At 44.0% G+C, this 144179-nt stretch overlaps 1 protein-coding gene and 1 pseudogene across 3 annotated transcripts; one reads left to right on the top strand and one right to left on the bottom strand.

Moving 5' to 3' along the window:
• Positions 1–56751: 56751 nt before the first annotated feature.
• TUSC3 (tumor suppressor candidate 3) lies at positions 56752–125787 on the top strand. 3 transcript variants are annotated; one of them, XM_072625688.1, is made up of 11 exons: positions 57479–57754; positions 73308–73477; positions 76487–76604; positions 77625–77765; positions 77885–78025; positions 99045–99134; positions 109984–110047; positions 114343–114417; positions 115227–115317; positions 119913–119938; positions 125348–125787. In XM_072625688.1, exons 1-10 carry the CDS (start codon positions 57542–57544, stop codon positions 119917–119919), a joined length of 1110 nt encoding a protein of 369 aa, XP_072481789.1. In that variant the 5' UTR covers positions 57479–57541; the 3' UTR covers positions 119920–119938; positions 125348–125787. The 3 variants fall into 3 exon arrangements, with proteins under 3 accessions (XP_072481790.1, XP_072481789.1, XP_072481788.1); XM_072625689.1 differs by lacking the exons at positions 57479–57754; positions 119913–119938 and adding an exon at positions 56752–57041; XM_072625687.1 differs by lacking the exon at positions 119913–119938.
• Positions 69933–70031, bottom strand: LOC140515081 (U6 spliceosomal RNA; annotated as a pseudogene).
• Positions 125788–144179: the final 18392 nt, after the last annotated feature.

Below are 144179 nucleotides of genomic sequence, written 5' to 3'. Positions count from 1 at the left end.
AGGATTAAAACCAAGAATCACCTACCCAGTCAAACTGAATATAATACTTCAGGAGAAAAAATGGTCATTCAATGAAATAGAGGACTTTCAAACATTCTTTATGGAAAGATCAGAGCTGAATAGAAAATCGAGACTTTGAAACACAAGAATCAAGAGAAGCTTGAAAAGGTAATCAGGAAAGAGAAATCATAAGGGACTTACATTCCTACAGATAATATTTGTAACTCTTGAAACTCTTTTCAGTATTTGGGTAGTTGGAGGGATTACACACACATGCACACACACACACACACACACACATACACACACACATAGACAGAGAGCACAAGGTGAGTTGAATAGGAAGGGACGATATCTAAAAATAATAAAATCAAGGGGTGAGATAGGAATATATTAGGAGGAGAAAGGGAGAAATGGAATGGAGCAGGTTATCTCTCATGGAAGAGCCAAGAAAAAGATTTTTCAATGGACAGAAAAGGGGGAAGTTGAGAGGGGAAAAAGTGAAGCTTACTCTTATCACATTAGGCTTATGGAGGGAATAACACACACTCAATTTAGTATGAAAATCTATCTTACACATCAGGAAAGTAAGGGACAAGGGGATAAGTGGAGTAGGGTGGATGATAGAAGGGAGGACAAATGGGAGGAGGGAGTAATTAAAAGTAAATATGTTTGGGGAGGGACAAGGTCAAAAGAGAGAATAGAATAAATGGGGGGGCATAATGAGATGGAGAGAAATATAATTAGTCTTACACAACATGATTATGGAAGTCTTTTACAAAATCACACATATATAGCCTACATTGAATTGCTTGCCTTCTCAGTGGGGATGGGTGGGGAGGGAGGAAGGGAAAGAAGTTGGAACTCAAAGTTTTAGGAATGAAAGTTGAGAATTGTTTTTGCATGCAACCTGGAAATAAGAAATACAGGCAACGGGGTATAGAAATCTATCTTGTCCCACAAGAAAAGAGAGAATAAGGGATAAGGGAAGGGAGGGGTGTGAGAGAAGGGAGGGCAGATAGGGGAAAGGGATAATCAGAATGCATGGCTTTTTAGGGGAGGGGGAGAGGAGAGATGGGGAGAAAATTTGGAACTCATAATTTTGTGGAAATGAATGTTGAAAACTAAAAATAAATAAATATAAAAAAGTTTATTTTTAGTTGCTTGTAGTATTTTCTCGTTGACCTGGAAGCTTCAAAACTTAGCTATAATTTTCCTGTGAGTTTTCATCTTGGGATCTCTTTCAGATGGTGATCTGTGGACTTTTTCAATTACTACTTTACCCTCTAGTTCTAAAATTTCAGGGCAATTTTTCTTAATAATTTTTTGAAGTATAATGTCTAGACTTTTTTTAATCATTACTTTTAGGTAATGCAACAATTTTTATATTATCTCTTCTCAATCTGTTTTCCACATCTGCTGTTTTTCGAGAAATTTATTTCACATTCCTTTCTATGTTTTTTACCTATTATTTTGATTTTGTTCTATTATTGCTTGATGTTATATGAAGTCATTAGCTTCCTCTTGCCCAGTTCTAATTTTTTTAAAAGCTATATTTTTCTGTAAGTTTTTGGATCACTTTTTCTAGTTAGTTGACTTTCTTTTCATAATTTTCTTGCATTACTGTTATTTTTTTCTTATTTTTCCTCAACCTCTCTAATTTGATTTTTAACGTCCCTTTTAGACTTTCCAAGAACTCTTTTTGGACTTGTGACCATTTCACATTTTTCTTTAAAGTACAGGTAACTGTTTTGACTTCGTTGTCTTCCTCTGAGTTTGAACACTGATCTATCTTCTCTAGCCCCCATAGCTATTTATGGTCAGGTTCCTTCTCTTTTACTTACTGTCCCCTTTTTTTAAGCCACCCATTTCTTGGCTGTTAACTTCCATTAGGGGTGGGTTCTGCTCCCAGGTGAGGGGGATAATGTCTCAGCCTTCAGGTTTTTTGTACAGTTGTTTTCTGAGCTCTACTTAGGGAGCCTTACTTCCAGCACTCCTCTGCCCTGAAGCACAACTAGAGCCCCCAGCAACTTTGTCCCGGCCAAAATTCTTGCTCCTCAAAGTCCCTCCCATGGCTACAAGCTCCTGCTCACCCCTCTGTCCCAGAACTGAAAGCAGTGACTGCAAGAGTGCTGGAAGCCAGTCAGGACCCACCCCCTGAGACTGCTCATCTGAGCATGCTCTATCCTCCTGCCTGGGGTCACATCTGGTCACCACAACTGGGCCAGTTATCCACCACCAGCAGAGGGCTCCCCTTCCCCCATCTTCCCTAGAACAGCTGTCCAGCCCTCACACAGTCCACCCCAAGGTTCTGGAAACTGAGGCCACTCAGCTGTGCCCAGGGCCTGTGTTCTCTGACTCAGTGTGCATTTCAGTCAGGCCCAGCCACTCTAGATGTCTTAGACTGGACATCTGTTTTACCCTGACTGCTGCTCTAGAGTTCACTTTGGGGCCTTATTTTAAATGATTGGGAGGAGCCAGGTGATAGCCTGCCTTATGGCACCATCTTCTTCCCGTCATTCCCCAGGCTCTGACATTTTAGAACAAGTTGTTTATTTCTCTGACACGTTCTCTTTGGTCTGGATTCTTAGGCTATTATAAGCCTGGATGTGGGACAATAATAGAATACAATGCTAGAAACATAGAGGTAAGGGAAGGCATCTGGGAGCTGATGGAGTCACAGACAATGAAGCTTTAATATGGTCACAAAAAGGGAAACCAACTAGAATTATGGCTAGGTCCCTTTCTACAGTCCCTTCGGCCCATCAAAATGGGCAAAAGATAGGCCACACCCTTGAGGGCCATTCGAATTTGGATTGACTAATTTGGTAGGGAGCCAACAATGGAGAGAGTAGGGAATTGGGGGTGGGGGCACATTTCTTTCTCCCAGTCTCTCTCCCAATGGCAACTTTTAAGAATCTTTTAAAAGTTAAACCTCTGTGAAAAATAATTGCTAAGCTTGGTGCAAAGAAAGAGACAGGTCAGCACTCCTCATGCTTCCTCCCAGAAGTGAGGGCTGTGGTGTGTGTTATATATATATACACATATATACATAAATACACATATATACACACATGTACACACACATATATACACATGTATGTATCTATGTATACATACACATGTACATATATATACACATATCATATTAGGCTCTTTTCCACATGTTAGCTGGTTTCCCCCCTTGCTTTTCTTCTTTATTATAAGGGATGTCTCTTTGGAAACAGGAAAATGGAGAGACACATTGGAAAATGTAGCTGATATTAAATAAAAGATATCAACCCAAATTATTTTTTTAAGAAGGGTCTATCCAGAAATGACTATGATGCAAGAAATAGAAAACCTCAACAAATCATTTTTTCAGACTTTGGTTTCCCCTGCCAGCCCTTGTAGTTTTGTGGTCATGATCCCATTTGGAGCCCAAATTCTTAGAGCGGACTTTGGCCACACAGTGTAATTCTGCTCCTCCCTTCACCTTAGTGAACTGAGCAGCTCCTCAGGACAGAGCGGGATTGCTAGCTACAATTCACAGGAACTCTGTAGAAAGGTAGGATGGCGCCACCAGGGGGGGTGGGAAAGAGATGAGCTGGACAGCTGAAGGAAATGAAGGGGATAAGAGACAGCCCAGATGGGAAGCTGGAGGGCCAAGCAATTAGCAATGGATGAAACAAAAAACAAGTAAGGACTTTCTGAATGAGCTGCTCCTAAGCGCATCTGTATTATCATCCCAGTGCCATGAGGCTTTCTATGCCAACAGCCTTCTAATTTAGTGTTCTCATGCCCCCAAATACCAATACCTGCATTTTTATAACACTTTAAGGTTGGCAAAATGCTTTAAAATTATTTTCTAACGTATTCCTTACAACAACCCAGACAGGAAAGTAATATTATTATTTCCTCTGTTTTTGCAGATGAGAAAACTGAGGAAATCTCTGAGAAAGAGGTTAATTGACTTTCCCATGGTCACACAGCTAAGGTTTGGTCTCTAGTCTTCCTGAGTCTAGATCTAGCAGGCTATCTACTATGCCACCTGACTACTCCAAGAAAAGAAGGATGCCTTCTATGCACAAGTATTCCTCTGGATTTGGGACTCACTTACCTTGATAGAGGGCGTTGGTCCATTCTCCAATGTGTGGATATGCCTTTGAGTGTCTAGAATATAGTAGGTACTTAATATCCATACAGTAGGTACCAGTTGATAGAGAAGCATGGCCCAGGAAAAGCAAGGAGTCATGAGTAATTCAGCAGAAAAGGAGAAATAAGAAGGTTAATTAGAGTTAATTACCCTTGTAATTGTATATCTACTTGACCCTCCTGCATGCTTGAAAGAAAGGCTTCTTGTTTTAGGGACTGGAAAGAATGTCCTTATTGCCAAATAAAGCAGCTAAGCACATACCATTGCCCGCTATAAATCCTAGATCATGGAACTGGAAATTACACTAAAAATGACCTAATTCAACCCCCAACCTCAGATCCCTCCCAACAATTTCCCCAGTCTTTGATGGAAGATTCCTAGGAAGAGAAGCTCGCCACTTCCTGAGTCAGTCCATTTTTTTTTTGTATTGCTCTAATTGTTGGAAAGTGTTTCCTTATATGGAGCATTAAACCTATTTCTTTGCATCTTATATCAATCATTCATTGTCCAGCCTGCAGAAAAAGGTGATTCCCCCTCTCCAATTTTGCCAAATATGAAGTACTCCATATTTCCTTGGAAGACAAGACTCCTGGAACATTTAGGGCCTCATCGTAGCATGTTGGCATAGATCAGAGTTGAAATGGACCTTGAAAGCCTTTGGGAAATGGAGATAACATAAAAACCAAAGGGATGCAGAAAAATATAATTTTAAAATATATCAAGGAATTAGTCATTCTTCCCATCCCAAGCCCAGCCCATGAGCAAACGGCTTTCATCATCCCAGTGACATTTTACTCATTCCATCTGATTCTAATGACTGGCAGACTTCTGCTGGCTTTCAATTCAATAAACATTTATTAAGTATTTACTATCTACCAGGCACTCTGCTAAGGGCTAGGGATACAAAAAGAGGCAAAAGACAGCCCTGGCTCCAAGGAACTCCCGCTCTAATGGGAGAACCAACATTTAGGGTTGCTATAGATTAGGAAGTAATTAAAAGGGAAAAGGCTTTGGAACAAAGAGGAGTTGGGGAAGGCTTCCAGCAGAGAGTGGGACTTTAGTTGGGACTTAAAGGAAGCCAGGAGATCAGTAACCAGAGCAAAGGAGAGACAGCATTCTGGGAGGGGAGGATGGCCAGAGAAGATGCCTGAATCAGAGAGATAGAGGGTCTTGTTGGTGGAACAGTCAGGAGGCCTATGTCGCTGAATCAAGTCATACATATTGGGGACCAAAGTGTAAGAAGATTGGAAGATTAGAGGCACATGGTCATGAAGGGCTCTGAATACCAAACACAGCATCTTGTCTGTGATATTGGATGTGGTAGGGAGCCACTGGAGTTTACTGAGTGGTTGGGGTAGGGGCAGAGGCGGGAATAGGAGTGTAACATGATCAAATCTGGTCTTTAGTGACTGAATGGAGGATAGTTTGAAGTGGGGGAAGAGACTTGAGGTACAAAGCTCCTCCCCCTGCAGCAGGCTACTGCAATAGTCCAGGCCAGAGGAGATGAGGGCCTATACCAGGGGGAAATGTCAGAAGAAAGGAGACATATTTAAGACATGCTGCAAAGATGGAATTGACAGCCCTTGGCACCATATCGCATGTGAGAGTGAGGGAGAGTGAGGAGTCCAAGGTGACTCCTAAATTGCCATCCTAAGGAATCAGGAGGATGGTGTTGCCCCCAACACTAATAGAGAAATTGGGGAGGGTAGAGTCTGGAGGAAGATAATAGGTTCTATCTTGGAAAAAATTGAGTTTAAGATGTGTACTGGATATCCAATTTGAATTCTGTGATGAAGGGTAGGATGCCTCCCATATACAAAGCCCTAGTTTGGGGATACAGAGCAAACCTTCCCAGCGTTCACTGTGACACACTGAGAGTGATTCCCATTTCTTTGGTGCTTTAAGTTTCAATGAGGAAAGTGGAGGTATTTTCTTGTCTATCTGTGGGCTCAGGTGTGAATTCTTTCTATCTCGGTGGTGTACAATGACACTTTTTAATGTTTAATAGATTATTAGCTTGAGTGCTTGCAGGGGAAATTGGGCCCCATTTAGAAGCAAAATTAGCCATTCCTTGAAATTCTCAGTGTTTCCTTTGTGGAAGAGTAAGTAAAAGTATTTTATGAGCATCACCCCCAGAATCATACCTGGGAATTCATGTCAAGAGGAATGCTTCAGCAGCAGGATATTAAACTCATTAAAATTTTTCAAGTCAATTCACCAAACATTTATTAAACCAATTTCTGTGCAGAGCCCAGTGATGGCTACAAGAGAATATGCCAAGTTTCAATAAAAATCTTGTGAGCAGCTTGGCTCTACAGGTTGGGCAGGAATTCAGTGGGCAACTGGAGAGGGGACTGTGGGGATTTCAGACATGGGGTGCATTTTAAGAAAGGACACAGAGAAAGGCAAGATGTGGGAATATGTAAGGAATCCCATGCGGACAAGAGCATAGAGCAGGCCTGCACAACCTATGGACACAGGCTACTTGAGGCACCAAAGGATTTCCTCTATATGCAAAGAATGCTTTCTTCTACATTTTCTGAAGGCCATTGGAAATCTTTTGGTGCTGCAAGTGGCCCTGGGGCCATAAGTGGCCCATAGGTAGCAGATTGTGCAGGCCTGGCATAGAGTACAAGAAAGGTGCATGAGGAGGGGGCCAGAGAGAAAACAGGAGTGGTAAGAATAGGCCGTGCTAGATTGTGAGATGGCGTCATGAAAAACAGACAGATGGGTTTCAACTTCACTAGGCCATAGGGCTGCTGGCTAGGTGGTTCAGTGGATAGAGTGCCAGGCCTGAAGTTGGGATGACATCTTCCTGCATTCAAATCTGGCCTCAGATGCTTCCTCTCTGTGTGACCCTGAGCAAGTAACTTAACCCCATTTGCCTCAGTCTCCTTGTCTGTAAAATGAGCTGGAGAAGGAAACAGCAAAACATTCTAGTTTCTTTGCCAAGAAAATCCCAAACAGGGTCACAAAAAATCAGACACAACTGAAAAAATGACTGAACTGAAAGTAATCGGGAGGTCTTGAAGAACTGTGGGTAGCTGTTCCATAAGCAAATTTACATGCACAGAAGGCAAGTGTCAGCCTCCAAAGGAAGGCCTGGTTAGGGAGAGTGAAGGAAATATCCCTGCTGATATATGTTGGTTGGTTGCTTATAATAATCATTAGAAGAAATGTGAGTGTCCTAACCATCCTTCCCTCCCCCCAAAAAATACCCCTTGCCACCTTGTGTGGCCTTGTAGAGTGCTGTCAGTGGGGTGACTGACCCCACCACTCTCTAGGAGGAGCGGGGCAAGCCTGCTTCCATTTCTTTGCCATCCTTCTCTAAGGGGTAAGAGTTTTGAGAACAGATAGTACCCTCGGAAACTCTCCACCAATTCCTGAGCAGAGTCCTGAGGGAGCAGGGCTCATCCACAGCCCCCAGGGAAGTGTTCACACAGGGCTCATGGACTTTCAGAGAGCAGGGCCATGGCTCTGTTTGTTTGTTTTTCGTTTCTCTGGGAAGTCACCAAATACAAGAGAAATCCCCAGATTCTGTCTCCGAAGGTTCATGTGCTCCTTTCACATGAGACTGTCTCCAAGTGCAGGTTCCCCGCAGGCCTTTCCACTGGAATTCACCATTCAGATCACCTTGGCCTGCTCTCCTCCTCATCATGGAGGTGAAAAAGCAGGGTGATATGGACAGGGAATTTCCCAAAGGTACCAGGAGCACGCCAGGAAAGCTGCAAGATACCTTCTCGTGGTTGGGGGGTGGAGAAAAAATGAAGCTGCCCCTGCTGCCTGAGGGCTGGGTGGAGAATAACCATTTATATAACAGCTACCATGTGCCTGGCACTGTGCTGAGCACTTTACAATTATGATCTCACTGGGTCTTCACCACAACCCTGGGAGGTAGGGGCTTTGATTATCCCCATTTTATAGATGAGAAAACTGAAGTAAACAGGGGTTAAGTAACTTGTCTAGGGTCACATAAGTAGGAAGTATCTGAAGCTGCATCTTCCTGACTACAGGAACAGTGCTTTATCCACTGTGCTACTAACTGAGGAAAACTCAGGAAAGCTTTGGAAGGTGGCACATAGGCTGAGCTTGGAAGGGAACCAGAGGCTCAGAGACATGGAGATGAGGAAGGAAGTCGTCCCTAGCATGAGGACAGACTGTTCAAAGGCATGGAGATGAGAGATGAGAGTCAGGTGAGAAGAACAGAGAGGGCAATTTACCTGAGACATACAGCAAGTCAAGGGAAGGGTCATCTATCAGCTTGGAAGGGTAGGTTGGAGTGAGATGATGACAGGTTCTGAAGGCCCCCAGATAAGAGTCTGTATCTCATCCCAGAAGGACTAGGCAGCCCCTGGAGGTCATTGAGCATACAGGGAGTGTGATTTCTGCCTTGGGTAAATGACTGGCAGCTGTATGGAGGGGAGAGGGGAGAGAATAGAGGAAGATCAATGAGGCCTGCCCCATCCAAGTGAGAGGTGATGAGGGCCTGAGGGCAGACCAATGATGCTGGAGACCTGACAAGACCTCTAACCCCTTGAGTTCACAAAGGCTGGAAACATCCATCATTCAGAACTTCTGGTCACTGGTGAACCAGAGACTCAAGGTCAACTAGGCAAACCCATTCTCACTGCCTCCACTTCAGAGGGACCTTACAGCCGATGAATTCAACCCCCATACTTTACAGATAAAGAAACTGAGGCTTTGCCCAAGGTCAAAGAGCTGGGAAGTAGCAGAGATAATATTTGAACCCAGACTCTCTGACTGTCACTTATGCCACGCTGCTCCAAAAACAACCAATTAAAAGCATGTGGTAAGCACCTACTATGTGCTGCTACCCACTATGCTGGCCTAGGGAAAATGCAATTAGAGAGCAGGAGTTCAGGAAAGCATCTGTGTCTCCCCAGAGACAGGATTTAGGAGGGAAGTCAGTCACCTAGATTCCATGTGTGGGTATTCTAACTCTGCCAAAAGCAGCTCATCTCATAAATTCTTGGGTGGCCTTAACTAGGCCTTCATCCTTCAAAAGGCTGAGCTGTCCAAGGGGAACCGCCTTTAAGAGTCAGAAGCTAATTCCTGCTAATGAAGGGTTGCTGAAGTAGAAATGCCGGCAACCCTGGGGGGCAAGTGCCCAGTAAATCTCAAAACTGGTGATGGAGAAAGCACTGAAATTCTGGCACAGTGTGCTGAGCACTTGGGAGCTTGGGAGGGAGGGTTTGCAATGGTTCAGAGAAGGAAGAGGGGGCTGTCAGGCCAAGAAGGAGGACAAGTTGTGAAAAATGAAATTCTGAAGAAACCAAATAAGTCTTGGAGCTGGCTGTGACCTTGAAGGTCTTCCAGTTTCTAGGGGAGAAGGAAGCAGCTGGTTTCTGGGTCTGGGGGTGAGGGGCAGACTGTGCAGTCCTTAGGAGTCAGCAGTGGAATTTGGAAGCCCCAGAGTCCTTGGGCTCTAGGAGGAGGAGGAGGAGGAGGAGGAGGAGGAGGAGGAGGAGGAGGAGGAGGAGGAGGAGGAGGAGGAGGAGGAGGAGGAAGAAGAAGCAAAAGTCTGTCTGAGTCCACCGACATCTGGGGGACTGCTTCTGACCCGGGAAGCGCAGTTGGGGGAGTCAGTGACAGGCTGGCAGGGGTCCAGAAGAGGACCACCATCAGGGGAAGGGGCATCATGTGAGGAGCCTGAGAAGAAAAAGGCCAGGGCTGTCTCTAAAGGACTTTCCTAGGAAAGACAGAGAATGTGAAGTTCCAAAAGGAGGGATTTCAAAGAACCAGCTTGCGCTGGAGCTCAGGAAAACCTCTACCCAACAAATTTCTTGGTGATTCAAGCTGGCCAGAAAAAACCTGGGCAACTTTGGGAAGCTAGAGGGCAGAGGCTGGGTGAGGGCTTCCTGAGCACAGGCTGGACCAGGACCTCAGAGGCTGCTGTCAGCTAGCAAATGCACTCATTCTGTGATCCTGGGAAGCCTGCCTCAGATTTGGGTCCAGTGCCTGGACGCTTAACAGCCTTAGGACCCTGGATAACTCTTTGGGCCTGTTTCCTCTGCTAGCTGAGAGAGACTTGTTGGCAATAAACCAGGACTACTTTGACACCCTTTGTAAAGTAGCCATGGCTGCTCTGAAAACATGAGAACCTAAGGGGTATCTGGGGCTGTTGTTGGTCTTGTGGCTAACAGCACCCCTTGCCAATCTCTCAGGGCACTACATAGGTCTCCCTTTCTACCTAATAGGCAGGTGGAATGTGGGCAGGCAGTGGAGAGACAGGGAGAGGGGGTAGAGACTAGACAAATCTGACCAAATGATCTGCTTCTCTATATCTGGCTTCCATAGAATGCAACATTCCCTTTCATCCAACTCTAGATAATATCTTTTCTGTGACATAACTAGAGGGATTTTTTAAAGTCTCAAATAAATAGAACTGAAAATAGAGCATTTTAAGAGAACTACATTCCATCTTTTAAAGGGAAAAAGTTATAGATAAGTGATTTTTTTAAAGCACAATATGTGTTGCAAATACCTTCAGGGCATTACATTTAATCCAGTGAAAAGTAGGTCAGCCCTTCCAAGATCAATTCCTAATCAAACGCCTGCTCTGTCCTCTGGTAATATTTATTTCTGGCTCTTTCGTTAAGCCTGTCCTGTGTTTCTTAAACAAACAGAGCTGAGTTCCCCCAGTGTTCAGCCCTGTAGCAAACTGCCTTTCTCTTCCACATGGGAGAGGTTAGAGGGACTATGGAGATATCGAGCCTTCCATGTCAGTGGGGGCCTGGTGACCTGGAGCCCTGATGTGCAGATATTCAATTTTACTAACTGCATCTGGAAAAGTTTGGTAACATAGTCTGTATGATTACAAGGAGAAATGCATTTCTTTGATCAGTTCCCTCTTGGGGGGGGGGGGGGCTCTCAGAAGACTCTTCTAAAAGTTGAATCCAGGGATGAGAACAAAGCTGCAGGAAGTTTGTCATGATGAGGTTGGTCCCATTTAAGTGTCTTGTCAGGACTAGGGACTCTCACAGCTTACTTGTTAGATGTAAACTGGAATAGGTCTATTATCCCCATCTTACAAATGAGAAAACAAAGGCCGATATAGGTTAATTGGTATGAATTATACTGCACAGAATGGATCCTGCTACCTTCAGGCTGGGCATGCATGAAACAGAGCCACAGAGCAGCACATGGATTCACCTGGGCAGCCTCAATGACCAACACTACTGGGTGTGGTTCTGCACCCATAGGCAACAAGACTAGAAGGAATGGATCAACCATGGGCTGCTCCGAATGGCAGGATCTCAGAGCTGAAAGGGACTTATGACTACCTAGATGGAGCTCCATCTGAACGGGAATCCCATGGCAACAAGCAAGTCCTCTACCTTCCGCCAGAAGGTTCCCAGGCATGGGGAATCCCAACCCCTGAGGCAGTCTGGCTCACTTTTGGCCGACTGTAGTGGTTTGGAAGTTCCCCCACCCCCATACATCGAGCCTAAGTCTTTCTATCTGTGACTTCTCACAGCCATTCTATTCCTTCCATCTCTATGCATCAAGCCTGCCCTAGACTGAGAAAAATCACCACAGATCATCAATCAGCCAGTCAGGTGGGACTTAGGGTTTCTTTGGGGTCTTTTACTCTTTACAGGACAGTGCACTCAGTGGGAGCAGGGGCAGCAAGCAGGAAGGGAGATCATGATCATAAAACTGAAAAGACAAATATGGAATCCCTGATACTCCAGGTAAACAGGCCAAATGGTCACATCTGCAAGACCTGGAGGAGGTTTTTTAACTTTTATTTTATTAATCTCTTTGCATATAATTCACATTCACATACTGTTATGTAGTTTATAAAATGTATTTCTCACCACAGCTTTGGGAGGTGGTATTATTATACCTGTCTGACAGATGAGAAAACAGACTCAGAAAGGTGGAGTAACTTACCTAACTTTATCTACAGCAGATGAGAGGCAGAGCTTGGACAAGCACTTAAGTCCCTTGACTCCAACTCTAGTATTTTATCCACTAGGCTAATGGTCCTCAAATGTTTTGGTCTTAAGACCCCTTTATATTCTTAAAATTATGGAGGATACCACTCCCCCCAAAGAACATTTGTCTATATGGTTATATCTTTCAATGTTTATCATATTAGAAAAAAAAAAATCTCAGTATTACTTTGAAAAGAATTTGGACCTCACAGACCTCCCCCAAAGAGTTTGCCCTCCCAAGGCATCCCTGGCCCACATTTTCAGATCCCTGACACTAGGCCATTGATCACAATCACCCTAATCCTAACCTAGACACAAAGTCTTCTTTGGACACATTTCTTGCACTTTTCCTTCCACGTAAAGACTTGGTTGCAGGGAGGAAGAACAATTCATTGTGCCTTTTTTTAAAAGTGAGGCTGATGCACTGGAAAAATCCTACCATTAACAAACTTCCCACTTTGGCAATATTATATTCAAATTTACAACTGTGCTTCTTCCCTCAAAGTTCTGGAGCCAAAAAGGAACAATATGAAAAATGAATTTTTGCAATTACAAGGAAAGAATTCTAAGCATAGCAATGAATTAATGAGGAGGACTATTTGTTTTCTCTTAGGGTAGATTTACCCTACTAGTCTTTGCAGAATGTTTAGCAGGGTTCTATTATTATAAACAACAATCTGCCTTAAGACGACTTTAAGAAATGCACCTAAATTATGTGAACATGCTCTTAATTAATGGCACTTGATATAGAACCATTAGCTAATGTTGATAGGATATTATAATTTATGAAAATAGCACCAATCCAAAGAATTAGTTAGCTTCGTATTGGTGCTATTAATATGTATAAGGGAAATGTTTACAAATATTGCCACATTATCAGCATCTGCTGATCTATTAAGGAACACCATTGCATTTGGAGACATGTTTTCGCCTCTCCGTACATAAATATTTCCTCTCTGCCTAATCATGGCATTGATTCATAAATACTTTAAAATTAGATGTTACACATAAAATTTCAACTGATACTGTAACAATCTTAATTTAGCTTTTGTGGGACAATTACAGGAACCAAAATGATGTATCTCTGATATAAAAGAATTGATCCTTGTAAATTATCCCAAATCAACTTATCCATAACACATAAAAAAAAAAGAGATTATAGGGAGAAAACTCTATTCATAAACAACTTGGAATTTTCTTTAATTTTGCTATCTGAATATGTGTACCTCACTAGAGGAAGCAAATCTGTTCCCAAAGAGGTACCTGGGAGCTGAAGTCATATTCGCAGGGGAAACAACAGCATATCCCAGAATCTCAGATCTGGAATCCACTTAAAAGGCTATCAAGGCTGACCCAGACTCAACCAAGAATCCCCCAGACAACATCCCTGGGGAGCACTCAGTCAACCTGCAGTGGAGTTTTGGAAAGCCAAGAGAATGTTTTCAGGGGTACCACACATTCACCATTTTGTGTTCAGAGGTTGATTTTTTGAACCCAAGAAGAACATTTTGGAATCATCTCTTATTAAATTAAATTTGATTAGATTTGACCCAAAGAGTCCATTGAGTCAGTCATTCTACAATTTTAGAGGTCATCTATTCCAAACTGCTCCTGAACAGGGGTCATGGTGACAAGACCCCTAATCAGTGTTCATCTGCTCAGGTGGCCTCTCACAACAGGGAAGCCACACACACACACACACACACACACACACACACACACACACACACACATGGACTACATTTCACCTTGGGAAAGAAATGATTGATTGCCCAGACATTTTTCCTTCCATAGAAGCAAAGTCTGCCTGTCTACCTCTTCCACCCTCTTCCTGATTCTTCTCCCTGAGAGGTCAAGAATATTAAACCTAACTCTGCTTTCTGGTGATATTTCTTTGAGATGGTCAGAAATGGCTGGTGTGCACATCTCAAAGTGCCTCTTGTCCAGGCTAAACACACACAATCCCTTCCTGAGAGCCTCACATGCCAGGGATATCTTCAAGTTCTTTCAAACTCTGGATCATCCTTGTCTAGACATATTTGCTTTTATCTGACTTCTCCTTGACATGTGGCACCCAAAGAATCAGACACCCTGAGGGAAGGAGCCTTGAGAGGCCCATTGAGCAGACTTGTCCTTCTGAGAATATCATTCACCCCATGCTTGAGAAATAGTAACCCAAGCTCCTACTGAAGATGTGGAGGTGATCTGCTGAAGAAGGAGAGGATTGTAGAGAGCTAGGCCTGGATGAGGAGGCAGCCAGGTAGCTCAATGGATAGAGCTCTGAGCCTGGAGTCAGGAAGACCTGAGTGCAAATCCAACTTCAGATACTAGCCATGTGACCCTGGGCAAGTCACTTAACCTCTGCTTGCCTTAATCCACTGGATAAGGAAATGACAAAAGACTCCAGTTATCTTTGCCAAGAAAACCTATGAGGTCACAGAACGAGTTGGACAGGATTGAATGACTGAAGAGATAGGCTTCTTCTTCATTAGAGACTAGAGGGAAGGAGAGAATGGAGGATGGTGTCAAGGAGTTTGGGGAGGGAGATAAAGAGAGAAGAGTGAGCTTTCTAGAAGAAGAGTCTCTCTTGTCTCAGTAAAGATGAGGCCTTGTCCTCAGCTGAGGGGACATATGGGAAGCTTAAGGAGGCAAGAAGGCCCAGAAGATCCTACTGTACCTTCCTTTAGGGAAAGTTCCAAGTCCAGAGTAAGACAACATAAAGCTGAGGGGGAGAGCTAACACACTGGGTGTCAGGATCAGCCAACCAACAAGCATTCATGAAGCATTTGTGTGCTGGGCAAGCTTCACAAAGACTATGACAGGCTAGAGAAGGGTGGAGAACCTTTGGCCTGGAGGCTACATGTAGCTTCTAGGTCTTCGGGTGCAGCCTTTTGACTGAGTCCAAGTTTTGCAGAGCAAATCCTTTTATGAAGGGGATTTGTTTTGTGAAGTTCTGAGTATCTCAACGGTTATTTCATGTAAGGCAACTAGATGGTGCAGTGGATAGACTGCTGGGAATGGAGTAAGGAAAAGCTGAGTTCAAATCCTGTCAGATATTTACTAGCTGTGTGACCTTGGGCATGTTATGTAACATCATTTGCCCCAGGGATAATAATAATACCTACCTTGCCAAGTTGTTGTGAGTCTCAAATGAGATAGTTTTGTAGAGCTTAACACAGTGCCCAGCATACCATAGCCATTTAATATTTTAAATACTATTAACATTTAATATGAATAATTCTTGCTTCCTTCCTGCTTCCTTTGTTTCAGCCACTCCATGATATCTACTTCAGGTGATATACACAGCAATTTTCTTCCACCCTGTCCCTTTAAGTTTGAAGGACCATTGGGCTGGATTTGTAAGACACACAATCACTACATTCTTAGCAAGCTTTATTATATGTTCTCCATCTTTGGCTAGGCACCTGGCAATCCTGAATTTTAAGCTATGGTGCAGAAGCCTAAATCTCATCCTCAAGTTCTACTTTCTTTGTCAATTATTTACTTCCCACTCTAGTTTTTCCTCTTCAGCATCCCTTGCTTTCAATGAATAACCATGAGGAAAACACACCTGTGCCTCTTTTTCTTCAGTATTCTGCCCAAAATTTTTACATGTTGATAATTCTTGTTAGGGGCCCTCGGCAGAATCATTTGTGACTACATGAATCACCAAAAGGGACTAATATTTATCCATTTCGACAAGCCCATACAAGTTCTCTGTCACACCCTGGATAAATGTGCAAGGAAGAAATCATACTTCCCCATTGTTTGTTTGTTTTTCAGGTTAAGAAATAGCTTCCTGAACAGAGAATCATAAATCATCAAACCTTTTTTAAAAATCAATTTTATTTTGTTCAATAAGCAAAAAATATTCCTCCTCCAGACTTCAGAAAAACCTGGAAAGACTTACATGAACTGATGCTGAGTGAAGTGAGCAAAACCAGGAGAACATGGTACACAGCAACAGTCACAGTGTGTGAGGACCACCTTTGAGAGACTTAGCTCTTCTCAGCAATGCAAGGATCTAAGACAACTCCAAAAGACTCTTGATAGATAACGTCATCCACATCTAGAGAAAGAACCATGGAATCTGAATGCAGATCGAAGCAGACTATTTTCTCTTTCTTTTCCTGTTTTTTGTTTTTTCTTCCTCATGATTTTTCCCTTTCCTTTGGATTCTTCTTTCACTAATGTGAATGTATGTCTAATATGATCATACATGTTTAGCCTACAAATAAAAATTTTTAAATGCCTTCTCTCTTCTCCTCCTCTCCCCAAGAAACAAAATCACTTGTTAGAATTATGTGTAATCAACTAAAATAATTTCTCTCATGATCATCTCTAAAAAAATTGTCTCAATCTACCCTCTGAGTTCTTTACCTTACCATCATGAGGTGGGTAGTATGTTTTGTTAGGAGTTCTTGTAATGGGAGTTAAAAATCTTCCCTGTCCATTGATAGACCTCAGGTGGGGCTATTAAGGGAGGCTTGATTGGGGGAGGCTTGGTTTGTATGGGGGCCCACACCTTTTGCTGATTACTAGTGAGGCACTGGGTCATGAGGGGTCATGCCCTCCAGCTCCGAAAAGAGTATGTATACTCTGAGGTGTGGTTTTGCTTCGGGGCTAAGTTTTTGGAATAAGGTTCTTGTGACAGATGAGACTCTGAGCAGCCATTTTAAGAAGCCCCTGGCTTTGAAAACCCAGATGCTGGTACTTCTCTCTCTGGTAATGTTGTGTATACTGCCTGTGGTCAGACATTACCTGTTGGTCCTGCTTGCATTTTCTCTGCTGGTATATGTGTTTGATTAAAGTGATTGTTTGCCCCTCAAAAGTTGCCTTCCTTTTAGAAAAGCCAATCTAAGAACCTATGCAGCAGGCCCTCCTGTGTATGCTTACTGCTACAGTCCTCTGGAATCATGGTTGGTCATTGCATGGATCAGAGTAGCTAAGTCTTTCACAGTTGATCATCCTTCCAGTATTGCTGTTCCTATGTAATATTCTCCTGGTTCTGCTTACTTCACTCTGCATCAGTTCATACAAGTCTTCCCAGGTCTTTCTGACACAATCCCCTTCATCATTTCTTACAACACAATAACATTATGTCCAATGTACATGCCATAAGCGTGGAAAGGTGCCAACCCTAACCTTAAGTCTCTTCTTTTTTATATCAATGGAATATACAAAGCAGTGATTTAGTTTGGCAAAAATTTTAAAAACCATTGCACAGCCAAGGCAAAGCAACACAAATCCTCACTGAACTTTACACTTAGTGGGATTTTTAACCTTTCTTTTTTCTAAACTACTTGTGGGTATTTACACTTCACCTCCCTGTACCTCATTAAGACCTTTGGAGTCTATAATTCTCTTACTTACATGACTGTTCCAACCAACTTTCTTTCCTTAGTCCCAGTAACTCTGTTACTGTAACCACCTCCCAAGAATGTCTGAGCAGTTCACCAGTGTAAGCCACCCACCAATCCATTTTACCACTTAGCTTTCCCATTCTACTTGTCTTTTATTACCAGTCTTTCCTTACCAACTACCTTTTCCTTTCTCCTGTCCTTAAGTCTGCACTGCCCTTGGAACTTCTTCATTTAGATTCTTGCTTCTAATCCTCCCTAACTCTGTTCCTCCATGTTCAACCTGCTCTCAATAAAGAATCCAAGAGAGTAGGAACTGGTGGGTAAAATCTGCCAAAATATGCTATTGGTTAAAAAAGTATGTGTCCAACAGTAGAGTATTTATAAGAGGTAGAAAATGCTGCTATCCACTGTAATAAGAAATAATTTAGTAATTCATCAGTTTGAGCATTTGGCAGATTAATATAAATACTGCATGTATTTGGAAAATATTGTAATAACTTCCTTATTTTAAATAGGTCTAGTTAATGTCAAGCGTCATAACAAGTACCAATAGTCTTCTGCTACCCTACATCCTCAGACCCTATTCCAATATGCTCTCTGTTGCCCTGGGCTGATTTCTTAGCTAAAGAACCTGGCTTTTTATTTTTCCTTTCAGATTTCCTTCATCTTTACAGAAGGCTTTCTTCTACTGAGAGTCATCCCTAAAACTACTTCTTTCTTACAGAAAAGGGATTATGTCTCACATTCCCTACATGAATGCATGAAAGTTTAAAAGTTTGACATCAGGAATGTATTCATCCTGAAGACTGGACTCCTTTCTCATTGCAACTTGTGTTTGGACCGACCTTTTTGCATGTATGTATATATGCATGTGTATTTTTATGTGTACATGTATGTGTATGCAGAACAAGACAATAATTGGACTGCAGAGAAGTATATTGTTTTTATGCAGCCTAAGGTTTTCTTTATAGTTGTTTTCTTCTTAAAGCCTGGGTGACATTTTTAGGTGACTCTCTCCTAATGCTAGGCAGTAAGAAGGAACAGTCCCACCCTTACCCCTGTGGCTATATCCTTGTTTCACCAAGTTAGAGGCAGGAAAATGTCAATCTCTTTATAATTCTCAGAGAGTGCGAGACCATCTATTACCAAGTGTTGTCTCTCTGGGTGTATAATCTCAGGCCTAAGGGATGTGGTCAGTGTAGATTTCACAAAGAAGAGTTAGTTCATGAGTCCCCAGCATTTGTGGATGCCATCTCCTTCCTGAATATGTCATGTTTCATGAACCCTAATCATGGGACCTGGACTTAATGGAGTCAGCCCTAGACACAAGCCAGGCAACATGTTTCAGCTCCACATACGAGGGTTTGCTCATTTTGGATCGAATGAGTAAGCCTTGTAATAGAACACCTCCCTTGTGTCTTCAGCTTCTCCTGGGTTCACACCATGCCCAAGTAGTCTACAGTTATGGCTCAAATGCAGAAACTGTAGGAATAACAGCTCAGCTGTTTGAACTTCTGCACAGCCACCTCTTCTGGGAGTGGAGAACGTAGTACACACAACTCAGAGGAGGTGGATCCTGCCTCCACTAGCAGAGATCTAAAGGCCTTAGTAACTAATGGAATTATTATTAATAATAATTATAAAAATAGCTAATATTTTTATCATATTTTAAGTGTTGCAAGGTATCTTTGCATATGTTATCCATTTGAGACACAATAATCTGGGAAGACAGGTGTTATGGCTGTCTTCCATTTACGTGTAAGGAAAGTGAGGCACAGAGAAGTTAAATGATTTGCCCAAAGTCACAAAAGTAGTGAGTGTCTAAAGCAGGGTTCAAACTCAGGTCTTCTGAGTTTGAACCAGCTTCTAACCATGCCCCACCTAGCAACTCCTACATGGTTATGAGTTGGATTGGCTACAAAGTAAATAAATGGCATCCACCTCAGTGATGAGCCCCTCCATATCTATCTAGCAAGGCAGATCACACATTATAATCTTCTATCCTTGGACCCCAACTCTTTCCAATTTGGGGGAGAGACAGAGACAGAGAAAGATACACAGAGACAGAAACAGAGAGAGAGAGAGACAGACAGACAGACAGACAGACAGACAGAGACAGAGACAGAGACAGAGAGAGCCAGCACTGGCTCACACTCCATGGACAGTGTTTAAGATCATCTCAGGTTCACCTCCATACCACAACCATTGATCAGAAAAAAAACCAAGGGAATATACTATCCAATCTTTTCTAAAACGTTTCACAATCACTTGATTATTTGTCCCTTTATAGTGGGAAGCTCCTTGGAGGAGTGTTAGGGGCCAATCTTAAATTAATTAAGTTAAGATTTTCCTTGTCTTTCAGTGAGGCATTCAAACAAAAGCACAGCACTATTGGCCTACTATGAGCAATCCTTGAGAAGGTTTGTAGGCAGTGACTAGGCAACAGAAAATCAATCATATGGAATGATTGGATTTTCACCTGATTATAGGGATGTGAAGGTGTTATGTCTGCCTCTAGGGTACCAATCACAGATCTAATGTCATGCTAAGCAGATCAAAGAGATCTGATCCCACACTAAAATCTCATTAGGACCAAGGCTTTAGACTCCTATGACCTGGGCCACAGGAGACCACTTCTGTGTGGTCTCAGCAGAAAAGGAGTCAGGAGCTGCTGTGCAGTGCTAAAGACAATCCCTCTGCAGGGATGGTGAGAATTTATTCTTCACTTTCAGTGCTTCAGAAAAATACTGTCATAAGAAAAGCAATGTTACTGCTTTACTTATTTTAAATTTATATGTTGTTATTTAAAAAAAGTTTCATTTGCCTAACATCCTTTAATGATTCCAACTCAGAACACATTCTTTATCTGTTGTTTCTTTAAGCATTTAATTATGTTGCATCCTTACTAGAAGCTGTCTCCAATTGATATGAATTATAACTTAGTAACATTTAAAGTTAAAATGTGTTTATATTAAAAACCCAAACAGCCCATATACAGGATGGGCAAGATGTGTCTAGTTGGGAGAAGATGATATTTTTAAAAATCAGAACTGTGGTTTTTAGTGATTGGCAGCTCAAAATGTGTCTTGAGTGTGAAAGAGGAGCCCAGGAAGCAAATGTGACCCCAGATTTCATTAGGCAAGGGTCCTGGTCTCTGGAGATCATTATAATCCCTCCATATGCAGTCTAGTCAGACCACAAGGAGAGGTATGTGCTCAGTTCCAGGCACCACATTTTAGAATGGACTGAGGTATTCGAACGTAATGAGAGGAACATCCAGGATGGTCAAGGGATTGGGGGACATGCCCTATGGGTCAAGCTTGAATGAAATGGGGCTGCTTAGCTAAGAGAAAGGCAGACTCAGATGGTCATGTTGAGACCACTAGGTGGCACAGTGGGTAGAGTAGTAAGCCTGGAGACAGGAACACTTGAGTTTAAATTATGCCTCAGACACTTAGAGCTGTGTGACCCTGAACAAATCCCTTAACCTCTGTCTGCCTCAATTTTTTCAACTTATTATAAAATGGGTCAAATAAGATAATATCTGTAAAGTGTTTAGTACATAGTAGGTGCTAAATAAATAAATGGATGAATTAATATATAAAGAGATGGATGAATGCGTATATAATAAATGAATAAATTTTTTGACATTTAGGTTAGATAGTCACTGAGAAGCCTTCTAATTCTATGACTCTGAGCTACCATTAGATTGTCTAGATCAGGAGAGGTGCCAAGGGACAGAAGAAAGCCAAGCATTGTCCTCATTTTCAAACAGGAAATAGAAGAGAATCTACAACCATCTATAAGGGAGCCTTCACAGGCATGCCTAGCAAGATTTTAAGCTGTCTGAACTGAGAGGTGGTTTGGGGACTGTATAAGGGAAGAGCTGGTATGATCACCTTTTTTTCTACCAGCTGATTCTTGGGTGTCTCAGGAGAGCTCCCCAAACATAACATTCCCTACTCTATCCATGGAAAATATGGAAAGATATTGATGAGATGATCACTTTAGAACTGTGTGAATTGTCAGATCAAAAGAGCAGTCCTTATTGGTTTGATGTCAACTTGGGAGCAGAACTCTAGAGATGGATCCCAGAACTATTTTTCATTTCATTAATAACTTGTATAAAGACATAGGTGACACACTTATCAATGTGTAGATGACACAAAGATGGAAGAGAGAGAGCCAAAAGAAAAACACTGGATGAGAGTCAGGATCCTAAGTGCTCTGAGTAGCTAGAGTGGTAGATCGTAGCTGTCCACCTACAGAGAGAACAGACAGAGTCTGAATGCACACTGAAGCAGACTATCTTCACTTTCTCTCTGTGTGTGGATTTATTTTCCTTTTGGTCTGTTTCTTCTTTCATAACATGACAAATATGGAAATATGTTTGACATGATTGCACATATATAACCCATATCAAATTAATTATGATTTTAGGGAGGGCAGGGGGAGGGAGAAAAATTTGGAACTCAAAAAATTTTTTAAATGGATGTTAAATATTGTCTTTACATGTAACTGGAAAAAATAAAATACTATTTTTGAAAAAGAATGGTGGATTGTAGATTTTGGGATGAAATGAAAATGAATCTAGGTTAGAAAGTGAGCATCACAAGGACATGTTTGTGAAGGTGTGGCTAGATAGTTCATCTAAATAAAAAATTTTGAAAAAGATCTGTGTATCTGAGTGGACTACAAACTATTTTCAATCTGTCTGCTAGTCCATTCTTGGTAAGATCATTAATTATGTGTTGCTATTCCCTTTCTAGGTGTTTGGAATGATGAGATACATTATTTTCCTACCCCAGTTAGCTTCACTTTAGCTTCCTAATCTTAGGAAAGTGGTACCAAGAATCACAGAAAAAGGACTGAAGAGGAGGATTTCTGTTATGAACTAGTCAGTCTCTAGGGAGAGTGGGTTCAAACTTAGCTCATTACCTCTATAGCAATGGGCTCACCAAGTTTATGTCCACATGTGGCTCACTGACTTAAGTCTTTATCTCAGCTACTGCTCAGCTGGGCTCTGAAGTTCAGTTCTTTGTCCTCTGGGCACCAAGGCTAAAGGGACTGCAACAGCCAGATGCTGGGAAGCCAGAATGCTCACTCTCTTGACTTTCCAAAACTCACAAGATCAGAGGCTCCAACCTTCACCCAGAGACCAGAGACAGAAGCCAGATGTCTCAGAGGGGATTAGATCCCAAAGCCTGTCCTCTTAGAAAATTGTCTCTCTTCTTTTCAAGGTCTTAAATCCCAGAGATGATTTCAATCAGGTCTAACTAAACCAGCCTCCTTTAAAGGAGGGAGGGAACAAGCATTAATTAAACTATTATGCGCCAAGCACTGTGCTGAGCACTTCACATATTATTTTATTTGATCCTCACAATAACCCTGTGAGCTAGTTGATAGTATGATTCTCATTTTGTAATTGAGAAAACTGAGGCAAACATAAGTAAAGTGACTTTCCTGGAGGTCACAGCTAGTAAATATCAGAGGTTGGATTTGAACTCAAGTCTTCCTGACTCCAGGCCCAGCACTCTCTTTGCTACAGCTCAGCTTATCTCCTTCAGAGTGCTTTATCAGGGTACTGAATTCTCTGTTTTGAGGTGGGGCTAGGGAATGTTTTTACAGCAGACCATTTGTCTGAGTTTAGTTAGAAGACTGTTCTGCAACACAGCTGACTCTTGGTTAAAATGGTCTAAAAATGCATACTCTCCTTGGTGGTGGCAGCAACTTGACTTTGTTCTTCTATCTTTTTCAAAGGAGTTCAAATTCAAGCCAAGACAATTCATCATATTGCTAACATTCTCTTGTACACAATGTTCTGCAAATACTGTAGAGGTTGAGAAGAAAAGAGCCCATACAAGTGAATAAACGTATAAAGGTGTCAGGAACCAGCACATCCTCTCCAGAGGATGTCCCAACAGTTCAACTCAATGACCAGCCAGGAGCACATGGATGCTGGACAACTGGAGATGATGAGTACTCAGGATGGTGATTACTGGGGAAAGCAATCGCTGGTGTCTTCATATCAAGGTGGCAACACTCAGCCTATGATCACCAACCCACTCCATAACAATGTATCTGTTGAGCTTCCTAAGAGACTTTGAATTCTGTGTCTTTAGTTTGGTATTCCTCTTCTGTAGGTTCATGAAAAATAGAGGGCTTCTGGTACAAAATTCCAGTCACCAGATCCTGCTTGTGAGACATTTTTCTTGTTGTCTGGTTATTTTCAGTTATGTCTGACTCTTCCTGACCCCATTTGGAATTTTCTTGGTAGAGACACTGGAGTATTTGGCCATTTCCTTCTAAACATCTCATTTTGTAGATGAGGAAATGGAGACAGAGTGAAGTGACTTGCCCAGGTTTTTACACAACTAGTAAGGGTCTGAGGCCAGCTCTGAACTCATGCCCAGCTCTTCTACTACCACCACTGTGAGACATTTAGTGGACATTAAATGTTTACAGCCTACAGTGATATGTTGGAGAAGGGAGGGCAGGGCAGAAGAAGGAACTAAGCATTGACATAGCTATGTGAGGCACTGTGCTAAGCACATCACAAAGATAATCTCATTTGATCTTCCCAACAACATTGAGAGTGTTATTGCTATCCCAATTATACAGATGAGGAAATGGAAGCAATCAGAGATTAAGCAACCTGCCCAGGGTCCCACAGCTAGTAAGTGTTTGAGGTCATGTTTGAACTCAGGTCTTCATGATTCCAGGACCAGTGCTCTCTCCACATTTACTTGCAAAGTTTCCATTCATCATTAAGTCTGGACTCCACATGGCTCATCCTTCTGTAATTTCTTTTGACAATGAACTGAATTGACACTGTTATTATCTTTATTATTGTACTGGGAAGTAGAAAAGAGATGAAATGATTGCTTGAGAATCCTTCTGTTTGGATCCTTCTAGCCTCGAAGCTCCCTGAAAGCAGAGACAAGGTCTTTTTTTCTGGAATCCTCTATAACGTTCCTTAGCACACAGCAGAGACCCAATGGTGAATGAATCCCATAATCAAACTCTTCTGTGGCAGGTTACTTGGGACAGAGAGGCATAGCATGTCAGTTATATGCTAGGTCCTTTTCAGCCATCTTTAAGAACTCGCATCTTGAATACAAAAGAGGGATGCATTACTGAACTGCTAATGGAAGAAAAAAGCTAGCAGGAATTCTGAGCATTCACAGGTGAAAATGCTCAGTGGGTCTTCCTCTGGGGGATACTTTCCAAGTTTCCAAGAATTTGCTGTGCCTAGCTGGCAAAATGTTCCTTGGGGTGGCCAACTGCACTATTTTTATAATTATTGTTCTTGATTAATGGTGGCTTATTGCTAAGTTGTCATGTCATTAAATAAGGTCATGGCCTTTCCCTTGCAGTCACAGTATGGTGCTATTTAATTATGTCTAGGGAAAGAAGGAATGTGTAGGGACCTGATGACAAGCTGTGTTAATGTTCTAAATGACCATTACAAAAACAATTATTAAAATAATGCCAGCTGGGAAAATGATATTTTAAAACTCTTGAAAATAAAATATTTCAAAAATATTTCTATAGGTAGGCAGTCACAAGAATTTCATGTTTAATAAGCCAGGATGCGAGCCACAGAAAGCTCCCCTGTTAGGTAGAGTCAGCATTACACAAGCCCAGCAAATCAGTTGTCAGACGTCATTAAATGGCCACCATGAAAATCTTCATTAAATGTTCTTGGCTTCTCCATTTCTGCACCTCTGATATCTGAAAGCTGAGCCATGTGTCAAAATATGCCTTTGTTCATATCACTCCATCAATCCTTTCTTTAGCCTGCATTCATTAAGCACTTTCTGAGCACCAGGTGCTGCGCCCAGTTCTGAAGAGAGAAAGAAAAAGCCCAAGCAGTTCCCATATGAGCAGTCTTGCTCATATGGCCACACGCGGGCAGGCTACAATGGTGAACACCAACCACATCACACTCGGGACTCACATCTTCATTTTCCCTCCCAGGCTGGGTCAGAGAGTCCTACCAAATGCTACATATTAATTTTTGAGAAGAAAGACTTGGAATTTGTCATCCTTTCAGTTAGTTTCCCATTGGTGTCTTCAAAGAAGGAAGGGTCCTCCTTCTGGTAGCAGATATGTAACCTCTGGTAGTTAAAGCCATAATTGTGATATACTCTATGGTCAGGAGCCACCAGGTGGGAAAAGAAACCTTCTAGGAGTCAGAAGATGTAAGTGAGGAAAAGAAAACAATACAAAACTTAAGACAATGAAACTGAGGACAGGAGTCTAGAATGGAGGGAAGGGAAATAAATGAGATATGTATAATTATATAAATAAATTACATAAATATTTCAAGGTGTTGATGCAAATAGATTTATCTCTATTTGTATCAACACTTGGAAAGATCCATTCATTTATTCAGTCCATTCATTAAACGATCATTTAAGTACATCCCATTTGTCAGACACTAGACTAGGGACTGAGCATACAAAGGGTGGAACAACAACTTACATTCTGTAGGAAGAAACCACATGAAAACAAAGAAGTAAATTCAAACTCAAAACAAAATAATTTTCTGAGGGGAGACAGGGTTAGGGCACCAGCAACTGGGGGAAGAAGGTAGAGTCTCTTGGAGGATGAAGAGGGAGGAGGGCGAGCACTCCAAGGTGAAGGCACAGAATACACAAAAACGTGGAGAAGGAAGATGGAATGCCATTGATGAAGATTATAAGCTGTTTAGTCTTCTGAAAGAGTGCTTGAAGAGGAATATTCAATAACCCTGGAAATGAAGGGTACTGCCTCTATCATTGTAGAGGGCATCAAATGCCCCCAATTGGAGTTTGAGAGCCACTCTCATCTTGAGGTGGTGTGTGGGGGTAATGTGATCAAACCTATGCTTTAGGAATATCCATTTGGCAGCTTAGTGGAAGGTAGATTGTAGAGGAAAGAGATTTGAGGTAGAAAGCACACTTAGGAAGTTACTGAAATAAGAAGTGATAGTGGCCTGTGCTAAGGGGTGTGGTGTGAGTAAAGAGAAGAGCAACGATACAAAAGACATTGCTAACGAAGTCTCAGCATGACTAGCCAACTGACTGTGAATGGAAAGTGAAGGAGAGAGAAGATTCTGAAGGATTCTGAACTTGTGAACCCCAGGGACTGGAAGGCTGATGACTTCCTAAATAGAAAGAAGAGGGGAAAGTTGGAGAGAGAAGACTGCATTTTGTTTTGGACACATTGTGCTTTAGTCAGCAAACACCTAACTTCCTCGCCAAATGGAGAGAGAAGGCTGCCAAAAGAAACAGTGGGTTAGAAGAGAAACAACTTTGCAAACTCTTCTGAAGAAAGATGGTGGGTGATTATGAATAATAACATTTCATAAAACAGAGAGAAGCAGTAGAGGGCAAAAGCAGGCCAAGGAGAGCTTGGTCAGACATCCAAAAAAGCAGAGTCACCCTAAGGATGTTGGGAGGACAATGAGCGGACGACAAATGAAAGACTTAGAAAAGTGTTCAAATAGATTATTCTGTTTTCTCCATCAAGGGCAGCGGAACCTTTGCTTGGACCCTTTTATCACAGTCCTCAATGTATTTGTAGGAGAGATGGAAATGATGCTAGACGAGATTGAAGATGGGAAAAGTGGTTGCATTGGGTTAACTCTGTATTGAGGATACCCTGGCTGGAGATGCCACTCCACTGGGAGATATGGTAGCTTCTTGAGCAGAGGAGGAATATGTTCAGCCCTATGCTTTGGAAATAAAACTTGGCAACTTTGTGGAAGGATATATAATCTCACTTGATCCTCATGATACCCCAGCAAGGGAGGTGCTATTGTGATCCCCCCAGTTTACTTATAAGGAAACTGAGTCAAACAGAGGTCAAGGGACTTGCCCAGGGTCACACAGCTAGTAAATGGGTTTGAACTCAGGTCTTCCTGCTCTAGACTCAGAACTCTTTTCACTGCATTACCTAGATGCCCCAGTGAAAGAGTAACAAATGTTAATTCCTTCACATGGTATATGATTAAGGAAATTTATGGTTCGAATTTGCACCTGCAATAAGATATACTTGAGAAAAGAAGCTGAATATTTTATTGATTTACAGAAAAGTCAAATGCACAGACAGCTTAGAGCAATAGCAGCAATAATTAATCTATCCTAATACTAATATAATTATAGCAATACTAATAGAGATACAAGAGGAAACAGAAAAACATCACCTACCTAGGGGGGGACCAACTCCTGAAGTTTCTCAGCTGGGGAATCCCAGGATACAGCTTTCAGGGTCTGGATTGGGAACAAGGGGTCCCAGGCAGAGCAACCTCTCCATGGGTGAGATTCCAAAGTTCTCCTCAGAACAGAGACCTAATAAACCCTTTCAAACAAAGAAGGCTGACTGCCAACAAAGAGGCTAATTGCCAACCATCCCGTACCTTGTCCATTGAGAGGGTAGCCAAACCTCGCGATGGAGTACATACATGATGTTTGTCCTTGGAGAACTGGCTAGGTTCTCAAGGCAGCAGATGTTCCATGTTTGTGTGGATTTATCATGTCTTCAAGATCCGAGTTTACTTAGGGGACATAAAGCCTACATGCAAGGCCTGCACTGAAATATGGAAGAACTTCTAAGTCCATTTACCATTCACATGGGCTCAAACAGTCAACTGCACAAGTGCATGATGGGAAGAAAGAGAAGGAGAGATAGCAACTCAGGTGAAAAAGACTTGAATCTCAAGCTCAATACACTCCCAGAATGTGGCATGGCAGTAAAAAGCAAACACAAGATGACATGTCGTGTTAGGTGGCATAAAATAAAGCATGATGCCCAACAAGATTCAAGGTCTACTGTCTGTCCCCTAATTGGTTCACTCTCCATCTGAAGCACTGAGGTTTCTTCTGGGGCCTTTTTAAGAAAAGGTATTTCAAAATACATTGACATGCTGGAGCATGTCCAAAGAAGGCTGAATAGGATGGTGAGGGAACTGAAAATCAATCCATAGAAGAATGATTTTGAAGGAAATAGGAAGGACCAGCCTCGAGAAGAGGCCACAAGAAGGCATGGTGACTGTCCTCAAACATCTGAAGAATTGTCATGTGGATGAGAAATTGTACAACTGGGAGTGGCATATGGATGTCACATAGAGAACATGCTGGCATAATAAGGCCTAGGAAGCTTCTACATATTCCTTCCTTAACTTAATGCCAAGTACTGGACAGCAAATTCAATTGGCCCTGTTGGACTATTATGGGCAGTTATATAATTCAGACATAATGAGGACTGCTTCTGAGACAGACAGCAAGCTGATGGATGGTCGGAGGAAAGGAAGTATGCCAGCCAAGAAGGAGTTCTGCTCTGGAGGAGGGACACTGATAGAGCACATTTATAGCCATTGGAAGGAGGAATGATGTCTGACAGGCAGCCTAGTAAAAACAACTAAATTAAACCCCTCACCTTCTCATCATGAGCAGTGATGCATACATTCCTATTTATGCAACCCCAATGAAATGGGATGAAGTTGGAGAGCAGCCAAGTTGGTGGAGTGGGAGAAAGTGGTACCGCCCTGCTCTACTCCCACAGCCCACATCACACAACTGCTCCACAAAGACCCATAGAAGACCCCTCCCACTGGCCTGGAGAGGGCTACTTCTTTCCAGCTTGGGAAGAGATGAAGCTAACACAAGACAAAGACTAGAGGACAGGGTTTCTCCTAGTACTGGGGGACTTTTGAGGATCTCTCATGGAAAGGAGAAGAGGAGAGGGAGGTGGTGGGACTCATACATGCATGCTCATACATATGCATGTGTGCGTGCACTCACACAGACACACACACACACAGACACACACACACACAGACACACACACACACACACCAGAGCACAAGACTATGGTGGCAGAGATATCTGTTTAAAACTCAAGCCTCTACAGGAACCCCTGTGAGGTGAACACTTTCTTTTTATCATAAGTATTTGTCTAGTAGCTGGAGCACTAAAAGAAAAAAAAAAAACAGATCACTGCCTTACTTCATCTGGGTGCAATTGATGAATGTTCCTAACTGTGTATTTTTAAAAATTCTGGTGAAGACTACATTAGATACATAAAATCTTATTGCTTAGAAACATCTGTGGTTGGCCCTGTCCTTACGTTTCATGCTGTGCCTTTGTTCATGGAATGAGGGTGTGGGCCAACTCCAGGAGTCACCCAAGAGAGAGTAACCTTTCTTGGCACAGGGTTGGGATCTCAGCCCTCTAGCCCATTGTTTGAAATTTTGTTCTTCATCTGGAGGAATCATCATCAGCCACTTCATAACTATGCCCAAGGGCAGAATTACAAGGAACTTGAAATACATACATGCATACACCCACATATATGTCTAATAGTCATTATTAAGCTTGGAGGGTACACCTAGAAAGTAGCCCAGACTGAATCCTAGCCATAAAATCCAAAATAAAAATCACACTCAATCATTTTTCCCAAACCAGATCCACATAGAGAGACAGAGGTCTTTAGACATCAGTGAGAAGGTCTGTCCAGGAGAATATCACATGGAACTTTACAGTGTGGGGCTGGAACTGGGGCTTACAGCTATGCATTAGTGCAAGAAGAGGCACCACGTCCATCATGGAAAGGCTTGATGCTATGTGGAGTACTGGGGCAGATTCCACCCTCAGTTCTGTCTCTCATACAGAGCTGGGGCATCAGATACTTCAGGGCAAATCAACATATGGTGAAGTTTCCACACAGACATACAAGATTTATGTAGAGAGGAAGCGTGGGATGCATTGGAAAAACAAGTCAAGAGAATGACTTGAGGGAAGATAGATTATAGCCATCAGGATACAGACAAAAGGACCCATTAAATAGAATCAACCTAAAAGGAGGAGAGTTTGCTGAGCAATGGTGGCCACAGAGTCTATAGAGGAAGACAGCTAAATAGATAACAAATAGATGGATTGATGAAAGATGGAGACATAGATGGATAGAGAGGTGATACATAGACAGACAGACAGATGATAGATAGATAGATAGATAGATAGATAGATAGATAGATAGATGATAGATAGATAGATAGATAGATAGATAGATAGATAGATAGATAGATAGATAGATAGACGATAGATAGAAAGATAGAAAGGCAACAGACAAATCAATAATTTAGCTGTTTACTATGTGCCAGGCACTATGTGAAGATGCAAATGCAAGCAAAAAAGACAGTCCATACCTTTAAGGAGATTTTATTTTATTGAGGGAAAATACCACATTAAAGGGAGTTGGAAAGCAGGGGAGAAAGGGGTGTTGAGGCTACTGGCAAGTAGGCAAAAAAGCAGGGGAGTGAGGAGTGAAGCTAAGAACTGGAGCATGGCCAGGATGCCTCAGGAAATGATTGTCTGGGGCAAACACTCACCAGTCAGAAGAGTAGACCATAGGGTGAAGGCATCTCCTGGGTGAGAAAGCCGATGAGGAGCAAGTAACATGCCAATTCTTCTAGCTGGCTCTGTGTGCTGACGGTCATGAAAACAGGCACACCCTATCCTAATCACTGTCTACGGAGGGGAGGTGGGATTCTGTTATTGCAGAAGATGGAAGGAACATCTGAGGAAGAGGTTCAGTACCGAGGACAGCTCATTAACAACTGAGAGAGGGGTTCCAGAGGGAACAATGGAACTAGAGGAATTTTAGGACATGCTCCTAACCATCTGCCTCCATTTGGTAAGACTTTTCTTTTATATCTTTGTTAGATGATGGGAGGAAATTCCTCAAAGCTCTCATTCCCACAGCTCAAGGAAAGGAAGGGGGGAGAGAGAGACAGAGAGAGACAGAGGGAGACACTCAGAAAGAGACAGTGACACAGAGAGAGAAGAGACAGAGAGACAGAGAGAGACAGAGAGAGGGAAAGAGACAGATACAAAGAGAGACAGACACAGAGTGTATGTAAGACCCCTCTCTATGAGTTACTTATTATAGCAAAAGACAGTAGAGGTAAATAACACCCCAAATCAGTCTCCCCTCTTCTCAGCTCATTTAGCCCAGGTGGATTTATAACAGCTGGCATTCTGAGTCACAGGTCAGTGAAGGAAAACAGCTGGAGCTGCAAATTTGCTGCCCATTGCTTATCTAGTCACTGTTTAAAGACCTTCCACAGGGGGGAATCCCCTCCCACCCTCCAGAGGCAATCCAGCGTACTTTGGCTCTCACAGTCAGTAAGTATTGAAAGCAGAATTTAAGCCTAAGTAATGCCAACTCCAAATTCCACTCTCTCTTCCCTGTGCTTTATATCACTAAAAAGCTTATAGCTGGGACCAAGCTGTTCAAGCCCTATGTTGTATATCTGCATGTTGGGTGGGGGAATGGAGAGGCCATGAAACCCAAACAGCTTCTCAGAGATCATCTCTGGAAAGCTATAAGGCAGCATGGAAAACCTGGGGGAGGGGTGGGGCTTCCATTAGAATGGAAGAAGATGAAAACAGAAGTGTGGGTACCAAAGATCAAGGTCATCTCCACAATTTGGCCATAAGACCAGGGAGATGCTTTTGCTTGCTAAAGCTAAGGGAAAAATGGGGATCTCACTCACTGAAGGAAAGGCAACAGGGACCTGGGATATCAGGATGAAATCTCACACTGTCCTATTTAAGATTTTCCTGGTTACTTGTTTAATACCTAGAGCCAGCCTCTGATTCTTCAAATTGGGTGATTTTCCTAATTCCATCAGGGCTGCACTTTCTTAGTGCCTTGGGAATTCTAAATGGTGCCAATGAGGGAAGCAAACCATTTTCATCACAACAGCCCTCAGAGTAAAGTTCAGCAGTATTGCTCTAATGATTTCTGATGGCCCTCGGAAGGAACACTTGAATCTCTTCTGTTTGCAATTGCTTTCTACGTAGCCATAGTCTGGAACGACCCTAGTTGTAAAGAATGAAGAATCACAGGAGAGGCATGGCACAAAGGAACAGTTCAAACTTGTAGCAAGCAATTTACATGTTCTAGCAGAGGACCTTCATTGTCTCCTGATTTCAGTATCTCGCAAAGTCTTTCCCCAACATCAGCAGCGTGAAATGTTTTGCTTTGGCAGCGAGGTTGCTCAGAGCATAGAGTACTAGGTCTAGAGTTAAGAAGCCCTGCGTTCAAATCCAGCTCAGATGACCTGTATAACCCTGGGCAAGTCACTTAACCACAACTTGCCTCAGTTTCCTCATTTTCAAAATGAGGAAAACCACAGGGTTGTTTAGAGGATAAAATATTTATAAGATTCTGCTAAACTTTCAAGTGCTACATAAATGCTAATTATTATTCTTATCCTTTAAGTTTTTGTAAAGGAGTTTTTCCCCAGTAGATAAGCAGTCAAAGGATATGACTTTCAGAAATGCGCGTTATTAACCAGCACACAAAAATGTTCCAAATCACTAATTTCTAGAGACTAGAAAATTCAATCAACTCCAAGGCTGTACCTCATCCCAGTTATTAGACCTGCAAAGAGGATAGTTGTTACGGGGCCGCCAATTAGTCCAATCATTCCTGAAAGCAATTAGGAACTAGACAAGGGGTAGGGAATCTGCAGCCTTAATCTTTTCTCTAAAATCTAGGTTCAGCCGAACTTAAGGACCTAGAAGGTCACACGTGTGACCTTAAGGCCACGGATTCCTCACCCCTGAACTAGATTCTAAAAAGTCACTCAAGTCACATACCCAGTGCATATGTGTGTGTATACCTGTACTCATACATATACATAAACATAACTCGATGTAGCTTTATATAGTCAACCTATATGTAAAACATAAGTATATATGTATATCTACATATAGGAAAGACTCCATAGAAAGCTTATGTGAATGTTTTCACATATAATTGAAAAAGTTATTTGACATGATTTTATGGGACAATTTTATATATTTGATGTTTTATATATTTGAGGGTTCTTTCTCTGTTCTGGGATGTGGAGGTTTATTAATATTTTAAAGATAGTTATGAATCCTTCTGAATGCTCTGCTTGTATTATGTGAGCATTCTATTCAGAAATTACTACTGAGCCCTTATGGCCTTCCAACTAAGGAATAAGCTATTAATCCTGGCATTCAAGGCCCACTCCAGTCTAACTTCAACCTCCTTTTATGAACAGATCACATATTCCTCTCTTTCACATAATCTATTTTCCAGTCAAACTAGATAATGTTTCTACCCCCGTCCTCATAAGCAGGATAAACAGCACTGTCAGTCTCTCCCAAATACTGCTTAGAAAGAACAGATTCTATTTTCTAAAAATTGGCTCTCCAAGCAAAAATTATGCTTTTAAAAAGTAAGATACCCATATTCTTTACATAGAGATCCCCCTCCTCATCTTATTCCAAATAGACTGAAGAAAGAAATGTCTTAAAAATATTCACACTAACCCTTTTGGTGGCAACAAAGAAACGGAAGTCTAGATGATGATGGTGATGACGGTAGCAGCTAACACTGACATAATGCCTACTATGTGGCAAGCACCATGTTAAGTACTTATGGTAATTATCTCTTTGATCTTCAAAATAACCCTGCAAGGTAGGTGCTATCATGACCCCAAATTTACAGCTAAGGAAACTGAGTTTAGGTAATGGTTTGGAGACTTGTCAAGGGTCACAGAACTAGTAAGTTTCTGAAGCAGAATTTGAACTCAGGTCTTTCTGACTCCAAGCCCCATTTTCTGTCCACTGCACTACCTAGTGGCAGGTAAGAGATATCAAAGGTGGATACACGAATGTAATAGAATGTTATTCCACCCTAAGATCAATCAATTCATATTTATAAAGCATTTCCTGTGTGCCAGGTCCTGCACTAAGCACTGGAGAGATTTAAAAAAAGGCAAGATAGTCACAGTCACAAAAAAAAAAACAGATAATGAGCAAATATATACAAACAAGCCACATATAGGATAATGGGGGGAAATGGCAGACTAAAGGTTAGAATGAAGAGGGGTTGGGGAAGGTTTCTGGTAGAATAAGGCCAGGAGGTAAGTCACCAAGAGAAGCATGGCTGAGGCTGGCCTGAAATGGCTACCCCCCACTCCCACCCCCGTGAGCTGGTGAGGACAGCAGTACCTCAGGAGAAAGGCTGCACACATGAAATAGTTAAAACCTGTACGCCCTGGTGCACGATGGCTAGTTAGGTTGTCATAAAGGTGACTGAAGAACAGGGAGTGAAGAATTTACATGGCTTTGCCTCTTTTAGGAGGTGGAAGAGCCACATGCAGGAAGAGTTTTCAGCCCTGCCTTCAGGGAGTATGGTGTTCTCCTTTAATTGATGGGAAAATGGCATTTCACTTAGAGTACAAAGTAAAAGAATCATTTGCATTTTCATTCCTGGAATTTATTTGTGTAACATCTGTTCCTAAAGCCTTTCCTGCTGAGTTCATAGTTACTATTTACTGTAGCTTTAAGAGCCAAATGGGATTTTGTGGAAATAGCCACTTTAACTTGTCAGCTTGAAGATTCTGTCTTCCTGTGATGGATGAAGAGAGGTTGCCAAAAGAGAGAAAGAGAATGGAAACACTGGTTTTTGTTTCATTTTGTTTTCTGGCACTGTTTTACACTTTAGCTTATGAAGAGGATAAAGATTGTTTTAATAAGTTGATTTTTATTGATATCTTTTGTTTTTAAATCACCTACATTTTATACTCTCTCATTTTCCATTCTCTTACAACAATTATTTTTTTAAAAGAAGAGAAAATATCAGTAAAACAAATTAATATATCCCTCCTAAATCTTACATTGCATTAACATTTCACAGCCATGTACTCATGGGAATGTATCTTTTTATATCCCTTCCTTGGGACCAAGCTTGATTTGTATAATTTTGTAACATTGAGTTGCACTGTTTTGCGGTTGTTATTCTTGCCATCTGCCTTGTTGTATCTTTGTCTATTGTTTTCCTTGCTCTGCTTACGTCACTTAGCATCCGTTCATCTAAGTCTTCCTGAGATTCTCTGCATTCATCAGGTTTACCATTTCTTATATAGCACACTAACATTCTTTTGCATTTCTGCACCACGATTTATTTATCCATTCCCCAACTGATGAGAGCCTCCTTTGTTTGCAGTTCTTCATTACCACACAAAATGCCACCATCAATATTTTATTGTATATGAAGTCTCTCTTTTTGTCAGTGATATCCTTTCCATCTTCATGACTAAATGTTTAGAATGACTGTTTACTTGCGTCTCCTGCCAAAGTTTTTATGCTGTTTTAGTTGTTGTTGCTGCTGCTACTGTTGTTTTTAATGCTCCATTATTTCTACGTGCTTTATGAGACAATACTAAGAGTGGTCACCTTTGACCTTGGTTTTAAACATTTTTAAAATGAGTATTTCTCTGCCTGGCAAATGAATCAAGTGCTTAAGAGGATAAAGCAATTTCTGGTCGCTTTTGTCTTCTTATTGCAGAAATTGATTTACTTTGATTAAGCTTCTGTAGAAAATTAACGTATTCATTACAAATGTCATTTTTGTTGTCCAGGTTCCATTTTCCTTAATTGCTTATTTAAATAGCTAAGGATCTGATTATTTGTCTGCCATACCTTTCTATTATTATTATTATTTCTTCTAGCTTTTTATCAATTTTCATCTTTTATCTGACAGGGTGGGGGTATGATTATAGAGAGTCAACTGATTCAGGAATAAATCCTGTACATATCAGTGATGAGTCTTTTATCTATTCCTCAAGAGATTGTATCCCATTTGTTTCTTTTTGGGAGGGAGTGGGAGAAGCAATCAGGGTTAAGTGACTTGCCCCATTCATTTCTCAATATATCCCAACCTCCCTGAATACACTGTACTTTCTTCAATACTACTTGATGAAGAAAAAATCAGTAAAGACAACTAAGATGAGGACCCTGTTTGGCAGCAAATATAATACCATCTAGTTCCCAGAGTCCTCATTCTCTACAATGAAAGGCAAGTCAGATCTTGTCTCATCTATTCTAGGAGCCAACCTTGGTAATGAATGCAAAGTGTTTGGCTTCATTGTATTTTTCTTCCTTTTTACATTGTTTCAGTCACTGTATGTGTGGTCTTCCTGGTTTGCTTTATTTCCTTCTTCATGCTTTCATATGTCTTCCCATGTTTCTCTTAGTTGTCATTTTATCAGGTGTAGGAATATTCTAATACATAGCTGCACCATAATTTGTTTAGATATTCCCCAATAGAAATTCCCCCTTTATAGAACAGATTTTCAGTTAGTTTAACAGAAATAAGATTAATCCTTTAATCTGCCATCTGTTTCCAATTTCACTTCAATATAACAAAAGCAAGCAAAACTTGCATAAGATTCTGGTCTGGGCACTAGGGACAAAAAGATGAAAAATACCACAATCCTAGCCCTCAGGGAGCTTATAGGCTAATGGGCATACAGACAACATGTACAGAAATGAATACAGTTTAGGGCAGCATGTAAGAGGCTAAAAGAAAGAACCCAAGAAAATATGAGGTTGGGAGAGAACACCTTTGGAATACTTGACGTACAAGTTTGCCTGGGTAGGCACATGAGAGGTGAAATTCAACCAAGGCATGGGGCAGGTGGAGGTAGTCAGTGCATCTATCAATAAGCATTTATAAAGCCTTTATATGTCCCAGACACTGTGCTGTGATGGGGAAACTGATAAAAAAAAGACAATCCCTGCCTCCAAGGAGCTTACCATGTAAAAGGAGAAGAGAACACACAAAAAGAAGTTGAGAGTGCAAAAGATAGTGGAGGATGATGGAAGGGAAGGTGCCTGTCATAGGAGAATGGTAGAGTTCCAGAGCTGTCCCAAAGCAGTGTGGCTGGTGGGAATTGGGGAGAAGATTGTGCTGAGTCCCCTCTTTATGCACGCAGATATAGATGATACTGCAGAAAATTACTGTAAAAAGGCACCAGTCCAGCTTTGGGTGAGGATTCTCTGATTAAATATTTTTCCTCTTTGTGGCCATTAGCAGAAATATAAGAGTATAGGAGAGTTATTTATTTGCACCTTATCAAGATGATTAGCTTTAATGGGATGGCTGTTCTTAAAGGCTTGGAGGATCCAGCTGGACTCTTTCCCTTGCCCTATCTATTAGATTACACCTGATTCAAGACTGTTTCCAAGGGAATTGTTCAAACAATAGCTCTTCATGATAAGCATTTAGATAGCAGTAGACTAGGATTTCTGAAGCTTGGAAATATAAAAGGATTTGTCTTCCTCTCTGTATGTTAAGCTTTCAAAGATATCTCTAAAAGAATCTTAGGTACTTTTTCCCCTCATCTTCTCAAATTTTCAACCTGTTAAATATGATTTATTTTTTGAGTACCTAAGTGCAATCTGTATGTGCCCAGGAAAAAAGACCATGTAATAGAGTGCTTTTATGCTTTTAATGGAGAAAAGAATCCATTTTAACAGGGGAAAAAATTGAACTGTAATACTGTTTACTTCCCTGTGAGCCTTCTCTGAGTTTCAGTTATTAAGAAATACATCTCATCCTAACAAATGCTTCTTCTTTTATACCCTTTATTCTTCCATACTCTGTTCTATCTAATTTAGATAGCACAGCAGATGCTTCCAGAGGATATGCTGCACCTTCCAATGCTGTGATTCTCATTAACTATTAGTGCAATTAAATTTGTACATATAATTCCCAACTCTTCCTCTGGAATTCTCCTCTAGTGCTGCCCTCTAGAGTTCAGGTGACCTTGGACTGAGATGCTGAGCCAGTAAAGCCCATAATCTTTCAGTTTCTACCAAACCAGAAGGCTTTTCCAGACTGCAGTCCTTGTCCAAGGACCAACCTACGCAAGTCTTGGCTAGGAAGGAAGGAATATTTTGGCCATAGTGAGTCATGAATAGGACCTACTAAGATATTAAGCACTATAGGCATCCAAAGAAGAAGAATTGACCTTGGAAGAATGGAGGATACCTCTGCTTAATTCTAGAAATAAATTCTCAGACCTCAAAATGTTGAGTCTGACTTTATGATTTAATACTCTCTCTTTAATTGTAATTTTTATTTCATTAAATATTTCCCAATTCCACAATAAAAAGAATTTAACAATCATCTTCTAAAATTTTGAGTTCCAAATTCTCTCACTCCTTCCCCCACCACCTTGAGAAGGTAAGCAATTTGATGTCAATTATGAATGTGAAGTCATGCAAAACATGTTTCCATATTAGTCATGTTGGCAAAGAAAACACAAGCAAAAGAAAACAATAAAATTAAAGTTTAAAAATATGCTTCAGTCTGCATTCAAATTTCATTAGTTCTTTCTCTGGAGCTGGATAGCATTTTTCATTATGAATCCTTTGGAATAGCTTGGATCATTGTCCTTACCAGATTAGTTATCTTTCACAACAGATTATTCTTATGCTATTGTGTATTACTGTGTATAGCATTCACTGGGTTCTGCTCACTTCATTTTGTATGAGTTCATTTATGTTTCCCCAAGTGTTTCTGAAGCAATCATACTCTTTCTTATAACCCCATGGTATTCCATCATTATCATATACCACATATTGTTCAACCATTCCCCTATCAATGGGCATCTCTTCAATTTCCAATTCCTTGCTGCCATAAAAAGAGCTGCTATAAATATATTTCTTACAAATATCTTTTTTCCAGGGTGGAGCCAAGATGGCAGAGTAGAAAGAAGCACATGCTCTAGCTCTTCTCCTACAGCCCATAAAATACCTGTGAAGAAAGACTCTTAATGGACCCTGAGCAGCAGAGGCCGCAGAGCTTCAGAGTGAAGGAGATTTCCAGGCTAGGGTGAACTGGAGGGGAGGCGGGAGGGATCTGTCACACTGGATGTGTAGCAGAGCACAGAGAAGTTGGAACTCAAAGTTTTAGGAACAAATGTTGAGAATTGTTTTTACACACAACTGAGAAATAAGAAATTCAGGTAAATGGGGTATTTGTCTTGCCCTATAGAACAAGAGAGAAGATGGGGATAAGGGAAGGGAGGGCTGTTAATAGGGAGGGCACAATGGTGGAAGGGGCAATCAGAATGAAAGGCATTTGGGCTGGGGGGAGGGGAGAGATGGGGAGAAAATTTGGAACTCAAAATTTTGTGGAAATGAATGTTGAAAACAAAATAAATGAATAAATTTAAATTTAAATTTAAAAAAATATATATATCTTTTTCCCCTTTTCTTTGATCTCCTTGGGATAAGGATTCAGTAATGGTGTTGTTGGGTCAAAGGATATGTCCAGTTTGATTGCCCTTTGCACATAGTTCCAAATTGTTTTCCAGAATGGTTTCTTTCGATAGTTCCATCAACAAAGTACCAATAATCTTCTAACTACTAAATTTAACGTTCTTGACCTGTCTGTAGCTTTTGACCATTCTCTCCTCTTGGACATTCTCTTCTCTGGATTCCATCACACTGCTCATTCTTGGTTCTTCTCTTTTTGCTTTTAGTGCTCCTTCTCAGTGTCCTTTGCTGGTTTGCTGGTTCATCAGTCATTTCCCAACTTCTGCTTCCTTCCAGACTCCATCACAGACTCTCCTGTTCAGATCCAATGTTCTCTTCCTTGGTGATTGCATTAGCTCCTTTGGGTTCATTTACCAAGTCTGTGCAGATGTTTTCCAAATCTATATCTAACATCTCTCCTGAACTCTGATCCTGGATTGCCAATTTCCTCATTCACCACTCCACCTGGTCATCTCATCATCAGAATGGCAAAGTAAGTTCATCTGAAGTGCTATAACCATTATGGTCTCTCCCTCACAATCCTTTTATTTATTTATTTTTGTGCATATTGTAATCACCTCCCCCTGTGCTCCTTGAAGGTAGGCATTGTTTTATTTTTCTATGTTTATTTATTTATTTTTAGTTTTCAACATTCATTTCCACAAAATTTTGAGTTCCAAATGTGCTTCCCATCTCTCCCCTCCCCACCCCAAAACACTATGCACTTTGATTGCCCCTTCCCTCAGTCTGCTCTCCCTTCTATCATACCCTTCTCTTTTCCCCATCTTCTCTCTTTTCTTGTAGGGGGAGATAGATTTCTATACCCCATTGCCTGTATTTCTTATTTCCAGATTGCATGCAAAAGCAATTCTCAATCTTTGTTCTTAAAACTTTGAGTTCCAACTTCTCTCCCTTCCTTCCTCCCCACCCATTCCCCACTGAGAAGACAAGCGCATCAATATAGGCTATATATGTGTAGTTTTTCAAAAGACTTCCATAATAATCATGTTGTGTAAGACTAACTATATATCCCTCCATCCTATCCTGCCCCCCATTTATTCTATTCTCACCTTTGACATTGTCCCTCCCCAAAAGTGTTTACTTCTAATTACTCCCTCCTTCCATTTGCCCTCCCTTCTATCATCCCCCCACCCCACTTATCCCCTTCTCCCCTACTTTCCTGTAGTGTAAGATAGATTTTCATATCAGATTGAGTATGCATGTTATTCCCTCCTTAAGCCAAATGTGATGAGAGTAAGCTTCACTATTTCCCTCTCACTTCAACCCCTTTCCCCTCCATTGAAAAAACTTTTTCTTGCCTCTTTCATGAGAGATACCTTGCCCCATTCCATTTCTCCTTTTTTCTTTCCAATATATTCCTCTCACTCCTTGTTTTGATTTTTTTAGATATCATCCCTTCCTATTCAACTCACCCTGTGCTCTGCATGTGTGTGAGTGTGTGTGTGTGAGTGTGTGTGTGAGTGTGTGTGTGAGTGTGTGTGTGTGTGTGTGTGTGTGTGTGTGTGTGTGTGTGTGTAATGCTTCCAACTACCCAAATACTGAGAAAAGTTTCAAGAGTTATAAATATTATCTTTCCATGTAGGAACGTAAACAGTTCAGCTAGAGTAAGTCCCTTATGATTTCTCTTTCCTCTTTACCTTTCCATGCTTCTCTTGATTCTTGTGTTTGAAAGTCAAATTTTCTATTCAGCTCTGGTCTTTTCATCAAGAATGCTTGCAAGTCCTCTATTTCATTGAATGACCATTTTTTCCCCTGAAGCATTATACTCATTTTTGCTTGGTAGGTGATTCTTGGTTTTAATTCTAGTTCGTTTGTCTTCTGGAATATCTTATTCCAAGCCCTTCAATCTCTTAATGTAGAAGCTGCTAGATTTTATGTTATCCTGATTGTATTTCCACAACACTCAAATTGTTTCTTTCTAGCTGTTTGCAATATTTTCTCCTTGACCTTGGAACTCTGAAATTTGGCTACAATATTCCTAGGAGTTTCTCTTTTTGGATCTCTTTCAAGAGGTGATCACTGGATTCTTTCAATATTTATTTTACCCTTTGATTCTAGAATATCAGGGCAGTTTTCCTTGACAATTTCATGAAATATGATGTCTAGGCTCTTTTTTTTTATCATGGCTTTCAGGTGGTCCCATAATTTTTAAAATGTCTCTCCTGAATCTATTTTCAATGTCAGTTTTTTTCCATTGAGATATTTCACATTATCTTCTATTTTTTCATTCTTTTGGTATTGTTTTGTAATTTCTTGGTTTCTTGGTTTCTCACAAACCTCATCAGTTTCCATCTGCTCCATTATAATTTTTAAAGAATCATTTTCTTCAATGAGCATTTGAATGTCCTTTTCCATTTGGCTAATTCTGCTTTTTAAAGCATTCTTCTCCTCATTGGTTTTTGGGACTTCTTTTGCCAATTGACTTAGCCTATTTTTAAAGCATTTCAGCATTTTTATTATTTCAGCATGTTTTGGGTCTCCTTTAGCAAGCTATTGACTTGCTTTCCATAATTGTCTTGCATCACTCTCATTTCTCTTCCCAATTTTTCCTTCACCTCTCTTACTTGATTTTCAAAATCCTCTTTGAGCTCCTCCATGGCCTGAGACGGTTGCATATTTATTTTGGATATTTTGCATGCAGAAACCTTGACTTGTAGGCATGCATTGTTCTTCCTCATCTGAAAGGATGGAAGAAAATAAGTGTTTACCAAGAAAAAGTAGCCTTCTATTGTCTTATTTTTCCATTTTTTGGGCATTTTCCCAGACAATTACTTGACTTTTGAGGCCTTTGTCAAGAGGAGGGTATACTCTGGGGACCTGTAAGTTCTCAGTTCCTCTAAGGTAGCACAAACTTTTTTTTTTACTTTTCCATTTTATTTATTTATTTTTTTATTTAACTTTTAACATTTATTTTCACAAAACTTTGGGTTCCAAATTTTCTCCCCTTTCGTCCCCTCCCCCCACCCCAAAACACCAAGCATTTTAATTGCCCCATCACCAATCTGCCCTCTCTTCTATCTTCCCTCTCTGCCCTTGTCTCCATCTTCTCTTTTGTCCTGTAGGGCCAAATAACTTTCTATACCCCTTTACCTGTATTTCTTATTTCCTAGTAGCAAGAACAGTACTCGACAGTTGTTCCTAAAACTTTGAGTTCCAACTCCTCTTCCTTCCTCCCTCCCCACCCCGTCCCTTTGGAAGGCAAGCAATTCAATATAGGCCATATCTGCGTAGTTTTGCAAATGACTTCCATAATAGTCGTGTTGTATAAGACTAACTATATTTCCCTCCATCCTATCCTGTCCCCCATTACTTCTAATCTCTCTTTTGATCCTGTCCCTCCCCATGAGTGGTGACCTCAAATTGCTCCCTCCTCCCCATGCCCTCCCTTCCATCATCCCCCCTACCCTGCTTATCCCCTTATCCCCCACTTTCCTGTATTTTAAGATAGGTTTTCACACCAAAATGAGTGTGCATTTTATTCCATCCTTTAGTGGAATGTGATGAGAGTAAACTTCATGTTTTTTCTCTCACCTCCCCTCTTTTTCCCTCCACTAATGAGTCTTTTGCTTGCCTCTTTTATGAGAGATAATTTGCCCCATTCCATTTCTCCCTTTCTCCTCCCAATATATTTCTCTCTCACTGCTTGATTTCATTTTTTTAAGATATGATCCCATCCTCTTCAATTCACTCTGTGCACTCTGTCTCTGTGTGTGTGTGTGTGTGTGTGTGTGTGTGTGTGTGTGTGTAATCCCAGCCACTACCCAGATACTGAAAAGTTTCAAGAGTTGCAAATATTGTCTTTCCATGTAGGAATATAAACAGTTCAACTTTAGTAAGTCCCTTATGACTTCTCTTTGCTGTTAACCTTTTCATGCTTCTCTTCATTCTTGTGCTTGAAAGTCAAATTTTCTTTTCAGCACTGGTCTTTTCATCAAGAATGCTTGAAAGTCCTCTATTTCATTGAAAGACCAATTTTTCCCCTGAAGTATTATACTCAGTTTTGCTGGGTAGGTGATTCTTGGTTTTAGTCCTAGTTCCTTTGACTTCTGGAATATCCTGTTCCATGCCCTTCAATACCTTAATGTAGAAGCTGCTAGATCTTGTGTTATCCTGATTGTATTTCCACAAGACTCCAATTGTTTCTTTCTAGCTGTTTGCAATATTTTCTCCTTGACCTGGGAACTCTGGAATTTGGCCACAATGTTCCTAGGAGTTTCTCTTTTTGGATCTCTTTCAGGCAGTAATCTGTGGATTCCTTGAATACTTATTTTGCCCTCTGGTTCTAAAATCTCAGGGCAGTTTTCCTTGATAATTTCATGAAAGATGATGTCTAGGCTCTTTTTTTTATCATGGCTTTCAGGTAGGCCCATAAGTTTTAAATTGTCTCTCCTGGATCTATTTTCCAGGTCAGTTGTTTTTCCAATGAGATATTTCACATTATCTTCCATTTTTTCATTCTTTTGGTTTTGTTTTGTGATTTCTTGGTTTCTCATAAAGTCATTGGCCTCCATCTGTTCCATTCTAATTTTGAAAGAAGTATTTTCTTCAGTGAGCTTTTGAACCTCCTTTTCCATTTGGCTAATTCTGCTTTTTAAAGCATTCTTCTCCTCATTGGCTTTTTGAACCTCTTTTGCCAGTTGAGTTACCCTGTTTTTCAAGGTGTTATTTTCTTCAGCATTTTTTTGGGTCTCCTTTAGCAGGGTGTGGACCTGCTTTTCATTCTTTTCCTTTCATCTCTCTCATTTCTCTTCCCAGTTTTTCCTCCATCTTTCTAACTTGATTTTCAAAATCCTTTTTGAGCTCTTCCATGGCCTGAGCCCATTGCGTGGGCTGGGATACAGAAGCCTTGAATGCTGTGTCTTTCCCTGATGGTAAGCATGGTTCTTCCTCATCAGAAAGGAAGGGAGGAAATACCTGTTCACCAAGAAAGTAACCTTCTATAGTCTTATCTTTTTTCCCTTTTCTGGGCATTTTCCCAGCCAGTGACTTGACTTCTGAGTATTCTCTTCACACCCACCTTGCCTCCAGATCCACCCAGGCAGCACTTGGGGTCTGAGATTCAAATGCTGCTTCCCAGCCTCACGGCTTTTGGCGTGGGTAGGGCTGCTATTCAGTGTGAGATTAAGTTCAGGTGCTCAGGTCAGGGCAGGGTGGCCTCACGGGCTCAGTTCCCTCAGAGGGTTTATGTGGAGACTTTCAACAATGGATCCGAGCTCCTGCCTGCTTGGGGAGCCCAGGTCTGCTGCCGCCTCTGCTGCTGCCTCTCAAGGGGGCCTGAGTTATGGGGGGACCCCACTCCCCTCTCAGCAAGCTGAGAAGACCCTCTCACCAACCTTTGGGGCCCGTGGGTGGAGGGACCTGCATGGCCCGCTGGAGATTCTGTCCCTGAAGCCTGCTCGGATCCTCTCCTCTTGGTGTGGCGTGGCCAAGACAGGGCTGGGCTTGGCTCCGAGTCCAGGGCATGATGGACCTTTTGTGAGAGGTTTTCAGGGCTCTCTGGAACAAAAATATCGTCTGTTCCATTGTTCTGTGGCTTCTGCTGCTCTAGAATTTGTTGGGAGTTTTTCTTTACAGATACTTTATGGGCTGTGTGTTCAGAGCTAGCTTATGTGTGTCTTTCTACTCCACCATCTTGGCTCGGCCCCCCTAAGGTAGCACAATCAAGGAAGAGGATTTTACTCCTCTCCTGGTCTGTGCTCTTGTCTGTGAGCAACCACAAGAACTCTGTTCTACCCAGGATCTGCAAGTACAATTCCCTCTCCACAACCTCCTCCAGCTCCACCACACCAGCATTCTTCCTCAACCCAAGAGAGCCACTCATGTCTGAGATTCAGATCAGCAGCTCAATTCCCCCAGGATCTTTAGGTGGTAGGCTCCAAAAATGGACACTGCTCTGGCAGTTGCTACTGCTGGCAGTTACTACTGTTCCCTTCTCACCCAGGTATAAGAGCTTTCTCATGGACCTTTTAAGCTGTCTTTGACATTTATTGATTGAGCAATCTGGGAACTGCAGCTGCTGCCAGGGATTCAACACCCTAAAGTCTATTTCAGTCCTATCAAGGTTGGGTTGTGCTCTGCTCTGGGCCCTGTGCAATAGACCTTTCCTGTCAGCCTTCCAGGCTTTCTTTGGCTGGAAATCTCTTTCACTCTGTTGTTTTGTGACTTTTGCTACTGTAGAATTTTTTTAGAGTCATGTTTTACAGATATTTTATGGGCTATGGAGGGGAGCTTCTACAGGTCCCTCCTTCTACTCCACCATCTTGGTTCCGCCTCCAGGTATTGTTTTTCCTTTGGATATTTTTATCTCCATGTTTAACAAGGTGTCCAGCTCATATGAAGTGCTTTATAAATACTTGCCAATTGATTGATTGGAATCATATTATAACAGGCACTTAACATTATGCTGAGGAGTTGGCACTTGATCCTTAAGGCAAAAGAGAATCAATGAAGATTTTTGAAAAGGTAATGATATAGTCAGACCTGAACCTGATGCCCCAGACAAGCAAATGTGTGCTTATGAAGAAACAAGAAACATCAAGCAGTTCACTAGTTTAGTACATTCTTTTTCCTCCATCTAAAAGGTAAAGACCTTATTTAGAAGAGTTGAATAGACATGTTGTGTTCACCTGGGCCTTGCACAATCCAACCAAATCACAGAAAAGATTTTGTTTGATCTTCCATTTCAAGAGTGGTTCTGTTTGACCATCCTCTACCCTGAGAAACATGCTATTAAGGAATTTTCTCCTTTCTGATGCCCAAATGTCAATGTCAATGTCAAATGTTACCTCTTGACCCATCTGCTCAGTGCCACAGCTGGAAATGTCAGATTTGCTTTTCATTGTTATATTCAGAATAGGAGCAGGAGAATGCAGCTAATGTAGTCAGGAAACTTGAGGGTAAGACTTTCCTTGGCAAGGACATGTTGCCAGAGTACAGGCTTTGACCACTGGATATGGGTATGGTGGAGGGTAAGAAATCCTCCTCCCTTGCTGGAAATCAAAGCATATGAAAAGGGAGAAGGGTTCCCACCTCCCCTCAAAAAAACAGGGAGCTATTTTTATAATCTACTGTTCCAGATCATGGAGGTAAGTTGGTGTTGGCTAGGTCTTTGACTCCCAGTCATCAGTTATCTTTGATGGAGGTGCAATTAGGAGAGTTAACTTCATCCTTTAGCTATGGCACATTTCCATCTTCATGAGGGAGGCACCCTTATGACAAAGGTTCAAAGTATGTAATTTCATCAAATGGATTGGGGAACCTAGATTGAATTGAGATTCATCTAGTCAGTTCTTTCTTACACATTTTTAAGCAGTTAAGAGGACAGAAATTGTGATTCATCCCTGACATTCTCTGGAACTCAGTTTTCTTTATTCCTTCCTCGGTAGAAGTTATAAATCTTTGGGAAATAGGATCATAGAGCTGAAAGGGATCTTGGGAATCATTGAGTCCATCCCTTCATTTTATACATCACATAACTGAGGCCCATAAAGCCTAAGTCACAATCACATAGGTAGTAAATGTCAGAGGTCAGTTTTGTCTTCAGATCCTCTGATCCTAAACCCAATATTTCTGCTATGTCACTTGATCATACTTCTAAGATTCCTTTCTTCTGTGTCGTAGCCATCCCTTTACTAGACCAATCTACCCAAGTCCAAGGGAGCCAGGAATCAGTCTCTGGAGTGTTACCACATTGCCTATTAAGCAAGGCTTGAGAGGAGATTGGGACAATAGTCCTCATAGCTTCCCATAAGCCCCCAGGTATCATCAGACTTTACATCCTTGGTCCTAAGTCAGCTCTTATTCTCTGTCTCCTCAGTCTTACCCTTTTTCTATCATAGAAGCTACCCAATACTCCCAGTCTAACCCTTGACCATTATAACAGAGGCAACACCCCACATGCTAGCAGAGTGGAATGAAGTTGGTAATAATGCTAATTGACTTCTTAGGAAGACAATATTTACTGATTTGAGCACCACCATGGAATTTTCGCAAAGACTTCCAATGCAGAAAGTTCTTCCAAACCCAATCCTTCCTATATTCCCATAGTAGAAAATTCCAGCATAGAAAGGAAAGTGTCCATTAGAATAGCCCTGCCCCACCTCACTTCATCAACATAACCATAGATCATGCCACTGCTCACCACCACCATGACCATTCTTTATGTTACAATAGGGGATTCCAGGAGGAAGACTGAATCAGAATTTAGCATTTGACCTAGGTTGGGAGAAATGTTTTAGCAGGATGGTTTTGCATTTGCTTGAATTTTAAGAAAATGTTTAAAGAATATTTTATTTAAAACTTTTACATCATGGTCATTTATGGATATAAAGGGCTGCATTTTAAAAACTCAAGTTACAAACTGTTTTCAGTTTTGTTTTTGGTTTCACAAAGAAAAAGTTCAGATGAACAGAGGTGGTAGGCAAAGGAAATCAGAAGTGTTCATTTTCTTCCATTTGGTCAGTGGCAAATGGTTTGTTTTGAAAGAACAGGGATCAAAATATAACCCCGGGTATCCATGCACAATTAGAGGGTAGTTCATGTGATGCTCATAAGGAATGATTGTTGAGCAAGGGATTAAAGAGCTGTGAACATTTCACAAGGGAGAATGGCTAAGGAAGACAGAAAACAGCTGAAGACCCCACCACCAATTGGCCTCTGAAATTTATTTCTCCACATGTTGGTCAGTGGATCACTTCACATTGACTACATTTTGTCAAGATTGCTAAAAAGTCTTTTAGGTGCCATCATCCCTCCTTCTCTTTTTTTCCTGACTTCAGTTTCTCTAACTATAGCATGAAGTACAAGGTCTATGTTAACTTGATTTGGAAGGTTCTGTCAAGGGATTCCCAGAATTTCTTCGCTTCTTCATTCATCACAGCCCTTGGGAACATGGCAAGTTGGGAAGATCCACCTTCATGAGAAATGACATGGGCTGGGTTTTATTGTCACCCTTGGGACCATGAAGAAGCCAACTCCTTGCATCATCTCCCAGAGGAGAAGTTTGCCTTCATATTCTCAGTGTTTACAGGTACCTTGCCTGGTTCATCAATCCTTTAGGAATGAATAAACAAACTTGAAATTCTTTCTTCTGTTATGCTGCAGTTTCTTTATGTCTTCTAGTTTCACGTATCATAGGAATACTCACATGGTTATGGTTCTGCTTCTCCAAGAATGTCTCATCTGATCAGTCACTAGACAATATTCTCTCTAACAACTTAACAAAGTAATGTTATTGTATAAAATCTGCCATTCTTAGCACCCCTTCCAGCTTTTCTGTTATCTCACCACCAGTGCCAGGGAAGTAAAAAGAAACTTCACAGGACAGAAGACCATTTTGGATTTGTATCTTTTCAATGGATCACTGTGGCCTAAAAAAGCCATCATCAGTTAGTGGCCAACTGGCTGATGATGAGTCCCTATTTCTCATTAAGCTATATACATTGACTAATGTAGAAATATATTTTGCATGACCTCATGTGTATAATGAGTATTGTATTTCTTTCCTTCTCAGTAGATGGAGGAGTGGCTGCAAGGAGGAATGGAATTCATAATTGAAGATAATTTTAATGAAAAAATAATGCTGCATGTATAAGGTAGGTCAGTCCCTAGACAACAGACATAGTCTTTGCCAAAATTCTGCCTGAAAGTCTTCCCCCCTTGATAGAATCTGACAGAATTTGTATTCCCTTGGCCTTACCATGGAGAGCTTATGATTACTTCCATATCATGACAAGGTCATTTATAGAAGATGGATAAATGATGTTCTGCCCCAGTGGAGGCAGTCTCCACGTTAACAATACCATGGGTCTATTGAAATATCAAAGAATTGCTGAATGGCTTGAAGACCACTGAAGATGGGAGACGTTACAAAGCCATCAGAGATCTCCTCAATTATCCTGTCCAACTAGTACGTGGCCATGAGACCTTTTGGCACCATCCTGAACATCCCAAATACCTCTCAGTCTGTGCCTGTGTGACTTTAGGCAGGTCCCTTCAATCTCTTAGGCCTCGGTTTCCTCATCTGTAAAATAAGGGAGTTGAACTAGATGACCTGCAAAGTCTCTTCCAACTTGGGATCTCTGAGCCCAAAGTCCTATGGTGTAACTATAGAAATTGGGATTGATGACTATGGAACATACCAATGTAAGTCATATATAAATGATAGCTTTGGGCATGCTAGGAGAGGAGTCTAAGGTATGAGAGGAAGGGGAGCTTAGAGAAATTTTAGAGCAAAATGAAAACTAAAAATTGCTGCACAAAGTACATATGCATGTTTGATATACATATGATTCTCCATGTAATATTTTATTTAATTTTTGAAGGCAAATAAACTTAAGTGACTTGCCCAGGATCACACAGCTAGTAAGTGTCTGAGGCTGAATTTGAACTCAGACTCCAAGGTCAGTGCACCACCTAGCTGCCTTCCCCACCTCCATGCAATATTTTAGAAGGAAAAATGTGACAAGCATGCAAATTCTTCTAAAATCTCTATTCACACATCACATAGAACTCAGGCACTAGAGAGATGAGTTGGGGAAACAGTATTCCAGGTAAATAAATGTAACAAGAGTTTCCCTTTAGCATATTCCTTAGGAGCTTTTTCAATAAGTAGCAGAGTATATGCATCAGCAACTTGACATTGCTATGTTAAGTCAACAAATTAAAAAATGAACATACATTTATTAAGTGTACACTACATGCCTAGCACTGTGCTAAGGTTGGGGATGCAAAGAAAGACAATAAACAGGAGCTCATCATCCAATAAGTGACTATAATACTTAGCAACCACATCTCTGAAAAAAATATTGAAGCCCTACTCACTTTTAGGTTTAGTCTACATTATAAATTCCTCTTTCCTAAGTTTATATAATCTCATCCCTCAACTGATAAATAATCAGAGGATATGCACAGACAGTTTTCAGTAGAAGAAATCAAAGCTATCTATAGTCATATAAAAATACTCTACATCACTTTTGATTGGAGAAATGCAAATTAAGACAACTCTGATGTACTATTTCACAACAACTGGGGAGGGCAGGGGAGGGAAGAAGAAGGGAGGGAAGGGGAAGGAGAGGGCAATGAAGGGGAGAGGAAAGAGAGGGGAAAGGAGAGGAGAATAGGGGAAAGAAAGGGAAAAATATTTATAGCAGCTCTTTTTGTGGTGACAAAGAATTGGAAATTGAGGGGATGCCTAGAAGTTGGGGAATGGCTGAACATGTTGTGGTATATGATTGTGATGGAATACTATTGTGCTATAAGAAATGATGAGCTTTCAGAAAAGCCTAAGAAGACTTACGTGAATTGATGCAGAGTAAAGTGAGAAGAATCAGGAGAACATTGTACACAGTAACAACAGCATTGTAGGATGATGATTTCACAATGACAGCCATTCTCAGGAATGCAATGATTTCAGACAATTCCAAAGGACTCATCTAGAGAATGAACTAATGGAGTCTGATTGCAGATTGGAGCATATTCTTTTTTAAGTTTTATTTTTCTTGAGGTCTTTTTTTTTTGGTCTGTGTTTTCTTTCATAACATGACTAATATGGAAATGCTTTGCATAACTGTATGTGGAGAGAAGGAGGCAGATACAAGGGATGTTGTAGAGCACAAATGACAAAACTTGGCAGCTGATTGGAGAGGGAGGGTAAAGGAGAGTGAAGATTAGAAAATGGCTGCTAACTTATAAATCTAAGTGACCAGAAAGATGGTGGTATCCTCAAGATGGTTGTATCCCCCTCAAATGGGGACTTTGGAAGAGAGTGGGTTGGGAGAGGAAATGAGTTATTTTGAATGTATTGAGTTTAAGAAGCCTGTGGGACAGCTGGTTTGAAATGTCCAAGATAATGCACATAAAACACTTTGCTGATGATGTAAAACATCCTCACCCTTAAAGCTGATGACTCGAGACTGGAGTTCAGGAGAGAGACTAGAGCTAGGCAGGTCTGGGCCAGGTGTGTGGCAAAGCTACTCCTCCTAAGCACATGATGGGAAGACTGGAGTGGATGTGAGAACAAACATCAGAACTGTCCTTCTGAGACAGTGTAGGTATTTTTACATATAACACATCCTGACTTTGCTTCCGATATTCTTCTCCATTATTCACATGGAAGCTATTATTTTTATGATTAAACAATTAACAATGTAGAATTGGGATCCCCCTCCTTGGAGGCAGGGAGTGGCCTGATGTCGTCCTTTCAGGAAAGCTATAGTGGGTATGTCCACTTGGTTCCTGTAGGTTCCCTTGACTGGGGATGTTGTGTTGAAGGCTTATGGTCTGTGAGAGTAGAGTCTTGTGATGAGCCTTCAATCAGAGCTGTGGAAATGACCCTGACCGCTCTTTTGAGTGATTCACTTAAAAGAATCCTTGCCAGTACCTTCCCTCTTTCTTTCTCTCTCATTCAGAAAGGGGGAAGAGGGGATTTCTTGTCCTCTCCACCATATAGTGGCAATAGTGGCTATAGCACACAGTAGCAAAAACAGCCTGAGTTGTTTTCTGCCTTTGTGTTTCCTTTCCTAAGCATGGGGTTATCAACCAGAGATCCAGGGAAATGGATGTTTCTTGCTTAGATGGTAATATTGTGCCAGGATCGAGAGATCCCAAGTCAGCTGCTCACTGCTCAGGAAGAGGTCATTTCCATAACAACAGGGTCCTCCATGGAGATGACCACCACTGAGAGAATTCTATGGCTGAAGGATGAAAACCAAACACTGGCTGGCCAGGAGTCTTGTAGTATGGACAGCTCCGGTTGCACGTCTTCCAAATCTGCCTTTGCACTCCAGGAGGAGCATGGTGAGCATAATGGACCCTTGGAGATGTACATGTGTTGTACTTGTTAATGTGTGTGTAGGAGTGCTTTAGACTTTATACAGTTTCTACAGCAGAGGAAAGAAACCTGTACCTGGTACTCACATTGTATACTGAATACTGTATACTGAATACTCTTATTAGAAGGGATATCATTAATCATGCTTTGGGGAGACCCAGGGAAGAGCCACATCTAAGAGATTTCTGGATTAGAATGGATTCTAATGAATGGATTAGAAAGAGAGAAATCCTGACCCTCTTTTTCTAAGCACCCTCAGATCAGGCACGTTTAAAATTAAACCCAGCCCAGAATTGAATGGAACCCCTTGTGAGAGCCCAGGGTCACGGGTCACATCTGCAAATTCACAGTATATGCAAAGTAAGTTCAGGTCTGGGAAAGGCAGCATTATGAATGAGGGGGGTTAGGGCAGGCCTCATATAGGAGGTGGCATTGGAGATGAGTCTTAAAGTCACCTAAATGTTCTGAAAAGAGATAGGTAGAAGTGACTTGCATGCCTGACACAGGAATGACTTGTGCAAAAATTTACCTAAACAGGATGTGGAGTGGAATGCATGGGAAACAGCCAGCAGCCAATTTGGCTAAAGGTAGAGTGTGTGAACCAGAATAAGATACAGCAAGCCTGGAACCAAATCATCAAGGCCTATAAATACTGAACAATTTATATTTTATCCTCCAGGCAAGAGGGAGCCACTGGAACTTCTTGAGCAGGGGAGTGGCAGGGTGAAAACTGTATCAGATATTCATGAGGTATGGGAAGATGGATTGGAGACAGAGAGACCAGTTAGGAGGGAATTACAATGGCCCAGGCCTGAACTGATAGAGGGACTGTGGGGATGAGAAGGGGCTGATGCACAGGAGAGATGCTGAACAAGGTGAATCAGTAATACTTGGCAACTGATTGCAGAGTGGAGATATGAGAGAGTGAAATCAGGGATGAAGTAACGTTGTGAACCTGGGAACCTGATACTGTGATGTCCTTACCCAGCCTGAAAGAGGGCAGCTGAGAAGGACATAGGTCCTAGAAGTAAGTGGTGAGTCTGAGATGCCTACTGCCTGACAAGCAGTTAGAAATGTCCGACAGTTAAGTGATCTGTGCTCATTATCCGGGAGCATATAAACCCAACAGAGCTGTCTGCAAAGAGTACTTATACCTAGCTTTCTTAGATAAAAGCAACTCGGTGGTGCAGTGGATAGAGTGTGGCCTGGAAGCAGAAAGACCTGAGTCCCAATGAAGCCTCAGATGCTTCCTAATTATCTGACTCTCAATGAATCATTCAACCTCTGTCTGTTTTGGTTTCCTCATCTGTAAAATGAGGATAGTAATAGTACGTACCTCTCAGGGTTGTTGTGAGGATTAAATGAGATCATGTTTGTCAAGTGACTTGCAAATCTGAGATAGTTCTATGAATGGTGGGCATCACCATCATCACGGTCAGCACTGACGTTGTCATCATCAAGCACCTTTGGTAAAGTTATTTACTATCTCTAGGCTACGTCCAACTGAAGAGTGATCCCTAGTACTTACACTAATGCATTTGTGGACGAAGGTACTTGGGGAAGGTGCTTTGCAAACATTGAAGAATGATTTTAGGGCAAGTTGCTCCTCATTTTTTAGATTTAATTTTTTTAAAAATTTTTTCCCAATTATGTGTAAGGAAAAAATTTTAACCTTTTTTTTTTTAATTTTGAGTTCCAAATTCTCTTCCTTCTTCTTTCCCCTCCCCCTTCACTTGGAAGGCAAGCAATTTGACACAGACTACACATGTGCAATTATGAAAAACATATTTCCATATCAGTCATGTTGTAAAGAACAAACAAAAAATGCAGGCCAAAGAACCTCCCCAAAACAAGAATAATAAAGTAAAAAAAAAAAAAGCATGTCCTGATCTTTATGTGGACACCATCAATTCTTTCTCTGGGGAGGGATAGCATTTTTCATCCAAAATCTTTCAGAATTGTCTTGGATCGTTCTATTTCTGAGAATAGCTAGGTCACTTACATTAACGTCTTTGGGATACAGCCCTAGTGGTGGTATTGCTGGATCAAAGGGTACGCACAGTTTGATAGCCCTTTGGCCATCATTCCAAATTGTTCTCCAGAACAGTTGGATCGGTTCGCCGCTGCACCCACAGAGCACAATTGTCCCAGTTTTGCCACATCCCCTCTACCATCTGCCATTTCCCTTTTCTATCATTGTAGCCAATCTGGCGTTACCTCAGAAGAGTTTCAGTTTGTACTTCTCTAATTTACAGCGATTTAGTGTATTTTTATATGCCTGGATAGTTTTGATGTCTGCATCTGAAGACTGCCTATTTTTATCCTTTGACACTTACCAATGGGGGAATGACGTGTACTCTTATAAAGTTGACTAGTTTTCTGTACATTTGAGAAATGAGGCCTTTATGAGAGACTGTCCTGCCTTTCTTTGAGTATTGGCTGCATTCGTTTTGTTTGTGCAGACCTCTAACTCTGATGCAACCACAACGATCCCTGTGACACTTTGTAGCGCTCTCTCCCGCTTACTTGGCCACACATTCTTCGCTCATCCGTAAATCTGACAGGTGAACTATGTCATGCTCCCCTGAGTGGAATGGAGTGTGTGTGTGTGCGTGTGAGTGCGTGTGAGCGTGTGAGTGCGTGTGTGCGTGTGAGTGCGTGTGTGTGCGTGTGAGTGTATGTGTGTGCGTGTGTGTGCGTGTGAGTGCGTGTGTGTGCGTGTGAGTGTGAGTGCATGTGAGTGTGCATGTGAGTGCATGTGTGTGCGCGTGTGTGTGCATGTGAGTGCATGTGCGTGTGAGTGCGTGTGAGTGCGTGTGTGTGTGTGTGCGTGTGTGTGCGTGTGTGTGTGCGAGTGCATGTGTGTGCGCGTGTGTGTGCGTGTGTGTGCGTGTGCGTGTGAGTGCATGTGAGTGTGCATGTGAGTGCATGTGTGTGCGCGTGTGTGTGCGTGTGAGTGCATGTGCGTGTGAGTGCGTGTGAGTGCGTGTGTGTGCGTGTGTGTGTGTGTGCGTGTGTGTGCGTGTGTGTGTGCGAGTGCGTGTGTGTGCATGTGAGTGCGTGTGCGTGTGTGTGTGCGTGTGTGTGTGCGAGTGCATGTGTGTGCACGTGTGTGTGCATGTGAGTGCGTGTGCGTGTGTGTGTGTGCGTGTGTGTGTGCGTGTGATGACCGCCCTGAGCTCCAGGAAGGTCACTTTGGAGGAAGGGCCAAAGCTGCTGAGAGAGGAGGAGCGGGGACGAGGGCACGCGTGTGTGAGGCTGTCAGCAGCTCTCTCAGAACTTCCACAGTCTCTCCTGAAGCCAGCTCAGCATGAGGGCTCGGACCTTGGCTGTGTGCTTGCACCTCCAGCGCTCACCACGCGCACAGTAGGAGCCGCACCGTAGGGGGCCGCACAGGAGGGTCCGCACAGTAGGGGGCTGCACAGGATGGGCCACTCAGGAGGAGCCGCACAGGAGGAGCCGCACAGTAGGACCCGCACAGTAGGAGCCGCACAGTAGGGGGCCGCACAGGAGGAGCTGCACAGTAGGGGGCCGCACATGATGGGCCACTCAGGAGGAGCCGCACAGGAGGAGCCGCACAGTAGGACCCGCACAGTAGGGGGCCGCACATGATGGGCCACTCAGGAGGAGCCGCACAGGAGGAGCCGCACAGGAGGGGCTTGGCTGCTGTTGCGGTCAGTCGTCTGTTCTGGAAGACCACAGCATCAAGAAGGTGATTTCATGACTGGCCAGTGAATGGGTTTAAGTAAGGGGGGGCTGTGTGAGGGGAAGGGGGAGGGGAGGGGAGAGAATGGGGGAGGGGAGGGGCAGGGAGGGAAGTGCAAGTGGCCCCTGGTCCCCGGTAGGTAGCTGTCCGCCTTTCTCCTAGAGGACCATGACGTCAGGGAGGTGACGTCATGGCCTGTAAATGACGAGGCTTTCAGGGAGGCAGGTGTGGGAGGGGCCCGGCCTGCCTTTCTCCCCCAGAGTCAGCCGGCCCACGGATCCGCTGGAGATGACCTCCAGGGGAGGGGAGGACTCACCCAGAGACACATCCAGGCCCCGTGGTCTTTTTCTACAAGATGGGGGAGGAGCTACGTCTAAGTTGGGGGGGGTTCACACAAAGAGGGGTGGAGTCAGAATTGGAGCGACAGAGGAGAGCTGGGGGCAGGGCCGTAGAGGAGGAGACGGAGAGGAAGGGGGCGGAGTCAGAGGCAGCCCCGCCTCAGGAGGCGGGGCGGCAAAGAGACGCACGTCAGGGGGCGGGGCGGGAGAGGAGCGAGGGCGGGGGCGGGGCCTGGGTCGGACTGCGCAGGCGCAGTTCCTCTCCCTCGGCGCGGCGTGGGGCGGGGCGGCGGTCGTCCGTGCCGGCTGTTGGTGGCGCGGTCAGCTCGGGGCAGCGGCGGCGGCGGAGGCAGCGGAGCTCGGGCCATGGCGGCGCCTAGGTCACAGACGGCGGCGGCGGCGGCGGGACCGGCCCCGCGAGGCGGCGGCGTGGCCAGGCTCTTCCGGCGCCGGTGGCGGTGGGGCCTGGCGGGCGCGAGCTGCGCGCTCCTGCTGCCGCTGCTGCTGTTGCTGCTGTGCGCGCCCCCGAGCGTGGCCCAGAAGAAGAAAGAGGTACGGGAGCGCGCGGGGGGGTGGGTCGGGCGGAGGGGCGCGAGGTGCGCGTGCGCGGGGAGGGCGCGGGGGAGCGGCAGGTGCAGGCGCGGTGGGGGGTGGGGTGGTCGCGCCCGGGGCCGCGTTGCCGGGCAACGCCGCGTCTGCGTCCGCGCCTCCTCCCGTTCCCATGGCAACGGCTGCGGACCCCCCCCCCTCCCCGCCCCCACGCGCGCCCACGCACCTTTCCGTCCAACCCGCCCCGGGGCGGGGCTTGCCTTTGCCCTGAGGGGAATTGAGGGAGGGGCTGGAGAAAGTGGGTTGGGGTCGCGGCGTCCTAAGGCCCAGGAATGCTAACTGTGCACCGGCTGTGCTTGCCCTGCCCTCGTGGGGCAAGAGCGTGGAGGCCGGAACCGCTTCCGACATCGACCTCGGACCCGGACCTAGGAGGCGTTTGCCTGGGTCCGGGATCGCACCCCCGGGGAGGTGGGGGGACAGGGGGCCTGCTGGCCGTCTCCCCCATGCCCTCGCCCCCTTCAGGTGCCCAGTGCCCCTTCCAGCCGGCCCAAGGTCACCGCCTGCGCACGTTGGGCCCGAAGGGCTTGGTGGACTGGTTGCTTTCCCTGCACTGGCACCCTAAGCCAAGATGCCAGTTAAGCACCTACTACGCACCCGGCGCTAGGCCAGCAGGGGTGGGCCTGGGGGGCTGCCCTGCCCCCGAGGGGATCGTCCAGGTGGACACCAGGGCTTCCTGGGACCCGAAGCCTTGGGGCTGGAATGGGGAAAGACCAGGCGTGAGAGGACTTTGAGGAGGGAAGGGCTCCGAGGGCCAAGCAGCATTTCTCTTTTGGTCCCGAAGGTGGTGGGGAGTCACTGGCCTTGTTGAGGGGTCAGACTGCTCTATTTAATCCGGGTGATGTCTTGGAGAGGCGGGAGCATTGGCTCAGGCCAGGTGGCAGGGAATGAGGGTGTGCCCCAGAGTGGGGCCAGTAGGGGAGGGTAGAAGGGCCTTGTTATTCAGGAGATGTCACAGGCATAAGAATGACCAGCCTTCCTTGGTGACAGCTTGAGTGTGGGGGGTGAGAGACACGGAGGATCTGGGGTGACCCCTAGGTTAGGAGCTTGCCAGAGTGAGAAGGCCATAGTGCCCTTGACAATAATACAAAAGGTAGGAGCAGGGGAGGGTTTAGGGGGAAAGAGAAGGGGGCAGCTGGGTGGGGCACTGGCCCTGGAGTCAGGAGAACATGAGTTCAGACCCTGAGTAAGTCATTTAATCTCAGTTGCTTCCCCTCAAAAATATTTTTTAAAAGATAAGTTTTGTTCTGGATATATTAAGTTTAAGATGTCTTCTGGACATCCAGTTCAGGATGTCTGAAAAGTAGTGGAGATGGGGATTGGGGGTCAAAGAGATTGCAGCTGGAGAGGTAGATATGAGAATCTTTGGATGGTAGGTAAACCTACAGGACTGATAGCTGATGAAATCACCCCTGGAAGCCATATGGAAAATACTGCCCAGAACAGGCCCCAGGGCCACCTGGAGGTAGGGGGTATGACCTGGAAGAGAAGTCAGAGAGGGAGGAAGAGAACTGGGAGAGAAGGAATGTTCTAAAGACCTCGAAAGAAGAGGACATCAGGGAGGGGGCTCACCCCTGGTCTGTGGATCCATCCATGGCTCCATATAGCCTTTGATTACTTAGTGTTGAGGCACAGCACCATCCTTCTATCTTGTTGGGCCTAAAAAAAAGAAAACCTAAAGAAGTTTAACAGATAATGGGCAGCAGCAACTTGATGGTGATACAAGGGTCCTGGGAAACCTTTGTCAGGTTGCCTAGAGCCTGGGCACATTTGCTGGCAGATACAGAGGACCCAGGGGTGAGGTGGTACTGCAGATGGATGGAAAAGGAGAGAGGCTAGCTATGGGCAGAGGCCACACTGTGGGCCTGGCTTGACTTGGCAGGGAGGCTGAAACCCAGGCTGTTCTGTGGGCCTGTCCAGGCCGAGAAGGGAATAAACCAGGAGAAGAATGGGGTGGGCGGGAGAGGGTGAATGATGCAGAGAAAGGAATGTATTTTATATGATCTCAGTCTTGTCAGTGAAATGCAGACTCCTGGATGTGCTGGGAGCAGATCCTACCCATGGTTGGGTTTAGGTTTTTGTGTGTCGTCTACTGTAATTCCCCTTCAGCATTTAGTGCTTGTGATTCAGCTATAATGTCGTTGAAAATGTGTGTATGTTTTGCCTGTGTGTGTGTGTGGGACAGAGAGAGAGAGAGAAAGAGAGAGAGAGAGAGAGAGAATATAGGTGTTCATGTATTCTGAATGCTACAGGCAGGCCTAGAAAGCCTGACGCTAAAGAGAAGGTGTCCAGGCTGCCCCTCTACGAAGCGTCTGTATCCCTAGTGGATGGTCTCTCCTTTGCAGAGAAGACTCTTATTGTTTACAGGTCACCATCCTTCCAGGCAATTTATTTCTCTAGGACAAAATGGAGTCTTATAATTAGAAGCCTATGATGTCTTCCAAAATGCCTTTCTAGGCCTTAGGAAGAGGCCTTTGCTTATTTAAGATAAGGCTTAATTCTTCTCAACTCCCTTTCTAGGGCTTTTAATCTGAATCTGGGTAACTTGTTGTGTATTAGCCATGCAGGGCAGCCCACCCAACCTGTGGCCTCAGGGAAGGAGTGGGCCTCAGAGCCTGTCACCAAGGAGAGATTTAGCTGTCAGTGTCCTGGAGATGGAGCCATTGGAGATGGCCAAGTTGAAGGTGTGGCAGCTCCTTTGGGAGCTTCAGTAGATACAGGATAGCTAGAAACCTTGAGAGCCAGCGAGCTTGGTGCATTGGGAAACTGGGTTGCAAAAGCAGAGAAAGGTGTGAATGGTGAAGCCCCTGAGGATGAAGGCACAGATTGTGTCTGCCACAGCCTCACCCCATGAGGAACACAAGGAAATCCTGGAAAGCCTGAAGTGGGCCAGGGCCCCTGCTTACCCAGCAGTTTGCCATCTGGTTTTTTGTGGTCCATTTTATTTTGATGCAACAAACTCTTCCGGGCCACCCCTCAAACTAGTCTCTTACAAAGTGGGGGCCTCTTAGAGCCATTGAGGTTGCTAGGGTGGCCCTTCCCCCGTTGAAGTTTACCAGTGTTAAGAGATAGAAGACCTTAGGGGTTCCCTCCTTGGTAGCATGACCCCAACACTGGGCCATGATGTTAGTCTTGGCTTCTGTTGTCTCTTTGGGTCATTCAGTGAATTCTTTTGGCCCTGCTTTCTTCTCTTAGCAGCTCTTAGAATTTTTTCATTTTATCTGAATTCTCCATATTCCTTGTTCCCTCTAGAGTCCTAATACCCCATTAATTAATGTCACTCAGTTTGTTCAGACCTTCCTCAATTGTGGTGCACAAGTGGCTGTTGCTGTACACATGGGCGTGTTCTTGGCATTCTCTAGACTTTTGGTATCTTACTCTCCCCTGATACATAGTTAGCACTTTAAAAATGTTGACTAATTGGATATTATGGTCTCCAGATCAAAGGGTGGGAATACGGATCTTTTCTTGCAGAATTTCACATTGTTTTCAACAACCCATGCCTGGATTGTTGAGTTCATTGTGCAGCAGGGTTAGGGGAGGGTGCTTACCAAACTAAGGAAGAAGGGTGACTGCTTTGGGGCTCCAGGCACTTTTGACTGGGGTGTGCATGGTTGTCTGGTCATACTTCTCAATGACCATCATTTCTCTAAAAGAGAACTGAAGTACATTGATCTCAGTGACTTTGTTCTTGTCACAGTCATTTATAAGGGTATGGGAGACACTTTTCCCCAACAGATTGAATCCTCCCTTGTAACAGAAAAAGCCAGTGAAGCAAACACCATCTCACAGTGATTCCATAGGAGAATGTATGCCATATTTTGCCTCAGTAACTCCCCACTCCATCTCTGATGGAGGGCACAGTGTGTTCCATTCTGTCTTCTAGGACCATCACTTGTGTATTCTGATTCTGTTTTTTTATTCTGAATACAAAGTTATACAACTTTTAGGCAGACTGAATAGTGCGGTGGATAGAGCCCTGGTATCCCACAGGATCCTTACTCTCACATTGCTAAGTCAGACACCCCCCCCTTTCCTTTGTCCTTTTGTCTCCCAGTTTGGACCTTCTGAGGTTGGGCTGTTCCATGAGGGGAATGAGCCCTCTAACCAGGTGGCAGCAGTGGAAGCCTGGTGGCCCTTGATTTTAGGTTGAAATATGGATTCTGCAGACCCTGTGTGACAGCAAGCATCACATCTCTGGCTATATGATTCTTCTTTATTTTGAGAATGAATGGGCTCTGAGTGGGTTCGTTCAGTCCACATCTTCTGGGTTCTCTCTCCCAGTTCAGCTCTTTGTGAGAACAAAGATGTGACTCCCCTATTGTCTTTGGTTCACTCCCAGAAACAAAGGATGACCACCAAAGAGTGCTGATAACTATTGAAAAGTAAAGGAATTTCACTGCCTCAGTTTCTGAGACTGGGAGCTCCTGAGGTTGTCTTTTGCCAGTGTTTTCATCTGCATTGCATAGCACTGGGCCTTGCTAGGGCTAGACCTGGTTCTACACAACAATCATTAAGTGCTGCTTGACTGATTAAAAGTCTAGTTTCAGGGTTTGCTTTCTAATCTTGACCATCCAGTATTTTTATTTGGAATATAGGACTTTACAGGGATAACTGTCATTCACTTAAAAATGTATTAGCTTTCTGCTGTGCTAGGCATTGAGGAATGCAGAGACAAAAAGGACACCATTTAGGAGCTTCACACCAGCCTGGAAGCACTGAAAACTTGCAGAGCTCCAGAACTAGCTCTGAAAACAGGAGCTCCCCCTACCAAAAGAAAAACCTGAAGTGTTTCCTCACCCTCAGCTGAGCAGAGCCCGATTTTAACATAGAATTCAAAGTCAATGAAGAGGCTGGAAAAGTGAACAAACAACAAAGACCATAAGGGAAGACAAGATACAAATTCAGAAGATAATAATGTGAAAACAGCTACAAGTAAAACCTTGAAGAAAAATGCTGATTGGAGCCACATCCCACAAGGATTCCTGAAAACATTAAAGCGATGAGTCATAGAGGAAATATTAGGAAAAGAAATTAAAGTGCTACAGAGAGAGAGAGAGAGAGAGAGAGAGAGAGAATGAGAGAGAGAGAGAATGAGAGAGAGAATCAATAGCTTGTTAAAAGAAGCACCAAAAAAAAAAAAGCATACTGAAAAAAATAACATCTTCAAAAAACAGAATTGGCCTGCTGGTAAAGAAGCACAAAAGAACCCCGAAACCAATGAAGAAAAGAACTCCTTAAAAAGCAGCCTTTGCCAGATGGAAAAGGACAGACAAAAGCTCACGAAAGAAAATAATTCCTTAAAAATTAGAATTGACCGAATGGAAACTAATGACTCCTTGAGACACAAAGACACAGTAAAACAAAGTTAAAAGAATGAAGAAAAAGTATTGAAATATCTTGTTGGAAAAACATCTGAGATCATTTAAAAATTATTGGACTACCTGAAAGCCATGATCAGAGAAAGAACCTAGACATCGTATTTTGATAAATTATCTAGGACAACTTCCCCAAAACATAAAGTAGAAATAAAATCCACTGACCACCTCCTAAAAGAGATCCCAACATGGAAACTTCCAGTAATATTGTAGCCAAATTCCAGAGCCCACAGGTCAAGGAGAAAATATTACGGGCAGCCAGAAAGAAACTCTTCAAATATTGTGGAGCCTAGATCATGCAAGATTTAGTGGCTTTCACATTGAAGGAATATGTTAATCCAGAAAGCAAAGGAGCTAGGATTGCAACCAAGAATCATCTACCCAAAAAAAGTTATAACCTTTCAGGGGGAAAAATGAATATTTAATGAAATAGAGGATTTCCAACCCCCTTGCTGAAACAGAGTTGGACAGAAAATTTGATCTCCAAGCACAAGACTCATGAGAAGCATAAAAAAGTAAACATGAAAGAGTAACCATAACAGATTCAATAAAATGAAATTGTTTACATTTCTATATAGGAAGTTGACATATGTAACTCCTAAGAACTTTTATCATTATGAAGGGAGTTAGAAGGTGTCTGCATACTACTAGTGTGAGTTGATTATGATGGGATGATTTTTAAAAAATAAAAGGTAAGAGAGGAATGTACTGGGAGAAGGGGGAAGGGAGAAGTAGAATGGGAGAAATTCCCACTATAAAAGACGTGGGGGTGGCAGTCTATGCTTGAGCTTTACTCCCTTTGGAATTGGTTAAAAGAGGGAAGACTTATCTATGCACACTTATTTGGATGTAGGAATCTAGCTTATGCCTAAGGCTACTTCCTTGCCATGTTTGACACATTGGAATAGGACTTTGTAGCAGATGAATGTACTGTATAACATTGTTATTTGTCTTTTGTGAAAATCTTGAGTTTCCTGTCACAGCTAGATTGTAAGTTCCTAAAGGTGCAGGGATCTTTCTGTATCCCCCAGTGTTGTATACATAGTGGGCATTTGATAAAATTTTATTGATTAAAAATTATTATTGCCTTTGTATTATAAATAAAAGTCTCTACTTGTAGCTAAAAAGAAAAAAAGAAAGCTATCTTACCCAGTAGTACGGTGGAAAGGGGAAGGCATAATAGATATGGGTGAGGCAATGATAAAAGGGAGGGCTGATGAAGGGAGACAGCAGTCAGAGGTAGAACAGACTTTTGGGGTCAGATAGGATAAAAGGAGACAGATAAACACAGTGATCCTAACTGTGAATGTGAATGGGATGAACTCATCCCTAAAATGGCAGGAGAGAGCAGAATGGATGAGAAAACGGAAGCCCAAAGTATATTGTTTACAAGAGACACACTTGAAACAGAATGAAAATAAGGGACTGCAGCAGAATCTGCCATGCGCTTCACAATTGATCATCATGATGGCATTGCTGTCATGAGCACAGTGATCCCCTGGTTCTTCTCATTTTGCTCTGTATCAGTTTAGATATTTTTGGCCATGTTTCTTTTTCTGAAACCAAGTAAAAAGGCAGGAATAGCACTCATGATTTCAGACATAGTAAAAACAAAAATAGATCTAATTAAAAGAAATAATCAGGGAAGCTACATTTGCTAAAGGGTACCATAGACAATGAAATACATCAAAAAATTTTACAGCACATTTCTCTGATAAAGGCCCCGTTTCTCAACTATATAGGGAATGGAGTCAAATTTATAAAAAGATTCATTCCCCAATTGATACATGGTCAAAAGATATGAACAGACAGTTTTCAGAAAAAGACGTCAGAGCTATCTATAGTCATGAAAAAAATCCCCTATCTCATGTTGATTAGAGAAATGCAAATTAAAAGAGCTATGATGTGCCACCTCACACCTATCAGAAATGACAAATGCTGGAAGGGATGAGAGAAAATAGGTATATTAATGAGCTAGTGGAATGATCCAACCTTTCTGGAGAGCAATTTGAAACTATTCCCAAAGGACCATAAAACTGCGCACATCCTTTGACCCAGAAATATCACTGCTAGTTTTATACACCAAAGGGATCAAAGTAAAAAAAAGAACCTATACGTACAAAAATATTTATGGCAACTCTTTTTTTTTTTGTAGATATGTTTATTACATGCTATTGTCCATTAACAAAAGCAAATTTATTCAATTAAGATTTTTCTTTTGTTGATATTTCTGTACTTAGAGTAGTAATTTATTTTCTTAATTATCCTCATTAGTTACTGTTAACCCATTAGAAGTAAGTTAGAAAAGAATCAGTTAATCTTGGGGAAACTGTAAAAACTGAGGGCCAGTAGCAAAAGAATCTATTTTGCATTCTCAGCTTTGATGCCAACTTGCTGGATGACAGTAAGATTACTTCACATCTTCGTGCCTAGTTCCTCATCTGTGCTATAGGAACAGTGATATCCACTCATGCTTCTCTTGATTCTTGTGTTTGAAAGTCAGATTTTCTATTCAGCTCTGGTCTTTTCATCAAGAATGCTTGAAAGTCCTCTATGATGACCATTTTTTCCCCTGAAGTATTATACTCAGTTTTGCTGTGTAGGTGATTCTTGGTTTAATCTCAGTTCCTTTGACTTCTAGAATCTCATATTCCAAGCCCTTCTATCCCTTAATGTAGAAGCTGCTAGATCTTGTGCTCTCCTGATTGTATTTCCATAATACTTAAATTGTTTCTTTCTGGCTGCTTGCAATATTTTCTCCTTGACCTGGGAACTATGCAATTTAACTACAATATTCCTAGGACTTTCTCTTTTTGGATCTCTTTCAGAGGGTGATCGGTGGATTCTCAATATTTATATTGCCTTCTGGTTCTAGAATATCAGGGCAATTTTCCTTGATAATTTCATGAAAGATGATGTCTAGGCTCTTTTTTTGATCATGGCTTTCAGGTAGTCCCATAATATTTAAAGTGTCTCTCCTGGATCCATTTTCCAGGTAAGTTCTTTTTATAGTGAGATATTTCACATTGTCTTCTATTTTTTCATTGTTTTGGTTTTGTTTTGTGATTTCTTGGTTTCTCATAAAGTCATTAGCTTCCACCTGCTCCATTGTCATTTTTAAAAAACTATTTTCTTCAGTGAGCTTTTGAGTCTCCTTTTCCTTTTGGCTAATTTTGCTTTTTAAAGCATTCTTCTCCTCATTGGCTTTTTGAACCTCTTTTGCCATTTGAGTTAGCCTATTTTTAAACGTATTATTTTCTTCAGCATTTTTTTGGGTCTCCTTTAGCAAGCTGTTGACTCACTTTTCATGTTTTTCTTGCATCGCTCTCATTTCTCTTCCCAATTTTTCGTCCACCTCTTTTACTTGCTTTTCAAAATCCCTTTTGAGCTCTTCCATGGCCTGAGACCATTGCATATTTATTTTGGAGGCCTCTGATAGTATGCATTGTTCTTCCTCATCCAAAAAGGTATAAGAAACTACCTGTTCACCAAGAAAGTAGACTTCTATAATCTTATTTTTTTTTCCCTTTTTGGGGCATTTTCCCAGCCGGTTACTTGATTTTTGAGTCCTTTGTTAAAAGGAGGATATACTCTGGGGACCTGTAAGTTCTCAGTTCCTCCAAGGTGGCACAATCAAAGGAGAAGAGTTTACTCCTCTCCTGGCCTGCGTTCTGCTCTGGGAGTTACCAAAACTTTTCTGCCCAGAATCTGCAAGTAGAATTCCCTTTCCAGAGCCTCCACCAACTCCACCATGCCAGCTTGAACTCTTCCTCACCCCTGAGCCACCACTCAGGGCTGAGACTCAGATCAGCAGCTCAGTTCCCCCAGGCGCTTTAGGCCAGGGAATGCTGCTGCTCCTGTCACTGCCACCTGGGGCCGTGGCTTGGGGAGGCCCCTGCTCCTCTCTCACCAAGGTGAAAAAGCTTTATCATTGACCTTTGAAGCTGTCTTTGGCATTTGTGGGTTGAGGGAATCTGAGAATCACCACTGTGGCTACTAGGGATTCTGCCCCCAGGGCCTTTCCGGCCAGTGCCACAGCCAAGACTGGGCTGGGCTCCATGGGCTATGCGATGGACCTTTCCTATCAACCTTCCAGGCTACCTTGGACTGGAAATCTCTTTCACTCTGTCGTCTTGTGGCTTCTGGTGCTCTAGAGTTTGTTTAGAATCATTTTTTACAGGTATTTTATGGGCTGTGGGGGAAGAGCTAGAGTACGTGCATCTTTCTACTCTGCCATCTTGGCTCTGCCCCAACTCTTTTTGTAAATGGCAAAGAATTAGGAGGATTTAGTTGATGCTCATCAATTGGGGAATGGCTGAACAAGTTGTGGTATATGATTAGGATGGAGTATGATTGTACCATAAGAAATGACAAGGGAGTGGTTTCAGAAAAAAAAAAAACAGCAAAGCCTATATGAACTGATGCAGAGTGAAGTGAGAACGGGGAAATCTTTGTGCACAGTAACAGCAATCTTGTTACGATGATCAGCTGTGGAAGACTTGGCTCCTCAGTACAGTGATCCGAGACAATTCCAGAGGACTCATGATTAAAAAAAAAAATGCTACTATCCATTTCGGGAGAGAGAACTGATAAATCTTTGAGTGCAAATCGAAGTATACTTTTTCACTTTTTTTTTGTGGTACGGCAAATATAGAAATATGTTTTGCATTGTTCCATGTATATAATTAGTATAATTTTGTTGCCTTCTCGGGAGTTAATTTTGAACTCAACTTTTAAATATTTACTAAAAACGAATACTACAACAAAAAGCTACTACACATTACAACATTTTTTTGCCTAGATAGATTCAGTTAAGGAAGAGTCAAGTAGAAACCCAGCTGTACCCTTGGAATGAAGTTGTTTAACCTTTTTCTGTTTGGCAGCTGCAATAACAAAGGACAGATTAGCAGCTTAATTATCTTCCCCACTCTTCTTTGACAGTTCTTTTCTCACATTTCTCTGGTGGCCTCTAATCTGTTCTCTGTCCCTCCACCAGAATAGAATTGCTCCTCCGATTAGTCATTTCACATCTGTGTGGCTCTGTGTTACCCACTGAATCCAGCTGAGAGTCTCTGGCCTCTCCCAAGCCTCTCTAGTCTCTGCTACCTTGTCTTGAGGTTCTCCTCACTCACTGGAGCCAGATGAGCCTTGTGCTGCCTCTGCCTCTTTGCCTTTGCAGCCCTTTCTCCTCTTTGTTTGATGATCCAGGAGTGTGTGTTCCTTGGAAGCAGGGACAGTGTTTGAGAACAGAGAGGAAGAGGAGAGGGGAAGATGAATTCACAGAGCTCTGAGGTGGAGTCACCAGAGGAGGAGATCCCAGTGGCTGGCCTCAGTGTCCCCTTCTTAGAGGCCACACCAGAACGCTACCGTTTGCAAGCTTAGGGCTGAGTGAGAGGAGAAGTTTTCCAGCAAGCCTGTGCTCAGTGCTCATCCTTTTCCTTGTTGTCCAGCTCAAGGTGTACTTCATGCATTTATCCTAATGAGATTTCCAGTGACTGTTATTTTAGTTAACACAGGTTCCAGTTCTTTCTTCCAAAAATGAAACCATTTTCCCCAGGTGATTGTTCTGCTAAAGCTATACCTGAGTTTCTGAAGTCCACTAAGTTGTGGGCTGGAAACAGTGGAATTTGGGAGTGAGAAGCAGCTGCAGAGGCCGTGATGGATTCCTTTGAGTCCTGCCTCTTGGTGGTGGTTGTGTGGCCTTAGGAAAGCTCTCTCTGGGACTGAGAAAGAGCAGAGAGAGAGAGGGGGGAAAAACTACAAGAGAGATCAATGCCAGAAAAATTTCAAACAGTGCCCAGGAAGAGAAGGGGCTCAGTGGTTCCAGGCATGGTCAGAGGTCCAGAAGGAGAAAGCCTGAGGAAAGACTATCCAGTTTGGCAGTGGAGAAGAGGTCATGGGCAACGTGTAATTGAGTGGGTGATGGGCAGGGTCATTAGAGTGACAAGGTTAGAAGCCAGGGCCTCCCCTTGAGGGGATGGGGGCTGTTTGCAGCAGACTTTCTGGGGAGTGGGATTGAGGATCAGTTGAGGGTCTGAGCATTGCTTAGCTGCCAGGAGACCCAGAGGAGGTTCGGTAATGTACCCAATCAGCCCCGCTTGTGTGACTTCTTCCAGCTTCACTAAGCAGCATTACTGATGGGCTTTAGAAAGTGCCAGACTTGTGACTTTCATTTTCTTAAGAAGACATTTTACAAAGACTTTATTCCTAACTGAATGATTTGCAAATTTCACATATACTTCTCTGCAGTTTTCTCGTGCTACTTGGGAAGGTTGAATTTAAAACTAAATGCCAAGTGCTCACTTTCTAAATAATTGGAAACTGGCTAATGAAATTGCTGAGACATCCTTGATTTGGGAGTTGTAGAAAGGTGACATCAATCATTGAGTCTTACAGGTCTTTGCTTTTGCTTATGGCTTTGCTTTTATTTATTCAAAAAATTCCTGCATACACAGCATAGCGCTAAGTTAGGAAAGCCATTGCACTCCAGGATGAGAGCTTTGCCTGCAGCCCTTGGAGTGAGAAACCGAAGCAGCAGGATGAATCCTGGCAGAGGTTCCAACAAAATAGCCTTTTCCCATTGGCTTTTGGTAAACATATCTGTCAGTGACTCAGTGGTGAAAGAAACTGAATATGAATAAGGAAGGACTATTACCTGTCTCACCGTTCCAGCTTTGCAGGACTTAGGGTTTCCAGCTACGTGGGCCCTTGTCTTTCTGGTACTGATCTCCAGCCTGCTGAGTTTTGGGCGATGGAGCAATTCATCTCTGTGGGTCACCTCTGTAAAGGCTGGTTCCTAGACTTCTCTGGAGCCCTTCGAACCTCATCCACTGAATCACATCGATGGACAAGATGTCCTCAGAGAGGCAGTCATTTTAAATAATGATAATAATGAAAATAGATTTGAAGTAATCAGTGTCAGATGTGTACCAATTACATTAGTCTTGTGTTGAGCTATAGAATAGTCCATCACTGGGTAAAATTGGGTGTAATTGGAGAAAGATTACATTCCCACACAGTGTTCTAGAAATGTTGCTGATGAGAGTAGAGTGTTCGAAGAATGGCCACAGATCTGTGCCATTTTGTTCAGTAGGTCATGCCAGGCACTGTGCAGTGTTGGAGATGCAGAGAAACCTTTCCCCCGCACTACCACACACACGCCAAATATAATCCACAGTATTGTTTCCAATTAGTATTTTATCTGTGCTTGAAATGTTCTTTATTAATATAATTATATTGCATTATGGTGAGACAAAGATGCGTTTAATACTTTTTTTTTTTTTGCCTTTTTTGCATTTGTTTGTGAGGTGTTTATGCTGTTTCTGAAGGTGCCATCCATGTTGGAGATTAGGTATTCTTCTTTCTCTTCCCATTCAGTATTCTTCAGAGGTTTATCATAAGTGACGTCTCTAAAATTCTGTTCATTTCCTTAATGCTCTCATTGATTTCATGGACAGATGAAAATATAGAATGCTTCAAGAATTCTCATGTCATCCTTGTGCAGGAGCCATGTGAATCTCTGCATGTTCCAGTTTTAATATTATGCTGCTGAAGAGATCTCTCATTCATTCATGCCTCACCATTAACACAACTCCTCCAGCAGATTGTGTGCTCCTTGAAAGCAGGGACAGTGTTTGTGCTTGGCACACAGAAGGTGCTTACTAATTGGTTGTTGACTGAATGAATGACTGAATGACTTAACTTCCTGAAAGTAAGCTATAGCTCTGTGGAAGTAATTTGAGCATTTTATGTTATGTTTTATTTTATTTGAGGGTGAACCCTTCCCCCTTCTCTCCTCTCATATTTCTTGACATTTAAAAGGTAGTTGCAAAGTATATATAATTTTAGCATCTAATGTATTAGTAATGTATAATGTGATAATAACAGTTCAGTGCATTAAACATTATTCAGATTATTCTTTGGAGTTTCTTTCATTTTGAAAGATGTCTATATTACTATTACTAAGCTCTAATTTTTACAGTACATTTGTTCAATTTTTTTTCCTGTTATTTAGACCTTCCACATAGAAACCTCTGTGTCCCGAGTACAAACTTTGTTAGCCTAGAACACCATGACCCCTTTAATTGGGTGTAATTTCCCCAAATGAACAAATGTTGATGTTGGATGAATGTTCTTTGCATCATGAAAGTACTCTTGGAAGTTGACCAACTTCTGATTTTGACTTTTAAGTCATTCACTGAAAGCATGTGGCAACACCTGGCTTCTCACCCTTTCTGGAGCTCTTGTGTCATTATTTGTCAAAAGGGAAGTGTGATCTTGACTTCAGAGTGATTAGAGTTCTCCCAATTTGTCAGAAAAATCAAAATAGTTGAATTATGTTATTATTAATAAATATGATTTGATTGTGTAGAACACCACCTGCCTAGAACTCTTAATTTTCTTGAAGTATTTTCCGATAATGGCATATACCCTGGCTGCCAATATCACAGAGTTGGTTCCCAGATCTCTTCCATGAGGTTTGGCAGTGTTTTGGGTATGGATGGTTGTACAATAAACAGTACCCCCAAATGGAAGCATCTGGAGGCCCTCACCATCCCTTGGGAATCCCTTGGACTTTGCCCTGAATCTCCTCATAGTACAGATGCTTTGGCTGAGCATGTGCCCTTTTTATAGACCTCTCCTGTTATTGAACAGGGTACTTCCATTGTCCTATGTCCCAGGGAATCCTGAATAACCTTGAATTGTATGGAGGACAGCCATTTCACGTTCAGACAGTTTGTAAGGAAGGATGCATTTTGTTCTCCTCTTGGAATCAGCCCACACAAGCATTCCTGCTGGACCCCTTTGTTCTCTTGTCCACCAGATGGTAAAGACATCCTGTGATTGTCTCACGGGGGTCTCTTGTCTCCTGCCGGAGCCCTCAGAGGTGTAGAGGTGGCCCCTCCTCCACATCCTGGACAGCAGGGGATCCATCCCTTGTCCTGATATCAGTACAGTCTGGGCCCTTGTCCATGCCTTTGGTCTCTTTCCTTCCCTGAGATACCTGGGAAATCTGTTGCTCTGCCTCTTCACCATGGAAGGACTCCCTTTCAGCAGCAATCCCTCTGGTTCTATTTGTTCCTCCCTATGTACACCCCAGCAAGTGTGGTACTCCTGCCTCCTACAGGGGTGTTTCTGCTGCACATCTCTTATGTTTTCCATCTGCTCTGAGGACTCTTTTCACCTGGGCCCTTGTGTGTCCTTGGGGTGACTGGTCTTGGTGTATCTTTGACCAAGTTCCCTTGAGCCAGGTTTTGCCCTCTGAGTGGGGCTGCTTCTCTGCCTTGCTAGATGAGCTTGCTCAGACTTGTCCGATTATGTTCTGGAAGTTTATGTTCTGGTGTTGCCTTTGGCCACAGTGAGTCAGATGCCTTGTAGAGAGTCATGGTGGGTCACAGCCTGGCTGATTAGCATCTGGGGATGGGGATTGACCCGACCTGTGGTTATTTTGCTCTAAGAAACTCCTCCCAGCAGTGCCAACAGGCCACTAGCTGATGCGCATTCTGGTTGTCAAGAGTTAACTAGAACATCTGAGAGGGTCTGTGTCGGCCACACAGCCAGGATATGTCAGAGGCCAGAGGTGACCCCAGGTCTTCTTGGCTCCCAGTACGATTATACTGAGTCACCACCAGTAGTGGTAACTTCAGTCAAGCAAAGTGGGTCTTCACTGCTCCCACACCCTTCCTGTTTGAATGGTCTTTGGCCTAAGCCAGTTTTACAATTTATCTTGTACTGGCTCAGGCTTAGAATAGCCACGTTATCCAGATACTTAAACCACAACTGAAATGAGGTTGATTCTTGGGATGTGTACACGTATGGACTTGTTGATTCCTTAAAAAGCATTTTAAGTGTTTTGAGGACACACCTTCCTCTATTGCTTTGTTCAGTTATGCCTCATGGCCTTAGGGTATCAGGCTGGTGCTAGCAGATGGCTGGACCCCAGACAAGGCTTTGGTGAATGGATGGTGTGACTGTGGTGTTCCTGTTACCCCAGTGGAATTCCAAGGCATTGATTTGGAGGTAGCCAGTAAGGTGAAGAAGATTTTATCCATGACCATTGTGAAAGTCACAGAAGGTCGGGGTAGGTCCCCCTCAGTTGAGCTGTACCCACCAACCCAATTTCAGATTCCTCATAGAATTCTCATTGCAGCCAACCTGCCCAGGTCCTCGTACTCCTCAGTCAGTCAGCAAGTATTTAGTAAGTATTCACCATGTGCCAGGCACTGTGCTCATCAGTACTGGGGACACAGAGCAAAGCCAAACACTGTACTTGACAGTACTAGGGACAGAACAGCCCCTGCCCTCCAGGAACTCCCAGCTAACACATCAGCCAACAGAAGATCAACATAGGGCGGTGACCAAGTGATCTGAGGGGATCACTTTAGGAGTTAGGAGCTGGGGCACTGTCAGGGCAGGGGTAGGCACAGATCTCTGGAAGGAGGTGGTACTTAGGCTGAATCTTGATGGGAGCTAGCTCTCCTAAGAGGCAGAGGAGGGGGAAGGAATGTTGGAAGCTTGGACCTGGCTGCCTGGGCAAAGGCATGGAGATTGGAGATGGCACTCGGGCTATGAGAACAGCGTGTCAGCCAGGCCAGCAGGAAGAAAAATGACATGCACTAAGCTTTGGAAAAGGAGGCCATGTCCTTTAAACATGATATAGACAAGTTCGTATTTTATTTTGGAGGGATTGAGTGACATGGTCAGCCCTGGGCACTGGGGACATCACTGTCCCTAGGCAGCTAGAGGGTGACTTGGCCACACCAGAGACCCAGTATGAGGGGGTTGATTGTATTATGACATTTCTTAGAGTTGAATTCCCTGCATTTAATTTCAGAACCTCTTGGCTGAGAAAGTGGAGCAGCTGATGGACTGGAGTGTGAGGCGCTCAGTTATCCGAATGAATGGGGACAAGTTCCGGAGATTTGTGAAGGCGCCCCCCCGAAACTACTCAGTCGTGGTGATGTTCACAGCCCTGCAGCCACAGAGGCAATGCTCCGTGTGCAGGTAATACTTTCTCAGGTCCTCCCTTTTCCATTTTCTTTGAAGATTGCTTGTCCTTGATGAAAGTTCTTCTACTTAGCCACTCTGGGGAAAGAAAGGAGCGTTCTGAAATCTTGTCCAAGGGAGACAGACCCATGTGAATCTCTTGAATTCCTCAGATAACTGTTAGGGTTCCACAGTCCTAGCTGCACATGCAGAAAACCTTTAGAAGCCTAATCCCTGGTGTTTTTACATTGTGAAACTCTTTCTCTCCTCCTGTCATGTTCCCCTCTTGGGAGAGGGTGGTGGTGGGGGTGGGAGAAGTTCTCTTCCATCTTTGTGCTCTTGGATCTTTTCTCTCCATCAAAAGGCCAGTGGTTGAGCTCTGGGCTGTTCCTTCAGCCTCTTAATCTTTTAGCTTTTCTTGGACTGATTTCACTTCTCAGTGCTAACTCCAAATTCCTTGACCAAATAGAGTTGTTAATTAAGATCGTTAATTTTTCAACTCTCCTAAGTATCATTTCCAAACTTGGAAAGTTTACCTGTCAGGGAACATTGCCTCCTAATTCTGACCTCTTTTTGATAAGATTCTGCCTCAGTTATCTAAGCTTCCAATGACAGGAACAGAACATCCTCTCAAATGAGATCACCTGCATGATATATAAAGCACTTGGCAACACATACCTCTCTATTCTTGATTTTAAAACTGAATCAAGTTCAGTAAAATATCCGTTAATATCCAGAGACTTGTTGTAGACTCAGTGGGAGGGCACAGGCTGGGTACAAGTAGGCAGCAGATATTTGAAGGGAGAAAAAAGCATCAAGAAGTGTATGATGGGACCAAAGGGTGGTCTGGGAGCATATAGAGAGTAAGGAAATGCCTCATGAAAACCTTCATTGTTCTGTGGAGGAATATCAAGGGCCTAATTTACAACTGTGTTCCCTTGTACTTAGCCCAAAGACTGGCACGTGGTAAACACTGAAATGCTTTTTATTCTTTGCCTTCCCACAAACAGTGTTCCCTCCCTCCTCACCTCTACCTCATAGCCTCATAGAAGTCCTAACTTTCTCTGAAGTTCATTTCTATCAGTCTTTGAGTCATTGAGCATTATCAATTGCCAGTCTTATCCGCAGAAGACACCACGTATATGGCCAGCAAGTCAACAAGCATTTATTAAATACCTACCATGTGCCAGGTCATGTGTTGAGTGCTGGCAAGAGAAATACAAGCAGAATCAATAGCCATATGAAAAAATGTTCTAAATCACAAATAATTAGAGAAATGCAAATTAAAATAATTCTGACATACCATCTCATAATTATCATATTGGCAAAGATGACATAAGTTGAACATGATGACTTCTAGAGAGGGTGCAGAAAAATAAGCACACCATTGTGTTGTTGGTAAAGTTGTAAATTGATCCAGCCATTCTGTATAACAGTTTGGAACTATGCCCAAAGGGCTCTAAAACTGTGCATACCTACTAGGTCTGATTCTCAGAGATTAAAAAAAGAGGAAGAGGATCCATATGTACAAAAGAATTTATAGCTGTTCTTTTTGTGGTGGCAGAGAATTGGAAATAGAGGGAATGTCCATCCATTGGGGAGTGACTGAACAAGATGTAAGTATATGATTACGATGGAAGAAATGATGAAGGGGATAGTTTTAGAAAAATCAAGGAAGACTTGTATGAACTGATGCAAAGTGAACTGAGCAGAACTAGGAGAACAGTTTGCAATTTTGTAAAAAATCAACAGCTTTGAGGGACGTAGGCACAATCCACACAGTGAACCACCACGATTCCAGAGGATTCAAGATGAAACATGCTGGACACCGTCTAAGACAGATATACTGGAGGGACTCCATGCAGATTGAAGCTTTTATTTTTTTTCTTAACATGGTCAATTCAGGAATTTGTTTTGTTTGATTACGTTTGTAATTTTTTTTCTTGCTTTCTCAATTGAGCAAGAAGAAAGGGAGGTGGTCCAGACAGAATTTAGACCTGAAAATAAAATAAAATTGGATCAAACAAAGAAACAAAAAAAAAGTGCGAGCAGGAAAATAGTTTCTGCCCTCAGAAACCTTACATTCTTTTTCCCCCTTCCTTCTAAGAAGTTTTCATGAGGACTGGGTAAAAGAGACCTCCTTTCTTTGCTTCCTTTCTTACCTAACCTTAAGACCTGGGCCATCTCCAATTATGCTAATCAATATCTGGCCACTGGACCCAGATGGCTCTGGAGGAGAAAGTGAGGCAAGTGACCTTGCACAGCCCTGCCTCACTTAATTCCAATTCACTTGCAGGTCATGGGTATCACCTCCTTGATGTCATGGTCTCTTTGAAAACAAATGACAGTAACAGATGACAATAACAACATTCTAATGAGTGAGGACAACACAAAAGAAAGTGGAAGGGGTGAAAGGGAAGGGGAAATAAAGGTATCCAGCAGTGTCTTGGTAAAGAAAGTCTCACGTGCCACCTAGAGAGGAATGAGGCCTGCCTGGCCTGGGTATATTGGTGAAAGGGAGACTCGGGGGAGCCCATAGCCATGGAGTGTACTTCCCCTTTGTGGATTCCAGGGCTGGACTGAGCTTCTGGCATGAAATGGTTTCTGAGACATGAATGAGAGGGCGTCAATATTTACAAAGTAAATACAAAGTAGTTTGGGAGTGGAGATTAGGGCATGAGCTCCTAGGAGGATCCGGGATAACATCCTGGAGATGGGAGTGCTTGAGAACATGTGAAATAAAGGATCCCAAGAGGAGCAGGTGCCATGGGACACAGTCCTCTGTGGGTTCTGTTGGAGGCTGCTTGGCCGCCCTTCTGAAGACCCCAGGGGCAGATGCCCAATCCATGCCCTCACTCAGGTGCTCTGGGCACCCATGCCCTGCTGCCTTCTGAGAGCAGGTGGGTGCTCAGTGGGAGGGCATTAGCAGTGAGCCAGTTTTCTGTTGTCTCACTGGACAAAAGAGAGACTCCCTCCTGTTCCTGTTCCTGCCTGGAGGCACTCACGTCCCATGTTTGTTTCTAACAGGCAGGCCAATGAAGAGTACCAGGTGCTGGCGAACTCCTGGCGCTACTCCTCAGTCTTCTCCAACAAGCTCTTCTTCAGCGTTGTGGACTATGACGAGGGCGCGGATGTTTTCCAACAGGTACCTGCAAATATTTACTCTTTCTGTGGTGTCTACTCCAATGAGTCCCAAGATGGGAACAATTCCATTGTGATACAGACAACTCACATGAGCATTTTGTGACATGCATGGCTGCCAACAGTGACCAGTATATACTGGTCTGTTCTGCTGTGACCTTGGCCAGTGACTTGAGGACCACAGGGATGCAAGTAGCATCCACCTTTGGCTTTGAGATTCAGTTTAAACGAAATGCTTCTTTTGCATACATTGTATAGGGAAACCTGGTGCCCTGTCTGCTCCTGGGTGTCGGCATTCTACTATTTGTAATGTGCCCCATGCTTCTCCACAGCTGCTCCAGCCAGTGCCCAACTGTCTGTGATATCACTGAGGAGAGGTTGGGCATGTACTCAGAGGCCTCCAGGGTGAGAGGAGTTAGAAAGAGACAGAATTGAAGCCTGACTGAATTATCCCCAGCCCAGGATCGCTCCTGCCATAGCCAGACTCCCTTCTTCTGCTTCTGTGCTCTTGTCTTGCCTGGCTTTTCTCTTCCTCTGCCCCAGTCAGCTAGAGGCTCAGGAGCTTTTCATTCTCATTGTCTAAGCACTGGCATGTGACCACTTGTAATGCCTAGTTCTTGATCATTGATTTCCAGCTGTCAGCCACATGATTTAATTCAGTAGTTTTACCTTGTGTGCCTCAGTTTATGTTAACTTAGGAGATTTTTATGTCTCGTATCCCAAGGAGTAGCATTTCACAGAAGGTGTCTGCACTGAGCTACCCTTTCAGCCATCACCACTCAGTCAGCTACAGGCCCTGAGCCAAAATCTTGGGGTGCGCCTAGTGATAGTCACTGATCTCATCAGCAGAGACCCTCAAGATAGTGGTGGGGGTAGCAGATGAAGCACTCGCTGAAATGGAAGCAGCAGAGAAAAGGACAAGCCTGCAGAGTCTGCCTGATGCTTTCCCTCTAGGGCTGGTAGTGCCAGTAGGGTGAAACTTGGGGCTGTAGCCATCTGCCCACAGGCTTTCCCTCTTTTACAGCTCAACATGAACTCGGCACCGACCTTCATGCATTTCCCTCCAAAGGGGAAACCCAAACGTGCTGATACTTTTGACCTGCAGAGGATTGGGTTTGCCGCAGAGCAACTTGCCAAGTGGATCGCTGACCGGACAGACGTTCATGTAAGCTCCTGAGAATGGGGGTGGAGGGGCAGCCTCCTGGGGAGGGCAAGCACCAGCAGGGATCTGGTAACCCTTCCCATGACCCACTGATGGGCGCTCTGTGTCCCTTACTTGTTTAGATCCGTGTTTTCCGGCCTCCCAACTACTCGGGCACCATCGCCTTGGCCCTGCTCATCTCTCTTGTCGGAGGCCTGCTCTACTTAAGGAGGAACAACCTGGAGTTTATCTACAACAAGACAGGCTGGGCCATGGCTTCCCTGGTAAGTGATAGCGCTGTGCAAACAGCAGAGAATACCTGGGATTGTCCTTACATGGAGTGAGAAGGAAATGAGCATGTATGTAGCACTTGCTGCATATAGGCACTGTACTAAGGGCTTCTTATGAACATAACCTCATTTGATCCTTGCCACAGCTGTGTGAGGTGGGGGCTGTTGTGACTGAGGCAGCCAGAGGAGAAGTGACTTGCCCACACAGTGAGGATATGTCTGAGGTCAGATGTGAACTTGGCTCTTCCTGACCACAGGCCCCGCACTGTACTGTGCCGCTGAGCTGCCTCCACAGCTTTGGCCTTGATCATGCCCTGTCTTCCTTTGCATCTCCTTTGGCCTTTCTTATGGGTGTACGAGGATCACAGGAAGTACCTGCCTGCCCACCCTTAGCAGAAGCTGGGAGTGCCCACCTCCCTGATCCTTGAGTTCCTGTAGCCCTTTGAAATCAGTCTCCCTCATGTCTGGACTGTGTCACCCTCTGCCCTTCTGGCTCACAAGCCCAAGGGCAGAGTGACCTCCTACCTCTCTGCCATCTCTGGGTCCATTATTTCCACCAGAACACCCATGTCTCCCTTGTTAGAGGGAATGACCTCCACCTTGGAAGGATGGATATATCTTGCATCAAGTTCAAGCATTATTAACTTTGCTGCTTGGGGCTGAATAGAAAGAGGTTGGGCTCGGGCACAGTGTTCGGTCTCCACCTCCACCTGCATTGTCTGTTTTCATATATACACACATGTGCTGTCTGCATAGATGTGAGTTGGGATATGTTATACAGAGAGGGTATGTAAATATGTATGGGTGTATGTGTGTGTGTATACATATGGAGAATTTAAACTAATTGTGAAATGGAAAAATCCTGAACTAGGACTGTGTTAGCCTTCAGACTAGGTAAGGAGATCCATAGTCACTGCCCTGTTTGGTCCAGCATGCCACGTGATGTCATCCCTTCCTCTAGGCATGTAATGGCCACGGGAGTCTTTGTAGCACCCTCTGGATGTCTCCGTTACAACGTTGCAGCTGTGAAGAGTGCTCATCCCAGCCCTCCACCCACTGCAGAGCCTGATGGTCCTGGGGTCTGTTAACATGGGTGGAGCCAGCAAGGGCTGCTGTAGGTGGCGTTGGTGATGATCATTTTTCAATGAAAATAAACATTGTTTTTCTTTCTGCTAATACTCAGACTTCAGACAGATTGCTGCTGCAGTCCTCATTCAATTCCATAGGAAAAAGAACACAGTTATTGATCCTACTGTGTGTGTTTGTTCATCTTTCATTGCTGAAGACCATGCCATCAGAGAAGTAATGACATGACTTGCACTTGACTTTGTTTTGAGTGAGGGAGGGCTGTGCAGGTCATCAGCCTCACTTCTCCTCCAGAGCCATCTGAATCCAGTGATGGGATATTCATCAGGATGACTGGAGATGACCCAGGATGAGGCAGTTAGGGTTAAGTGACTTGTCCAAGGTCACACAGCTAGTGAGTATCAAGGGTCTGAGGTGAGATTTGAACTCAGGTCCTCCTGACTCCTGCTCTATCAATTGCACTACCTAGCTGCCCCCTCCTACTGTAGTAACATTAGGACAGAAGGGGAAGGGGAAGGTGGATTCTGTTTCACCCCATAGTAGGAGCTTTTTCCATCCCCTTGTAGATTTAAGTACAGCCATCTCAGGCCCCATTTCTTGCTCTCTGGTTGTATGCCTCTGGGGACTGTTTTCTATCAGATGATCCTTAGCTACCTGAGTTTAACTTGATATTCAGCAGTCCCCAGAGGTTGGCTCAGTCTGGCTTCAGTTCACCTAATCCATCAGATGGTTCATGTTTTTCTTAGACTTTGACATATATTTTGTAACATTTGTAGCAGAAATTTCAGTTACTCATAAACCCCAAATAAGAAATACAATTTTAATTTAAGCTCCTATTTGGATTGGCTCTTATTGGAAAATATGCCCCATTTTGTTTAAGTTTGACTCCCTGAATAAGCAATCTTGGAAATCCTTTTTTGTTTTTGAAATGTTTTGATTTGGGAGCTGTATTAAGAGAATGGCATAGCAGAATGCATCTATATCTGCATCAGGATCTGTGTGTTCACCAGTGACAGCCACGAAAACGGTCCACCATGGAGGAAGAAACTCAAGGCCGTCTACTGAGTATCATGTTTCAATCCAAAATAAGTTAGGGAACGTGATTAAAAGATGTGGAGATAAACGATGACTAAAAGTAGCTCACTCATTAGTCCTAGTGTACATCACAATGCAGACATTTTTTTGAAAATCAGAGGTCAGTGTGATGTCCAAATTAAAATCTAAGAAAATCAATATTCAACGACAAGGAGAACTACATGAATGCTGTGGCATTTGTGGATTGAATTTGCAGTTAAATTAACAATGAATGAATTAACATACCAAAGAAAGCACAAAATAAGTCACCTAAATAAGGAAAGTATTCACAAAATAGAAAAAAAATTTAAAAGCAATTTAATAAATAAAGCAATCTGCAGTTTGGAAAGGAGAAATTTAGTTGATAAATCCACTAGCAAATTTAGTTTTCAAAAAAAGAATAGAAGAGAAAATTGAATTTGGGGTAAAAAATCAGAAATGAGAGTGAGACAAGAAGACTGAACCAAAGAAAAGAAAATTATCTAGTCAGTAAACATCGATGAAGAGCCCACCATATGCCAAACACTGTGCTCAGGTCTGGGCAGACAAATACGAAAAAGACGGTCAAGCTGTTTACAACCGAATGAGGAAAGATAGCCCACAAAATGGAGCTGCAGTGGAGGGTGGAGACTTGAGGAAGAAGCTCTGTCTGCCAAGAAAATGAGAATCTTAAAGAAATAGAGGAATATTTATAAAAACATTAAATACCTAAATTGAGAAGAGAACAGTTACACAACCTATATGAATAGTAGTTAAAACAAGTAATTGAGCAGCCTCTCAATAAGATAGATATCTTGGAAAAAAGACTTAGATAAGACGTAGTCACAAATAAATTCATTCAAATGTTCATGAATATATTACATAAACTGTTTCCAGAGATATGAAAATGGGATTCTATTCATGATACTGACTCAAATGTAGTCTAACAGAAAAAGAAATGCAGGTCAGGATCAGTAATTTCATTAGTAGAGATAGCCTAGTATTTTAAATAGTTTACTGGAATTGGAGTTAGGAATACTTGGGTTCAAATCTCAGATACTTACTGATTGTTCTGTAAAAGATAGATATTATGATTAGTTAGGGTTATACAAGGAATGTGAAGGTGACTCAGTATTAGGAAAATAGTAAAATAAATTGTATCATTAAGAAAACTGTTAACATCTCTACAGATGAATAAAAAATGTAACACCCACTTAGAAATGACAACAAAGGGTGGTACAAGAATAGGGAAACTTTTCTCTAGCATTAAAGATATTGAATTGAATATAATAGAGAACCAGTTGAGGATGGACTCCATGGTCTCTGCCCTTCCAGTCTGCATCCTTTTGGAAAAGCCTGCTATGACAACCTTGAGAGAAAGAAACTAAGGAATCAGCGTAGTCAGATAAGAGTCTAAAATACCTCTCTCTCTGTAAGTGAGGTTTATGATGGTTTATGTAGAGAGCCCAGGAGACTTAACGGAAAAAAGTAATTAGAACAATAAATACTCCCATGCACTGTGACCTTGTCTACCTGAACCCCTGCCTGCTCATCTTGTGGGACGGTTCTCCATATCTACCTGTAAGCTTGCTGCAAGGTTCACCCGGCATGCTGATAACCTTCTCACTGGCTACTGACCACATGAAGATCCCAAAGAATGACCAGCCCTCCCCTGTCATCCCTTCTCATTACACCACCTATCAGGCTTCTCTTCTCAGCATGCGTGTTCCTCATGGCTTTTATTCCCATTCTTCTCTCAAGCCCCTCGCTGACTGTGTGGTAGCTTACTCACGCACTCACTCCAGGCTTTCTCTCTCTGTTCTCTTCTGTATCATGCTCATGCTCAATCTTTCAGAGCTGTACAGCTACAGGGGTAGGACATTGGTATTAGAAAGATGGACTTTTGTCTGTGGCAGAAACTTGGGATCCTTAAAAGAGCCTAGTTGCCCTAGCTGGCTCTCCTGATCCAGTCCAGCTGTGGGCCTAACCTGTCCAAACACTTCCTATCCCAGATGTCCCTACTGATGGACAGAGCTGCCCATGGGCTAGATGGGCTGACCATTTGGGTTCATGTATTATGGTCTGGGCCAAAGATGTTCTTTGTTGAGGGGCTCTCTCCTGGGTGAATGGTCAGGCAAGATTCTTCTGCATGGATGTGATCTCTTCCAGGAGGCTGGCTGCTGTAGTACATCCCCAGTCATAGCTCCCTGGAGGTCCTCTGCCACTTGGACTCTGCGTTGGGCCTCCTCCAAGGCACGGGTGCACACTTGGCAGGCATACATCTATTTTCTGCTTTGACTGAAGTTTAGGGTTAGAAACTTACTAAGCAGGGGTATTTCTCTTATGTTTTTTCCAGGAATCATGAATGATTTTGATGTGCGGGTGAAAGGAACTTTGTGGAAAGGGAGTCTTTTCGTAAACTACCAATAGTCTTGTGGATCTGACATTCACTACATCTCTTAGTCTGTTGCTCAATGTAAAGATTTAGTTCACTTTAGAAGATTGCTTGAAATAGCTTACTCATTTCTTTACTAATGTTCACGTGAAAGGTGGCAGGGATTCGTGTGTGTAAGAATCTCATAAAGGGGACCCCAGAGAAAGAACTGATGGATCTGAATGCAGATCAGAGCATTTCTCTTTTACTTTGTTTTTCTTGACTTTTGGGTTTGTTTGTTTGTTTTTTCCCTTGGTCTGTTTTCTTTCACAACATGACAAATATGGAAATATGCTTTGCAGGACGGAACACGTATAACCCTTATCAGATCACTTGCTTTCTCAGTGACGGTGTAGGGGAGAGAGGAAGAGAATTTGGAACTCTACATTTTTTTTTTTTTTTAATTAATTTTTTTATTTTTTTTAATGTTTAACAATCACTGCCATACAATTGCGATTTTATCCCTCCCCACCCACCCCCCACTACCTCCCTCCCTCCCCACGACTGCATACAATTCTGTATAGATTCTACATAAACTTTCCTATTGAGTATATTTTCACTATCGTCATGCTGTGTAGTCAGACTAAGATAAATGAAAGAATCCGTATAACAAATCAGAACATGATACACAAACAGATACACATACACAAACATGATCTGCTACATTATGTGAGTGACTTCCATATTTCTCTCTCTGAGTGTGGAAGGCTTTTTGCCTTGAGGTCCACCATTGGGATTTTTTTTTTTTCAGAAGTTCTTGTGTTATTACAAAAATCTAAGTCTACCAGAAAAAACTCTCACACACTGTGGTTGTTGCTGTGCATAAAGTTCTCCTGGTTCTGCTCCTTTCACTCAGCATCAGGTCATATAAGTCCTTCCAGGCCTCTCTGAAGTCTTCTTGTTCATCATTTCTTATGGCACAATAGTACTCCATTACATTCATATACCATAATTTATTCAGCCATTCCCCAATTGATGGACATCCCCTTGACTTCCAGTTTTTGGCAACTACATAGAGTGCTGCTATAAATATTTTTGTACATGTGGGACCCTTTCCCATTTTTATGATCTCTTGGGGATATAGTCCTAGTAGCGATATTGCTGGGTCAAAGGGTATGCACATTTTTGTAGCCCTTTGGGCATAGTTCCAAATTGCTCTCCAGAATGGTTGGATGCGCTCACAGTTCCACCAACAATGAATTAGTGTTCCAACTCTCCCACATCCTCTCCAGCATTTATCATTTTCTTGTTCTGTCATGTTTGCCAATCTTATAGGTGTGATGTGGTACCTCAGAGTTGTTTTGATTTGCATCTCTCTAACCAATAGTGATTTAGAGCATTTTTTCATATGATTATAGATAGCTTTAATTTCTTCCTCTGAAAATTGCCTGTTCATATCCTTTGACCATTTATCAATTGGGGAATGACTTGTATGATTATACATTTGGGTCAGTTCTCTATATATTCTAGAAATGAGGCCTTTATCCCCGAGCTTAGCTGTAAAAATTTTTTCCCAATTTACTACATCCCTCCGGATTTTGGTTGCATTGGGTTTGGTTGTGCAAAAACTTCTCAGTTTAATGTACTCAAAGTTATCCATTTTGCATTTCATAATGCATTCTATCTCTTCTTTAGTAAAGAATTCTTCCCTTCTCCATAGATCTGATAAATACACTATTCCTTGCTTCTCCAGTTTATTCATGGTATCAATCTTTATACCTAAATCATGTACCCATTTGGACTTTATTCTTGTGTACGGTGTCAGGTATGGGTCTATGCCTAATTTCCGCCACACTGTTATCCAGTTTTCCCAGCAATTTTTGTCAAACAATGAGTTCTTATCCCAGAAGCTGGGGTCCTTGGGTTTATCAAACAGAAGGTTGCTATATTCCTTGCCTACTGCATCTTGAGTGCCAAGTCTATTCCACTTGTCTACCTCTCTGTTTCTTAGCCAATACCAAGTGGTTTTGATAATTGCTGCTTTATAGTACAGTTTAAGGTCTGGTAGCGCTAGGCCACCTTCCCAAGCATTTCTTTTCATTAGTCCCTTTGATATTCTGGACCTTTTGTTTTTCCAAATGAATTTTGATATTATTTTATCCAGCTCTAGAAAGTAATTGTCTGATAGTTTAATTGGTATGGCACTAAATAAGTATATTAATTTGGGTAGAATTGTCATTTTTATTATATTAGCACGGCCTACCCATGAGCAACTAATGTTTTTCCACTTACTTAAATCTGACTTTATTTGTGCAAAAAGTGTCTTGTAATTGTGTTCATATAGTCCCTGGGTTTGTTTTGGCAGGTAGACTCCTAAGTATTTTACACTGTCTACCCTAACTTTAAATGGGATTTCTCTTTCTATCTCTTGCTGTTGAACTTTGTTGCTAATATATAGGAATGCAGAGGATTTGTGTGGGTTTATTTTGTACCCTGCAACTTTGCCAAAGTTGTTTATTAATTCAAGTAATTTTTTGCTTGAATCTCTGGGATTCTCTAGGTAAATCATCATATCATCTGCAAAGAGTGATAACTTAGTTTCTTCTTTGGCTATTCTAATTCCTTGAATATCTTTATCTTGTCTAATTGCTACAGCTAACATTTCTAGTACCATATTGAATAACAGTGGTGATAATGGACAACCTTGTTTCACCCCTGATCTTATTGGGAATGCATCTAGCTTATCCCCATTGCATATAATGCTTGCTGAAGGTTTTAGATAGATACTGCTTATTATTTTATGGAAAGTTCCCTTTATTCCTACGTTCTCCAATGTTTTTAGTAGGAATGGATGTTGTATTTTGTCAAAAGCTTTTTCTGCATCTATTGAGATAATCATGTGGTTTTTGTTAGCTTTGTTGTTGATGTGGTCGATAATGCTAATAGTTTTCCTAATATTGAACCAGCCCTGTAGTCCTGGTATGAATCCTACCTGATCATAATGTATTAATCTCGTGATTAGATGCTGTATTCGTTTTGCTAAAATCTTATTTAAAATTTTTGCATCTATATTCATTAGGGAAATTGGTCTATAATTTTCTTTCTCTGTTTTGTCTCTTCCTGGTTTGGGTATCAAAACCATATTTGTATCATAGAAAGAATTTGGGAGGACTCCTTCTTCCCCAATTTTCAAGAATAGTGTATGTAGTATTGGAATTAACTGTTCTTTAAATGTTTGATAGAATTCACTTGTGAATCCATCTGGCCCTGGAGATTTTTTCCTAGGGAGTTCATTGATGGCTTGTTCAATTTCTTTTTCTGAGATGGGGTTGTTTAAGTATTCAACTTCCTCTTCTGTTAATCTGGGCAATTTGTATTTTTTAAAATATTCATCCATCTCGTTTAGATTATCGAATTTGTGGGCATAAAGTTGGGCAAAGTAGTTTCTAATTATTGTTTTAATTTCCTCCTCATTGGAGGTGAGTTCACCCCTTTCATTTTTAATGTTAGTAATTTGGTTTTCTTCTTTCTTTTTTTTGATCAGATTAACCAAAGGTTTATCAATTTTATTAGTTTTTTCATAAAACCAACTATTGGTTTTATTTATTAATTCAATAGTTTTCTTTATTTCAATTTTATTAATCTCTCCTTTGGTTTTCAGTATTTCTAATTTGGTATTTACTTGGGGATTTTCAATTTGTTCTTTTTCTAGCTTTTTCAACTGCAAGCCTAAGTCATTGATCTCCTCTTTCTCTATTTTATTTATGTAAGCATTCAGAGATATAAAACTTCCCCTAATAACTGCTTTTGTAGTGTCCCATAAGTTTTGGTATGTTGTCTCACTATTGTCATTCTCTTGAATGAAGTTGTTGATTGTTTCTATGATTTCTTCTTTAACCCAATCCTTCTTTAGAATTAGATTATTTAGTTTCCAATTGATTTTTGGTTTCTCTTTCCATGGCCTTTTATTACATGTAATTTTTAATGCATTATGATCTGAAAAGGATGCATTGATTATCTCTACCTTTCTGCACTGGATTGTGAGATTTTTATGTCCTAGTACATGGTCAATTTTTGTAAATGTTCCATGTACCGCTGAGAAAAAGGTATATTCCTTTCTATTCCCATTTAATTTTCTCCAAAGATCTATCATATCTACCTTATCCAGAGTTTTATTTACCTCCTTAACCTCTTTCTTGTTTATTTTAAGGTTGGATTTATCTAGTTCAGAGAGGGGGAGGTTGAGGTCCCCCACTAGTATAGTTTTGCTATCAATTTCTTCCTTCAACTCCCCCAACCTCTCCTCTAAGAATCTGGATGCTATACCACTTGGAGCATACATGTTTAGTAATGATATTGCTTCATTGTCTATGGTGCCTTTTAGTAGGATATAGTTTCCATCCTTATCCCTTTTGATTAGATCTATTTCTGCTTTTGCTTTGTCTGAGATTAGGATTGCTACTCCTGCCTTTCTTACATGAGCTGAAGCACAATATATTCTGCTCCATCCTTTGACCTTTATCCTATGTGTATCCCCCCGTTTCAAATGTGTTTCTTGTAAGCAGCATATTGTTGGATTATGGCTTTTAATCCATTCTGCTATCCGTCTCCGTTTTATGGGAGAGTTCATCCCATTCACATTCACAGTTATGATTACAATCTGTGTATTTCCCTCCACCCTCTTTCCCACCATTTGTGCTTTTAACTCTCCCGTCTCCCTTCCCCTCCTCAATAGTATTCACTTTTCTCCCCCTCCTCCTGCAGCCTTCCCCTCCTTCTTTTAGCCCCCCTCCCTTTTAGTCCCCTTTACTCTTATTGCTTCTTTCCTCCCTTTTAGCCACCCTCCCCTTTCTTCCCCCTTCCCCTCCTACTACCTATAGAGCTAGTTAGGATTATCTGCTTAAGGTTATTGTTCCCTCCTTTGAACAAATCAGATGAGAGTACCTCTCAAACAATGCTCATCTCCCTCCCCTCCTTCCCTCTACTATGGTTTTGTACTTCTTCCTGTGATATAATTTGCCATTTTCTGCTTCCCCCTTTCCACACCTCCTATTACATTCCCTTCTCATACTTAAATTATATTTTTGCCATGACATCATTTACTTTATGCCCGTTCCCTCTACATATATCCCTTTTATCATAATAGCTGCACAGTTCTCAAGATTAACAGGTAGCATCTTCCCTTACAGGGAGGTAAACAGATTGCCCTAATTGAGTTGCAAGTTTTTGTTTTTGTTTTTTCCCCTCTGTTTACCTTTTTATGATTCTCTGGAGACCTGCATTTGAAGATCAAATTGTCTATTGAGTTCTGGTGTTTTGGTCAGGAAGCTCTGGAAATCCCTTATTTCGTTGAATGACTTTCTCCTTGCCTGAAATGTTATGCTGAACTTTGCTGGGTAGTTGATCCTCGGTTGGAGTCCCAACTCCTTTGCCTTACGGAATATTGGGTTCCAATTCTTTCGATCTTTTAATGTAGAAGCTGCAAGGTCCTGTGTGATCCTGACTGTGTGACCTTGATATTTAAATTGTTTCTTTCTGGCTGCTTGTAGTATTTTCTCCTTCACTTGATAGCTCTGGAATTTGGCAACTATATTTCTTGGGGTTTTGAGTTTGGGATCCCTTTCCGGTGGGGAACGGTGGATTCTTTCGATGACTATTTTGCCCTCTGAGTCTAGTACTTCTGGGCAGTTTTCCTTGATGATTTCCTGGAAGATATTGTCCAGACTCTTTTCTTCATCATGGGTTTCTGGCAGGCCAATAATTCTTAGATTTTCTCTCCTGGATCTATTTTCCAGGTCAGTTGTTTTTCCAATTAAATATTTTAGATTTTCTTCCATCTTTTCATTCTTTAGATTTTGTTTGACTGACTCTTGTTGCCTCATTGAGTCATTAGTTTCTACTTGCCCAATTCTAATCTTGATCGTATTGTTTTCTTCAGTTAGCTTTCGCATCTCCTTTTCCATCTGGCCAATTTTTCCCTTTAAGGAGCTATTTTCTCCATTTAATTTTTGTACTTCTTTTTCCATTCGACCAATTTTCCCAGTTAGGTTTTGGGTTTCCTTTTCCATCTGATCAATTTTCCCAATTAGGTTTTGGGTTTCCTTTTCCATTTGATTAGCTCTTCCTTTTAGGGAATTATTCTCTCCAGTTAATTTTTGAACTTCCTTTTCCATTTCTTCAATTTTCTTTTTCAGATTGATGTTCTCATCAGTGAATTCTTTTTTTATGGTTTTAAAATCATTGGCCAGTTTTTCTTTTATATCCTTCTTCAGACGTTCCAGGTAATCTAGTTGTGCTTGCGAGAAATTCATAGTCCCATCTGAGGTTTCAGATGGAAGTACAGTCTCAGCTCTGACCTCTTTGGTGTTTGTGTTTTGGTCCTTATCCCCATAGAAAGATTCTATGGTTTTTTCACTTTTCGTCTGCTTTTTCCGATTCATGATGTTGGCTGAGTGTTGTAGCTTTTGGTTCTTTCAGTCAGAAGATACAGATCTTTTAAGTTGAGTTGATGTTTGTCTAGGCTAAAAGCAGGCTTTTTTTTGTTGTTGTTGTTTCCCAGATCAACCCTGGGTTTAGCTTGATAGGTGTGTGCGAGGTGTGGTCTGGTCTCAGGATATCTCCTCAGCTGGCCTGAGGCAAAGGCAAGGTCCGGGGGATGGTGATCCCAGCTTCCCTATTGTCTTCCCTTTTCCCCTGGAGGGCTGGGGCACGCCTAGAGGCTAATGCGTGTTCCCGCCCCTCCTGGGGCTCGTCTCCCGGGCTGAGGCTTGCTTGGGTCTCAGTGCGAATTTTTCTCTGCCCTGGGTCGTCTGTCCCTCCAGATAGCCTCCACCACGGTAGGAAGAATCCCCCTTTGCCACCTCTCCAGCCTCTGGTGTTACGAGACCACTCGCCCCTTTCTGCTGCTCCCACTGATCCAGGATCAATCTGGGGAAGAATTTTATGGTTCCCTCACGGTCATCGGGGGGGAGGGGAGAGCACTTACTGATCACTCCGGCATCCCAGCTTCTGGATGTTCAAGTAGTGACCCACTGAAGTCCCGTCTTTAGGCTGAAGATTTCAAAGGCTGTTGCGCTGATATCGTTGGCTCGGCCTGGCTTATCTCCTGCTCCGCTGGTCTCGCCCGCCACTCTCGGGCCCCTCGGGTCGCCTCCGCCCTGCCGCGCCGACCGCGCTGCGCTGTGCGCCCGGCTCTTACCCCCGCGGAACAAATCCCTCCCGTGGACCTTCCAGTCCAGCCTGGGCTCCGAATCTGTCAAAGTCCGTCTCCCACTGGATTCTACACCTCCAAAGTCTGGTCAGACTCTCCCCCCAGAAATATCCAAAGGAGTTTTTCCAGGAGCTTAGGTGAGTCGTTGCTTTCACTCCGCCATCTTGGCTCCGCCCCCGGAACTCTACATTTTAAAAAAAGAATGTTAACCATTGTTTTTACATGTCATTGGGAAAAAAGAAAATACTAACTAAATAATTGAAGATAAAAGCTTGGAGACAAGATGCAGAGAGATAGGGAGCAGCGTAATGACCTCCCCTCCACACTCTTCCCGACATCTGTAAAATGTGCAGAATCCTGAGGGATACATTCAGAAAAAGAAAGAGAGGTCATTTGCCCAGCCCAGCATGGCCTATGTAGTAGACAGAGTGGTATGTGGACCCTGGGGATAGCGTCAAGCCCAGAATGTGCCATGCTTAGTGCACTCTGGCATCCAAGGAGAAGCTGGGCACCAGCGCAAGACAAGGTATCCAGTGGAGAAACAGCAGCACCAGACACATACCAGGTTACTGGGACAATGGTGGATGCAGCTGGCAGTCTGGTTACCCATTACCTAGTTGTGGGTCATAACTCCAGGGAGGACTGAGAAAGGGACCTCTGCAGGGTGGCATTCCTGGTAGAGAGGCCCTGGACAGAGTGCAGACAAAGAAGTTCAGAACTCATTACCAGCAGCAGCAGCGTGGCTCCAATCCAAGGCACAGAACGGGGTTCTCACTTCCAACATCTAGCCAAGTCTGTAAGATTTGTATAACTGGGGTGGGAATCCTAGACTGAAGGGGAGCCCACAGTTTTCCAGCCAGGTCGCAGGGGCAGAGTGCAGCAGCTTCTCTTGCTTTAAGATGTATAAAAGCAAACATACATCCTTACACCACTGGAGAAAACTATTTCAAGACCTAAATACGTTTTCTGTGGCTTCCCACATCCTTTGTTTCTCAAGTCTTTGTTATTGCCTGTGAACAATGCCATAGTTCTATGGTTCATTCTGATTCTTAGGAAATCCTTATATCTTATTCTTTACAAAGATTGGGCACAACCCAGCGTGTCTCAGCCCTCCTGCGTTTTTATCAGCCTTGAGATGCATTGGCACATTGAGTTTCAAGACTGGATTTTTGTGCTCTTTTGTTACGTTCTTTCTGTCATGATGATGAGAGACCCTTTGATGTATCTTTTTTATCTCTTTTCTTATAGGGGAATAGGAGTTATTATATATCTTCACATATCTAAAGTTAAGTTTTGGTTTTGTAGCGTAAAAGAGGGGAGCTTAGAGCTCCCAGTGATAAAAATAGGGTGTCCCCAGTGATCCCTGCACCTTATTTTGTGATTTAGAATGTCTTTCATGGACAGAAGTGTCCTGGAGATTGGCTTTGCATGATGTGCCATGTCTCGTTGGCCTGCCTTTGTCCTGCCAATGGGGAGCTCTGCTAGGTTCAGTGAGCCTCCTCCAGGTTTGGGGAAAGGTTTTCTTCTTTTGTCTAGCAGCTGTTTACAGAGCTCATGTCTCATGGAGTAAGTAATACCTTCTACTTGGCCAATTCTGATTTTCAAAGAGTTTTTTTTTTTTTCTGTAACACTTTAGGCCTCTTTTACCTAGTTGCTAATTCTGTTTTCATAACTTTCTTGCATAGTTCTCATTTCTTTTTCTATGTTTTCCCCTTTTGCTCTTATTTGGTTTTTAGAATCTTTTTTTCTTTATCTCTTTCTTTATCTCTCTTCAGAATTCTTGTGGGCTTTTGTCACATCTAGCAATTTTTTTTTTTTTTTTTGTGGCTTTGCTTGTAGATGTTTTCAAGTGATTGTCTTCTTCTGCGTTTGTGTCTTGGGCATCCTTGACCCCAGAGTTGCTCTTTGTGGTTGGCTCCTTTTCTTTTTGCTCATTCTTCCAACCCACTCACTGACTTTGGACTTTGTTAGTGCAGGGTGCTGCTGGTGTCCGGGCAGCATGTCTGGCTTGAGCTTTTACTTTCACAACTCTGTCGGGGGCCTGTCCTCCTGGTCTGTGCTCTCCAAGTTCTTAGCCTGGTTCAGATCTGTTGGCTCATGTGCTGTTGAGACTGCTGTTGGACTCCATTACTCTTAGTCTGGTGGAAGATTCTCTAGAGTCAAAGTGACAGAACTGCCAGCTCCCAGCAGTGTTAGTCTCCTGCCCTGGTTCTTCCTCTGCAGACATGAGCAGGACTAAGTTTCTGCTGTGCCCTTGGGCCCTGAACCTCATAGCTGTGGTGTTGGGCCTTGTTCCTTGCTCCATATATTGCTAGGGCACATTGTGACTGTGACCTCTGCCCCACCCTGGAACAGTGACCTGGGACTGGATAATGGGGGACACAGCTACCAGGCCTGGACTACTTGTTTCTGTCCTGGATCTGTGACTGGAAGGTGGGTAAGGGCTAAAAGCTCCCCAGCGACACCCATTCCCACTCCCAGGTCTGACTCAGGGGTTCCCTGGAATCTCCTTCTGCCCTGATGTTCAGGCCCTGAGAGCTAGAATGCTCCATATCTTTCCCCAGTGTTGACAGGCCTTTCTTGTCTTCCTAAGCTTCCTTGGGCTGGAAAAAATGACTCTCTGTGACTCTTTCTTACCTTTCTCTATCAGAATTTGGTTTGAAGCATTTTCTGGGCTGTTGTGGAGAGGGTGTGTTGGAAGAGCTGTGCAGAAATGCTGGCCGCCTCAGAACAAGGGTTCTTTGTTTTCACCTGGGTTCAGCCCTCCTTTGCCAGTCTGGTGAAGCCTATGGTCCCTTCTCAGAATGTTTTCAGTCCATTGCAGAGTACAGATTGGAGAAGGATACCCTGTGCAGAGTGAGGCCCACGTGGATAGATGGTAATGTGCAAGTTGAATTTCAACCCAGAGCTTTGCAGAGCCTCTTGGAAGAGATCTAGAATTAGAGGAGTTTGGCCACCACACCAGAAAGACCCATGTGTTTGACCTGAGTTTGGATGCATGAGCTAGAGACTCTCTGTCATTGTGTATATCTGGGGCAGGGCAAATGGGAGCCAGTTTGGGCCTACATGATCATGTTGTATGAACCTTCTTTCTCCCCCAAAGTCAGCTTTGGGGAGGGCATGGAGATGAGTGGCAGAGTGGACAGAGCGCTAGGTCTAGAGTCAGAAAGATCGGAGTTCCAATCCAGCCTCAGACATTTGTTAGCTGCCCTGGGAAAGTCACTAACCCATTGTTTGCCTTAGTTTCCTCATCTATAAAATAGGGATAAATAATAGCACCTACCTTCTAGGGGTGGGAGGATCCAAGGAGTAAAGTGCTTAGTGCAGTGCCAGACACATAGTAGGTTCTGTAAGAATCTTAACTACTATTGTTATTGTATTCAGGGTCAATATCAGTATCATCATCATTATTTAGTAAGCTTGGAAGGGATGCAATGGGCCTGATTGGAAGGACCATTTCAATCAGTGCTGTCTAATCATCTGCATCATTTAATCTAGGCATATATATTCTAGGCTATTTGGAAAACTGGAACCCAGCTCCCATAAAGCACCCTGTGACTTTTGGAGGTAGTTCATGGAACCTGGAGACTTTTTAAATTATTATTATGACTGTAATTAATTTCTCTGCCCTGAAAGATAGGGGAGATGCCAGAGGCAGCTGGTGCTTCAGCCTCATCATGGGAAGATGGCACACAGGTCAGGAAAGCAGAATGAAGCCATAGAAAATGATGTTCCAAGACATAAGTAACAGGAGAAGTGAGATGGAAAAATGGAACAGTATCTGGAAAGCCTTAGAAATAGAGAAAGAGGAGAGCGGAGCCAAGATGGTGGATCAGAAACACGCGTGTACTCTAGTGCTTCCCCCACAATCCACAAAATACCTGTAAAAAGAACTCTCCACAAAGTCTAGAGCAGCAGAAGCCCACAGAGCAAAAGAGGTTTCCAGCCAAAGGTAACCCGGAAGGCCGACAGGAAAGGTCTATCTCACGGAACACTGAACAGAGCAGAACACAGCCCTGGCCACTCGGCATTGGGAGGATCAGGACCTGAACAGACCTCTGGGCAGAGTTCATAGCAGGGAAGGTCCCAGATACCTCAACCCGCAAGCCACAAAGAAAGCTCCAAAGGTCAGTGAGGGAAGGCTTTCCCAGCTGGGCAAGAGGGAACAGGGTTTCTCCAGCAATAGCCACAGGCAACAGCAGAGACCTCAGCAGACTGTAGGCAGCTATGGAGGCCAGGAAACAACCTGGGTCCATTGTCCAGGCAGCTCAGCTTAAAGCCTCTGGTGGTAGGGAGCAGCTGATCTAAACCCTAGCCCTGAGTGATGGCCCTGTCCCCACCTAAAGCTCCAGGGAACCAAGCAGCTGAGTATAATCTCTTCAAGGATTCAGAAGTCAAGTAATTGGCTGGGAAAAAAATTAAGACCATAGAAGGTTACTTTGTTGATGAGGAAGAACAAGGCTTACTGTCACAGGAAGTTAAGACCTGTGCCTCCAGGGCCTCCAAAGTGAACTTAAATTGGGCTCAGGCAATAGAAGGGCTTGAAAAGCAAGTTAGCAGCTTGCTAAAGGAGAACCAAAAAAATACTGAGGAAAATAACACCTTTCAAAAGAGGCTAACTCAATTGGAAAAAGAGGTCCAAAAAGCCAGTGAGGAGAAGGAGGCATTAAAAGCCGAATTAGCCAAATGGAGGAGAAAGTTCAAAAGCTCACTGAACAGAATAGTTCATCTGAAAGAGAGAATTGAGTTCATGGAAATGAATGACTATGAGATAAACCAAGCAGTTAGAAAACAAAACCAAAAGTTTGAAAAAATAAAAGATAATGTGAAACATCTCATAGGAAAAACAACTGATCTAGAAAATAGATCCAGGAGAGACAATTTAAAAATTATGGGACTATCTGAAAGCCATGATCAAAAAAAGAGCCTAGACATTATCTTCCATGAAATTATTGAGAAAAACTCTCCTGATATTCTAGAACCAGAGGGCAAAATAAATATTGAAAGAATCCACTGATCACCTCCTGAAAGAGACCCGGAAAGAGAAACTCCTAGGAATATTGTGGCCAAATTGCAGAGTTCCAAGGTCAAGGAGAAAATATTGCAAGCAGCTAGAAAGAAGCAATTTGAATATTGTGAAAATACACTCAGGGTAACACAGGATCTGGCAGCTTCAACATTAAGGGTTATTGAAGGACTTGGAATAAGATATTCCAGAAGTCAAAGGAACTAGAATTAAAACCAAGAATCACCTACCCACCAAAACTGAGTATAATACTTCAAGGGAATAAATGGTCATTCAGTGATGTAGAGGACTTCCAAGCACTTGTGTTGAAAAGACCAGAACTGTATAGAAAATTTGACTTTCAGACACAAGAATCAAGAGAAAATTGAAAAGGTAAACAGGAAAGAGAAATCATAAAAGACTTTCTAAAGCTGAACTGTTTATATTCCTACATGGAAAGAAAATATTTATAACTCTTCAGACTCTTCTCAATATTTGAGTAGGTGGAGGGATTGTACATACACACACACACGCACACACACATAGAGAGAGTACAGGCTGTGTTGAATCAGAAGAGATTATATCCACAAAAAATACATATAAAATAAAAATTAAGAGGTGAGGGAGGAAAATACTGGGAGGAGAAAGGGAGAAATGGAATGGAGCAAACTATAACTCATAAAAAAGATAAAGAAAAATCTTGTTCAGTGGAGAAGAAAAGAGAGAAGGGGAGAGGGGGAAAATGTGTGGCTTAAGGAGAGAATAACATGCTCACTAAATTTAGTATGAAAATCTGTCTTACAGGAAAGTAGGGGAGAAGGTGACAAGTGAGGTGAGGGGAGTGGTAGAAGGGAGGGCAAGTGGGAGAAGGGAGTAACTAGAAATAAACACTTTTGGGAAGGGACAAGGTCAAATGAGGGAATAAAAAATAAGGGGGGATAGAGTAGGATAGAGGGCAATATAGTTAGTATTACACAACATGATTATTATGGAAGTCTTTTGCAAAATGACACATATATAGCCTGTATTGAATTGCTTGCCTTCTCAGTGGGGATGGCTAGGGAGGGAGGAAAGGAAAGAAGGTGAAGTTCAAAGTATTAGAAACGAATGTTGAGAATTATTATTGCATATAACTGGGAAATAAGAAACATAGGTAATGGGGTATAGAAGTTTATCTTGCCTACAGGAAAAGAGAGAAGATGGGGGTAAGGGAAGGGTGGAGTGTTGATAGAAGGGAAGGCTCATTGAAGGAAGGGATAATCAGAATGCAAGGTATTAGGGGGTGGGGGAGGGGAGAGATGGGGAAAAAATTGGACATGTTACAAAGTGATGCAAAAGCAATTAGTATTAAAACAATTGACTGAATTAATTACTGAGACTAAATCAGAGACATCTTTAGTTTGGGGAAATGAATTTTAGTCTAAGTCTCCTAGAGGCAGGTAACTTCGGGTAAAATTTGGCATTGATGGAAAAGTTAAAGTTTTAATGGTAAATTTGATTTTATGATTGTTATTTAATCAGGAACTAGAACATGTGTAGAAAGGCATGTAAGCTACTTAAGACTTGCCTCAAAAGATGTTCCTTAGCCAATATGAAATTATAGTCATATCTGAAATCTGATTATTAGAACTTGCTATTTTAAGATGCTATGGGACTATTAACTGACTGTTCTTCTGAGTCTAACTCCAAGTATGGATAGCAAGAAACGTGGTCTGAGCCTCCAATCCATGATGCCAGTAAGCCTGTGAGATGCTGGTGTGAACTGAAAAAGGTGATCTCATGGGAAGGGTGGGAGAGCAGCTGTTCAGCCGGGACTGAGATAGGATTCTCCTGACTCAGTTTCTCCACTGACACCTGGCAAACTCTAAGCCTCACTGAATGCAAGTTGGCAATCTACTCCTGCCTGGAACCGCCATGAAGTTGAGGGGATATTGTTTCCCTGCAATGTCCCAGCTCTTAGTGGCAATTTCCTATAGTCAGAAAGTTTGGAAACTTAATACCAGATCTATTGAATTATAGATTGTTGGTAGGGGAGCATCCGAGGTCAAGACCAAAATTAAGCTATTAAGGTTAAGACTTTAGACCAACAACAATAAGTTAGGGTCCTTTAATTCTTAGTAATAGTGTGGAGACAATTAGGTCAAGGGCTTATGAAGTTAGGATACATAGTTATTATTTGTGTCTCAGTCGGTTAATGTTAAAAAAAAATCCATTTTTGGTCTATATTGTAAATGCTTTAAAAGAAATATCACCTGACCAAAAGTTAGAATTATGTTATCTGATAGAAACTGTGTTAAAAAATGCAAAAGAAAAGAAATAGAGAGAGAGACTAATAAGAAACAAGAAATGGTCGTTTGTGTGTCTAGATAAAGGCTTCTAGTTTGCAAAATATCAAGTCAGATGTGAGTTCAAGGACCTCCTGTTTCTCTTCCTAATTCTCACACGTCCTTAATGAATCAAGCAGCACTCCTTTAGAACTTTCTTCTAAAAAATGAGTTTGTGGCTTGGAGAAGTTTTCTTCCCTTGGGTAATGAAGGCAAACTTGATACTTGACAGTGATCACAAATCATTTCTCTGCTCACAAAAGCCTCCATTCCAACACGTCCTCCTCCTTTCAGTTGATTATTTGGTACTGGCTTCACACTGGCTTGTTTTGTGAAATGAGCCTGGAAGAAGCCTTCTGGGACAGGAGGATTCGCTGACCTCCTCTCCATCAGCGCACTTTTCTCCTCATGTCGTTCCTTGGATTGTCTCTTCTTTGTGCTTCCAGCCCAATATTTGTTGTAGATGTCACAGATCCAGGGCTTTTTGGAGATGTTTTGCTTTGAGGTCCCCCTGTAGTGTCAGGCACTTTGAAGTGCTCCACCTGTGGCACGTGGAAGGCAATCATGTTGAGTCTTCTTTATAGGCAGTATCATTCTCTGTTTACTGAGCTTGTCAGGAAAACCATAGACATTGGACCCTTTTTGCTTCAGTTAAAGCGCTCAGTTCCCGACCTCTGGAACGTACTTTCCAGTCCCTGCCTGTGTTTCATGGGCTCTCCTGGTCCCTTTCTGCCTAGGCCAACCCACCCCCTCCTTCAGCATCCTTCTTCTTGAAGCACACCTCGGTTATTGTCTTTCTTTCCTCAGTCTTTGGAGCCTTTGCCTCTTAGTCACGTGGTGCCTTGTAGCCTCTCCAGGGGCTTTTGCCCATTTCCCCTCCTCAGTCTCAGAGTTTTTACTCTTGGAGACTTACCTCTTATGGATCACCAGGCCTATCTGTCAGGCCTACCCAGGTGGCTGGCTTGCCCCCTTTTCTGCTCAGACCTGCCCTACATGATGGATCTTGGGCCATCCTTTGTGGGGATGTCTGAGTTGGCATCACAGTGAGGATGCTCAGGGCCATTGTGCTCCTTCCCATTGCTGTGGAGTCCATCATCTTTTTAATGATAACGAAATCATGACATGCCTTACTGGGGGAACACTCTCATCCCAATAATGGGTTTTCATGGCAGTAAGCAAATGGTGATCACGAGCAGCCCTGGACAGTCCCCCCTGTAGTTCAGCCCAGTCAGCCCAGCCAACTGTGCAGAAGGTTGGCTCCCACCATGATCATTCTGGTCACAGCATTCCATGAAACAGATTGATGTTCCACCATCCTCCGCTTCTCACTGGCTGGGGTAGTGACAATGATGGTTCTTCCAGCAATGTGGCTGTACGTGAACCGTGGTCCCATTACTTAATTCCTGTGCCTTTGCCATTAACCTGGGTCCTTCTCCGCAGGCATGTCCCCTCCCATTTGTGTTTCATCTCCTGCAAGTCAAGGAGTGTATATGGAGACACTCAGTTAATGTTATTTACTTGGTTAGCTAGACCAGACTTGGGCAGAGAATTCAAGAATAGAAAACTGTCCTTAGTCTGTCTATTCTTACTCTGACAGATTCTTTTAGGTCTAAAATTCAATTTTTTAAAAATAAAAAACCCATTTATCATGAGGTTCTTGTGTACCCTGAGAAGGCACTACTCTGGACCCTAGAAACTATAGCGACATACATAAACTCACTCCAGCCTTCAAGGATGGGGGACTCTCTCACACTGTCTGGCTGTCCAGTTGGTTCAGTCCTCATAATCTTGGAGTTGTTTTAATGGTGAAATGTGGAAATCATGGTTGTCTTTAGTGGTCATCTTAAATCTTTTACAGATTTTTAAAAAATGGAATTTGCTAAATAGACTGGTTGTATTCAAGTGACATTTTGTATTTTATATTCTGAGTTTCAACTATGTGAATTTATCCCTTTTTTCAGTGTGTGGTCTTTGCTATGACATCAGGACAGATGTGGAATCACATCCGGGGACCTCCATATGCTCATAAGAACCCTCAGAATGGACAAGTGGTAAGTTCCTATACAAAGATTGGCAAATCTGATCATGTTTAGCCTATAAAAAAAAAAGAGTTCTACATTTGTTAATTAAAAAACGATCATCTGTCTGTTCTCCCCCCCACCCCTAATATCCTGGTTGGATTGATGACTCTGACGTTAGAGAGGTGGGGCCCTTGGAAGCCTCCATGGCTCTTCTCTTGGGATTACGAGCACCTGGCCCCAGCATGGAAGTGGACTCCTGAAGGGATCATATGATATAGCGGGAGTGGCACCTGTTCTCTACAGGCTGTGCTGGTTTTCTCTCTGAGGGAGGAGAGGTCATTCTCAGTGCCCTCAGTGAGGTGACTTCTTTGCCATTCAGAGCCTCTAAGGCTCATGCTTGAAAGAGTTTGTGCTACCAGTTTGAGGGGAATACCTCCTCAACAAGGCTGGTTTTCTGACCTACTGTGTGCCTGGCTCTGTGCTGAGCACTTTACAAAGAGGATCTCATTTGATCCTCACAACAACCCTTGGAGGGAGAGGCTTTTATGAACCTCATGTGAGGAAATTGAGGCAAACAGAGTACATAACTTGCCCAGAGTCACACAGCTAGTCAATGTCTGAGGCCAGATTGGAATGCAGGTCTTATTGACTCTGGGCTCTGGCATCCCATGGCAGTTCAAGTCTACACTCCTCTGGAGTCCTCTTCTCTCAGGTCCCTTGCTCCTTGTCCTGTTGAGGCCCCAGGCTTGGCTACTGCCACCATCGGTCACCTTTGTCCCTATACAGAGGCTGCCAAGTGCATGTGGGGAGTTCCTGCAGCTGCTATCTGCCCCTACAGAGGCAAGTGGCCCTCTGCATGCACATGGGACTGGTGGCCTCCCTGCTTCTCTGGCAGATTTCTCTCTGATACCTTCTCTTTGTCTTGGTGTCTGCTGTGACCTGCAGAGATACACACCCATGCCTCCCCCGGCCTCCATCTGTGCATTCTCACCAGCTGTCATCCTTAGCTATTCTGGATGCATCCAGCTACACATCCTCTCCTCTCCCAGCAGCCAAGATCCTGGCCTCATCAGCCAGCAGATCTACTCCCTCACATGTAACAGTGATCGTTTAATTAGCCAGTCCAGCAACCTCTTCTCTGTCCTCCTTGACCTTTGTGGCCTGGGACACTTTTGATCCCTCTCTCCTCCTTGATCCTCTCTTCTCAGGACATCACTCCCTCCTGACTCTCCTCCTACTCTGACCACTCCTTCTCAGTTTCCTTTCTGACCCCAACTTTGGTGCCCCATAGGGCTCTGGGCTGGGCCATCTTCTGTGGTCTTTTTAATATTTAGTGGTGAGTTCATCTGCCCCTGTGATTGGATTACTTGTCTGTTATCATGTATGAGAAAGGCATGGCCGAGGCCTGAGCCCAGGATAGGTCACCGTGCCTGAGATTCCCAGCTTCCCCTCCTATGTGTTGTGGTCTTCCCCTCTCTCACTTGAGAATGTTTCTTCCTGTGGCTTATTGCAGTTCCTGGTACAGTCAGAACTTGATGTGTTTCTGTCCATTCATTGCTTCTCCCTGCCCTTGCCATTTTTTATTACTTTTACAAGACTGCCAAACCCTCTCTTAGCAGCCATTGTTGGATGGACTTTTTGTCAGGCCTGCGTTTCAGCACGGTGGTCAGTGAGTCCACATCCCCTTCTCACACACCGTTTCCTTAACCAGGCGTTCACTGCCCAAAGCAGGTTTTCTCTTCTACTTTCTTTACCATCAAGGGGCAGAGGTGTGGAGAACTCAAACCTCGTACCTGTGGACTTCAGGTTCTCGCCCAGCTTCATCAACGTGGCTGATACCTTGGAGGCTTCTTGGATCTGGGGGGATTGGAGGGGAAGGGCTGCTTGTGCCTCCTGTGAAGGCTGTATCATTTCTCCTGGCCAAAGGTGGGCTTCCTGCCTTGCTGGACTCTCAGTCAGCCTGAGTATAGATGCTGACACTGGCCCAACAGCCGCCACTGTGACCTATCAAAAGCCAGGCAGAGTGGCCCCAGATGAATTCTGTTCTCATGGTACTTTGAGTCTGGTCAGTGGCCCAAGGCTTCATGTCTTCAGGAGGTCCCTACCCACAGTCTACCTCTCATCTTCACCCCAACTATCATTGATTCTGAGCCCAGACAAGGAAGGTCCATGCCCTTCCCTCATATGGCCCACCTTGTGTTTACTGGTGCTTACTGTGTTTACAAGCCAAGCCTTGTTCTGAGGTGGTTAAAACCTCCATCTCCCTACATTTATAACATTATGTTACTATAGCTATGGTCAGGGCTTTAATAAGTACCTGGATTAGCTCTGACAAGCCTCAAATTCTATCCCTTTGGGTCCTCCCTTTTCCTCATTTCAGGGAAACAGGGACTTTGTGGGGATCTCTGCATGCCTTCACCCGAGCCCTGTCTTATAACTAAGCCATGACTCTTTCTTCAGCAGTCTCACTTCTTGGAATGTTCCACACCTTTCAATGCATTGCCTTGGTTTTGTCACAACAAAGATTATTCTTGAACTTTAGTTCCTCCCTCCCAAAGTAACCTGGGAGGAATCAGGAGTGGGGTGTGCCTGAGGAGGGGTGGGCAGCTCATTTTGGAGCAGAGCTCTCCATTCTCTGAAGTCATGGGAAAAGAGGTAGTGGTTTTGGGCATGAACTTTGCCAGTCTGGCAGATGTATTACTGTGGTGGGGAAGCTGAGATGGGGAAGGAAGACTTCCTGAATGTTTTCACCCCTTTCTCATTCTCTCTCCTCGTGTGCTCCTTATTTTCTGGCTGAAAATGATAGGGCCACTCGGCAAAGGCATGTGGATGGAAGAGGGTGGGGGGGGGCCAGCTTGCTCTGGGTGTCTGCAAAGGAGGGGCATCTGCTCATGAATACCCATAGGTTTTTGTGAGTCTGACTATAGTGATGGGCACATGGTACAGTCACAGGGGGCCTCCCGGACAGAAAAGCCAGCTGGGCCCTTTGAGGTTGTTGGATGGAATGGAAGAAATGAGAAATATGTCCAAATTACAGCAAGGAAAGCATTGTTCAGGAGGCAATGCAGAGTTAGTGCATAGGAATACCTTGATATTTCAACGGAGAACAAGAGTATCTCCACAGGTTGTTTTTACCAAGTAGATGAGGTTGAAGTGGGGGGGGGGGGGAGGGTATTCATGCCCGTGCTCATGCCTGTGTGCACATGTATTGACAAGGGTCAGCCTACTACTGAGTGGGCGCTCCAGGATCAATCCCGGTCACGTGTAAGATACTATGGGCTTATTCTCTCGGCTCTGGCACCGAGTTTCCTACTGTGACTTGGCAGGGGTAGAGTGGATCTCTAAGGCTTCTTCGTTTAATTGGCCCTACTTATATACTCTGACTCCTTAAAGGTCAAAAACCACAGATTATTCAGATTTGAATTTTGCCTCATTGACCTCATTTAGATAAATATTTTTTTCCCAAAAAATATCCAGGCAGGAGAGTATGAGATTGATTTTATTTTGTTTTTTTTGTAAATGTGGATGCCCTTGCAGAATTTCTATTCCCCTTAGTGCTTCAAAAATAGCAGTTACCTTTTGAAAAGTCTAATAAAAGTGGTTTTCTTCATCAAATCAGTGTTGAAATTGAGAGGTATAGCTTGAAAAATAGGACCCCCCACGTCATGTTCTTCAGTTTTACACATTGTAACTGCTGTTTCAAAGCAGAATCTCTGCAGAATTTGCATGCTAGATATTGACAGTAATGAGAACGCTTAGCCCTTTCTAATGTGCTGAGCACGGTGACAGAAGAAATGTTTTATGAATAGAAATAAAGGCTTCTGTAGCTTTCCTGAGGCGGCTCTGCAGTGCCTAGAGCTGAGACGTTTTGTACGGTATCACCATCATCATTGGCCTGCCACGTGGGTTCCTCTGAGACTCTGGAATTTGCATATTCCCTTTCCCTTCAGCCCCACAGCCCCCTTGGACAGCTCCTCCAACTTGACCAGCCATTCTGGAACCCTCCCCTGGATGTGGGCAGCCCTGTCCTCGTGGGCTCTGCTCTGGTTCTCTGGCCTTCCTAGACATTTCTCTGGTTCAGATGCTCTGTGTTACAGCCAAATGGGCCGACCCACCATTTCCCATAGAGACCTTCTCTCTTCCCCCCATGCTTTTGCAAAGATTGCTCCATGTCTCCAGCAGGCTCCTTCCAGGTGCCCACCGCCTGGTAGAATCCCAAGCTGACACCTTTAGCACCTTCCCCCTCCCCCATCCCCTCCTACACATGCCTGGCCAGTCTCTGTATTCATTTACCTGTGATGCTCTCATCTTCCAGAAGCTCTTGTCAGGAACCACTTGTTTATTTTTATCTCCTAGCAAAATGCTCCGACCACAGTGGTGGATGGATGGATAGAGAGAGAAGACATACAGTCCCCATGTCTGTGAAGTGTATGTGTGGGTGGCTGGGTGTGTGCTCACATGTGAGTGTGTGTGTGAAGGGTACGTGATCTCTGATATCCCTTCTAGTTCTAATGGGCTGTGAGAGTTTGAGTCCTTAAATGAGGATGGGCTAAGTCTATCCGAGGCATCATCTGGAGACCCTGGGATGTACAGGAAGGAGCTCGGCTTCACCCATTTGTACTGCTTTCTGCCATTAACATGTTCTTAGATAAGAGTTGTTGTAGAACTGGGAGGACTCACAGATGATGCCTGTATGTGTTTGTTACCTCAAGGCCAGGTGGGGTGAGGAGACCATCCAGACAGGCAATAAGGTACAGTGTCACTTGTCCACTGCTGGGAATTGGGGTGGCTTTGTAGTCTTAGGAATCTGGGGGCGTTGTTCGCCCTGCTTGGCCTTGAGCATGTTGAGAACCAGGCCCTCTCATCTGGGCTCTGCATCTGACTCTAAGCAAGGCACAAAGTTTTGTAAGGGTGCACAGTCACCGTCAGTGCTCAGTTGTGTTTGTCTTTAGTTGCTGAAGAAGACCATGCCATCAAAAAAATGATGACATGACTTGTGCTTGACTTTGTTTTGAGTGAGGGAGGGCTATGTAAGGTCACCAGCCTCACATCTCCTCCAGAGCCATCTGAATCCAGTGACCAGATATTCATTAGGATGACTGGAGATGACCCTGGATGCACTGGGAGACCTCTGCCACAGCTCGGGCCCAGATAGTCCATGTGAACATTTGGAGATGGCTCTAAATTTGCATAGCCCACATTTCTTTCGCACTGTTGCATTTCTGCTTTGCTGAAAGAGCACAGCACCTTCCCTGATGTGGACACACCATGTTTCCCGCACCTTATAATCAATTTAAAAAGTTCTTCAGAGAGACCTTCTATCACTTCTTCTGGCCTCTGTGTGAACACTTGCCTCATGTGAGCTCACCATAAAATGGTCTTTTAGGCAAACATACCCTCAGCCTACGAAAAACATGGCCAGCTCATTGGTGCTGAGTTCTCTTCTCCAAAACAAGGTGTTTTTTATTGGGAACAGTGTGGTGTGTACAGGGCAGCACTACATATGTGTTAACGGCTAACATCATTGGAAAAGATGCAGATACATACTCCCCATGGAAAGGGTCACCACGGACCATCCTGGTCTGCTCGGGCTCCTCATTTTTCTAACCCATCTCCCCATTACACAGAGGTTTTTGTTGATGGTTAGTGATTTGGTGCCATCCTCATGATGTTTGTGTGTGTGGAGATGGGAGGGGAACTCTGGAGCTTAAGTCACAGTCAAGGGCTGGTTATTCCAGGGGGAGAGAAAGAGAACAGATGGGGAAGATGGGATAAGAATTTATGTCACGCCTCCTGTGTGCCAGGGTCTGTGGTAGGTGCTGTAGCAATAGTATCTCATTTAATCTTCACAATGACATTGGAAGGTAGGTTCTGCTATGGTCCTCCTTTACAGTTGTGGAAACTGAGGCAGACAAATGGTAAGTAATTTGTCCAGGGTCACCAAGGTAGTAAGTGTCTAGGGCAGCTCTGAACTCAGGACTTCCTGCCTCCAGGCTGTCTGCAGCCTGCTCCTTCAGTACTTCTTCCTGCATCTTCTCCTAGGCCCAGCACAAGCAAGTGTCCCTTCTTGTGGGAGGGGAGGGTGGGGAAGAGCCAGGTGCTCTTGTTCTCAGGCAGGACCCTCTCCTGAGCCTGCCCCTTTGATTCTGGGCTGGAATTGGTTAGAAATGACCTCTAAGCAGGTGATGATGTAGGTAGGATTGGAGATCCAGAGAAAGAACTTAAGGTGCCAAGAAATGATTGACGCTGCCTGCGTGCCTCTTCCCATACAACACAAATACTGGAAAGCCTTTCCCATTACCATGAGAGTGATCACAGTGCAGGGGCCACGGACAAGTGAAAACTGCAGTGAGCAACAGAAGTGTTGAGAGGAGAGAGAAACTGAGAGGGGAGCACAGCCAGGAGGATTTTTAGCAGTTTCTAATGGTGTTGTAATAGCTTATTTATCATCCTTTGGTGTTGATTGAGGAAGCTGTAGTAAGAAGAATGCAGGAAGCTGTTTTGTAAAAAAACTAGTAGCAAACAAGTGACTGCTGCTATCGTTGGGCCTTGGAGGGCTCTCTGGGAGCCAGAGAGGCAGAAAGCCACCCGGGCCCACGCTCCCAGGGGACAGCTACAGCTTAGGTGGCAGACTTATCAATATCACATACATTTACTTGATACTTCAATGGATTTCAGCCTTTTGTAGCTGTGTCCCTGCGTATTGAAAGGAGGCAGTGTGTCCTGAATCAGAACAAAAGCAGTGTCACATATGATTGATGATCATTATTTTCTCAGTTTTGAGTTAACCTTTTATCCATTCAAATTCAGCTTCATTTTAATAACTTTTTAAAAATGTTACTATAATCTATTACTACTTTATTTAAAATTATCATTTCAGTATTTATTAGTGGAATAAGTTAACAGTTTCTGCTTTGTCCCTCCCTGGTTTGAATGTCAGATCCATATTGTCCTCATAAAGAGTTTGGCACAGTACCTTTTTCTCAGCTGTTGAGAAAAATTTTTAAGTTATTTTTTGTTCTTGAAACATTCAAAGTTCTTGTGAAACATACAGATTAAAATTCCTTTGTAAATTTATTTAGACAACATCCATCTTGTTTCCTCTCCTTCCCTTTTCGCTCTTTACATGCAGTCATGGCTTGCTTAACCTCTTCTTCTGATCGAGGTTGTTTAGTGCGCTTCTCGTTTGGTTATTTTAGGTATTCTGTAGATAAGCATCAGGTAATAGTCAGGTTTTTTTATTTTTTATTTTTTTGGCATATAATTGCCTGTCCTTGTTGCTGACAATTCTTTGTAATCTCTCTAATCGCTATGAGTTGACTTTGTTCAGGTTCTTGCTTTTTTTATTATTTTCCTCTTCTTTCCTCTCCTCTCCCTCCTGCCCTCCACCCTTTTCAAGACAGCTTATTTTGTGCATGTTCAGGAGTTGATTTTCTATTTTAATTTTTTAAATTGCGTATTCAATTCAATCCTTTTTCCTTTTCTTAACATGTTTTCAGAAATGTAGTTTTTCCTCTGAGGACTGCATGTGCTGCATCCTAAGAAATAGTGCTATTTTTCATTACTTTCTCATGAATATTTTTTTCTATAGTTTGATTTTTGATCTATTCATTATTCCTTGGTCTCCATTTAGGTCATTATCTTGAGTTTTGTTTCTTATATAATTTCCTTTTTTTGTTGGTTTCATGGACAACAGAGACCTTCAGAGGCAAACCCCCAGTTCTATTGGTAAATCAGAGTGGGTAGGAACAGTGTGGCTCCGAGTTGGGAGGGGTTGTAGAGGAAGGAAGAACCAAGGAAATGAGCTGCCCCTTCTCAGTTAGGATGAGACCCCCTCTTAAAGAGAAGCTGGAGTGTTGCAGTCCCTCAGTACAAGGGTAGATATTGGGGAAGAGGTGAGTCAGGTAGGAATTGCTTGAGTAAGGAAGGAGAATGAGCTAGGAGTCAGTACATAATATCCACCATGGTCTATGCTGGGTGAAAAGTCCTAACAGATTGAACTTCCAAGGAGGAGCTGTTTTTTGAGTGACATTGGCCAGAAGAATGGGGAGCCTTCCAGGACAGTCGGTGCTGGAGAGGGTGGCAGGGATGCAGCGTCCCCCGGGGAAGCCAGATCTCACTGAAGCCAGCCCAGGGGACAGTGAAAGGGGTGGGCGGAGTTGGAGTGGGGCATGGGGAGAGCACCCATCGTGGGACTGTGCAGGGCTGGTTTATTCCCCACCAGCTCAAGGACCTGACATGACAAAGTGATAGAGCTTAATGTCTTGCCATACACAGTATGAGAGGTGGCAGGAGAGATGGTGGGGGTTTTGCAGAACCTAGCAGAGGAGTTAGAATGCTCAAAGGTTCAATAATTTGCTATAGATTCACCCTTAGGTGGGCTGGTGTCTTGGGTCCCTTACCCTCTCTGGGCCTCAGTTTCCCCATCTGCAAAATAAGAGGGCTGGGATAGATGGCTCTGAGCCCCTTTTGGCTCAGTAGTAAATATATGATGTGCTGTGAAGGTGATTTTATAGAAAGGACTTTAGATCTCCGTTTTCAGACTTTTCTCATCTTTATCAGCTGTGTACCCTGATGTCTTGGTCTCATGAGCTCTGCAGCAAATGTCAAAAAGAATGTTTTGATCCTGTGAGTGATGGCTGCTTCTCCACACATTAATCAGTCAATTCCTCTCATCTAGAACTTTCCTAGGCTGCGGAAACCTAGAGCGGGCTCATGGCAAGCTAAAGATGAGGAGAATGGCTTCCCCTTTCTCACCAGTCATCTCTTTCTGTCCTTTTTTCTTTATGGTGGGGGGGTGTGCAGAAAGATGCTGAAACTTTGTATCCCAGAGAACTTCTTAGTGCAGGAAGACTTGGCCACCCAAGGATTTTCCAGAATTCATGGCAGGCTTTCATACACATGACTGATCTCCACTGTGAAGGAATGCCATTCTGAGTTCTTCAACTTCTAGAAGTAAAAACAGGATGATTTCACTCGTAAATCAAGTGTAATTAATTCATCCCAGGAGCCACAGAGAACATCAGCCCTGGTGTGTTCATTAGAATGTCCCAGCAGGAGGGACAAGAAGCCCTGCCTATCCGGGCTTGAACAGGAAGATCCCCAATCTCCACACCTAGGTTCCAAAAATGTCTGGCTCTGCGTTTTAAACCAGCCAACCAGGAGGATCCCCGCCCCCCTTACCTTGACTTGGGCCAGGTACAAAACTTGCTAGTGAATTTGTGAGAGAGCATTGCTAGGGACCACCCTCCACCCACCATGATGGGTCACTTCCCGGCAGACCCTTGTATGGGCACTGAGAGATTCAGTGACTGCTCAGGGCCATTTGTGATCTGTAAATCTTGAAGATTTGCTCTTCAGTTTGTAGTTTTCATATTTAAGGCAATGATGATCTGGCTTTATGCTTTGCAGGGTGTTTGACAGACAGCACTTCCTTGCCTACATTTCTGAAATGTAGGCGAGTGCTTTTTGGGAGTTTGGGATCTGATGTGTCTTACGTCAGTGCCAGCCTCCCAGCCTTTTTTTTTCATTTTTATTTTTGTAGCTTGTTGGGACTTGCTGTAAGGTAGACCCTGAGGGTGTTTGGAACAGTGGGAGACCTCTCATTTAGTTTTTCATCTCAGAGTCTAGAGTTTGTTCGTTCAAAGTATGGTAGAAGGAAAATGCCATGGCTCTTCAGCAGTCTGTGGGTGGGCCAGCATCTGTCATTCTGTTTCCTGTGCCTTCACTGAGTAGGCCTGTCATCGGCCTGCCCAGCACCCAGTGCAATCACCTGGATGGGGAAACGGGGCAGGAGATCAGCTGGAATCCCAGACCATGGACACTTCTGGAGACCGTGGACACTTGGCATCTTAGGGTTGATGCCATCGGAACTCCACAGTGGCACAGTCTTGTGTCCCTGCTGTGCGCCCCTCTGGCCTGTGTGTTCTCTGCCTTGTAACCATCCAGTCTTCTTGCTCTCTACCTGTTCGCTGCCTGCTGACCCTGGACTCACAGCAGAATGATCATTGCTAAAGGGGGTTTAGAAGCTGAGTGATGATGACTCTGTTACACGTCTCCCTTAAACTTAGAGGGAAATGTCATAAACCCTTGTCTGTTTCTGAAGCATGGGATTTCCTCTTTCTTCCTTGTTTTAAAATGATTGTGCATTGTGGAGTTAAGAGCAGGAAGTAGCCATTCATGTGCGAGGCCCTGCCCTGGCTGCTAAATGTATTACAAGTGGAGACCAGTTGTCCCCCCAAGGAGCTAATGTTTCTGTGGCAGTCACAGCATTGACATGGATGAATGACCAATTCCATACACTTTCAAGAGAAGAGAGACTTTGGAGTAAGCAAGATGACCAGGGGGAACCAGGAAGGCTTCCTGAGGAGTCCTCCCCTGAGCTAGGTTCTAAAGGGAGGCTGGGACTCCAGTTGGCAGGACTGAGGGGCGAGGAACAGACCCAGAGTTGGGCCAGGCTGGGCTGGCTGTACCTAGTTGAGTGGGAGCTGCCAGGCCTCTCAGCTCCTGGTTAAAGCACTAGAACTGATGCAGCGAATGAACCCCAGGAGCAGCTGGCCAAAGTGGCAAAGGAATGTTGTTGAACCGTTTATCCACAGGGTAAAGCAGTGGAGTCAAACCTTCTCTTAGCTCCTTCCTGCTGGCCACCAAAGTGGGGTGAGCTGAATTCTCCCCTGGCTGTCTACATCTGATGGGCTAGGGTGCTATAATGAACTGTAAGTGGCTGTTTATTCTCATAGATGGTGATCCCCCCCTGTTAGGGCTCCTAACCACGTGCTTCTTCCAGGGGGCACTCTCAGAGGGGTCTCTGTGCTCCAGGAGGGCTCCCCTGAGTTTTCCCCTGATCTAACCCACTTGTCTTCTCTTTCTCCTTTTGCAGAGTTACATCCACGGGAGCAGCCAGGCCCAGTTTGTGGCTGAATCACACATCATTCTCTTGCTAAGTATCCTTTAAGCTATGGATTGGGGAGGAAAGACAGGCCAAAGAGGGGAGCCTGCCCGGGGGGAGCCACAGGGCTCCCAACCTGCCTTGCAGCCAGACTGTTTGGGGCTGGGCCACCTGACCTAGGAGGAGAACCGTGCTCCAGTTCGCTCATTGGTGAGTGAGGGTTAATGATCACCCCTGCAGCCCGCAGCGAGGAGGAACTGAGAGCCCCTTGAGCGGAGGTTGATGATTTGTCCATCCTGTTCGCCCACCCCCTCCCTCCACGCCCCTCTCTTCCTCCTTCAGCTATGCTGCTGAGAAAATGCAGTGACGGAACAGAAGCAGCACTTGTCTGGGCAGGAGCCGAGAAAACAGCCTTTGCATGATGTCTGCTTTGGACCCTCTACAAACGCTGTCTTGTCTGATCCTCACAGCAGTCTGGCTTCCTGGGAGCTATTATTACCTTCATTTGACAGTTGAGGAAACTGAGGCAGACAGGCCAGTGACTTGTCCAGGATCATGGCTAGTCAGTGTGTGAGGCTGGATTTGAACTCAGGTCTTCCTGACTCCAGGCCCAGCCTCTGGCTGCTCCATGGTGATTCGATTGTGCTCAAGATCACAGTTCTCCCAGAAGACCCTCCAAAGCCACCCACAGTCATGTCCAAGCAGACCCGTGCACTCATGCACATTTAGAAAGGCATGGGAGGCGGGATGTAGAAAGTGGGCTTGCACTCCTGCTCCTGGAGATGGGTTCTGTCAGGCTGGTCATTCTCGTTTCCTTTAATGTGCTCCTTCTGTGGATGTCCAGTGCACAAGTGGGAGTGATCTGCCAAGCCCATCACTTCCCGTCTTTCCATAGGGGTCTAGTGCTCTTTTAGCATCTAGTATCACTTATCTTTAAATCAACAAGCCCCTTTCCTCTCATTATCAGAAAACAGACCTCTTCGCTGTGCCGTGAGAGGGATACTGTATGTTGATCTTGGATCTGTGTGTCATCGCTGTGTGTCATCACTGGGGCAGGATGTCCAGAGCCTCTGCCTGTGCAGATGAGAGGAGCATCTCCAGGAGCAGGATGAGAGCTCTGTTTGAGGTGGATTGGCACGGGCCTGCATTTTTATTTCTTTACGTGGCAGGGAAGTGATTGATAAGCTTAGTGGAGACATTCTGAAGTGAAGCTCTTGGACCATTTGTAGCTGCCCATGACCTGCAGCCAGTTAGACCCTGGGGGCGCTACCAGTATTTCTGTCCTAATGCTAATGATTATTTTTAAACCAACGATTTCAACTGAGAGATTCTTTGCTTAGGAAAGGAGGATGGGGAAGTAGAGAAGTTTTGGGCAGTTCCCTAACAGAGGTTAGGGGCGTAGACCCTTTTTTCAGGCCATCTCCAAGGGACCATGAGGCCTGCTCCAGGAGATTTCCTAAATATCCCAGCTTCTGAAGACATTTTCAAGGAGGAACAGGAGCAGTCTGAAGAGTCTGAGAAGACGCCAGATTAATTTGTGGAGGGCTGGGGCCTGGGAGAGATTGAAGAGAAAATGAAAGGCTGAAGGACGAGAACGATAGAAGAGAAGGAAGAGAAAGGCCCTGCACGGGGCTGAGGGGCAGGAGGGAGCCAGGTAGGAGCTGAAGAGGAGCCCAGCAGGGTGGTATTTCTAGCTTCTCCTTGCCATCAACCTCCACTCCGACCCCACAGTGACCTCAGGTTGTCCCACCTCTTCTGAGGCCACTGGGCCTGGAGTCTGGACGCATCCCACCTGGGAGACCCCAGGGAGTCCCTTCGCTTTTGCCTGCCTCAGTTTCTTCATAGGTAAAATAGGTGTTTGGAGGACCAGCCCCCAGCAGACACTTAAACGCTTATTCTTTGCACTGTGCCCTCTGAAACTCTTTTGAACAGAACTCCCTTTTAAGTTCCTGTTGTCTCCGGCTCCCCTAGATGACATGGTGCCCCTGACTGCCCTCTCTGGCCTGGCCCTAGTGCCAGGTGCATCTCTGACTCATTGGTCAGATTGGGAGCTCCTTCCCAACTCCAGGAAGCTCCTGGCCTCCCACTTGGCTCCCTGGTCCCTGTCCTGGTGCCTGCTGCCCCACCCTCGGGGCATTCTCTGTCCTTTCCCAACACTCTCAGTGCTTGGACTGTGTCCTGGTCCCTGCCCTTCCTCCGTCAATGGGAAGTGACTCGAGAGCAGACTCCTTTTGTCTGTAACTCTGGTGCCTGGTACATGGTAGGTGTCTCCTAAATGCCCCAGCTCCACTCCTCACCCTGCCAACTGCTGACTCAGAACCAAGATGCAGACACCATCCGTAGATGCCGTAGATGTTGTAGATGTCTGGGTGGGCTCTTCCTTGGGAGGAGGCCAGGGAGCTGGCCTTCCGTGAGGCTGCAGTCTGGCCAGATCCTCAGGGATCTTGAGAAGAGGCAGTAAGGATGCCCATCTCCAGGCCTTGCCTCCTCTTTCCTCTGTGCCCTCTGGAGCCACTGTGAGCCACTGTTCTGCCATAAACCAGCTGCCTTTCTTCTGATAGTGCCTCCTTGGCTGCCTTCTGCCCTCTCTCCAGTGCCTTTTCGGTCCCCCCACAATCGCTCTGTTGCTTTCCCTGAGGCTCCTTCCTCCCTCCTGGGCCTTGGTCACGTTTGCTCTGACCTGCAGGCAGCCAGATGCCGTGGCTCACCCAGCTCTTACACCCACTGTCCTGAACACTTCTCGTCCAGGCCTCAACCTGCTGGCTTCCCTGGCTCCCTCTATGTCCTTGTTAAAAGTCCCACATTCTAGGGGAGGCTTTCCTTGAACCCCCACCCCCAACAGAACCCCATGGCTCATGCTCTGCACCTGCCTTCCCTCCCCTTTACAACATCTCTCGTTTGGACACGGAGCTTCTCAGGACAGAGCCTGGCTTTGCCTATGTGTCTTCAGTTCTTAGCACAGTGCCTTGCACCGAGCCCTCTGCTACATCATCCTTTGCCTTCTGCCCCCCTTGGCTTCTCCCAGGCCTCTCAGTCAAACCCCTTCCAACCTCCTGGGTGTGGTCATTCATTCCAGCTGGCTTTCAGGTCTCTGTGCCTAGCCCCCAGCTCTCACCAGCTCAAGAACTGCATTTCCAGCTGCCCCCTGGGCATTCCAGATAGCATATCCCAGAGACATCTTAGACCCATCGCATTCTTTTTCTGCAAACACTCCCTTGCTTTGTTCAGCAGGCTTGTACTGTTGGCTTTCTTCTTAACTCCACACACTTCCACCTCCATGATAGCTCCCTATCTCTGCCCATGTCCAGGCTCTCGGCACCCATCAGCTCTGTCCTGGAGCAGTGCCAGGCCCCCCAGCTTCCCCTCCTTGTTTCGCCTGTCCACACCTTTGCCTCATGTCGGCCCCATGCTCCCCTGCCCAGCAGACTCTGGCAGCTCCTTACCTCCAGGATCCAGTAGAAACCCTGGCCTTTAGAGCCCCTCACAGAGTGGCCCCAACCTTTCCTTCCTTCTTCTTGTCAGTGCTTCCCTGTGGTGAATGCTGGGGACCAAGCCCTCCATCTGCCACCTACATGTCTTTGCACTGGTGGTGCCCATACCTGGGATGCCCTCCCTCGTCCTTTCCACCTCTTAGTCTGGTTTCCCTCTAGGCTGTGTCAGGCACTCCTCTGTCCATGAAGCTTTCCTGCTTCCCCCAGCTACCAATGTCTGCCCAGTTGTGTTGTTCAGATGTGTGTCCCTGTGCTCTCCCCCACTGGGTGTTTATTTCCCAGGCCCTTGGGAACATGGCTATCCCTTTGCTGGTTAATCAGGAGATTTCTTTTTAAGGGGATCATTGGCCACAAGCCTTGGAAACCCGGATGTAGCCCCTCCCATCTACACTCTGAGGTAGGGAGAGTATGGGTGCGCACAGCGGGGGGCCACACCCTGGAGGCCAGGATACAGGTCCCTTTTCGATTGATGTTTTTGAGGCCCGTGTTTTAGCCTGGAGGGTTTCCTTCATAATCTCCTCTGTTATATATCCTGAAGCATGGTTTTGAGAAGGGTTCCATGGGCTGCAGGGATCCATGACACCCCTGATGTCCAAACAGATCCAGATCATCTGATGAACAAGGGATTGGCTGTTCCATGTGTATGTGTGAGTGTGCATGCATAGCATGTAGGTGTGGGTGGGTGTGGTATGTGTGTGCCCACATGTGTGTGTGGTGTGTGTAAACACGTGTGTGCGCATGTCTGATACGGCAGTGTCTCCCATTCTGGGTCTGTGGCTGGCAGGAAGTCAGTGAGACGTATGTCCTGTGGCTTTTCTGGGTCTCTGCTTTTCTGCGGTTTCCTTGACAACGGCTCTAGATGCTGCCATCACCATGGGGATGGTCCTCCTCAATGAAGCCGCCACCTCCAAAGGGGATGTAGGCAAGAGAAGAAGTAAGTGACGGCCTGTAGACTTGACTGGAGCTCAAGGCAGGGGCGGGGGAGAGTGGCCAAGGGCCAGTACACCTGTGACAGAGCCTGTGAGAGCACCTTCCCTCAGTTTTCCCATTTGCAGGAACAGGTGCTAAGAGCATAGGCATGAGCAAGGAGGCCCTATCGATACTGGACCAGGGTCTTGAGAGAGAGCCTGCGTCCTGTGGGATTGCAGCTTAGCTAGAGGCTCCTGGGAAATTGTGACCCTGCCCTGCCTGCTCACCTGAGGTTGGGGAATCAGAATGACTTGCTGCCCAGCTGAAGTGGTAATGAGTCAGTAGGCAGCTCACTGGGGCACTGCAAGGAGTCTTTCAGGGAAGAAGCATTTATTTAGTGCCTTCTGTGTACCAGTCACTCTGCTGGACACTGGCTACAGCACAGCACAGCCCTTGCCCTCCAGGAGCGCACAGTCTGGGGAGAACCCTATGCCGGCCACGAGCAATGGACAATGGATATGGGAGGTCATCTTGGGCCTAGGGTCAAGAACTGGCGGGGCTCCACACAGGGACCAGCCAGGAGGCCAGCATCCCTGCCACAAAGAAGGGAATGGGGCATATCACAGAGATCTGGCCTGACCCCTCTCTGTCCCTTCAGGGTGGGCAGCAGAACCAAGGAGAGCGAGTCAGAGCTTCAGGCGTCCTTGTGTGCCCAGAGGAGGGGCTTCTAGGGCAGCTGCATGGATTCTGCCATTGGGTTCTCTTTGGAGAGGGGGCTGGCCTCCAGCCACCCCCACCTCCGCCCACCTCCCCTCTGTCCCTCTCTCTCCCCAGTCATCTGCCTGGTGGGCCTGGGCCTGGTGGTGTTCTTCTTCAGCTTCCTGCTGTCCATCTTCCGCTCCAAGTACCATGGATACCCTTACAGGTGAGCCTCGCGCACACCGCCCTCCCTCTGCCAGGACCATTGCTTTGCTTTGAAGGGTGGGTGCCTATATCGAAACATGCAGAATCCCTTGTCCCAATGCCGAGTCAGCCTCACTCAGGCCTGCTCAGCAAGCGCATGTACTGGGTGTTATGGACGGTACAAATGCCCTGCCCCAGCCCACCCTGGCACTGAGCCTCTGCCTGCAGATCACCTCTCAGAGAGACTCCGGGGTGCGCACAAGGACACACGTGCACACCCACCAGAAGCACTGCTTTTGATCTGTAGGGAGCCGTGGCTTAGTGTTTTACAATCTGTGATTTCTTCAGTTTGACTCCAGCCACCAGTGAGGACAGCAGCTCCTTTCCATGTGATTGGCATGAATTTTGGTAGCGAGCCTCTGAATTGAGCTCAGTAGATGTTGAGAGCAAGGGAGAGAAAAAGACGGAGATAGGGTGAAGGACAGAAGGAGGGCTGGTGTGGAGGCAGGAAAGCTCCTGGTTGGGAGCCAAAGGCACCAGGAGGGTGGTGGTGTCCTGCCAGTGATAGGCAGGAGCAGGAGGGGTACTTGAGGAAAGGGAATGAGTTCTGGGAATGTAGACATGACTCAGTGAGGGAGTTAAAGGTTGAGGGCCAAGGAAGAAGGAAAGTCAAGTGGCTTGGAGGGTGTGGAGGGTCAGCTGAGGCTGAGGCCGAGGCCTCAGTGCCATGAGAAGACACTGGGACAGGGTACTGGGTATCCCAGGGATTCCTGGCTGAGCCAGGTTGTTACATTCACCTAAGGCCCATCTACCCCAGCAGGGCAGAAAAATGCCCCACCCCTTTGTTTGAGGTGAAGGCCTCTGGGTGCAGAACAACACGTGCTCTGGGAGCTACTGTGTCTGTCGGCTTTGCTTAAGTGCTTTGATGTGATAAGGATAGAACTGGGCAGAAAAGCATATCTAGTAAACTGAGATATCAAAACCACAAGTCCTGAAAGGTGGCTTCTCAAGGGCCACCAGAATTTCCAGTCTCAGAGAATTGTCCGGAGATGGTGGTGTTCACAACTGGGGACAGATTCGAGGGCCCTGGGAAATCCCATGCCCATCCCCATCCTGCCCATGTCACCCCAGCAGAGTTGGTTGAGTTTCTAGTCTTGATGCTGGCTAGGAGCAAAGTCAGAAAGTGGCAGAACAGTACTTTTAAAAATATATGATCATCCATCCATTTATGTGTCTGCCCACTTAGCCACCCATCTAGAAGTGTATAGGCACGTGCACACACAGGTGCCCATACACACACACGTGCATGCATGCATGCACACACACAGATCTCTGCATCTGTGGGTCTCTGAAGACCAGTCTGCCACATTACATGCAGGACCTTCTCCCAGGCTCTAGAGATGAAAAGACCACAAAGACATCAGCACTGCCCTCAAACACTTCTTTTGGGGGCCTGGAGTGGTAGTGTGTGTACCCCCAGGCAAAGACTGAATCACACACAATCAGAGAAAGACAGTGCGGGGGCATGGAAAGTAGCATAAAGGTCCTAACCCTCCTGAAGCTGACCTGTGGAGGCCCAGGGCGAAGTCTGGGCTGGCAGGTGCAGCATTCCTTGGGACCACGTCCAGACCCATCATGGTGTCATGGAAGCTTCTCTTACCCTGCCTCCCCATTTCCCCATTTGCTGACTGTATCTCATGAGAAGTTTGTCAGGCGCCTTCCTCCTTCCTCCCTTGGTTTCTCCAGAACGCCATCCGTTCGTCTGTCCATCCGTGCTTAACGGTGTCACCCCCATGCTGCCCTGCTGCAGAATTTTAGACCCTAGGACCCTCCCTCCTTTCCCTGACTGCTTCACAGTTGGCTTCCCCCAAATCTAGGGTGCTTGTGGGACGACAACTCCTGCTTGTCTCATGATCATGCATGAGAAGACCAAACTACAAGGTCCAAATCAGGAGTAGGACCCAGCCCCTCCCCCTTCCTTCCTCCATGTATACGAGTGTGAGATGATCATCAGAGAAAGTCTAGAAGCTATTACTGCTCTGCAGATCCAGGCGGAGGTAGGAGCTCCTCAAAGCCCCCATCCCTTAGGTGCTCTAGCACCACCATGTCCTTCGCTCCTCTTTGCGCCTCCCCGGGATTTGCCCCATGTAATACACCCCCCAGGGGTGTATTACAGGCCGTCTCCCTGCAGCAAGGCCCCCTTGGCCTTGGCCGTGATTGGTCTGGTCCCCCTCAGGTGAAGCCTGACTTTCCAGAGGCAGGCTCTCTGCTCCATCGCTCTCAGCCCAGATGGTCTCTGTGATCCCCTCCCCCTTCCTGGGCCTCATGCTCACACCCAGGGTATTCCAATTCCTGTCTCTTTCAGTGGATTTTGTCTCATTTCTGAGCATCTCTCCTCATGGTCTTCTCTCCAGTTCAGTGAAACAAGCACTTAGGAACATGTGTGAGGTGCTGTGTTCAGCTCAGAGGTGCAGCAGCCAGACTCCCCCAGGCCCAGCCTCCTTGAGCCTCCATGAGGGGTCAGTGCCAAGAGCCCAGATGCTCACCTTTGACTGACTGAGTCCATACCAAGTAGATGTCAAGGCCTTTTGGGAGGTAGCCTCTCCCATGGGGGTCAAGGGTGAACACAGGTCAAGGTGCTTCTGTCAGGAGCCCCTCGGGAAGGCAAGTGGAGGAGGAGAAAGCAGAGTGTCAGACAGGGAGCAGCTAGGAACTCATTTGGGTGGCCTGGAGAGTGTAGTGTGTTGTGGGAGTTGTGTAAAGGAAGCCTCAAAAAGTGGGCTTTACATGTCTAACAGGATTTATCCTATGAAGTCCTTGTCAATAGGAAACCACCGAACTTGTTGAGCAGGGTAGGAGCATGATCAGTATCATAAGAAGGGATGTTGTGGCGACAGTGTGGAGAGTGGATCTAGGAGGAGAGAAGCCAGCCTGGACGAGGGCAGGGTCTGTGTGGAAGATGCAGCCAACCTGAAAAAGGGAACAATTTCCCATGAAAGCAGAGGGAGGGCCAACAGTCCAGGCTGATTTCGAGGTCACCAGCCCCGGTGGGAAAGGAAAGACAGCAGTGCAGGCTCTATCTGAGGGGCCTCAGAGCTGCAGAGCCAAGGGACCAGGGGCGCAAGGTAGGCTGTTGAGGTGACTTCAGTCTAGACCTGATGATCTCCAGATGCTCCAGGGTTAATGCTGGGAACAAATCACACAGAAAATGGAATTGGAATGTTGGGACTCCCCTAGCCGCTTCCCTATACTTGGCCAAGGGCCCCTCCAAGGCTTCTGTGCCCACGCATCTTTAAAAGAAACCCCCTGAAAGGAGCCAAAGACATTTGGGTTGAAGCTTTCAGCCTCTCCCTCTCATGGGGCACAGGCGCTCCCCCGGGCATTAGCACTGATAGCAAACAGTGAGCTTGAGCTTGTACACAGAGGTCCTGTGGCAGAGGTGGCTTGGTTTTTCTAGTGTTGCTCTCTCTACACAGATGCCTAAGGGTAGCCCAAGGTTGATACCGACCCAGATGGGAGCAGACATTCAGGACCAGACACTGCATGTGTGCCCCTAGGAAAGTTGGAAGCATGGAGTCTTCTGGGTATAGTAGAGGGAATCGAGGCATTAGTAAACTTGGGCATTCTCCAGACTCTTTCAGAATCAGCCCATTTATTTTTGTGCTGACCCTAGTGCAGAGGTATTGAGTGAGAACTTTTCTCTTGCAAATGGTGAGCTTGGAGCATGAGGTGCCCAACTCAAAGCCCTTTTCCTGGAGACTCTGAAGGTCCTCACTACTTGCTTTTCTGATGCCAAGCTTTGACTCAAACCACACCAATCTTCATTACCCATTTCCCTGTGGTCTTGTAGTGTGTAAGGAGGCCTAGGACAGGAGACAGATGGCATGAGCAGGCCCTCCTCAGGGCCTCATTTTCCCCCTCCAGTGCCCTTCGCTTTCCCAAAGGCCTGCTGGACAGTTCCCCCAGATGTCCCTAAGACATCCCACTTTCTCTCCTGTCTCTGTCTAGAACAGAGCCCTTCCTTTTCACCTGCACTCATCCATCCATTCAGTTTTTCATTTAGGGGTCCCTGAGGAACCCTTTTTTCCTGGGCCTCATGCCCAGTGAGGTGCCCAGGCCAACCAGCTCTGCCTTCTTTGTCTCCTCATGTTCACACAGCCCTGATCACCTCTTGCCAAGACTGTGGCTGTGGCCACCTCTGAGTCTCCCCGCTTCCATCCATCCTCCTTACAGCTGCCAACGTACACCCAAGGGTCCTTCCGCTGCCTGGGAAGCACGTCAGGCATAGCATAGAGCATCCTCTCGCAGCCTTGAGTGCCTCGGACCCTCCCTGCCCCTGCTGTCAGACACACTCTCCATGCTCCTCATGTTGACTCTCGTGAGGTTCAGACATCATCTCGTGCCTCGGTGTCCCCATGCCCAGAGCATGTCCCCGCCTCCCCCTGCTCCTGTGGCACTCCTGTTTTCATCCAGATCACAGCTCAAGTACCTGCCCCCTGCCGCACGGCCCCCGCCTCCCAGCCCTGCCCTCTCTCTCACACCCTTCCTGGGGGGCAGTATAGCCCCCCACTCCTCCAGATGGTCAGCCCCTTTCATTTCTGTATTTTGTTTCTCCAGCGCCTAGCCCTGTGCCTGGCCCCTAGGTGAGTAGCGCCTCATCACATTTATTTACCTTAATTCAGGCTGCTAAAAGGATCACCTGCAAGAGCCTGCCAGGTTTGAAAGCCTTGTGACTTTCTTCTTGATTCTGTCAGTAGGATTGTGAGGGGATAGGAGGGCTTTTTGCCTATTACTTATCAGGTCAGAGCAAAGCCCTTGTACCCTCTCATGTCCCAGTTGTTGGCATTCGGAGAGCCTTCCCAGGGTGGCACTTTAAGGGACACCCAGTCCCTCCCAGAGACTCCTCATGTCCTGACCATGTCCAGTGCTGGCCAGGGCTGCCTAGAGATGCTCCATCCTCCAGGGACGCACAGACCCCATGAGGAGGACAGTACCTGCCACCAGTTGTCCAGAAGAACCAGTGTAGGAGCTGGAGGACTGGGGAGGCTTGGAAGCTCCTGTCAGTGTGCCCAGCCTGCTTGGGTCCGGAGGCCCTCTTCACTCACTGCCCCAAAGAGGCCTCCAGACATTCACAGCAGTAGAGATTCTCTTCAGACCATGCAGGCAGAGCAGAATATCAGGCCTCGGTTCTCTTAGATCAGCCTGGCCTCATTTGTGCCTCTTGATTTTTGAAGTATTGTCCAGGGGTTGGGTCATTCTCTCTGACCCCCATTGACAGGGCATGAATAAGAGGGGTGCAAAGAGAGCTGTGGAGAAACCGAGGATCTGTCTGGTTCTGTTTGGGAACTGAGAAACTGGACAGAAAAGCTTCATTCCATTGGGAGATCTCTGGCTCTCTGGAGTGTGGGGGTATCAAAACAAAAAGTGAAGTCCATCGAAGCCACACCCCAGCCACTCATCTACACATGCTCCCTCTTGTCCAAGACCAGGAGAGTGTCTGAGCATTGGCATTACCAAGGGGGCCAGACAAGGTTGTGTGGGCCCCTCTGCCCATGGGAAGGGGTCCCTGGGATGTCTGGGCTGGGACAAACACAAATGTTCACAAGAGGGGAAGGTACATGCAGTGGAGTATCGGTGTTATCTTTTTTCCTGAGCCCTGTGAATCTATTGGAACCCAAGACTGGAGTTTGGCTAGGGGTAAACCAGGGATTGGGGGTGGGGCTTGGGAGGCGAGATGTTCCAGGGGAGAGGGAAGTCATGTTGAACCACATAACTGGAGGGTCAAGGTTGGAAGGAGGAAAGGGACACCAGACCAGGGTTGCTGACTTGGGCCAGTGATGAGGGGGGAAGGTAAGGTCCTGGAGGATGGTGGCTGTGGGGGGAAGGGGGGTGGACCAAGAGGAGCTGACTTAGAGGATCTGGTCAGGAGGGAGGGAAGGCATTGATCATAGGGTCTGAGGAGCCTGAGGATCTGGGGGTCCTCTAGGAGGGCCTGTGAGCCGAAGGCAGCACGTATGATGAACAGAGTTGGCTGTTCATCCTAGAGAGAACAGCAGAAGTGACCTGAGGACCAGTGCATGTGATACCTGGGCATTAGGCCCTGAAAGGGGAAGCCCCAGAAGAGGATGGTGGCAGGGACAGGAGGGTGGGACCATGGCCATGGGGAGCCACAGGGGGATGCAGAGCTGGGGACAAGATAGCAAATGCTGAGGGTCTCTAACCTCCAGTGGCAGGCCTTGACCACATCCAACCTGGGGAGTGTGGACACCACCCCGTGGCAGTGACCTCTCTGGGCTCCCTCTCCATCCATCATGGACATGTCACTCCCCTGCTCCAAGAAGCCCCCTGGCTTCCTATTGTCTCTGGATGATTCTGGCCTTCTATATCTGCCTTCAGCCTCCCTTAGCAGCCTTAGTTCCCAGTGCCACCCTTAGCTCTTCTCTGAATTGGCCCAGCCTCAGCACTGCTGCCTTGAGGCCTTGGCTGTCCTCCAGGACACCCCCTCTGGGAGGGCCTGTGTTGTTGCCCTGGTTGTTAGTACCATCCCCCTGGATTTACCTTGTCCCTTACCTTCACATCCAGCTGTTTTCTGTGCCTCAGGATTGGGGAGCCAGCCCTGGAGGAGTCTTAGGTACAGGTCTAGACTTCCTTTTGTTTACCCAGCCCCTCTCCGGGTCCTTGGCACAGAGTAGCTGCTTCACTGTTTCTTGAGTTGAATGGAGGGGAAAGATGATAGACATTTTTAAAAGGTACAGTAAGGGAACCTTTCTGAAGAGACAGCTCTCCAAAGTGGCTGGGGGCTGCCCCAGGCAAGTGAGGCTTCTCCACCCCCCTCCCTCCCTGCTAATGGGGGGCCTTGGAGCCCTGAGGAGTAGTCACAGAGGGGCCAGTTCAGGCCTGAGAGATGATGGTGGGACTGGAGGAAAACCAGGAAAGATCCTTGGCCAGAAAACAAGAGGGAGCAGAGCTCGGTTAGCCAAGAGGCCTGGAAAAGCGAGCCAGGACACCCCACCCTCCCCTCGCTGCCCGGTCCAAGAAGTGCCATGAGCACGATTGCACAGAACTAGATGCACTTTCCAAATAAGTCCCATTTTCACTGGACTCGTGTGACATTCAGGTATTTCATGCGTTTTTATGAGTTACAATAGGAAATACTAGAAGCCCAACTCTGGGAGAGCCTCTAGTTACACCATTAGAGCGTGTCTGTCAGAGTGATTAGACAGGTAAATATGGAGAAGGACCCATTGCAGGCCAGTATGAACAGAAAGGAGTGATAGTGTATCATCAGTATGGAACAGACCCACATCAGAACACACCTTGGATGGTTAGTGATTGTAGAATGTGAACAAAGTTGGCCACAAGCTGGAACCATTGCCTCCAAGGAAGCGTGGCCCTCCCCGTGTCCCCCACCCTATGCTATTGAATCACAAGGTACAGGCCAAACTAAAAACGTGTGTTGAGCAAGAGTTACGGGAGGAGGAATACTACGGAAGTGACCTGAGAGCGGAACTTTGGTTACTTCATTGGACTCTCCCACATCCTCAAGGAGGAAGGTGTGGAGAGGGGGATTGTTCTCGCCTTCTTGCCTTGGATCCCTCCGGCCCCCATAAGGACCGGTCAGCAGCAGGTTCCTTTCTTGGAGCATTTGGTCAGAGTTGCTGAAAGGGACCCCAAAGGCCAGCCTTCTCATTTTGTGGAAGAGGAAAATGTCCCAGGCAAGTCACGTGGCCAAGGTCACTCACTCCAGGTTGTTAGAAACACGCTTGACACACAAAAAGGTACCAAAGAAAGTTTATTACAATAGGGTTCAGAGGAATCCAGTGCTTTGGCCAAAGTGGACCCCACCCCTCTTGAGGGGAAGGGGTACCCTCTATGTTAGAGAGCTCCCAGGTAAGGCCACAGGAAGACAGCAGTTTGTTCGACCCAACTTTGGACTTCCCCCTGCACCATCCATTGGCCACGTAACTTCATGTTCTCATTTCTGATAGGCTTCCCCTGAAACAGCTCATCCAGCCTTCACACAAGTTTCTGACCTTTTGCACCTGACCATGCTAGGTCACAACTCTGATCACTTAAAGCTGGGATGAGTTTTAGCCCTGTGGAAATAGATCGTTTCCCATAAGGTCTTGCCTAATTCTGAGTTGGGACCCTTCCTTTGGGCCGCACACAGCTGGATGAATGCAGGGCATTGCTGGTCTTTTAAAGGGCTGAGCAGCAGGGAATAATCAGGGCCCAACAGGCCCAGATTAAGTAACAAGTGGCCAGTGATTTACTGGAGACTCAATTTGTACCCAAGAGGTGGACTTTAAATCACTCTCTTTGCACAACTGGACCTGCCCACTTTCTCCCTGGCACTGAAGGAACCAGAAGGGGGTGGGAGCTTTCTGTGCCCAGAAGCGGGTAGATGCATATCATAATGGTTAATCTTGCAAATAAGAGGGCAAATAATCTGTTCCACTAGGCCTTGCAGCAGGGCCAGGCAGCCAGTTCGCTTCCCTAAGGGGTCATCAACCCACCAACTCCCATGATGAGGCTCTTCTAGCTTTGAGATGGTCTTGTACTTGGAAAGTTCTCTGGGCAGTGTTTTCAATGCACTTGAGCCAACCTCGAAAGGATTGAAATTAGGGAGTCTGGGCCTGTGCCCCCAGCCTCTCTGTGCTGGCAGGGAGCCTTTATTCCAGAGACCCAAGGCCACCCCCATGCCCTCATAAATCACCAGCATGTGATATTAGTGAAAGTCTCAAGGGCATAGAATCCATTTCTTTACATGGAAATGATGGTTTAAGCAGGGGTTCTTTACCATTTTTTGCTATGTTTATCCCCATGGGCAGTTTGAAGTCCCTTTCTCAGAATCATGGTTTAAAAGGCGTAAAATAGAATTAAAAAGTTTTGAGACCAAATATGTTGAAATGCCTCTGCCAGATGTTTCATAAGCAAGGTGCCAGTCCCTCTAGCTAAGAATCCCTCATTGCATCTAAATTCATCTTACAGATGGGGAAATTTAGAATAAATGATGTGAAACGGTGTGTTAGTCTTTCATTTTTAATGAATTAATCTCTGCCAATTTAATTTTTGAACCTTTGAAAAAGGAGTACTCAGACATAGCTAGGAAACTGAGTTCAGGTTGGCTCTTCTTTGTTAGGTTTTCTTTTGTGGGATTTACCTGGCTTTTATAGTTTGCCAGAAAGCTATATACCCCAAACAGGAAAATGAGTCAGCCTTCCCATAAATTTGTTTTCAGTAGTTCATAAATTCAGAAAATCTGATTTAAGTATGTACACGTCCTTTGTGAGTGAATTGAGAATTCACGAACGTTACCTTCTCCTTTGACTTCTGCCAGTGCAAAAATTGGCCAAATATTCCCATCACCGGGCTGGACATTCCTCTAGCAGGCCCTCGTGTGTGTTGAATTGAATTGAGTTCGGGATGTTCTGTGTCTGTATCCATATGGAGAGGCTAGGCTCTGGGTGACTCCAGACCAGAAGTTGCGCCAAGCTGGATGTCCAGGCCGTAGGGTGCTACTAGCTACCGTGGGCCCTTAGCCTTGGCTAGCGCGTCACAGAAGAAATAGCTACAGGCCATAGAGTGAGATTTTGTGCCCCTTAAAATGCATGTTCATTCCTAATGAGGCCTGTTCAGGGGGGCCTTCCCCAATTGCATGAGCTTGCCTGGGTCCTCTCCACCTGCCAGGGGCCTTTCCACCTGCTGGCCAAACCTCCCCATCCCATTCCCATCAGTGACCTCTAGGCATTGACCTCAGGAACCTGATCAGCTTCCTTCTGACCAGCCGACCTTCCCCTCCATGTTTACCTGACCAGGGCCAGTTGAAAGAATTTGGCACTGAATCGAACAGCTCAGCTTTAACTTTCCAATGTCATTTCTTCTCTACAGTTGCCTTCTGTTATGTCCTAAATACTTTTATAATTGAATGTTTTGCCATTTTGGGGGGAGATGTTTAATATGGAGTAAGTTTGAAAAGCCTTATTTATTCTGGAATTTGGGGATAAGACTGTCATGATTTGCAGCATTTCATATTTTTCTCTCTTTTGCAGCTTTTTAATTAAGTGAAATCCTGCAGGATTTGCCCAAGATGAATGTTTACCAGGAAGATGAACTCTCCCTGATTCAACATGATGTTCTTTAGAATTTGGGTGGTTCCACCAGTAGCTGTGATAAGTTAGGCTCATCTTGTCCATAATTAATTGTGAAAATAATAGACCATTTAATTTTTGGAAAGACGACGAAAGTAAACCCTACCTTTAGAGACATGCTAGACAGCCGTTCAAGGGCATTATTTATTTCTAGTACATGGTACGGGATTGGAATGAAATTCACAGTGTTACTGAGTTCAGCAGTTGGTCAAAGAAACCCAAATGTAATTGGTGTCAGTGTTCTTGCCAGTGTCCCAGACACACGCTATATGCATGAAATCTGTGTTCTGTGTGTATGAATTAGTCCTGTGGCTGTGATAAAGTCATTGAGCTCTCACAAACAGTGTTTTCTTTGGGGGGGATCAAGGTATGGTGGAGGGGCCTGGGTGGTCGAGGATGTCCCCAAATGGACCACCTTGTCAGCGCCACCGCTGTGACTCACACCCTAGGACTTGGTAGAGATCAGGGCCTCCCCAACTTCAGGATGCCCTTAGGGTCCAGGCTGAAGCCAGTGTCTCCTTGGGTGTGCCCTCTATAGATTTATCTCCACAGGCATCTACAGTAAGCCTGTCATAGGGTAGGGGACCCAAGCTGGGAGAGAGAACTAAGAGCTAGAATTCTGGAAATCAAGGGATGGAGGAAGAGCTTTAAAAAGAAAACCCTTTAAGCACAAGAGAGGTGAGGGGGTGGGGCAAGGTGGTCATTTGAAAAAGAACTGGAGCATTTGGTGAACTCTGGCAGCCCAAAAAAGCAGATGGCGTTTTGGGTTCCTCTAAGAGGAACGATGTCCAGGTCTGGGGAGGGGACTGCAGCTCTCCTGCTGAGCTCTGGGCTCCACCTCTTAGGAGTGGCTGATGTCCTGCCTAAGGAGAGCAGAGGGGCTGGAAAAGAACATGAAGTCATTGGGAGCAACTCAGCACATCAAACCTCAGAGGAGACATTAATGGGGAGGAAGTAGGGGGCAAGTGGACATTGGGTGGGCTGCCAATGTTTGAAGGGCTGGCCTCGAAAAGTGGGATTAGCCTGTGGAGGGGAAAGGACACTTGTCAAGAGGCAGATTTAGGTTGTATGTTGAGAAATACCTTCCTAACCTTTATAGCTAATTGAGTGGAAGGGAGATAGTGGACTCCTACCCGGGGACTTCGAGCAAAGGCCAGGCCATGGGAGCTGTACAGAGCTATGGATCTCACCCAGCTTCCTGCCTCACATGTGACTCCCCTTGGTCTTAGGTTCAGAGAATCTCCTGGGTCATGAGGTCTAATGCCTACATACATAAGAAGCCATTCTGCCACACCAGAGGAAAGGATCATGGAGCCTGGGCAGTGATGGGCCCCTGGACACCTCATGAAACGGCCAATTCGCCTTTTGGAACATTTTAGTCATTAGGACATTTTCTTTGCTTTGAATGAAGCCCCACCCATGCTTCCAAGCAGAGCTCCCTGTGCTCCCCAGTACTGCCCCAGGGCCATTTTATGAAATAACTGCCAGTCCTCCATCTCCTGATGGCCCTCACTGGGTTACAGGATTCTGGGATGTGCTTCTGGTCATGTGTGTTGCTGTCAAGTGTGACCCAACCAGGCAGAGAGCAGCAGGACTGGCCTGTCCCTTGCTCTGGGCAACCCAGAGGCCCCTGGTTTTTGACTGTAATTCTCTTGGGCTTGCTGGTGTCCACCTTTCATGTGGTGGCCTCTTAGATGTTTGACCATTTCCTAAGTACAGTGTGCGTGGGAGGGGGTGCAGGAAAGGGGAAATGACCATTCTCCTGAGAGATACCACTCTCGGATAGACAAGGAAGCTGGTGGGTGCTCCAGTCTTCTCTGGTCTCACATTGCTGCCCTGGGCCTTAGGGCTGGGAGGGCCAGGGCAGTCTGGCTGTCAGACCAACCAGGAAGCATTGAATCATCAGCAGAACAAATCAGAGGGAATCAAAACACAGAACCCTCCCTTCCAGCCCTCATCCATGAGTAAATGGGCATAGCTCATTTCTCTCGGACTCCCTTGGGAGCCTGTGGGGAAGGGAAACACGTCTCGGGCAGGGCAGGATTGTACAGCAGCCAGTTTGGACACCCCCCTGATCTCAATTTTCATGGCTCAGCCCCCACTGCTCCATGCCAGGCCATCTTTGCAGGGTCATCAATCCACTGAAGCTCTCCTCAGCAGTGTGTCTTCCCAGCCCAGTCACGATACTTTGACCATCCCTGACACTCCTATAAGATACGCTGCAGCAACCATACCTGTTATCTCTGGGGGGATCCACCACAAAGGAGGTCAGTCTGGTAGGGAGAGGGGAGGAGTCAGGGAGGCCAGATGGAGAGCTGGTGACATTTCCCATTTATTCCTGCCACCACCCCACTTAGGTCCATATCTACTTTCCCCTGAGTAAAATTATCCTGAGCTAATAGGGCAGCATGTGGTCTCTTTGGATTCCTCACAACCACCCTAGGAGGTAGGTACCAGTATCCTCATTTTATAGATGAGGAAACTGAGGCAGGTGGCTAGATTCACCCAAGACCTATTTACTGCCTGCAGTAGGGTTCCCACTCTTGTTTCTCTGCCCCTAAATTCAATAGGGTGTGCATCTATCCTGTGATACATCATTGGGATGTATCATCCTCCAGAACCAAAGTGATTAGGGTTCACTCCTTAATTCACAGAAGAAATACTAGCTGAAATTACCTGGCAAGGAGAGGAAAGCATCGCCATTGTTTGGGGAACCACACCCACCATCTAATAAACCATTGGGACGTTGGATACTGGTCTCTTTGTCCTCCATGCTAGCCATGTGAGAAAGATTCTCCTACAAATACAGAACCTAATTCTTTAACAAGTGAGTGGGTTTATTTGTTCACTTTCTCCTGATACTCAACATGCAGAAAGCACAGCTTATAAGCAGTTATTTATTTTTAAACATGTTACTTAATGTTATTTAATAAGACCTGAATCTAGCTAGTCCTTCAGCTCCATGCCTGTTATGATAGACAGTAATCCCCTCATTCATGTTAAGCAATTTTCTCTAACTGAACCTTTCCCCCTCAAGTTTAATCCCTATTAACAAGAATAAATATACTTCTAAAACAAGTGACCTATCTTGAAAAGACTTGTGTGTGTCCCTTTGTGAACTCACATGTAGTACTGCTCCAAAGTCAAAATAATAATCAATAAACATTTATCAAGGAAACCTATGGGCCATGCCCCCTGCCAAGCACTTGGCTTTCAGGACCCAAAAGAAATGTCCCTCTGAATCGCACAGTCCAGGATATCTGTTGGTTCAGAACCCCCTGAGACATTTCTCCCTGGCATTTGGAATTTTGCAATCCTGAGACAGAGAAAGAAAGAATCGAAGACCACAAAATGGGCAGAGACTTGGGGAACCCATAGAGGAAGAATTTGAGGTCATAAGATCAAGTGAAAATAGAAACAAAGGCATATGAAATCATGTCAGAGTCAAGACGGAGAGCAAGCTGGGCCATCTGTGGGCACCTTGGCACAGGGACACAGGCCAAAGCTACGAGCAGAATTCACTTCTTCAAAGACCGAGGAAAGTCCCCCACCTGGGAAAAATCAACGCTTCAAAGATGCTCTCTCCCCTCCCTGTGCCCATCTGGCAGCAAACACTAACATGCTCTGCTTGCTTCTTTTACCTAAATATTTCCTGCATCTTATTCTTTGCCTCGAATATAGAGAAACAAGGGGTGAGAGGGAGATACACTAAAACATCCATCAGGACAGAGAGCCAAACTTGCTTCAATGTTAGGAATCTACCTGGAGACTCCAAGCTATTGTGATCTTTTCATATCTCTAGCATTTAGCACAATGCCTGGCATATAGTAGATGCCTGTAAATGTTAATAAACATCTATATTAATAACTTTTGTCTGATAATTCCATAAAATAGGTACCATGGATGGATGGAGGATGCCAGCTTCATCAGATAGATGCCATTTCATTGCCCCAGGCTAGTTGTCTTCTTGAGGGAACTCACCACTTGTGACCTGTAACCAGATATTAGTCCTAGTTGATGAAGGTGTTGGTATACACACACACACACACACACACACACACACACACACACACACACTTCAATACATTGCATCATTCAGCAGATCTTATTAAAATCACAAGATGGCACATTGATAATCCCAAGTAAGGGAGCAAAGCAAATGAGTCCATAGACTGCAGAATTCATGGCCAGTCTGGTTGGTGCCAGGAGCGCAAGCCATCTGCCCCTGAGGCGTCCTCCCATCCAGATTGTTTAATCTTGATGATACGTCCCTTATCTTCTGCCTTCCACCATTTGCCAAGGGGATTGGTTTCATTGGGACTTCAGCCTTGCGTGAAAAATGGCATCAGTTTCAGTACAATGGAGAGAGCCTGAATATTTGGAATCAGAGGACCTGGACTTTGCACTTCACCTGCTGGATGACTTGCTGTGTGACTTAGAGCAAGTCATTTCCCCTCTAGACCTCAACTTTCAAACTTCTTCTAGAGGGACTTTTGGTTGACTCTGTCTTCTCTCCTGCCAACCAGGACTATGCCTCCCAGCAGCCTGTACAAGAGTGGCTTTTTTTTTGACTGACAACTTGCTACCCCCATGACAGGGACTGCCAGATGATACCTCTCTTGCCTCTGGGGTCAAGACGGTGCCTACTGCCTAGAAAAGATGGGCAAAATCAGCTCCAAACTTTCACCGCCTGAAAAAGGAATTGTATTGTCAAAGCATTTTTCAGAATCTTAGAACAGTCTTTAAACTTTCCCTTTATGTTCTCTGTGGATATGGCCAAGAACAGTGGTAGGTTTTTGGCTTCTCCCAATGGAAGGGACTTTGGCAGTTTCATCTTTTATCGTTTTTCTTCTATATCTTCCACCCACTAAGTGAGGAGCAGCCGACTTCTGGTTAATAATGTACATGAGGAAATTATTTGGTTCCTCCCCAATACGCAGGTGCTTCTCCATGTAATAATTCTACATATTTCCTCTTGCATTTAGATCAAGAGGGGGCACCCAAGCATACCTCTAATTAGCCATTTTATGCTACATTTAGTTAATCCTGAGCATGGACAGTACACACAAAAATAGCCCCTGTTTGGTGCGGCTGTGCTCAGTCAGCTGCATCAGAATGGTGTTTGTTATCCCAAGGATGTGTGCTGCCCCACTAGAGTGAGGGCCTAAGGCTCAGCACCCAGAGATGTTTCTAGGCAAGAAAAAAGGACTGATAATGTATAGAAAAGATGGAAGCATTGTCAGCCCAATTTTATAAAGAAGAGAAAGGCGCAAAACAGGTTTTCACGTCAACCTGCCATCATTTGTGAACCTGGTTATGATATGATATGATATGTAATATAATATGATACAGTAGTATAGTATACAAAACATCGATGTAATATAATGATATAGTAAAATACACTATGATAATAGTCAGCGTTGATCAAGCATTTCAAGCATTTCAAAGTCATTTATGTGCATTATGTCCACTGGTCCTCACAACAACTTTGTGGAGCTGATCCTATTATTATCATCATCATTTTATAGATGAGGAAACTGAGTCTAAAAAAGGTAAAGTATTTGCCCGAGGTCACACGAACAATAATAATGACTAAATTTTATACAATACTTCCTAATATTACCTCACTGATCCTCAGAAAAAAAAATATGGGGTAGGTGACATTATTATTCACATTTTATAGAGGGGGAAACAGAGGTACCGAGAAACTAAATGATTTGCCTCTGTCACATAGCCATTTACGTGGATTCCTTTACCTGTAGGGTGACTGACTCATCTAGCTAGTTAAAGCAGTGTTTCCTGGCCAGCGAGGAAGAGAAGGGTGGCAACTGGAAAGAAACAAACAATTTAAACACAGAACCTCAGTTAAGATAACATAAGATTTAGAAGCTTCTACATTAAAGGTTCGAAGGGCTTGGAATATGATATTCCAGAGGGCAAAGAAGCCAAGATTGCAATCAAAAATCACCTACCCAACAAAAACAAGTAGAATCCTTCAGGGGGAAATAGATATTTAATGAAACAGAGGACTTTCAAATATTCCTGATGAAAAGATCATCGCTAAGGGATTCAATAAGGTTAAACTGTTAACATTATTACATGGGAAGTTCGTATTTGTAACTTTTAAGAACTTTATCATTAGTAGAACAATTAGAAGGAGCATGCATAGACAGAAGACATGAGTGTGACTTGACTATGATGGGATGACATAAAAAATAAAATTAAGAGGCGAGAAAGAGGGATGCACTAGGAGAAAGGGGGAAAGGAGAGGTAGAATGGGGTAAAATGTCTCACAAAAAAAGAGACAAAAAGAGCTTTTTACAATGGAGGGAGAGATGAGTAGGGTGGTGGCCAGTGCTTGATCTTCACTCTTATTGGAATTAGTTTAAAGTGGGAAGAGCATGCACATTCAGTGTCTTATCCTTTAGGGGAGTAGGAGAAGGGGATAAGGGAAGAAGGTGATGATAGAAGGAAGGGTGGTTTTGGGCAGGATATAGTCAAAAGCAAAACAATTTTCAGGAGGGACAGGGTGAGAGGAGTGAGAGGATAAGTAGGGAGAAAAAATAGAATGGCTGGAAAAACACAGTAATCATTACTGTGAACGTGAATGGGATGAACTTATCCATAAAGCAGATACAGATAGCAGAATGGATTACATGACTTACACATAATAGGTAAGCAAGTTAGAGGAGCATGCAATAGTTCACCCGTCAGATCTATGGTAAGAGAAAAATTTAAGATGAATCAAGACAGAGAGCATTATAGGATGTAAAATGGATAATTTTGATTACTTTAAAAAGGTTTTGCACAAACAAAGCCAATGTAGCCAACATTATAAGGAGAACAGAACACTGGGGGAGGGGGGTGTGAAATTTGCCTCAGATTTCTTTGAAACAGGCTTTACTTCTCAAATACATACTGAATTGAGTCAAATTTATAAGAATACACGTCTTTCCCCAACTGATAAATGGTCAAAGGATATGAACAGGAAGTTTTCAGATGGAATAATCAAAGGTATGTATAGTCATGAAAAAATGTTCTGAATCACTACTGATTAAAGAAATGGAAATTAAAACAACTCTGGGGTACCACCTCATACCTACCAGATTGGCTACTGTGAGAGAAAAGGAAAATGACAAATGTTGGAGGGGATGTGGAAAAATTGGGACACCAATGCATTCAATGTTGGTGGAGTTGTGAACTAATCCAACAATTCTGGAGAGCAATTTGGAAGTATGTCAAAGGGTTATAAAACTCTGAATACCCTTTAATCCAGCAGTACTGTCACTAGGTCTGTAATCCAAGGAGATTTTATAAAACTGAAAAGGACCTATATGTACAAAAATATGTATAGCAACTCTTTTTGTGGTGGCAAAGAATTGGAAATTGAGGAGATGTCCATCAACCGGAGAATGGCTGAATAAATACAGTATATGACTGTGAGGGAATAATATTGTGCAATAAGAAATGACAAGCGGATGCTTTCAGAAAAACCTAGGAAGACAGCAAGACTACAAGAATTGATGCAAAGAGAATTGAGCAGAACTAGGAGAACATGGTACATAATAACAGCGATATTGTATGATGAATAGTTGTGAATGATTTAGCTAGTCTCAGAAATACAAAGATCTAAGACAGTTTTAAAAGACCCATGATGGAAAATGCGATCCATCTTCAGAGGAACATGAAAAATTAAAGAAAAATAAATGAAAGAACAGAGGACTGGGAATAACAGATAATAGAAATATAGATTCTTTTAAAATTGGAAGGAACCTCATGTATCCTGTGGCCCAACCCTTTCATTTTACAAGGATATTGAGACCCAGGGAGGGGTCACATAGATTGAAGATGTCAGAGCCAGGATTTGACCTCGGGCCTCCTGAGGACTGAGAAATGCTAGCCATCAACATGCTCCGTATTCATGGGGCTTAATCCAGGCCTGGTGAATTGAATTAAATGTATCTTACATCCCTCTCTGGGGAGGCTGGTTACCCTTTAATTAGAGAAGGGGCAGTTTTGGGTTCTGGGCTTTAATTTCCAAGTGAGAGAAACTGAGTTCTGAATGTGGGTGCTGGAGAGAACAGCCTCCTTCCCTCGACTGAAATGTCTCCAGTAACTCCAATGACCCCAAAACCCTGAAATAGCAGGGGATTCAGAATGAGAAGACCCCTCCTTACCTCACCACCATGTCCTGACATCCTGGAAAGCTCTGCTCCAATGCCACCTTTTTTGAGAAGCCTCCACCTGTCCTCCTCAATCTTAGTGCCAGCCGTCCTCCAACACCACCCCCATCCTTCCTGTCTGTAGAGAGCTGTTGGCATGTGACTTCTCCCCTTGAGTAATCAACTCTTAGAGAACAGGGGCCGTTTGATCTGAGTTTGGGCTCTAGTTTGGCCTTCCTTTGCACACCCAGCATTGAGCATGGTGCTTGACACATACTTGGTGCTCAGTAAAGACTAGTTGACTGTCTGGTTTCTTGGACAAATGACTCACCCTCTCTGGATCTTGGTTTTCTCAGGGTTAAAATGAAAGATTTGGAACGGAAAAATATCTATAAGGTCCTTCTGAGCCTTAAGTAGCTTGTCTCTTTGGTGTTGCCTGTGTTTGCTTGTTCAAAACTCCACTGGACCCCCACTCTCTCCCCTAGGAGCCTCACACATTCACAGTCTTCCTGTTTCCAGGGTCCAAGCCTTAGTGGTCAGCTCTGTCTTCTTCACCCCTGACTAGGAAGAGCTATGGACAATAGACATCTGGCTCATCCTTAGGCTTGGATGAGATGCCCCTCTGGCTTGGCACAGACTCGCATGGCTCTTCCACCACCACACTAGGGCCTGAAGTGGAGAAAATGTTGGACAAAGAAGTTCATGATGAGTAGTTATCTAGATGAGAATGAAGTCATTCTTCCACTTTCTCCTTCCTTGTTCCATTCTGCCTTGGCTGCCTCTCAGCCTCTCAGAAATCCAGGGTCTGGCCAGCCACACAGACATCCTATAGACCCTCAATGGGAGACATGGCATCCAACAGCCCTCTGGATATGTACTTCTAAAGTATAGGCATGATACATACTAAGGAATTCTTGTTATGATCTTCTCAGTCCATGCCCAGATACTCTTGCATTCCAAGGAAGGTTACTCTCTCACCATTACTCTTGAACCCTGATGCCCACTGGTGCTGATGGAAAAACTTCTCATCCACTGGGATGAGAAAGGATGGTGGTGGATGACTAGACTAGCAAAGTAGTGGCATATTTCTTGTTTATACCCTTCACACTTGGGACTTAGCCTAAACCAACTGGCTTATGTTGTTCCAAAGAGAGGAGCCTAGAAGCTCAGAGCAGGGCACAAGCACCAGCCTAGACTCCTTCCTGGTCCCCACCATGTCACCAGCAGGGACCAGAGGAGTAGCACAGGCCATGCAGAAGGGAACAGTGAATTCTCACTTCATTATTTTCTACCGATCCTGTCCATAGCTGTCCATAGCTTGTTTACACAGAGTTGTTTGCCTGTTGTCTCTGTCTTGGTATGCCCAGGGCTTAGCAAACAGTCTGGCAGATAGTAGATGCTCTATAAATGCTCATTAAATGATTAACATTAGCTGCAGACATCTGAAGTATTGGGCATGATCTGCCCTTCCATTCATGAGCCTTGGCCACATATATGTGTTCCTCTAATGTGTAAGCCCTATGCACTCCCAGTCTCCTCACTAATGGTAAATGTATTTTGGGGGTGAGTGGTCCCATCCTTATTCGGATTTTTCTTACTATACTATTAGCCTTGAGTTAATTGCATCTTGGGGCAGCTTGGTGTCTGGCTGTAGATAGAGCATGGGACTGGAGTCAGGAAGATGTTCAAATCTGACCTCAGACCCTTACTAGCTGTATGACCTTGGGCAAGTCACTTTAACCTTTTTAGCCTCAGTTTCCCCATTTGTAAAATGAGCTGGAGAAGGAAATGGCAAATCCCTCCAGTATCTTGGCCAAGAAAACCAAAATAGGGTCACAAAGAGTCCCACTTGATTGAAACAACAACAAATTGCATTTTCTTCTGACCAGAGAGGAAAAAGCAAACATATTGGTGGGCTTTAGTGACTGTGGACCTCAGACAATGGAGTTATTCTGGGAGCCCCTGCAGGGAGAGAATGGTGCCCCAGGAGCTCCACTGTAGATGCTCATACAATATCTCTGTGCTGGCGGCAGGTGTCCAGTGGGGATCAGACGATGACTGGACCATAGGATTTTACAATTTTTGTAAATACTAGTTGCTACAGAATACCTCTCCTGCCATGCATAGTGAATCAAAGGATTTTGTTTGTCACTGTCACTGAACTTACTACATGGGCAAATTGCAAAGCAGTTCTGGGTTTAGTTGCTGCCATGGCCAGGCAGGTGTCATTGGTTTGGTATTCTATCGAAGGAACTGATCCACCCCAAAGACTTCCTTCTGGATGTGTCCTGACTGTGCTGATGACATGGTTGCTCACTGCTCTGAGAACATATTGTGTGTGTATTCGCAGGGGAATAGGCAATGTAAGGCATGGGCCAAGGACTGTGGGGATGGCTGAACAGTGAATGGGGCTATTGTGTACATTTATCCCTGGAAGCAATGATACCTTCTAGCATCCCCACAGGAACAGCTGTTAATGAAACTGGGTGTGATGCAATGACTAGAAATTAGCAAGAAAGTTTAATGTGTTCCTCCTGGCAAAAGATTGAAGACCAATTGATGAGCATCCCCTGTTGCAACTCAAATGTCCTCTCCTTGTGCAAGCATAGCCCCAACCCCAGGGGCTCCAGAGGTCAAAACCCTGCTCAAGGATGGAGTAAAGGAGAGAAGGGATTAAATACTGATATAGTACCAATGAGGTGCCAGAAACAGTGCTGACTGCTTTTTACAAATTGTAACTCAATCATAACCTGGTCAGGTACATGCTGAACTGGCAGGCTAAATGGTTTGCTCTGAGTCTAAACTCAGATTTGAACTCACGTCTTCCTGATTTCAGGCCACTGGCCTTTCACCAGCTGTGATTCAGGGAACTCAGTCTGGAAAATTACAGTCCATTATAGGTGACAAACCCTGTTCACCTAATAAGGAAGCCTTGGAGTCCTGGGTGGAACTCGTAATTCAGAGGTGGCAGGGACTGGGCCAGAGAAATGAGTGTGTCTATGGGGCAGGGGTGGGATTAATTATTGGAGAGTCTCATGGGTCCTTCTTAGGATGTGCACACTCTGAAAAAATAACGTCCTGAGATTATAGCATTTCAGGACCTGCAAGTGCTGGACAGCAAATACGGTAATACGAAATGCCAAACAAGTCTATGTGGCATTCTAAGCCCCTCCCATAGGAGGAAGAAAAGGCTTCTGACTTTGGGCCAAGAGTGGAGGAGGTGCTAAAGAGGGATGTGGTCAGGAGTGCGATGTCACTAGAATCCTTGGACAGATGGACCATGCCAGGTTCGTTTGAGTTCTCATGGGACTGTGCATCGTGCCTTGATATTGACACAGCTGCAACTTCAGGATCCAGAGGAAAGTCCTTCAGGCACTCAGAGCAGGCATCATCCATCAGGAAGAAATCTGAAGAGTCAGTGAGCAGGGGGGTCCATGCTGCTGAAACAGGAAAGTAGCTTAAGACACTAGGCTGTCTTCTAAGGAACAGGTCAGGGAAGTCACCCATTGCAGATGAACAAGGCTAATCTGTTGAGAGGTGACCTGGAAGGCAGAGTCACTTTTCTTGAAAGGGAAAAGAAGGGATTGGGACAAGACACCAAAGTGACCCCAGAAAGACAGTAGTATCAAAGTGCAGCCAAGGTTGATGATAAGTCTGATCTTTAGACACACAATCAGTCATCACACCTGACTTGGAATATTTCCAGTTGGATAGGAGCTGCCAAGGCTAGTGCTGCTCTGCCCATGACTTTGGGGATCCCAGGGCCCCTCTACACCCCACTGAGGCATTAGATGAGGACACTAGCTAATAATAAACCCATAGCCTATGATGAAAATTCTCCCCTTCCCCATTCAACCTATGATTATGATCTCCAAAATAAAGTAAAACATTTCTAATTGGAGATGTGAAAGTTTTTATGGAAGAATGAGAACTGAAGAAATTTATTTGACTACAAATATAAATTTCCCTTATGCCAGCTTCAAATAAAATTAACGGGAAACTCTAGGCAGCACAAAGGGATAAATAACAATGAATGTTTGCAGACTGTTTACACTGGCTTCATTTTAACACACACATAAATAAGCTTACCAACATGTGATTAAAATATGAGCCTATCGTGAAGCTTGGGAAGAGTTGTTTCTGAATGGGGCTCATTGCATACCAGTCGCTACCTTTCCCGACACATTTCCTCCATCCAATAAAACCTGTTTCTCCAGAACCCTAATAAAAGAATACACTTTCTCTATTTTCAAAATGACTTGACTCCACTATTATTTCATAATCCTGAGTGCTTAATTTAAATCTTTTAGCACAAGCTCATAAGAAACTAAATCATAAATGACTGGAGATAAAAAGATTATGTAAAAACTCTGAGCTGTTTACACCTTTTGTTGGCTACTTCATTCAAGCTATTGATGTGAATAATAAATAAAAGTGCTAAGAAAAATGGTGGGCAAAGAAAAATAAAGGGGATTGAAAGAAGATTTCTACTCTTCACATGCCCAACTTGGCTCGAAGCTGTCTGGCTTTTTTCTTTGATTTCAGTTCTCTGTGTGTTAGCCACCCAGCTTCTAATCATGGGGACCCAACAGTCAGCAGCCAAATGGGAGCCGCTGATCCTTCACACATATCCTTTGCAGCCTACCAGAAGAGGGTAGAGACTCCACCTCTCCCCACCCATGCTCCATGAGACTTCCTGTGCTACATCAGCAGGAATCAATTGGTACTTAGTTTTGCCACCTCAGTCCCTTCCCAGGAAACACTTCTGTCTTACTTGTATCTTCCCGTAAGAGAGCAGATAAGAAAAACTGTCTTAAACAAGCCATCAATGAACTCCCTAGAAAAAATCTCCAGAGCCAGACGGATTTACAACTGAATTCTATCAAGCATTTAAAGAACAGTTAATTCCAATACTATATAGACTATTTTTGAAAATTGGGGAAGAAGGAGTCCTCCCAAATTCTTTCTATGATACAAATATGGTTTTGATACCTAAACCAGGAAGAGATAAAACAGAGAAAGAAAATTATAGACCAATTTCTCTAATGAATATAGATGCAAAATTTTAAATAAGATTTTAGCAAAAAGAATACAGCATCTTATCATGAGAATAATACATTATGATCAGGTAGGATTCATACCAGCAATGCAGAGCTGGTTCAATATTAGGAAAACTATTAGCATTATCTATCATATCAACAACAAAACTAACAAAAACCACATGATTATCTCAATAGAGGCAGAAAAAGCTTTTGACAAAATACAACACCCATTCCTATTAAAAACACTGGAGAACAGAGGATTAAAAGGAACTTTCCATAAAATAATAAGCAGTAGCTACCTAAAACCTTCAGCAAGCATTATATGCAATGGAGATAAGCTAGATCCATTTCCAATAAGATCTGGTGTGAAACAAGGATGTCCATTATCATCACTTTTATTCAATATGGTACTAGAAATGTTAGCTGTAGCAATTAGACAAGATAAAGAAACTGAAGGAATAAGAATAGGCAAAGAAGAAACTAAGTTATTGCTCTTTGCAGATGATATGATGATATACTTAGAGAATCCCAGAGATTCAAGTAAAAAACTACTTGAAATAATAAACAGCTTTGGCAAAGTTGCAGGTTACAAAATAAACCCGCACAAATCTTCTGCATTCCTATATATTAGCAACAAAGTCCAACAGCAAGAGATAGAAAGAGATATCCTGTTTAAAGCTAAGGTAGACATTATAAGATACTTGGGAGTTTACCTGCCAAAACAAACTCAGGGACTATATGAATACAATTACAAGACACTTTTTGCACAAATAAAGTCAGATTTAAGTAAGTGGAAAAACATCAGTTGCTCATGGTTAGGCTGAGCTAATATAATCAAAATGACAATTCTGCCTGGATTAATTTACTTATTTAGTGCTGTACCAATTAAACTATCAGATAATTATTTTCTAGAGCTGGATAAAATAATATCAAAATTCATCTGGAAGAACAAAAGATCCAGAATATCAAAAGGACTAATGAAAAGAAATGCCAGGGAAGGTGGCCTAGCGCTACCAGATCTCAAATTGTACTATAAAGCAGCAATTATCAAAACCACTTGGTACTGGCTAAGAAACAGAAGGGTAGACAAGTGGAATAGACTTGGCACTCAAGACACAGTAGGCAAGGAATATAGCAACCTCCTGTTTGATAAACCCAAGGACCCCAGCTTCTGGGATAAGAATTCACTGTTTGACAAAAATTGCTGGGAAAACTGAATAACAATGTGGCAGAAGCTAGGCATAGACCCATGCCTGACACCATACACAAGAATAAAGTCCAAATGGGTACACGATCTAGGTATAAAGATTGATACCATACACAAACTGGAGAAGCAAGAAATAGTGTATTTATCAGATTTATCGAGAAGGGAAGAATTTTTTACTAAAGAAGAGATAGAAAGCATTATGAAATGCAAGATGGATAACTTTGATTACCTTAAACTGAAAAGTTTTTGCATAACCAAACCTAATGCAACCAAAATTCAGAGGGATGTAGTAAATGGGGAAATAATTTTTACAGCTAATCTGGGGGATAAAGGCCTCATTTCTGGAATACATAGAGAACTCAGTGAAATGTACAATAATACAAGTCATTCCCCAATTGATAAATGGTCAAAGGATATGAATAGTCAATTTTCAGAGGAAGAAATTAAAGATGTCTATAATCATATGAAAAAATGCTTTAAATCACTTTTAATTAGAGAGATGCAAATCAAAACAACTCTGAGGTACCACATCACACCTATCAGATTGGCAAACATGACGGAACAGGAAAATGATAAATGCTGGAGAGGATGTGGGAGAGTTGGAACACTAATTCATTGTTGGTGGAGCTGTGAGCTCATCCAACCATTCGGGAGAGTGGTTTGGAACTATGCCCAAAGGGCTGCAAAAATGTGCATACCCTTTGACTCAGCAATGTGGTTACTAGGACTGTATCCCCAAGAGATCATAAAAATGGGAAAGGGTCCCACATGTAGAAAACTATCTAGAGCAGCACTCTTTGTAGTTGCCAAAAACTGGAAATCAAGGGGATGCCCATCAATTGGGGAATGGCTGAATAAGTTGTGGTATATGAATGTAATGGAGTACTATTGTGCCATAAGAAACGATGAACAAAAAGACTTCAGAGAGGCCTGGAAGAACTTATATGATCTGATGCTGAGTGAAAGGAGCAGAACCAGGAGAACTTTGTGCACAGCAACAACCACAGTGTGCGAGAGTTTTTTTCTGGTAGACTTGGAACTTCGTAATAACACAAGATCTTTAAAACAAAAAAAAAATTTCCAGTGGTTTTCTAAGACAAAATGCCTTCCACACTCAGAGAAAGAACTATGGAATTCATCTGCAGAATGTAGCAATCATGTTTGTATATGTGTGTGTGTGTGTGTATTATGTTTTGATTTGTTAAATGATTTCTTCCATTTATTTTAGTTCGTCTACACAGCATGATTATAGTGAAAACGTATTCAATAGGAAAGTATATGTAGATCCTATATAGAATTGTATGGCGTCTAGGGGAGGGAGGGGGGTGGTGGAGGGTAGGTGGGGGGGGGTAAAAATCTAAGTTTTTTGGTAGTGATTGTAGAACACTAAAAAATAAATAAATAAATAGATGAATAAAAACAAGGTTGGGGAAATAGGAGATATTAGAGTAAAAAGTAGTGACAGGCTTCCGCGATCTTTATTATTGCATTTGGTCCTAACTGTATTTCTTCTGTGGAGGAATTAACCTGTTCTGCAATTTGTCTACATGACCAAGATTTTACTTACCTTTTCTGAGAAATATGTCTGTATTTTAGAAAGATGTTTCTTTGCAGACAGTTTCTATAAAATTCTGCTACCAAAATTTTGATATATGGGGTACCCTGGTACCCTTCAGCAAAAGCTTATGATTGTAAGGGGCAAAAATATAGAGACATTTAAATATAAAAAGGAAGGTTTTCAGATGCAAATCTACATCTGAGGAAGGACCTAAGGTTTGGATAGCTCAATTACATATGAAAAAGACAAAAAAGACAAGGAATAGCTTACATGGCACTGGTGACATTTGTACATTTGTCCCATCTGCTTAAGAATGAAGATGTTTTCTGGGAAGTGTAACTGATTGAATTGGGATTGACCAACATTATAAGCCAAGGTAAACACCTCGTGGAGGGACTCTCTTTGAACCAGGAAGTATTTTTAAGTATGAGAGGTTATACCTCTCTCAGTCATGTTTGGAGGTGACAAACATCAGAACTAGACTTAAAGGGATTCAAGAATGTGATGCTTCTGCCAGTCCTAGGACAAGTTCATTGCCCTAGCTGAAAAAGTGTAGCAACACTCCAGCTGTTAAAAAAAAAAAAGAACTGTAACACTTCACCAAAAAAGAGCATAGTACCACCCAGCTAAACTGTTGCTGGAGATAATAAAAGATCACAGATGTCCATCAAAAAACAAGTCCAAGGCATCCAATAACAGCTGCCTAGCAGTAGAGAGACCTGCCCAGTGATGGCTGGCAATAACTGTTTAATGATAGATTGGCCTAGTTGGCCCAGGCCAGCAGGAATCCAGTTGGTGAGTGACCTGTTTGATCCAGCCCAGAAGTACTCGTGCCTAGTAGCTAATCGACCTGCCCAGCACAATCCAGTCCAGCAGTATTCAAGCCTAGTAAGGAGTCAGTAGAGCAGCCATCTTGATGGCTGCTTGATCAAGCAGCCTGCTTGATCCAGCATGGTAACAGATTAACACAATAAAGACAAGTCTAGCAGAGCCACCCATCCAGCAGAGACTTCAAAGGAATTGTTACGTAAGCATAAACAACGCAGGTTAGAGTAATGCTCCAAACCTAAGAGAAAATACAATATTGTTAAATCTAAAAAGTCTTATGTTTGTATTGAAAAAAACACTCAACTTCATAATTACAAGATGAGGACGCTATTAGTAGACAATGGATTCATATGAAAAAACATCTCAGAGTTTTAGTGAACTGGTAACTCAATATGAATCAACAGTGTGATATGACAGCTTAAAATGCTAATGCAATCTTAGACTGCATTGAGAGGTACGAAGGTTCAGCTATACCATGGCCTTTTTAGAACACATCTATAATACTGGGTCTATTTCTGGGTGTCACATTTTAAGGTAATTGGCTAAAAGATTTTCAGAAGAGAGTAGCCAGGTAATGAGAGGCCAGAAAATTTGTTGAAATAAACGTGAATGTTTAGTTTAGAGCAGAGAAGCTGCAGAAGATATGACTGCTGTCTTCAAGTATTTCAAAGGCTGTCATGTGGAAGAGGGATTATATTTGTTCTGCTTGACCTGATAGAGTATATCTAGGAGTTACAGGCAGAAGTTGTACAGGGCAGATTTCTTTTCAATATAAGGGCAAAGAACATAATTAGGCTTGTCTAAAAGTGGGAACCAGCATTTCTCCTTCACTAGAAGTCCTCAAGAAAAGGTTGGATAACCTACTTGTTGAAAATGTTGGAAGTAAAATTCACTCATATCCTGATTGTATAAATGGCCTCTTAGATACCTCTTAGCTCTGAGATTCTGGCATTTTATGGGCATAAAGAAAATTGAAAAACATCCCTTAAACAAAAATGTGTTTGTCAGGCCCTGCTCTGAAGACAGCAAAAGGATTATGTTAGTAGCACATGAGAACCCAGGAGGAGAAATAGATCAAAGCTTTTTAGTCAAGTCAGGCTCCAATAACCAAATAATCCCCCCAAGGATACCCAATAACTTTGTGTGTGTGTGTCTGTCTGTCTGTCTGTGTGTATGTGTGTGTGTCTGTGTGTGTGTGTATGTATGTGTGTCTGTGTGTATGTGTGTGTGTGTCTGTGTCTGTGTGTGTCTATGTCTGTGTGTGTGTGTCATGAACGCCTTTGGCACTTTGGTGAAACCTATGCGCTTCTCAGAATAATACTTTTAAAGACAAAAAATAACACACATATAAAAGAAACTCGTTGTGTTAAAATAAAGACGTAATTTTTTCCCATCCAATTTCTTGGATCCCCTGAAATTGATCCACCGATCCCTTGGAGGTTTAAGAACCCCTGCTCATAAAAGAAATAGATGAGCTCTTTGCCAGTCAAATTGTTGCTAGGCCAACCAGAAAAATATAGCATAAAACTAGATCTGATCCAGTAGCGGTGGAGGGCCAGGAGCAGCACAATGAATAGTGTACTTCACCTAGAATCAAAAGATCTAAGTCATATTTCTGGCTTTGCCTCAAATTTGTATTATCTGGGGCAAGTCATTTCACCTTACTGCTGCATATCAGCACCCTTGTTCTTCTCTTATTTACATCTTATTGCATTTTCCATAACAGATATGTCATACAGAGAGATTCTTTCCTACTCTTCCCTTGCGCTGCCCCAAGACCTTAAGTATGACAGCCATTCAGTAAATATTTGCTGAAAAATTAATAAATGAAGGATGGAAAAAATTTCTCTGGAATCTGTTTCCTTATCTACAAAATGGGGTCCATGCTACCAATTTTACTGACTTCAAAGGGTTGTTGTGAAAAGCAAATGAGATA

The sequence above is a fragment of the Notamacropus eugenii genome, chromosome 7 (assembly GCF_028372415.1).
Source record: "Notamacropus eugenii isolate mMacEug1 chromosome 7, mMacEug1.pri_v2, whole genome shotgun sequence".
Lineage (NCBI taxonomy): Eukaryota > Metazoa > Chordata > Mammalia > Diprotodontia > Macropodidae > Notamacropus > Notamacropus eugenii.
This window is presented reverse-complemented; position numbering and strand designations above follow the sequence as displayed.

Excerpts from the sequence above, each read along its gene's own strand:
- TUSC3 (XM_072625687.1), top strand. The coding sequence starts at position 57,542 with ATGCCCTCGCCCCCTTCAGGTGCCCAGTGCCCCTTCCAGCCGGCCCAA. Across the intron at positions 73,478-76,486 it reads AGGCAATGCTCCGTGTGCAG|GCAGGCCAATGAAGAGTACC; the intron begins GTAATACTTTCT and ends TGTTTCTAACAG. Across the intron at positions 110,048-114,342 it reads ACACATCATTCTCTTGCTAA|ATGCTGCCATCACCATGGGG; the intron begins GTATCCTTTAAG and ends CAACGGCTCTAG.